At 42.6% G+C, this 144,179-nt stretch overlaps 1 protein-coding gene across 3 annotated transcripts; it reads left to right on the top strand.

Annotated features, from left to right (window-relative positions):
- Positions 1-42,630: 42,630 nt before the first annotated feature.
- CLMN (calmin) lies at positions 42,631-143,485 on the top strand. Of its 3 annotated transcripts, none has more exons than XM_063438969.1 (13): positions 42,631-42,907; positions 94,688-94,749; positions 107,426-107,521; positions 108,678-108,761; positions 111,214-111,306; positions 115,803-115,993; positions 130,098-130,291; positions 131,881-131,963; positions 134,092-135,354; positions 136,544-136,716; positions 136,991-137,048; positions 140,649-140,710; positions 141,664-143,485. In XM_063438969.1, exons 1-13 carry the CDS (start codon positions 42,826-42,828, stop codon positions 141,836-141,838), a joined length of 2,616 nt encoding a protein of 871 aa, XP_063295039.1. In that variant the 5' UTR covers positions 42,631-42,825; the 3' UTR covers positions 141,839-143,485. The 3 variants fall into 3 exon arrangements, with proteins under 3 accessions (XP_063295039.1, XP_063295040.1, XP_063295041.1); XM_063438970.1 differs by lacking the exon at positions 42,631-42,907 and adding an exon at positions 66,209-66,287; XM_063438971.1 differs by lacking the exon at positions 42,631-42,907 and adding an exon at positions 88,203-88,259.
- The last annotated feature ends 694 nt before the right edge of the window (positions 143,486-144,179 follow it).

Below are 144,179 nucleotides of genomic sequence, written 5' to 3'. Positions count from 1 at the left end.
GGGGAAAGGGGACTATATGCCGACTGCCAGGAGTGTAAGCTGTTCATATTGCTTTTCCTGTTCGGCTGCTTCCAGGGTTCGTGTGTCTGCTGTTCGAGAGTTGGTGAATACGTGCAGTTTGGGAGTTCGGGAAATCGGTGCTTACAGTAGCTGCTGGTATATCTAAAGGGGATTATCGCCTAAACGGAGTTTATTCCCTTTTATGCTGAAACGGTCCGTTACAGGTAGTAATCTCGGGGTAGATCTATGGACCAGGGTTGAGACGTCCAAAGGGGGTTATGAGGATCAGGGAGGTTCGGTGACATCTGAGATGCAGTAGAGTTCGTGCGATGAGGGAGAAAGGAGGGAAAAGTGGCGGGTTTTCAGCCATGGTTGGAGGAAAGCGTCCGTCGCCAGAGCTTCCGGATCCGGCCTCCAGCTGAAGAATTTTGGCAAATGTGTGTTCAAGCGTGACGCAAAGAGATCGATGTCCAGGGGGCCCCAAAGTAATTGTAAGTGGCTGAAGATGACCGTGTTCATTTGCCAGTCGCTGGCATCTCGTAGGTGTCTGGAGTTCCAATCCGCCACTACGTTGGACATCCCCGGAATGTACTCTGCTTGTACCGAAATGTTGCGGTCCAGACAGAATTGCCAGAAATCTTTTGCCAGTTCTGCTAGTATTGTTGACCTTGTGCCCCCAAGGTGGTTGATATACCGGACCGGTGATATATTGTTCATGAGTAATAGAATGGAGCAGTTGGTCGATATACTTAAAAGACTCCGTAGAGCAAACGATCCTGCTAGCAGTTCTAGGCAGTTGATATGTAGTTTATGTTCCTCTAGGGACCATTTTCCTCCGGTGGAGATAGCTCCACAGCGCGCTCCCCAGCCGAGCATGCTTGCATCATATTCCACTATGATGTCTGGGGTGGTTCCCGAAGATCGCTCGGCCGTTCCATGCTTCCATGTGTTGTAGCCACCACTTGAGTTCCTCTTTGGCGGTGCAGTCGAGAGGAACAGAGTCTGAGTATGAGTGCCCTGAGCGAAGGTATTTGGCTTTCAGTCGTTGGAGTGCCCTGTAGTGCAGAGGCCCAGGGAATATGGCTTGGATTGACGCTGAAAGGAGGCCGACAATCCTGGACAGTTGTCCGAAGGTAAGAATGGGACATGCTAAAGTCCGCCTGATTTCCTTTTTGATGGATTTGACTTTGGCTGTCGGGAGTAGGAATGCTCCGTTCACAGCATCTATAGTGAATCCCAGGAATTCTATTGATTGAGAGGGTTTGGTGACCGACTTCTCCCAGTTGATTAGAAACCCCAGGTTTTCTAGTAGAGTCCTCCTCCACGAGGTCGAGCTTGACCATCCAGTCCCCTGTAAGCAGGAGATCTCTTAGAGAGTGGATGCCTTCCATTTGAAGTGGTGGTATGTGACAAACATGTTTAGGGGTCGTAGGTTGATGACTGGACGGACGCCTCCGCCCTTTTTGGGAACCAGGAAGAGGTTGCTTGAGAAACCCGGTGTGAGTGGGAGGACTTCTGCAATAGCGGCCTTGGAGGCTAAGGCTTGTACTTCTTGAGATATTAGGCATTGGTCGTGAGTGGGAAACACCATGCGGTTGGGGAGTTGTATTTGAACAGGGTAGTGTACAAAATCTATAGAGTATCCCTGAACAGTGTGAAGGATCCATGCATCTGCAGTGAGCTTGCGCCATGCAGTGACAAAATGACACAGCCTGCCCCCTAACATAGTTAGTGAAGCCAGATGTCGAGGTATAGAACTTACCATAAGGTCGTCGGGCATAGGAAGAACCTCTGGGTCCCCGAGACTGCCATGGTATGCCCCAGACTGGGAAGAACGGTGTGGTAGTTCTGGGTTCAGGTGTTGTAAGCCTGGACTGTATGGGGCCTCGGTAGCCCCGGTATGAACCCCAGGGTGCTCGTCCGGGCTGACGACCCCGATATCTGCCGGCCCCGCCAAAAACTCTCTGGTGGAACACTCGTTTCATGTTGGCCTGAGCTTCATCAAGTGCCGTAAAGGTACCTACATATGTGCCTAGCTCTTTAACAAAAGTATCTCCAAATAGGAGGGCTTTTGCCTGGGGTCCAGGCTCTGAAATAGCTAGGTTCACTAGTTTAGGTTCTATTTTTATCAAGATTGCCTTGCGCCGTTCTTTGGCTACCGCCGTATTGGTGTTGCCCAGCAGGCATACGGCTCGCTGGATCCACCCCCTGAGTGCCTCTAAATCCACCGGGGTACCACCTGTTATTGCGCCTTCGACCATGTCGAACATTTTTGCAATTGGCCCTAGGATTTTTGCAATTGGCCCTTGGCTTTCCAGCCTGATTTCCCCAAGAATTGGGCAATTTTGTGGTCTACGCCCGGGGTGGCGCATGCCATATCAGGAATAGAGGGGCGTGGGCGTTTTCCGCCCGGAGTTTGCTCCGTGCCACCTTGTCGAGTGGTTTTCTAATATGAGCAGCGATATATTTTGCAACGTGCTCTAGGGGATACCACTCCGAGGATCTTGGGTGTTGCAAGGTGTCGGGGTCAAAAGGTGGTTCACCTTGCGGATCAACCAGGGCGGAGTTGTCTACTCCATCTTTGGAGTTTGCGCCCGCTCCTGTCATGGAGCTGTGCTCGGGGAGATAAAAAACTGGGGTCATAAGAGTCCTCCTCATCGGACTCGCTCTGTGCCTCCTCTTGCTCCGACTCAGATTCGGAGGATTCAACAAGGGCTCTAGCCCTTTTCCAATTCCTCACCGATTTTGCCCGGTGGGGGGCTCCTTGTTGTGGTTCAACCACATGATCTGTGACAGGATGTACCCTGTTCGTCTGTATTGTTTTGGAGGCATTTTCGTCTAGGTGGTGGGACTTTTTGACGGCCTTACGCCCACTAGGGGCTACCGGATTATCCTCTGGGGGGTTAGAAGTGGAGGATTTCAGTGCCTTGGTAATTGACAGTGAGATATTGTCTGACATGGCCCCCATAGCGATAAATATGGCCTGTGTCACGGACTTTGTCATAGCCGCGTCCAGGAGGGAATGCAACTCTTCAGAGTCCATTTGCTCCTGTGGCCCTTCAATCATTGCGTGGCCAGGAGGAAAGGATTAAATGACCGACAGATAAATATTTTTTGCCTTAACTGGGCACTACTATCTGTGGAGTAGGAGTGTGACAGTTTAGCAGCTAGCTAAATAAGCCAACAGCTGAAGAGGCACCAGCTATTTAAGCAATACAGCTTTAAGAGGCACAAGTAAAACAATATGCAAAGCTGAGTAACAAGAAAAAATTAGGCACAGTTAGAGCAGTAGAGTAACACAGACATGTTCCCACCCCCAGGTGAGCGTATTGGCCGCGTTAGAAAAAAAGCGCGGCAAAACCGCCAATCAAAACATGGCCGCCGCGATGCGCACTCGCTGTGAGCGCATGCGCGAGCGGCACTTAGACTGAGGTCCCTTCAAAGCAGGATGGTAGAAAAGCCTGGTCGGAAGATAATCAAACTGACCAGGTGACTGAGGGAGGGGAGGGAAAAGGGAGCAATAAAACAGTGATAAAAACCAAATAATTTACCACAGAAAAAAGGACATATAAGGCATAGGTAATGCAACAAGGTTAAATTAAGGCAAATGTACCAAACTAAACAGAGATAAATAGATAATTTTCCAGATATGTAGAGAGATGTAAAATTGTACTCAGCTGAGGAGGCAGCAGTAAAAGAAAGAGGAGTGGCTTAAGGTCACATGGGACATTATTAGGATAGGAACACTCTCATTGGTTAATGTGTATATATGGTTAACCCTTTGGGGTAAATTATGTTTTTATTTAAATTTTGTTGAATATTTACAGTATTTCTCTCATTTGCTGCTGAGGAATAAAAGAAAGAGAATAGCATAATAGGAGCCTCCGTGTCCTTTAATAAAACCAAATACCTCATTCTATAATTGTAAAATTAAATACCCCATCCTATAACTGTAATTTTAAATACCCCATTCTATAACTGCAATATCAAATATCCCATTCTATAATTGTAAAATTAAATACCCCATCCTATAACTGTAATTTTTAATACCCCATTCTATAACTGCAATTTTAAATACCCCATTCTATAATTGTAAAATCAAATACCCCATCCTATAACTGTAATTTTAAATACCCCATCCTATAATTGTAATATCATTTTCTTTCAGTGAGTGTGGCTGCTGAGATGGTTCAGTCAGGACTTGTTTAGTTCTTTATTATATTCTCATGGGATTAATGGGTGTGTTTCCATGTCCTATTGGTATTTAGGGAGTTAATGAGTGTGTTTACACCCCAGGCCCCCAGGGGTTAATGAGGGGGTGTTTCTGGCACTCTGATGTGTTCCTTATTTATTATTCTGTTTAATGTCCCCTTCGCAACTTTGAATTATTTATTACAGGATACACCTTGTCCCCATCATATGGCCCCTCCCAGTGTAGGTTATGTTCAGCAATCTGTGATCTCCATGGTTACCAGTCAATATCAGTGGGGGAGGGAGCAGTGAGCAGCGGGGGCGGAGATACATGAACCGTGGACCAATCACAGGCCTTGTCTCGCCAGATTTTCACAGAGCCCCGCCCACAGGCCTTGAGCAGACTGCGCATTCCTAGAGGTCTATTTTATGCATATGTCTATGAGCTTATGCGACCGCGCTGTGCTTTGATTGGTGGAGAGAGCAGTGGGAAGTCTCTTGCTCTTCCTGTTTGACAGCGCTGTGTTGTGATTGGTGGAGAGAGCAGCAGGAAGTCTCTGGCTCTCACTGTGCTGTGATTGGTGGAGGGAGCAGCAGGAAGTATCTGGCTCTCACTGTGCTGTGATTGGTGGAGGGAGCACGAAGTCCCTGGCTCTCACTGTGCTGTGATTGGTGGAGATAGCTGCACAGGATTGTGTCCCCTGTGATAGGAATGGGAGGACTCTATTGAAGGTAACAGGATGTGTTAGCACTGGGCAGTCATTCAGTGGGTGTGGCTGCTGAGGGGGTTCACCCATGACTTGTTTAATGATATTCATGGTGTTAATGGGTGGGTGTCCATGTCCTATTGGTATATAGGGAGTTAATGAGTGTGTTTACACCCCCAGGGGATTAGTGAGGGGGTGTTAGAAGGAATTTGTGACACTCAGGTTATTTGGCCCCAAGTGGGTTAAAGGGGAATCTATATATATATATATATATGACACTGGTGATGTTTAATGTGATAATAATGGCCTTCACTGCATTATATGCAGGGTGTTATCCCAATTTGAATTGTATTTTATTTTTTATTTTAGAGCTGTGAGTGAGGCTGTTCTGGGAAATTTTAGGTGACTTTTAGCAATTCATTGAACTTAGTTTATGAAGCTAAAATGAATTTTGGAGCAAGAACCATGTATTGGATGGTGCTAAAAATCCAAATCCAAATACTAAAACCCAGTGCAGCTAAAAAACACCTAAGTGTTTAGTCACTAAAGACACCACTTACATATAAACAATTGGATACAGGGATAGGGTGGTTGCGCTCACAATGGTAGATAATTGTTCTGGTACTTGTACAAGATACCTAGATACTGTGAATATAAAAACATCCTCATAGGACAGTATGTATATATAAAATTGAAGGTGAAAAGATAATTGGAGCACTCACAATTTTCAGAGCATATGCACCTGAGGAAGACCTATTTTTGCATGGTTGAAACGCGTTGTGCCTGCCTTTTATTACTTTGTGTTTGAATAAAAGATTTACATTTATCCTGCATTTGGTTCCTCAATCGCTGCTTAGAGGAATTTCATCACCTCTGGGGGACCGGAACCTGCCTGTGTACCTGCATCTGATTGATGAAAACGCTATTACAGTTTACAGCCGACTTATATGGGCTCTGAAAATTGTGAGTGCTCCAATTATCTTTTCACCTCCAATTTTATATATACATACTGTTCTATGATGATTTTTTATATTCACAGTATGTATGTATCTTGTATTAGTACCAGAAAAATGATTTAACATTGTGTGTGCAGCCACCCTATCCCTGTATCCAATTGTTTATATGTAAGTATTTATAGTAGCTAAACACTTGGGTGTTTTTTTTAGCTGCACTGGGTTTTAGTGTTTGCACTTGATTGGATTTTTAGCGCTACCTTTCTCCTTTTGTATTTTTGTTCACTTTAAGAACAATATATGTTATTTACACTGATTTCTAAAGACATTTAGTATACTATAAATATACGTTACTATTACGTTAATATTATTGCTGTGGAACTCTGTTATACACTCAGAAACACCAACTATATGGAGCTCCTACAAAAGAGGGACAGAGGCATTTGGGGCAAAATAGGGACTGTACCTCCTAAATCTGGAGGCTTCATGCAAAAATAAAGAAACAAATAATACAGAAGGAAGAAAACTATATACGTTTAAAAAAAAAATGCAACCGCTCCAAAGCAAAATCAGCAGCAGGCAGATATTTCTCACACCAGGGAAAACAACAACCAGAATGAGGGGTTGGTGGAGCTTCTTTCTGCTCTGGGAGGGGCCATGATGTTACTGACACTTACCTGTAAAAGTGCAGTAGTTTTCGGAACTTTAGATAAAAAAAAAAATTATTCCATTTTGCAGGGTCATTTACTAAAGTGAAAACTCAAGGTTAATTCAGATTGAATTTCACATTTAAGGTCAAAATAGCAGCAATAGAATTCTATAAGTCAGCTTTGCTCTCCATGCAACTACTCTGGCCTTAAATGTGAAATTCACCTTGAATTCCCACTTAAGCAAATAGCGTTGTTAGTTTTTTTTCTTTCTTTGTGTTATCTGTTATACAGTAAAACGATTGGAGGCATTTCCAACAATGAATTGTTTGGCATTTTCTTGTGCTTATTCATTTATGTGCAGCACATAATTATGCTGCATTTTTGCTTACTCAGATCTTTGAAGTTTTTGCATAAAATGAAACGTGCAGAATGTTTACTCATAGGCCAGCCTACCTATTCATGTCCCCTCCTGCCAGTAATACTTCCTTATCAAATATGCGCATTGCTCAGCCTCTAAAAGCACTGAGTGAGATGGTTGCAGATAGTCAGAGAAATTGCAAACAGGTATTATTCTTTCCCCTGGGTGTCTTCTGCTTCCTAATGCAGGTTATTTTGTAGTACAGAGCATTCAGTTCTGTTGTGGCTGAGCTGTGTGCATACATTTGATCAGGAAGTATTTTTCTGGAGTGAGGGGGTGTGGCGACAGAGGCAGGCTTATGGTGCGGCATTCTGCAAAACATTTAAAGGAGCACTATAGGGTCTGGAACACAAACATGTGTTCCTGACCCTATAGTGTTAAAACCACTATCTAGCCTCCTTGGCCCCCTTTGCCTCCCTAAAGATAGTAAAATCTTACTTTTATTCAAGTCTGAAGCTAATGCCTCTGCCTGTGAACTTCCTCTGACCTCATCAGAAGTGGTGACCTGATCCAATCACAATGCTTCCCCATAGGATTGGCTGAGACTGACAAGGAGGCAGATCAGGGGCAGAACCAGCATGATACAAACACAACCCTTGCCAATCAGCATCTCCTCATAGAGATGACTTGAATCAATTAATCTCTATGAGGAAAGTTCAGTGTCTGCATGCAGAGGGAGGAGACACTGAATGTTTGGATGCATTTTAGGCAGCCATGGCGAAGGAAGGATCTCTAACAGCTATCTGAGGAGTGGCCAGTAAAGTAATCACTAGGCTGTAATGTAAACACTGCATTTTCTCTGAAAATACAGTTTTTACAGCAAAAAGCCTGACGGTAATGATTCTACTCACCAGAACAAATTCAATAAGCTGTAGTTGTTCTGGTGACTATAGTGTCCCTTTAATATAATAATAATCTTAATAATGCGAAAACCAATCAAATGCATTAAAGTTGTATTGATGCTCAGAGTGTCACTTTAAAGGACCACTATAGTGCCAGGAAAACAAACTCCCGCTGGGCTGAAGGGAGAGGAAGGGGTTAAACACTTACCTTTCTGTAGCGCCGGGCTCCCTCTGCGCTGGGGAACTCTCCTCCCTCTCCTGACATCAGCGCCAAATGCGCATGCGCGGCAAGAGCTGCGCACGCATTCAAACAGTCTATAGGAAAGCTTTACTCAATGCTTTCCTATGGACGCTGGCGTCTTCTCACTGTGAAAATCACAGTGAGAAGCGCCTCTAGCGGCTGTCAATGAGACAGCCACTAGAGGCTGGATTAACCCATATGTAAGCATAGCAGTTTCTCTGAAACTGTTATGTTTACAGCAGGCAGGGTTAAACCTAGAGGGACCTGGCACCCAGACCACTTCATTAAACTGAAGTGGTCTGGTTGCCTATAGTGGTCCTTTAACTAAGCAAAGACTAAATTGTTCAAAGTCATTTGGGGAGAAACGGCCTAATCAGATGCTTTTGATTGGACCTCGTGAGGAAGGCAATGATGTTGACGGGAGCGTGTAATCCAGTGCACAACTCTGGATTTCAGGTAAATTTGATTCTTCATTTACATGTTTTTTTTGTTTTTTGGGGGGAGAGGGTGGTTTAAGTCCTAATGCACAACAGGGCATAGTAATGTGAAATATAGATTCTTATTTAAAAAGGGTTAGGATAATCCTTTAATACATGAGTTCAAATGAGAAGGAAGTGTTAAGGAAGTATTTAGTAACCCCAGTTTACCAAGAGCTGCAATATTTAGCAAGGCTTCACCTACATGGTTATTCACTAACGTGTAAATTGTCAAACATTCAAAGCTAACTCAAAGTGAATTCCCAACAATTCAAACTTCATGTGATTTTCCAAGTAGCTTCTAAGGCCTTTTTCCTACCCGTTTTCATCACGCATTTTGATAATCTATTGCCCTTTCTCAGAACTTACCACCGGGCAAAAACAGTATTTAGCAATTCACCTGTGGAGTCGATAACAGCTGTCATATCAAATACAATGCATTCCTGTCTGTAGCAAAGTGAGAATGAGCTGCTTTGGGGATATCCCTCTTCTTAACGAACACGATGGGAAAATGGACCACAAGATATTTACCACCTTTAACGCAACCAGAGGTTGTATAAACCTCAACCACAACTGTGTCCCTTTCTTTAATACCCTTTCCAACGCCTGCCAGCACCAGCTCATGAGCTTTGGAGATAGGACTAAGCCAAATAAAACATATCACAAAAACGTACAGGGGTTTCATAAGCAGCTCCAGATTGCCCAAGGAAAATGAAACATTAACCTCTTAGCATATATCTATACTGTGGGGGTAAAAGCTCAATAAAACAGGTAAGAAAAACATGTACGGGACCCCCAAAGGCAATCATATTTATAGGAAATCCAATAAAACTCTCAGAACAAATAGTCAGAAGCCCCAGAGGCTCAGCTTTGGCGTAATAAAATGCAGGACAAATCAAATGGGATATTTGGAAGCAAAAGGCTTATATGTCGAGAAATGCAAACACACAGCACAAAGGGTAAGGGGCCCGGACTCGCTCCAATAAAGTTAGTAAGATGCCTCATGGGAGATGATGGTAAAACTAAACATCTAACAAAGACAGCGTATACGGCTCAGCTAATCTGGTCTGGTTACATTGGACAGATTGCAATAAAACACACAGGAAAAAGGGAACGTTATATAAAGGAGCCTTACAGTAACGGGGCCACAGGAAGTCATCTCTGCTGTACTAAAATAGTAACTGCGCTCCGGGGAACAACCCTGTACAAGGTGACAAGACTAATGGGATAAAGTGCGCAAATGTGTGTCTGGGAAAGACGTATACAGCACGAGGACCTCGCACATGCTGAGGGATGAAGAGACGGATATGGATTTTTGTACCATTTTAATCAGAAGAATTCCACTAACTAAACAAGGCAGTGATTGATTGCAAGGTGTGTACAGCAAAGCCAGGCAACTCGTGGGAATGAAGAAGCTGTTGACTACACTTCCCATCAGGCTCAACCAGTTTTTGACAAATCTAGGCATTTTAATGGCTACCAACTAAAATTCTCATAATTCAGTCTTTGCCATCCTATGTCATCACAGGGACTCTAGACTACCTTTAACGTAAGGCAAATGAAGACCTTTGCTAATAGCTGGTCTTCTGGCCACTGTCAGCTATACGACCCATGACCCATAGCCAGCCTTTGGCATTTCCAGGGGTTCTATCTGTTAATGACTATAATTCCCATCATGAACTGCCATCTGAGTGGTCACAGCCAGCCTAAGAAGTCTTGCTATTCCAGTGTTTTCTGAATACAATTCTCATCAGATATAAACACTGGAGATTACTGAATAATTTTGGGACCTTTAAAAAAAAAATACCGATAAAAAAGGTCCTGACAATGATCCCTTCCTAGTCTTCCATCTATGGCCAGCAGGTGGGTGGGAAGCGCAACTGAACAGTCGTGCAACATCTGTCCAGCCATTATTTAAGCCATTAACATGCTAAGGAGTACACAGTTCCCTGGCATACACTAATTAAATATTCTAATTACTCCCCTCCCAGAGAAAGCCCAATTACATGGTACCCTGCTCAAAAAAATAACCCTGTTCCCAGGCAGTTAACCCACATGCTAACTTGGGGACCCTTTAGTGGGTTGACATGGAAAGCCAGATTTTCACAGGCAACCCAAAAATATTTGCCACAAGGGTCTGCTCCTTTATCCTACCACTGCCCATTCTATTAAAATATGGGATGACTCTATGGGAAAATGTAGGTCCTCCAGTAGGTTTACTCTTGGGGCCCCTTTCACGGATTTAAAAGCAGCGTTTCCAGGCCTCTCCTTACACATATGGACTTCAGGCAGTATCACTTTCATTCACCAAGTCTTCAGGGGCTCTGAGGTGGCACCATGTTCTTCCTTCCAAAATACTTTTAAGTTAAATCCCTGGTTATCTTTTCTTATAACCCATTTAATGATTATCATCTCTAAACATGTAAACTTTACTGGGTACCAACCTTGGTTTACATGCTGTTGGTTATATCCTAAGAAAGCGAAACTGTTTATCTCTAAGATATAATGTCGATTCAACCTCCCTTTACTCCAAAGTTCCAACAGGCATGGCAAAGGGACCGTGATGTAACTTTCTCACAGCAATAGTGGATTTGTGTGTTAAATGGACTTAGGGGGGTGATATGGTATTTTAATCACCACCAATGTATATCTTGATGGTACCTAACCCCAGAGAGACCGCATAAAATATACCCTTCAGTTAATCCCTATTGTTGGCGATGATGAATATCTATGGGCACCCCATTACACAATATCAAAGCAATCACAGCCCCAGCTAAGTTCGGTTGAGTAGCGGTTTGTGAAATTGAAGTAAAATCTGACCCAATTTTGTTGCTCAGTCAGATAAAAAAAAAGTGACATTTTCTTGCAGAAACCAATGCATACCAAAAAATAAAATCTTTGTGTCATTAAGTGTAGTAAAAAAAACACAAAAAAATGAGGAGTGAAAATTGTCTTTTAAGCTTAGCCTCTGTAAGGCCCAGTAAGATGACTGTTTGCCCTTGTCTGTCTAGCCTGTCTTCCTGGTTAGGATTTGGCTTAAGACTTGCAAACTGGGTTTCTATTTTTCCTTTTACGTTTCTCAGCTGTGCAGCCTTGCAATGAGCTCACACCAACCCAAGAAGTGATTCATTTAACTTTCAATAGCCCTGCTGAGATAAACATATAAGCATTGTTTATAGGCACAGTGGGGGATTCTGTGAGTTGTAGTTTATTGGTTTCTGCTGTAGAAGATGAACAGCTGAGCTCCAGCTCCAGAAAGCTACCTAATGCTATAATGTACAGCAGTATTTTTAGAGCATAAACTGAAACACTAAAGATTTAGACAGACATAAAGTAATTTGGGTCCATGAAACAAAACTAAGGACCGTCTTTCCCCGAAAATAAGACCGTGTCTTATATTAATTTTTCCCCTGAAAAACGCACTAGGGCCTATTTTCGGGGGAGGTCTTATTTTGGGGAAAAACGTGTGCTGAAAAGCAGGAATTGCCCCAAACATAGACCAGTTCACTAGGGCATGGAATCCTGCAAATCTATGTTCGGGGAATCTTTCCCGAACATAGTTTAGCTTACTTGCTAAAAGAATACCGCAAATCTATGTCCGAGGAAACTTCCCCAAACATAGATAAGCTTACTCGCGAATGGAATCCCGCAAATCTATGTTTGGGAAAATTCCCTGAACATAGATTATTTTCGGGGTAAGGCTTATATTAGGAGCATCCCCTGATAATAAGCTAGGGCTTATTTTCGGGGGATGTCTTATTTTCGGGGGGGAAACACGTTGATAAAAAAAAGAACATAATAAAAATACCTTATCAAATGTAACAGATTTTAACCTATACATTTCTCCATGAGAGTGAGTGCCATTAGTGTACCTTTACAAATATTGCTAATGTTTGCACCAATATTAAGCAGGAATTGTCACTTACCCACTGGTATTCAAGCAGGTATTTCCATGATAGTAATTAATTATAGTAAATCTAATATCTTGGTTTAATGTACTGTCAATACTGTAGATCCCGTTTGGAGAAGCATCGTGGTGATGACATCCTTCACTTGCGGCAGTAAGTCCATCCCTGTGACACTGTACACCGTGGTTTATTGAGATTAAAAAGCGCATCAATGAGAAGTAGGAAAGGTAAGTTGTTTATATCTTTATTTTTCTTGATTTAATTTTTAGTGTGAAAACAAAGCCAAACCAATGTATACTCATAGTTGGAATGCAAATATATTATTCAATTTGAGAAATGTCATGTGCTATGTTCTCATGAGCTTATATAGTAGAAATTGAAGAAATGGAAAAGAGAAAAAGGATGGAGCATATATTACCCAAGCCCCAACATGGTAGAGGAGCGGTGTCCCGACAGGGGGCAATTAATATAAAAAACACCCAACTAGGGCGACATACTCCCTATGGCCAACTAGGCAGAACAAGAAAACACTTATCCACATTTTTTAACGGTAACATAGTGTAAGCTATGGATTGAAAAGGCAGTAATGCCTATAGTGAAACAAATACAGTGTGATGCTATCCCGAACTTCGGGTACTTCTTATTACTCTAAGTCTAGTAAATAAAAAGATATCAAAAGAAAAAAACAATTGTACTTCATGAAATCCTTGCACTGCAGGAATGGATCCTTATAGCTGATTATCATGGCTTTTGCTTTGGTAAGCGGTGTGTGCGATTTAGTAGCAAATTCTGGCCTTGTAGGTTTGGCACCAGGGTTGAAAATAGCTCCTGAACGTAATCTGAAAGTTCCTGGGGCTTTATTTCCTCAGCTATTTCCTGGATCCTAATTGCATGTCGTATTCATGAACTTTAGGATCAGCAACTCCGGCTGTCGGTTGATGCAGTTTGGAAGTATAGACGTCTGCAAGCGAATTGTGCTTCTCAATAATCTCGTTGGCCTTTAATTCGAGTTGTGCAGTGCGCTCTCCAATAACATGAGCTAGTTTGGAGAATTCTGTCTAACCTAAATGTATTATTTTTGGATACATTTTAAAAAGATCAAAATTATAAATGGTTTATTATTATTATTGTTGGCATTTATATAGCGCCAACTTATTCCGCAGCTATTACCTTACAATATATTAAAAGGGGGAAATTAACAATTAAAAATATATATTTAAATATTTTCCAACGTATTAAACCATTTGAAAAGTTTATCTCAAAATATTATATTGAGGGCAAAATTGCAAATGCCCAAACTGTAAAATGATTTCAGTTACTCTTTCCAGGTTTTCTATTGTGGCCTAAAAAATTGCAAATACCATATCAATTCTTTGCCACTCCCACCTTAGCAAATACACAGTATTGTTTTAAGGGAGCATTTAGTAACCCCAGTTTACCAAGCAGATAAATATTTTAGCAATGTGTACCCTTTTGAAGGTCATATCTGGATCCTTCTCCTACTGTGTCATTCAATAATGCGTAAATTTTAAGTTCTATTCCAAAATAGCTGAATTACAAAAATTCGGCTATGTTGTCACTTTGAGCTCCTGGCAATTCAAACATTACTGTAGTGAATTATCTTGGCAATGTTAAAGGACCACTATAGTGCCAGGAAAACATACTCGTTTTCCTGGCACTATAGTGCCCTGAGTGTGCCCCCACCCTCAGGGTCCCCCTCCCGCCGGGCTCTAGGGGGTGGAAGGGGTTAAACTTACCTCTTTCTCCAGCGCTGGGCGGAGGACTTTCTCCGAAACTGCTATGTTTATAGAAAAAAGGGTTAATCCTAGCTGGACCTGGCACCCAGACCACTTCATTAAGTTGAAGTGGTCTGGGTGCCTATGGTGGTCCTTTATATTTAGGGACAAAATAAATGTTTTGTTTCTCTGTTTTGTCCAGGAGATGGCGGTATTTTAATGAATCATAAATGTATATGGTCTACACTACAGAAAATACAGTGAGACTCTCATTTCTAGCTCATAGTATAGCAGCTGTGGTGCAGACCTACATCTGTGTAAAAGTTATTTTAGTTTCCCTATATTGAGTATCAGATTTAGTTCTCCACTGAAAAGTTTCCATAAAGTGTTTTAGCAAATTTACTGTTTAGCGCAGGTTTTCTCAAAGTGCGGTACATACATCCCTTTTAGTATATCCATCACGACCACATGGTACATCAGTAAATGTTCAATTACAAAGATGGCAGAAATGTGTTTTCTTTGATGAAAAGATACAATAGTTAAGCGTGCCGAATAGCTATAAAGAAAACAAGTTGTATCCAACCGTACATTTTATTTTAAGAGGATTTGTTAAGAGGATTTGCAATGCTTTTCCATTTTCAAGCATCTAGGTTTACTTTGTAATTAATAATGTTTTGTGTTTAATATTCGCTATCTTAAACTAGTTAAACTTTTACAAAGTGTCAAAATGTGTGCAAACTAAAACATAAAAGGATAGCAATGCAAAATTAATTGGTTAATTAATGAATAAGTTAAGTGAAGGACAACTTGTTCTATTAGCCTGACCTTTATAAAACTATATCCCATAGAACGTGTATGGACAAGGGTGCAATCACGTGGTACAGCTAAAACCCATGTAAGTGGCCTAGCTATCTAGCGAGGCCTCGGCAGACACCTCAATCAATTTTTAATTAGGAAAAATAGAAGAGAAGTCCAGGCACTCTCAGGATACAAAAAGGCAAATTTATTGAACCCACTGCAATGTTTCGACCTACACGGTCCTTGCCAAGCTTGACAAAGACCGTGTAGGTCGAAACGTTGCAGTGGGTTCAATAAATTTGCCTTTTTGTATCCTGAGAGTGCCTGGACTTCTCTTCTATTTTTCCTCATCAAGAATGTGGTTCCTGGTACTGGAACTGGTCTGGTGCACCCGGATACATTTTAAATGGGTTTGAGTGCAGTTTCACATTCCTGTTACCGTATATTATATTCAATTTTTAATTAAACATGAAGTCCAAAACACCCTCACCAGGTAAACTTTACCAGAAATTAGGGAAGCTCCAGTGGCATGGGGGACCCCCAAAATCTAGTACATCCCCTCCTTTAAACTTGGTTACCGTTATTTAGTATCACATTTTAAATATAACTGGATGGTTCAATCAGCAGAGTGTTAATAGAGAAAGAGATCAAATTTGGTGTACAGATAGTTTTTCTATACTAATAGAACCCACGGAATTCTGTTTTCCTTTTATATTAGATTTTTTTTTGTTTTGTTATATGCCTCTTCTTTGATAAAATGTGTTGTTGTTTTTTTCACCAGGATCCTCATCGTTTCTTGTTTGTTTAAATTTATAATAATTAACGGTTTCAGTTACAGTTGTAGATAGATAGCTAGAACAATTGTTAGATAGATGGCAGTGATATCTCTCCTGTACTTTCTTTTAATTAAACTGGTCTGGGCCTTTTTCCTAGGGAACAGATTACCCCTTGTGTTGAGAATTAACCATTTAGGTGCTCACCGTATGTAGAAATACTTGTGTAGGCTGGCACTCCGTGGCATGCAGTGAATCCAAAACCTCCGGCAGCTCATAACATGTACGTTGCATTTTACCCATTTTTACATAGTGCCTAGTTTGCCATCAATGGAGTTTTTGTACGAGGAGTCCTTCTTTACAATAAGCACCTCATTGTGCATTGTTTAAAATCAATAAGACCCACAGAAAAGTTTGAAGAATGGAAATGGCAAGAGCCTGCATTAAATTCGATATTCTGTGAGCAGAGCAAAATGTGACACATTTATTGTCTCCAACTACAAATATTATTAAGGTTGGGATTATTCAGAATTTATTATAGAAGTATAAAATGTATTGACATAATTCTGAGTGCCCAACAATAATGTTTTATGCGCATGTAATCCCTTCAATCAGTTTGAATGTTGCCACAAGGTAAATGCTTAGATTATAAATGGTGGTTTTATGACCTGCTGCAGGGTATAAAATGAACTCTATCAGGTGACAAGGAACAAACACACTGCCTTGTGGGAATATGAGAGAGAGAAAAAAAAAGATGTGTTAAAACGAGTAACGTTTGCTTTGCGAGGAATTGTTTAACCTTCCATTAAAATGTCTGGCAAGATGGTTAAAAGTTTTAGGGAAAAAAAGGAAGTTTATTTACTAAACAGCAAATTGACATCTGTCGGAACTCACTGAACCTGGTCAGGTCCTTTAAAAAGCAGTGACATTTCATTTCAAAAGGTAGGTATTAATTGCTTTATCTTCAATGTATTATTAAATGAAAACAAAAGCATCATATGAAGAAAAAAAAGATTCTGCATGATTTTCAACACTTTATTTAAAAGTGTGATTTTGGAATTACACCATTGAATAAAGTATTGATTTCATTTAAAGGAGCACTATAGGGTCAGGAACACAAACATGTATTCCTGACCCTATAATGTTAAAACCACCATCTAGCCCCATGCCCGCCCTTGTCTCCCTAAATATAGTAAAATCTTACTTGTATCCAAGTTTGCTGCTAGCTCCTTTGACCTGCCTGCATGCCTGACATCATCAGAAGTGGTTCTGTGAGCCAATCACAATGCTTTCCCATTGGATTGGCTGAGCCCGTCAAGGAGGCAGATCGGGGGCAGAGCCAGCACAAGTCAAACACAGCCCTGGCCAATCAGCATCTCCTCATAGAGATACCCTGAATCAATGCATTTCTATGAGGAAAGTTCAGTGCCTCCATTCAGAGGGTAGAAACACAGAATGACAGTGCTGCACAGTGTGCTGCACTGCCCCAGGAAGCACCTCTAGTAACCATCTGAGGAGTGGCCAGTGGAGTTATCACTGGGCTGTAATGTAAACACTGCATTTTCTCTAAAAAGGCAGTGCTTACTGCAAAAAGCCTTATGGGGATGATTCTACTCACCAGAACAAATGCAATGAATATAGATAAATCAAATAATATCCCAACCCAGTTCATGCCTGGCACAGCCAAGGCACACACATGCTGTGGAGGAGGAGAAACATTGTTTTAAAGGCAGAGCTTATAACAATGATTGTCAGTGTGCCAAGATGGAGGCAGTTAATTCCAGAAAACTGAGAAGTACAACAGTGTGGTTTTCTTAATGAAAGATAAGACTATACACATGATTAAAGTGCTTATGGTGTCTGGAGTCCTTGGGAACCAGGTCTGGCATCACAAAACAGTTTACACAAAGATACATGATGTATTCAATGTAAAATTTTAAAAGATACACCCTCACCTGCGTTCCAGTGCCGCCCTCTACAAAGCTTCGTAGGTATTACTCTTCTTGTCATTCCCAGCTCTAGTCTGTCCTCCAATCCTCCTCTGGTCTTTTTTCACTTGTCCTGCATTGGAACGTTTCCCCAAGCAGGGCAAACAACCTTAGTGATGCCAACACTGCAGTCACTACTAGTGCTGGCTAGTGGTTGCTAGCTTCCATAGTAACCATAGTGCATGCGCTGTGGTGGCTATACTTGGGAGAGCAGAAGGACCTCCTTTAGGCGATCTTTTCTTCACTTCCTTGTCTCTATTTCAGTGATTGAGAAGTAGGAGACTTATTTATTTTTTTTTATTTTTTTTATTCTTTATTTTTGCAGTGCTTGGAACGGTTACAAGCTTACGTATGGTACCCCAACGGCATTCCATACGTTGAGTGTTAAACATTTGTTACAGTGGGTATTAGGTAGACAAAGCACTTTTTTTTGTTTAAGTGTTACATAGTGAAACAGGCTTAAGCGTAGAGTAAGAGTACAAATTACACGAATATGTCAGACTAGTTGGCATCGTTTTCATGTCATAACCTGCTTTGAGATGTGGCTAGCTGCGCGTAGGGTGATAAAGTAAATTAAATGATTAAAGTCACGCTTTACATCCGCATTTTACATAAGAATCTGCCAGGTTGCAAATGGACGATAAACATGTATAAAACAAAAAACAAAAACAATACGGATGAACAAGAGAGTAGTTCTAGGTTCTAAAATATGTAGCTGCAGTTGCTCAAATTGACTGTGCGAGCTCAGTGTGCTTAATTGTGAATGTGAGCTGGGTTCTCACTAGGCAGGCATGAGATGAAGCTGCTTGGGTTATATCCCTTGATATCCCTCAACCGAGTGGGAAAGCGAGAAAGTGTGTACCCTGTCCTGCTGTTCAGGGCGGGTAGGTCACGCTAAGGGCTTGTGGTAAATCTTGCTATCCAGCGTACTAACCGTGCCGGTCCGGGACGGTCAAGTTCTGTGTGGGTTTTAGCGGGTCAAAGACATAAGAAGTCGTTGGGGGGAATTAGGCCCGTGGTTGGAGCGCTCGGGCACTACGTAAGCCCAGGGGGGACATTTTACCCTTGTATGCCGTGGATCTTGCTCGTTACGGTAACTGACCGTGCTAGGCCAACATCGGGCTATGTACAGTGATCGCTTAACAGAAGGGGCTAAAACATACAATCAGCGTTGAAGCTGAATACAGTTGTGAGGCGGTGCCTTTGGAATGGTTCTGCCTGTGCTACTGGCGTTAATTTTGGAATTGCCCGTCCATGCGGGGGCGACCCTGTCCTAAGCCCAGTGCTTTGCCTGGGTTATCTAGGGGCAGTCTGACACAGTAGGAGGCCTAGAAGTGATAGGTTGAAGGGCGAGCAGGCGTGTATGTGGCGAGACACAAAGTAGAGGTAGGAGTCTATGGAAAGGCCCTGTGGGTACAGCGAGGTTAACATGCCTACATAACCGGCCTGATCCCTGGTAAGTATCCTAAGAGAGGTCAGATATCCTTAAGAATGGCCGGGGAGTTGACCTTAAACATTAATCTTATGCGTCTTCGTATCTTGTAGTGTCTGAGTAAGAGTATATAACAAAGCAAGTAACATTAACAAAACAATAATAAAACAAAACGTAAGGGAGAGTTTATTTCGACAAGAACGTCAGGTGTCCCATTCTGCGTCCAGGTGATCTTCCTGGGTGTAGGCCATAGGTGTCGTTCAGCCTGTGTTCCAGGTGCATCTCATGGGACGGTCTTTGAGTCGGACCTCGTGTTCATTAGTCCACACAGTCCCAGGGACAACAACAAAAAAGTAAGTGAGGAGCCTTAAGTCCGCCTGTAGTTTCAGCGAGAGTCCGCCGATATTGCCGATTGGGTGGCGTTTCTCGGGACAAGTGTCTCGGAGGTGGCCGGGTTCCCCATACGGGAGCTGGAGGGCCTGCCAGGCTGCTGAATGGCGTCCTGAGAGAGGCCCCATGCCGCCAGGTGCTTTTTTGCCTCTGGGAGGTCGGATATTAGATAGGTGTCAGTCCCGTGAAGTACTTGTAGTTTACGGGGTGGGCACCATTGGTATTGTATGTTGTGTGCGCGGAGTAAGGTGGTAAGTGGCCTGAGGGCTGCGCGCCATTGCATTGTTCCTCTAGATAGGTCCGTGTAAAAAAGGAGGGACATATCCTCAAAGGCATATGGCGCGATTCCCCTGGTGGCTGCCATTACTGCCATTTGTCCTGGCGTTTATTGAATTTAACAATAATGTCCCTGGGTGCTGTCTGTGGGGCTGTTGTGGGTTTGGGTATACGGAATGCGCCGTCGAGGCTTATGCCCTTGGCCTGTCTTACGGGGAGAATCGTGCTTACCAGACGCCGAATGAGATGAGGCACCTCGGCATCCGAGACAGACTCCGCTACACCCCTGATCTTAAGGTTTTGGGCCCGCCGCGTGTCTTCCATTGCCACCATTTTATGTTCCGCTTGGATGTGTGTTGCTGTTGTAGGGCGGCACATCTCTCTGCAGAGCGACAAGTTGCTGTGTATGGCTCATTGTGTTTCGCTCGACGACATCCACGCGGTCCGACAGGCCTTGGATGTCTCTCTTCATTTCCGCCATGTCGGCCTGGATGCCCCGTCGGAGCTCGGCCAGCAGCTCCCTCATCTCCACCTTTGTGACCGGAGTTGCATCCGTCTGTGCCTTGGGTGTTGTCGGCGGTTTCGAAACGGGTAAGGCAATCTCTTCTTGGTCTGAGAATGGGTCGTCGGAGTTAGTAAAGTCGTCCACATAGCCTGTGTAGTCCGCCATGTTGGGCTCCAGGGCCCCTTGCGCTCTCCGCCACAAGTCCCCAATACTTGCTCCCGGACGTGTTCTGTCCGATTTCAGTTTTTTACTCTTCTTTCCCATGCTACCTAGGTTGTAGGAGCTATCAGCTTGGTCGTATGGTTTGGGGGGGATAATAATTTGTAGTTTTGTGGAAATAAGCTGGTATTATCACGGAGCTCACTGGAGATGCGACCGCTCTATTCGGCTGTTGGCTCCGTCCCCCCCGGAGACTTATTTTTAATTAGGTTTTTCTCCCAATCTAAACATTTACTAGCCAATCTGCTAGCATGATGTATAGATAGAATGTAATGCTCCTTCCAAAGAACACAAGTAGTTTGGGGCATGACAGGTCTCCTTTCAGTGATTCATCGATTTGAATGGACTACCTAAATAATAATACCAACAAATAATGAGAGAGTCATGAAGGTCACAACTGCTTTCATGTGTCGGTGTAATTCCACTTTCCCTAAAGGTCAAAGCCTTTGATCTGATTAAATTTTGGCTGCTGTGACTCCTGTTTAATTTGTAACTGTTTTGCATTTCTTCCTTGTTGTTTTAGCAAGATGCAAATCAGTTAGTGGGATAAGGGTAAAAGGAAAGGAGGAATATGTGGCTGACTTAATGGACATTTTCGACACTGACTCCACTCCACTCGACTCATTGGCTCCAACAGACTGCTTAAAGGGACAGTCTAAGCACTAAAATCACTGAATCTTAGTAGTGTGATTTTAGACATGGATACTGGCCCTGCAACTTTGCAACTGAAAACATATTGCAATTGTTTGTATTTTCCACTATGTCCACAGGCTTTGGACTCTGATACAATAATTGTTTCTATTTTACATCTGGCATCAGCAAGTAAAATATGGTGATGTCAGATGCTGTGTGTGTACAATGTTTTTCTGTGAGAAGCATTGTATTCAATACTTCTCATGGGGTAGCATTGGATTTGCAGATTATGACAATCACTGCGCATACGCAATGTGCCCTGAATGAGATGCATGTAATTGGGCAAAACTAAGACCCCCATGTAGTAAGTTCCCAGCCTCTCCCTTCATACCGGATGAAACTCCCTGGTACAATGCTGGGGCAATGACCATCTCACTGGCACTAATAGTGGCATCCCCCTAGGTAGAAGAAAAAACCCTCAAGATATTTAAATACCTGCCATGGCCATAGATATCATCCCAAGTCCTTTGAAAAATGATAAATGGTGAAACAACCTCTGACTACTTACAATAGTGGGGTTGTAAGGGCACTCCTGGCACCATAACCACTACAGCACTGAGATATACTTGATGTATATACCAGTGGTACTGATCTATAAAATGGCATCTACCATATACTTTAATAGACACATTCTTGCATTATAAAGGTACCAGTGACAAAATAAAAAAGGGCAAGTAGTAGACATAATGATACATTAATAGTGTTAATTAATAGTGTTTATCCAAATCAGAACTGTAATGGAGCTCCCTTTACCCTGGCTGGGTACCTCTGTCAAGGACCGCTTCCTAACTGGAACAGGGGACAAACCGCAGGACCTCTGCCCACAGTTACCGTGGCTTGACTGGGGCCCTGGAACCGCTCCCTCTTGGAGCCGAACAGTGAACTCGCTCTAGACACCCCCAGGCACTGGACGAAACTCAGTCCTGGGAGCTCCAGTCCTTACAAGGACTTTCCACATTGAATCCTCCACACTGGAACAGTGATTAGCCCTTTCCCCTCCCAGTAACCAGATGACACATAGTTATGGGAGCAGGAATGCTGTCAGTGCGCCAAGATGGAATGCTTTAATCTGGCCAGATGGCCTGCTTTTATACAGTTTAGACACAGTCAAACACGCCCATAACACTCCCACACAAAATAGGATAATCCGTCCCTCTGGACCTGAGAGGAGACTAGTTACAAGCAAACATCTAACATACTCCTCCCCTGTGCCTGAGAGATAATTACCTGAGCACACAAACATATAATTTATCTCTCAGTACAAAAACAGGCAATATAACAAAAAAACCAAAATACCCCCAAAACACATGGAAACCCCACAAAAGTCAGATCCCCTGTTAGCCCTGATCTGGGTGACCAACATATCCAAAAATCACCCAGATCGGTTCAGGGGTTCGGGATTTTCATGGAAGTCATAATGTCATAATTTTGACCGACCGTGCACATGGTCTTATGCCCAAAACAGTTCCATGAAATCAGTGCCAACTGAACAAACTTCAGAACGGAATCCATAGTTCTACTCTGGAACACAGTGTCAATTGGGCTTAACAAGCTCCCGGGTGGTCTCTGGTTCGTGCGGTTGTTCGGTTCCTGAACAACATAATCCCAAATCACATGAACAGAGTAGTTTGCAGGGTATTTTGTATGGCTCATAATCCTGAGGCAGGAGGCTGCCTAGCAGGCTCCTCCAGGAGCTCATGGCAAACGACCAGACCACAGGGCGTTTGTCACATATCTCCCCCCAAGGGTAGACTAACCAGGTACCTGACCTCCTGTCGGTCGGTGCCTGTGGTAGTCTGGAAGCCCACCCACAAACAGTTGTCTGACCTGGTAGCCTCATGTTCCATGATCTGTCCTGTCAGTTCCCGGTTTCTATGTGGGTGCTGTCCGTCACCCCTGCTCCCGTCTCCCTTGCTCCTTGTCGTGGAGCTGTCGGTGCTGGGTGGGCAGAGGCCAGCAGCGCTCTGCCCCGTAGCCAGCCTTTCAGCTGGGGTGGCCTGTGTAATGTTATACCCCGGAGCAAATGGACAGGTAGGACATTGGCCTGCTGCGCTGTGCCCTGATGCCAGCTCTTCTGCTGGGACGGTGTCTGTGGAGACCACAATTCCCTCCACTACACCTGGAACCCGATTGGGAATTTGTTGCTGGAGAGAGGAATCAACTACCCCCTGTTCCTAGTATTCCTGCTGTGGCTGGGGAGGGATGACACCCTCTTCTCCCAGGCTCTTACTCTGCCCTTGAGAAGGACTGCTGCCGGCATCCTCGTCGTGGGCTGAATTCTGCAGTTGGGGATCTGGGAAGGCTGCCCAGCATCCCTGTAGGGTTGGTACAGAGACCTCAACCCCATTTGCACCACCCGCACCTTGTGTCCTGCCTCCTGGTGACAGGCACCACTGTTGGGGAATTGGACCGGTTGTCCCCACTCCCATGCGCTCCCAAAGTGGTTGTAGAGAGGGACCAGCTGTCCCTATTTTGTGACTATTTAAACACTATTTAAGCAATGCTGAAGGTTTCATATCATGTTTGTATATACTTTTTTTTTTTTTTAGTGTTAACTTCGAGTACCATAACCACTACATAATTATGTGTCCTGACATTTGTAGTCAGGGTTGGCAACCCTGGTAGACAGAGGAACCTGTAGGCAGCTGCCTAATTTTGTTTTGGAAATCCAATCTTTGGGAAGAAGAAAAACTGTAGTCATCATTAGGTATTTGAGACGTTAACACACTTATAAAAGGAACACTCCAAGTGCCATAACCACTACAGCACTCCCCTCCCGTAAGTAATTAAACCATTTGAGAATAGTTTTGCAGGAAGCTGGCAGTTACACCACGGGAGCATGAACTGATTAATAATCTAAGCTCCCGGCTGTAGGTAGAGGCAGGGGGCATTGATATGACGCACCACAGGTAACTGTTACCAAATGGTTTGACTACTTACCTGGGGGGGCTTTAGTGGTTATGGTGTTTGGGGTGTTCCTATGAGTGTGCCGCCGGGCAGGGTACCGCTGATTGGCTGAGTGCATTTAGCCGACGCTCTCAGCCTGTCAGAGACTCCTCATTCACAAGCCTGGCTTGGAAAAAGTAGGTTTCTTTCCAAGCCAGGTTTGTGGATTAAGAGTCACTAATTGGCTGAGAGCATCAACTGAATGCGCTCAGCCAATCAGCGGCGCTCCTACCCGGCGGCACTCTGTGCTTCCTGAAACTGAAATTTCAGAAGCTCGATGCTGCCTGGGGAGAGTTGAGATCGATGCTGGAGGCAACTTTGGGGTTAAATTGTTTTTGAATGCTTTTTATGCTTTCAGTGACTTTTATTTAGTCAGTGCAGCAGAAGCACCTCTGGTGGCTGTCAGGAAGATGATCACTAGTGGTGGATTTAACTATGGAGTGTAAAGTAAACATTTAAACTGCAGCGGTGTACGCTGCGGAGTTAAAAGGACAGGGACACTGCACCCAGACTACTTTGAGATGAAGGCGTCTTGGTGACCATGCCTGCTTCCATTTTTGAGGCTCATTTGGAGACTATTTTTAATTTGACTTCTTTTGGATCCATTGTAGCAACATGAATGTGTGGGAGGTAGACTGGAGTGTTTCTTTTTACCTAAACATACAGTTATTTTAATACCATGTAATACAAGCGGCAATGCATACACATATGGGGTATGTATTGGTGTTTGTGTATGCATGTATGTATATTTGTGCATATGAGTGTATTTATATGTATGTATGTGTATGTGTATATGTATGTATAGGTTGTATATATGCTTTCGTGCACATTCTGGATTCTTGATGTGAACTCATGCATTCTTAAGCTGTCTTTTTTTTCCTGTTTACTCTCCCTCTTCTAGTACCAGCTCCTAAACAGAGTTTGTATGTTTGTTTTTTTCCTCTCTCCTTGACCCTTAACACAGAATATTTATGAGCCAATCTGTATGACTGTAAAATAATTTTATCACATGACAGGAGGCTTCCTATTTTGCATAACTTTCTTTACTTATGCCTCCAGCAGCACAAGACAATCAATCAAAACTTTAAACCAATCATAGGCCAACATAGCCTGTATATAAGTCCTTGATGGGCGTGTCTATTCCTCTTTCTTTGCTGCTTCCAGACAGGCACAGGTCAGAGTACTAATTGCACTTCCATATTTTATTATCTTCATTGTTATTCATTGCTTATTCATTGCCTATTTATTTATTCATTTAATCTCTCTACCCACTCTACCTCTCCACCCTGTACTGCTTCCCCTTTTATTCTGTTCTCACTCCCACTATCGCGGCCTTTTTCCGCGACCGCGCGCGCCTTTGGGGGCAATCTGGGGAGCACTGGGGTCCTCCGGGAGGTGGGGACGGGGTAGGGAGCGTTTGTTTGGCCGCCGGTATCCTTACTGAGCGGCCCCCCTTTCCGTGACGGCGGCCCGCGATTGTGATCGCGATCGCGGACCGCGCTGTCATTTTGGCGCGAACGGCGGCCATCTTGGATCTCGCACCGCGAGACCCACGGCGGCCGCTCTGCGCCCCTGGCAGTCGTGATTCACACGATCCGCCCAGCATCCTCTAACTAACTAACCCTCACATCTAAATAGTTTCACAGGAATTGTGCTGCAATCCTTGCAGATATATGTGAGCCACCTCACTTTGCTCCTGCTCACTGTGGATATAGGAAAGGACACCCTAACTTTGTGTGACCCCAAGGTTGACTCACACATTACACAAGGAGTCACAATTCAGCAGGCTCACCCCCTGCTATACCCTTAGAATTACAAAACAAGCAGGATTACATAGCAAGCAGGCTCATCCCCTGCTATACAATTTGAGTCACAACACAAGCAGGCTCATCCCCTGCCGGACAATTAAAGTCACAGTACAGGCAGGCTCATCCCCTGCCATTTCATTAAGAGTATTGGTGCACACAGGCTCACCCCGCTATATTATTAAGGGTCTCAATGCAAGCAGGCTCATCCCCTGCTATAAAATCACGAGTCACAGTACAAGCAGGCTCATCCCCTGCTATATGATTAAGACTCACAGGGCAAGTGGGCTCACCCCCTGCTTTAACCCCTAAGGAGCGCAGCGCACACAAGTTCACCCTGAAATACTGATACATATATATATGTGACTGTATATGGTACCCACATTACGACTGGGGTGATCCATACCCTTCACTAAGGGACAGGGGAAAAATCTGACAATCTCAGGCTCCACTTGTTATACGACCGCTCACCCCGGTCGCACAGAGGGTAACTCCCTCCTGGACCATAACCTCACAGATCCTCCACCCCAACGGGTGTGACCCAACTACACGACCGCTCATCCCGGTCGCACAGAGGCTAAACCCCTCTCACCCCCCCCCAAAACCACTCGGGGCAAAAGACGCTGGGTGACCCCCAGTCGTAAGTGGAAGCCAGTTACGTACTTCGGTACCTAACACTATCCTGTCTCCCACAGACAGACCCACAACTGCATCGAGATGAGTGACTCACCACATTCACCACCAGCGGACTTACAGTCGCTGATTAACTCGGCGGTGGCCGCCTCCGTGGAAAAGGCTATTGCCAAGCTTCTAGTGCAGAATCCAAAAACGGATACTACCACCGAGACAACCACGGAAACAAAAGAAGACTTTCCCGCCATAAAGCGGCAACTGAAAGACACCGGCTCAGGCACCCAGAAGCAAAAAGGCAAAGCTCCACTAAAGAGGAGTTGTCAAGCAATCAGGAGGGAACCATCCCCTCCATATTCTCCGTCCTCGGAGGACGATGAGCACAACTCCCCACCATCCCTGGAAATTATGGATGAGTGGAAAGCAGAGGCTTCGCTCTCAGAGAACGAGGAATGGCAAGACATCCCACGGGACGATACAGAATACGACCAGGACACATACCTTACACAGGAGGGGTCCCACCACTCACGAGACAACCGTGAGGAAGGTACCTTCCTAGACTCTCAAGGGGTGGCCATGTTCGACCCCCGCACGATCCGACATCCGAGATCGACAGAATGGGGCTTACCGGAACACCTGGCCCAGTTTATCCACTTCTGGCTGAGGAAGCCTATGGAGAAAGAAGTGAGGGCGAGACTACGGGCAGAATGCCCAAGACCCACGCTACCAGACAAAATTGCGCAGACCCCAGAATTTGACACTACCGTGTCGCTGTTTATGTCCCGCGCGGGCCGAGACCCACGAAAAGGAATAGAGAAGGGCCTTAAAGAATCCCAGGACAAACTCCTGGACATCCTAGGCCCCCTGTCAAAGATACTATACCTGGCCGACCTGGCCCTCTCTCAGGGCACCACCCTGGACGCTCACGTGGTACGTGAATGGGCACAGCGAGCCATCTGCGTCCTGGGCAACACTAACGCGGCAATGTGCGCAGAACGCCGCAGAACAGCGTTACTGAAAATGGACCCGAAGTTAATGGAACTGGGGAAGAAAGAGATGGGACCACTGGCGAACGGACAGCTCTTTGGAGACTCCTTCATAACAGAACTAAAAAAGCATGTGAACCTCTTCACCGCACTTAATAAAGCTCAGACGTCCATAAGACAGGTCTTTCGCAACACCACACCTCGCCGCGGAGTTTTTGGCAGGGCTGGTCGCCAAAGGGGCCGAGCCACCAGCCGATTCTGGCCTACAGGCCCCAGAACTCAACCATCCCAAGCGTTCTTCCCATCGACAAGGACCAACTTCCCTCGAGGATCATTCCGCTCCAGAGGCACCCGCACCCGCGGACGCGGACGCTTCAATGCAGGTGAGCAAACCCAAAACGATCTCTGTGTATTCTCATATGACTGCAGGCAGGCTGTCTCTCTTTTCACAGGAATGGGGAAAGATATCCTCAGACACCTGGATCCTTCGTACGGTGGCTGGCTACGAGATCGAATTCTCAGACACCCCGGTGCAGAGACGTCGCCCACCGCCTATAAAAGCGTCGGCACTAAACAACAAAATCATAGACAAAGAAATCCAAGCCCTGTTCGACAAGGGGGCAGTGGAGATCGCGCCGGACGATACGGGCTTCTTCAGCAACATCTTCGTGGTCCGGAAGAAAACAGGAGACTACAGACCAGTCATCAACCTACGCCAACTGAACGGATTTGTCACTTACAGACATTTCAAAATGGAAGGGATCCACCTTCTCAGGGACCTACTACAAAAACACGACTGGTTCACCCGGCTAGACTTAAAAGACGCCTATCTCTCGGTACCGATAGCTCACGTCAGCCGACCCTTCCTCCGATTCACCTGGAAAAACCTCACATGCCAATTTACTTGTCTCCCATTCGGCCTCAGCTCAGCACCATGGTGCTTTACAAAGCTCATGAAGCCGGTCATGGCTTATCTAAGGGAGCAAGGCATCCGTTGCCTAATATATTTGGACGACATCCTAATTTTTTGCGAAACCGCATCCAGACTTTGTTCGCAAACGAGATCCATAGTGCACTTACTGGAATCATTGGGATTCGTTGTAAACAGAGAGAAATCAGCACTCCAACCATCCAAGGTGGTACAGTTCCTAGGATTCGAAATCGACTCCAGAACATGTACCCTCCGACTACCCACATCAAAAATTGCGACGATACGGAAAGAAATACGACGGGTGCTACGAAAGGATTCAATACCACTCCGCCTACTGGCCAGAATGGTGGGCCTATTATCATCTTCCATACAAGCAATCTTCCCGGGACCATTACATTACCGAGCGATGCAACGGGCCAAGGCTCACCACCTGAGACAAGGGCGTACATACGACCACTGGATTCCGGTGTCAACAGAGGTACGGACGGATCTTCGATGGTGGCTTCTCCACATGGAAGCATGGAACAGCAGAGCCATATTCGGACCGAACCCAGACTTCATCCTGGAGTCGGATGCCAGCCTATGGGGCTGGGGAGCCCACTGCGCACGAGCATCCACCGGAGGCCCGTGGTCACAGGAAGATAAGCTCCTCCACATAAACTGCCTGGAGTTGATAGCGGGATCCTTTGCCATACGCAGTCTGGCCAAACACATGTCCAACTGCTGTATACTTTTGCGCATGGACAGCGTATCAGCAGTCCGGTACATAAACCATCTAGGCGGAGCCAGATCACGAGACCTAACAGAGGCAACGAGGGACATCTATCGATTCTGTCTACCCCGCAACATCACAATCAAGGCAGAATACTTACCGGGAGTCGACAACCTCACGGCAGACTGGTTCTCTCGACATTGGAGAGACAGCAGCGATTGGCGCCTAAACACCACCATCTTTCACAGGATAAGAACGATAAGAGGTCCCCTCCACATAGACCTCTTCGCATCTCGGACAAACACACAATTACCGAGATACTACAGCTGGCTCCCGGATCCACAGAGCGAAGCGGTGGATGCGTTCCTACAGCAATGGCCACCGACAGGAGCGTACGCGTTCCCACCGTTCTCAATGCTAGCACGAGTCCTCCACCACCTACGAGGATTGGGGACATCACTGATACTGGTCACTCCATTGTGGAAGAGCCAAGCATGGTTCCCGGATCTACTAGCGCTGTCACAGGACCATCCACTAATCCTACCAGTCTTTCCATCCCTCCTAACGAACCCGGAAGGGGAACATCACCCATTAGTAACACAAGAACGACTGGAACTAGTAGTCTGGAGTCTTTCCGGGGATCCTGGAACGTCTCAGGCCTATCGCAGACGACTAGGGACCTGCTATGGGACTCATGGGCACCGGGCACCAGACGCAACTACCTATCAGCATGGAACACATGGAATCGCTGGTGCATGGCGAGGGACCTTGATCCCTTTACAGCACCTATTCCCTACATTCTGAATTTTCTGTCAAGCCTATTCTTGGAAGGAAGAGCTTACCGGTCGATTAATGTCACTCGATCTGCCATCTCGGCGGCCCACGTTCCGATAAACGGAACTCCAGTGGGCCAAGATGCTTTGATATGCCGGCTTCTTCGGGGTATCAAACTGTCCAGACCACCGGCCCGAAGTATAACAGTCTATGGGATGTAGATCTGGTTATCCGATTTATAAATAATTGGCCGGACAACGACACCTTGTCACTGAGGCAACTAACAGCTAAGTTGACTCTCCTGCTATGCCTAGTTTCATTTCGCAGAGTCGCGGACGTTAGAGCTTTCGACGTGGACGGCTTCACGGTGACACCAGAAGGAGTTACCTTCACGGTGTCTCGCAGGACCAAGACGGACTCTACGTCTGTGTCCTACCCCTTTTTTCCAACGGTTCCTCGCCTATGCGTAGTAAACACACTTCTACGGTACGTTGAAGTAACCAAATCTCTCCGTTTTTCCCAATCGGGTCAGCTACTGGTATCATACACCAAACCGTTCAAACCCGTAACTACCACCACGTTGGCTAGATGGGTACGTTGGCTCCTATCCCTGGCAGGGGTAGACCCAAAATTCAGGGCCCACTCGGTACGCGGGGCGGCGGCTTCACACGCATACTCGGCGGGAGCATCGTTAACGGACATTCTACGCTCTGCGGACTAGACTAGAGAAAATACCTTCAGGGTTTTTTACTTTAGACAGTCATCACACGCATCTTTTTCGTTGTTACCGCAGCGTTAAAAATGCAAAATAGGAAGCCTCCTGTCATGTGATAAAATTGTAGATTATGCTAACGTAGTGTACCTATAATCTTAATTTTAATAATGACAGGAGGCGAGTATTTCCCCCCCCATAGATTTCGGTTGGCCCTCCCTAATACTTGCCAATTCCAAACATATTTACAATAACATTATATTATGGGTAAAGGGGGAACATCAGGTTTACTGTTCTGGTTATCATATAGTTATATATTGTAGCATTATAGACAATAACTGCATATCATTGAATGTAAACTAGATAGACAATAAGATATAAGCTTCAGTCAAGTAACATAATATGCATCCTGATGGGATAGCCTATCACAAGATATTGTATAAATAAATCTCACCTATACGTTACATGTGGACAACAGTTCACTTCCACCACCTTTCACCTATTTCTCTTTTTTTCAGCATAAATGAATTTGAAAGTCGGATGACTAGGATCCTTTCAAGCTTCGATCCAAGTTACAGTCTTCAAGTTACCGGAGTTACAGTTTAGAAAGTTCACCTAAGCCTGACGTTACAGGAATTAACACATCAAAGAAAGAGGAATAGACACGCCCATCAAGGACTTATATACAGGCTATGTTGGCCTATGATTGGTTTAAAGTTTTGATTGATTGTCTTGTGCTGCTGGAGGCATAAGTAAAGAAAGTTATGCAAAATACTCGCCTCCTGTCATTATTAAAATTAAGATTATAGGTACACTACGTTAGCATAATCTACAATTGTGTCTATTTTCTATCAGACCTGTGCCTTAATCTGCACTCCTGTCTCTTCAACCCCAATGTCACAACTCCACTCTGAATTCCGTGTCGTTTTATGCTCAGAAATGCTTTAGACTTAAAATGGGGAGGTTCTCCCGAAAGCTTATCTTTCCAAAATTCTGTTAGTCCAATAAAAAAGCTTTTACAAGATACTAATTTCATCTGTGGTTTTACACAAGTAGTGCTAAGTAGTCAAAGCCCAGAAATATTTTTTTCAGCCACTGTATATTTTGCATTGTTCATACTTTTTCTGGCCATAGAAATTCTCTGCTCACACGAAACAGGACACGGATAAATTGCAAAACTGCAATTGCATTGGAAGAACCATCACTTCATTCTTTTACTCAGTAAACACTACTGCTGAATTTAATAACGTGAACAATACAGTGGAGGAATGCACTTCCATATTGCCCTTTGCCGCCCCATATGCCTTGAACACGCACATACATGACTTAGGCAAATAACCGGGGAAACTCTCTACGTAGCTGCACGCTGCTGTATTTTGTCTGTAACCATTGTAGTAGTTATGGTGCTAGGGGTCCCCCGGCACTGTCTTAGGATGAGTAGTTTTGAATGCTTTGACTCTTTGTTCCCCAGGACACCCATGGTTGGCCCCTCTTCTCTGATACAGCTAAAATGGAAGTTATATTTTGCATTAGGATGAATTATCTCAAACAGGAAGAATTGATGCCACTTGTGTGGAAGTACCGACTTCCATTTTAGTAATCTCTCGAGGGGCCGGACTTTGTGTGCCTAGAATAACCAGATAAGTGTTAAGCCATTCGAAAACTATTCTCTAGTGTATAACACTTTATGGAGCCATACATCTCATTTTGTTAGATTAATGCAGATTTTTCTTCATTCCTGAACAGAACGAGAGTATTTCTGATAAATGTGTGTAAATGATCTGCAGCCTTGAAACCTAACGAGATGTTGTGTCAACACTTTATATTGTGAAACATGGCATTATAGGATTAAATATTCATATGTGCAGACAACCAAATGACGGATCTTCACATGAGAACTCGGTTGTGGGTTATGATTTGCATATTCAACACTGGATGATGCACACTGACAGAAGTGCTACATCAATATTTTAAATGGACCTATCCTCTGTACGTCCATTTCATGTGAGCTATACCATTTAAAGGGATTAAAGGGACACCCTGGTTTGGAACTGACCTCCATTTTTTTGTGAATATAATTTTTATTTATTCGTTGTGTTAGTATCAAGGAGCAATGAGTAACAGGTCGGGCTCACAGGCCCACAGCGTGAACGGACTCGCAGGTCCTCATGCTCTGGTGTTATGTTCTTCATATAATACAAGTTTTCATGCATATTATAAACGGGATGAACCACATGTACAGAAACCGTTTTTAGTCTAGGTTAGTTAGCATTTTACACTGTGTTGGTATTTGTTATGTGAGCACCGTTGTTCGTGTCATTTGTCTATTCAAGAACCTCGGTGCATTCGCTATGTCTCAGCTAACTTATATAAGTGTCGTTTGTATGTCGGTGTTCCCACGCTATCATTCGGTTCATTCATTGTATTAGAGGTTCGTGCTGTGTGTGTGTCTGGGCTCGTAAGCCTCTCTTCTGACCTCAATTGTCGGGCCTCCCATAGGGCCCTTTGTCTTGCGTTGTGTGGTATTGCCCTTGTTGAGTTTGTGTTGTCCCCCACCGTTACTATAGTATTTCATATGTTTATGTAGGGTTGTGTTGGTGTTGTGGGCATGAGATTCCCCCTTGCTGAGTGGGTGGTTGCAACTTCAGTCGTGTCGCATCCAGGCCGTCTAGAGTTATGTTCGTTCGTCAGGTGTGTCCTAGAGGCGTTATCCCTGACTGATCGGGGGAGTTTGTGCAGTTCTATGAGTGTTTTCGTTCGGGTACGGCTATCCCTTGTCGCTGTGGGTGCGGTATAGTGGGTTCGGGCAGTGGTATAACTCAGGTTGTTGGGGGGGGGGGGGGAGAGAGGGTGGGTTCTGTCCCTGTCGTCTGTCTGTCTTCTTCTGTCGTCTGGTGTGTGTGTTCTGAGTCCTATCTGTCTGTGTTGTGATGATCGTCAGGGTCGGTTCTGAGTTCTAGTTGGAATCCCTCCTTTGCTGTCTCTAGGATCCAGTGCGTCCATATGCTCATGTAGGTCGTAGTGGATGACCTCCATTTTTAATGCATCATGACTTCATGTAGTATAGACAAAAATAAATACTATATATATATATATATATATATATATATATAGTTAATGAAAACATAAAACTATAGTAACATCGGAATAGCCACTGTTTTAAGGAAACCTTTTGCTTCTTTAGGGTTCAGTAAATTAGTTGGATCTTTGCATATCACACAAGTCCCTTACCCAGCAGTATTCACAAAATGGAACTGCCAGCATTTAAAAAAAAAAATAACAAATTGCTAAGACAGTTTGCAGCAGAAAAAGAAGTAAACAGATTATGGGAGTGTTTGGCACTTTTTCTCATCACCTACAACACCAGTATATAACACTCGGCTCACTGCATCTTTCACTGCTACAACCCCCACTGGCTTCCCCATAGCCACATCACCCAAGTTATCCTGCTCTCGGACAAATGGAACAGTTGGAATCTATGATGTTGGGAATAGTTTATTTCATGAAAAGACAATGTGTGGCTTCATCTATCTTCCCCAAGTGCTTCATTCATGTTTATTTCCATGAATTAAGCCTCTTGTGGCCTTTTGTTTGATCGAGAGCCGGTGTACAAGGTACTTAGGAGTCCTACACACCATTAAAGATAGATTATAGTCATGGGATCACAAAGCCTCATGCTCTGACAAAAGAGGCTGTTTTGGGTGTACAGCTACAGAGAGTTTTGCAAATTCCTGCAGCAACAAAGAACTAGATGGGGGAGGGCAGTGACAGGGCAAGTCTTGGACCAAATCCTATGCTTGTAACATAGATGGTAACTGTTGGGTGGACTGTCCCTTTATAAATTGTACTAGCAAATTGCGAAAAAAATATATAGATTCGTTAGCGACAACCAGTTCAGACCCAGTCCATATTTAGTCCATTCTTGCTCCCACCCCAGTATACATTTTCACCTCCAGTATTGCTAGTCTGGCCTTTCCATTCATAATAGTCTTGGTTACCAGCAAAGCCTTACTAACACATCCACTTCTGAAAAAGGTAAGATTTAGCTTGCTAAAAGATTCTCAGATTTAACATTATAATAATAATCACCATTGAAAGTATTTTAGTAATAGCACATCTTTGGACTCATCCAGTCCCGGTAACATCTTCAAGACAGTATTTAAGATTTATCAGCCAGTTGACGGCTATGGGATTCAGACATCGAACTATGGAGACTTCTGTGGGATCCTCCATAGACCTCAGTGATGTACTGTTACGGCTTTTAGCATATGAAGCCAGGAACTGGAGCGCATACGCAGAGCGAATATGGCAGCGGCCATGAGGGACAGGTTCAAGTAACTACAACTATTTTACCCTGCACCCCACTGGCCACCAGATCATCACTAAATATGTCTCTTTAGGGGATCTTTGCAAAATTGCAAATTAGGCAAAGACTCCTAAAAGTGACAGAACATCTTTAAAAAGTAAGGTTGGACCTACTGGAAGGATTTCGATTTGAGGGACTTTAGTACCGGTCTTCATTGTGCTGTGGACTCTAACTCCTGTGATATTCAGCCAGGGTAAGTTACAGTTCACAGCATTGTAAAGGCTGGTACTCCCTAACTCTAAGATACCCTAGTTTATGCTGCACCCAAAGTTAATTAAAAACAAAACTTATTTGGAAGGAAGAGACAAGAGGAACAGGAATTTGTTACCGGTAATTTATTTATTTGCGAAAATAGGACAATGTTTTCTGAGATGCTCTACAAAATGCAGTCTCATTTTATGGTGTTCTTATAATATAAACTATTTAAACCGTTAGCTGTGTTTCATTCTGCAGCAAACACAGCATAAAGATTGACTCTGACTGTCCTACCCTCTCTTTGGAATGCACGTAGTACCAACTAGTTCTATTCATGGCGGGATATTTTAATTGGTGGGTGGGCTACCTACCAGCAAAGCATAGATCTGATAAGCAGATGAGTGCGCATCTAGAAGCCATTTAAGACAGGAATCTTAACGCTTAGAAGCGTTAAGCTGATAACTGTGACATTAAACATATCTTGCACCCTGTGCTTATATGGAATCATTTAAATTCAACAGTCCTCAATAAATGTCCTTTTTCTATAGGGTAGGATAAAGGTGATCCTGGGCTGAAGGAAGTGGAGTTCCCGGCACAAAAGGGATCTAAACTACTCTACCCTACCTAGTATGACTTGTCATTGGCACCTAGCATATTATGAAATCATGGGCAAATCTGGCACCATCCAGTTAAAGAGTTACTCCAAGAACCACAACCACTTAAGTGATTGAAGAGGTCATGGTAATTGGAATCTGTAAGTGCAGCATTTTGCTATTAAATGCTGCAAACACCACTATTAACTCCTTTTCTGCTGGAAGTGTAACTTTACCTCCAGCAGCGCCATTAGTCGGCCCATGACAAGAGTTCCAGGCTAATGTCAATTCTGAGGCTATTTCTATGCACAGATTGTCATTCATTGACTCAGAGCGGTCTGCTGAGGCTCTCAGCAAATTAATGGCAACGCAATCGGCATCCGGGTTCTGCAGCTCTGTAGAAGCCAGATATACATCACCAGAGCTGAAAGGATCCTCGACAGAGCTATGGTACTCCTTAAAGGGTCATTGTCACTGTCTGGGGACTTCGTCGAGTTCGCAAATATTCCCAATGGTTATATCGCCGCTGGGAGCCAGGGGGCAGGTAAAGGTGAGATTACCTACCTGAACCTATTCCTTGCAGGCACCACCATCTTTCTCGCTCTGCTTCTCTTCAAGCACCAGTAGCCAACGTCACTACTGTACTCAAGCGCGAGACTACAGCATTGAGGTCTATGGGGATCCAACCATAACGCAGGATCCTCCATAGACAGAACCAATTCCATGCAGATATCAATGATAACTGCTGTTGGCATAGACATTTAGATGCTTCCCTGAGTCTAAGAAAGTCAGGTGGATGATAAAGTCCCTAATTTGTCTCTGTATATCTCTTGACTTGGTTGAAATTTCATTGAAAAACAGTGAAAGCGAGATTATAGCTTTATGAAATACTAATTTGTCAGAGGGGAAGGTGACAGAGCGGCTTTAAATCACAACGATCTGTAGCTGTATTGATGCTTGGAGTAACCATTTAACATTATTGAAACCCCCTCATATTTTAAACATTATTTGTACACATAAGAATTTTTCACATTTGCCCTGCAAGTTCCAGATATATCATATTGGCGGGCGTTATATTGAACTTCAAATTGAGTGGCATTAAGCCTAGCACTGTCCAGGCATTTTTGGGTTTTACGCACCCTCTTTTTGAGCACCATTGGTCCCAAGTGCTACATTTAGGAATAACCTTTTAAACCTCGTTCTTCCCCAACCCAGTTGATGCATGAGTTGACAAGGGAGTGGGTCCTAGCAGAACTGCGGGCATTATCTGACTACATCTTTTTCTTCAAAAGGTATTTGACTGGGAGACAAAAAAAAAATAGAGCCGATGCATGCGCAAACACCATCAAGCATTTCAAAACATGGCAAAGGACATGAAAAGTATGTATGGAGGCATTTTATCTAATAATGTTGGTGGAACAAACTAAGAAAATACATGGCCCCATGTTTAAAAACAGTTAACTTTATTGGCTGTGTAAAGTCAGAATGGAGACGGTACCTGTGATATCTGTCTATGTAGCTTAAAATGTACAGTACAATAACTATACAAATATAAGGAAAACTGAAAAGCTAGTGTAATTCAACTTTAAGAAATGTGTTACTCTAAACAACATACAACTACTCTTATTTTACACTGTTAAAATCTCATGCCAGTTTCTTTGTGTGTAAAAATTGTCTCAATACCTTGTCGGTGAGCGTCTAGCCAATTTACTGGCACAGCAGAAAATTGTAGTTTCGTTATATAATATGTGTTAGAACTTTGTCACTAGCCATGGGTGGTTTATAAAGAAAGAGAAGAGGTATAAGATTGGATATTCCATTGGACCATTTTAGTATTTTTTTTTTTAAAGTATTCGTAGATAACCCCCAATGTATGAATCACATTGTTTTTTTTTGTTTTTTTTTTTAAGTAAACAACGCGTTTACACTTTAAAATATAATTATGCTGTCCCAACTGTGGATTAATGGTGCAGCCCTTTTAGTGGCTGCTAAGATATATTATAGTCTTAAGCATCCTCCATTACATTCTTGAAGATTACGCAAGACTCCTGATGTCACAGGGATATTTTTGTGTACGTGCATTAAATGAATATAAGCGGTTTTTAAAGGGATACTCCAAGCACCTAAAGCTTTTTCGTTTGCTGAAGTGCTTTATGTGTGAAGTGCATCCTCATTTTTCTATTTTAAAAAAAGTGGGTTTTTTTATTGAAGTTATCACGTCTTTAAATTAACCCAGATACACCCCCTAGTTGTCGGATAACCGGTCCTGTTACTTCCTGGTAGTTTAGCTCAGTTTAGCTAATCTGAGGAGGAAAACAGTTGTTCAGAGCAAACAATAGCAGACAGCGTGCTCCAAAATTCTATTCATTGTCCGGTCATTCGAACACTTTTATTCAGCGTTAATCGTCTGATAGAGATTACATTGGACATACTGTGAATACTCCCTCTCGCAATCCAGAGCCCTATGAAGGTAGATTACTAAAAACTTAGCTGGAAACCAGAACCAGGCACAACGCCGCTTCATTCCTTCCCTCTCTATGGTCCAATCAAAGCATTCTATTGGACCGTTCTCACAGGCTCAGAGCACAGGAGCGCATTCTGAGTCGGGGTTGAGGATATTAATAAATAATAATGCACACACAGACTCCTACAACCATGACCACTTCAAAAACCAGACATGGTCATGGAGGCTGGAGTCTGGGTGCGCATGTGCGGCAGGAAGGGGGCTGTGCTGCCACTTGACAGTTGCCAGGATAATGTGTGTGCTGATATCACACATCCAATATGCACAGATTTAACATTTGAACCCTGAGCTGTTATTCTGGGCCAGCTAATGAATCCCCTATGGCGCTGTGCATTGAGACTCAGTATTCCTCAGCCAGGATAGTAATATATGCGATTTATTGGACTAATATATGGAAAAAAGATGAATTACACTAACTATATATAGGTCATTACACTAACTGCTCCAGTCTCTCATTTCTATTCTACCTGACTTTGATTTCCTTTTAATTTAAATTGTACTGAATGCCCTACAGCAAAATTCAGGAAAACGCACAACAGAGATTTCACTACTGTTGCTAGTTAGTCCATCACATATCCTTTAAAACTACAGTATCTAATTAAAGCAGTAGGTAAGAAGCACGAGAGCAGAGCCATTTAGAAAAAGATAGGCTTATTTATTAAACTGTGAGTTGACGTACATTATTTGGGTCATATAGAAACATAGCATGTGACGGCAGATAAGAACCATTCGGCCCATCTAGTCTGCCTAGTATGCAGTTTAATAATCATAATAATTAAAAAAGAAAATCCTATTGTGATTGCATGGGTAGTGAGTTCTTAGCCTTGAAAGTTAGATATTTTTTTAATGTTGTGGATAAGGGATAAAGCAGTTGAGTTTATGGATTGGTAATATGTAGCTAAGGACATAGCAATGGATTGGCAGTAAAGTGGACGTTACATTAACAGGAACATGTGTTTAGGGCAGGGATAGGCAACCTTCGGCTCTCCAGATGTTGTGGACTACATTCCCCATAATGCTCTTACACACATAATGCTGGCAAAGCATCATGGGAGGTGTAGTCCAAAACATCTGGAGAGCTGAAGGTTCCCCACCCCTGGTTTAGGGTAATTAAGGATGTGTATAGTGAATTGATACAGATTAAGAGTAGTTTGGAAAATAAGCCCACTTGATAAGAAGTTTTACACATTGTATCTAGTGGTCTGAACATTGATTTGGTAGAGAGGATGGCAAAGTGTGGAAGAAAATGGGCATTTGGTTGGCATACAGCATGTGACAGCAGGTGGTGTAGCAGATATGTCCAATGGGAGAGACAGGTGGTTAGTTAAATGTCCAGGAAAGCAGCCAGTTGGCTTCTAGAGAAGTGATCGTTGATGAAAATAGTGTGGTTTAGCAGAGAGAATCACTACGTTTACAAGCAGGTGGTCAGGGAAATGGCCAAATGGCGGTCATATGGCTGGCATGGCAATCGAAGTAGGTTGCGAGAGTAAAAAGCATTTGGCAAGAAGGGTGAGTGGGTGGCAGGGATGTTGATGGGTGGTTTATTAGAGATGCTGATAAGTTAAATTGCAAGGAAGGATGGGGAGATGTTATCAGGCAGTAATGTAGGTGGGCAGTTTTAACTTGTACGAAGGTGGGCAGTTTTAACGGGTAGGAAGGTGGGCAGTTTTAACGGGTAGGAAGGTGGGCAGTTTGATAGGAGTGCTGTGGGTGGACACTGGTAGGAAAATGGATGGGAAGTAGCTAACAGCTAATGTTCGGTAGTGAGCTGGCATTCAGATGAAACATGTAAGTGGCATATTGTTGGCTGGAGTGGGCAGTTAGCTCGTAATGGAATGTTGACAAAAATGTGTGCAGGACTGGAAGGAACATGGGCTACTGACTGGCATTTATATGAGGGAGATAGGTGTACAGTCTAGGATGTATATTCCTTAGCTTGTGGCAGCTGGAAAGGCATTTAAATGGCAGGTTGGTAGTCAGGTGGCATGGATGTTAGCTGGCACAGACTTAAATGTTCAATTAGCTGTTAGGAAGGTAGGTGGGCATTTAGCTGGCACTTATGTGAATGTCCACTTCATTGCAGGGTGGCAGTAAGTGGATAGGGAAGTGGGCAAGTAGGTAGCTGATATTGATGTGGGTAAGCATTTGGTTGGGAGGTGGGGGGGGGGGGGCAGTAATAAGGCAAGGAATGGGTGGGTGAATATTAAGCTTGCAGGGAAAGATGTAGGTGGGTTTGTGACCATTTAGATGTCAGCGAGGTAGGTACTAGTGTCTAGTTAGCTGCCAGAAGAGTGTCCAGGTAAGTGGCTGGCAGGAAGAGAGGTAAGTGAGTGGATCTACAGTAAGATGCCTGGCAGGAAGGTGGGTCTAGCAGTGAGGTAGGTGGGTGCAGTTAGATGCTTGGCAGGGAGGTGGGTCTAGCAGTGAGGTAGGTGGGTGCAGTTAGATGCCTGGCAGGGAGGTGGGTCTAGCAGTGAGGTAGGTGGGTGCAGTTAGATGCCTGGCAGGGAGGTGGGTCCAGCAGTGGGGTAGGTGGGTGCAGTCAGATGCCTGGCAGGGAGGTAGGTGGGTGCAGTTAGATGCCTGGCAGGGAGGTGGGTCCAGAAGTGAGGTAGGTGGGTGCAGTTAGATGCCTGGCAGGGAGGTAGGTGGGTGCAGTTAGATGCCTGGAAGGGATGTGGGTCTAGCAGTGAGGTAGGTGGGTGCAGTTAGATGCCTGACAGGGAGGTGGGTCCAGCAGTGAGGTAGGTGGGTGCAGTTAGATGCCTGACAGGGAGGTGGGTCCAGCAGTGAGGTAGGTGGGTGCAGTTAGATGCCTGGCAGGGAGGTAGGTGGGTGCAGTTAGATGCCTGGCAGGGAGGTGGGTCCAGCAGTGAGGTAGGTGGGTGCAGTTAGATGGCTGGCAGGGAGGTAGGTGGGTTCAGTTAGATGCCTGGCAGGGAGGTGGGTCCAGCAGTGAGGTAGGTGGGTGCAGTTAGATGCCTGGCAGGGAGGTAGGTGGGTGCAGTTAGATGCCTGGCAGGGATGTGGGTCCAGCAGTGAGGTAGGTGGGTGCAGTTAGATGGCTGGCAGGGAGGTGGGTCTAGCAGTGAGGTAGGTGGGTGCAGTTAGATGCCTGGCAGGGAGGTGGGTCCAGCAGTGAGGTAGGTGGGTGCAGTTAGATGCCTGGCAGGGAGGTGGGTCTAGCAGTGAGGTAGGTGGGTGCAGTTAGATGCCTGGCAGGGAGGTGGGTCTAGCAGCGAGGTAGGTGGGTGCAGTTAGATGCCTGGCAGGGAGGTGGGTCCAGCAGTGAGGTAGGTGGGTGCAGTTAGATGCCTGGCAGGGAGGTAGGTGGGTGCAGTTAGATGGCTGGCAGGGAGGTGGGTCTAGCAGTGAGGTAGGTGGGTGCAGTTAGATGCCTGGCAGTGAGGTAGGTGGGTGCAGTTAGATGGCTGGCAGGGAGGTGGGTCCAGCAGTGAGGTAGGTGGGTGCAGTTAGATGGCTGGCAGGGAGGTGGGTCCAGCAGTGAGGTAGGTGGGTGCAGTTAGATGCCTGGCAGGGAGGTGGGTCCAGCAGTGAGGTTAGTGGGTGCAGTTAGATGGCTGGTAGGGAGGTGGGTCCAGCAGTGAAGTAGGTGGGTGCAGTTAGATGCCTGGCAGGGAGGTGGGTCCAGCAGTGAGGTAGGTGGGTGCAGTTAGATACCTGGCAGTGAGGTTAGTGGGTGCAGTTAGATGCCTGGCAGGGAGGTGGGTCCAGCAGTGAGGTAGGTGGGTGCAGTTAGATGGCTGGCAGGGAGGTGGGTCCAGCAGTGAGGTAGGTGGGTGCAGTTAGATGCCTGGCAGGGAGGTGGGTCCAGCAGTGAGGTTAGTGGGTGCAGTTAGATGGCTGGCAGGGAGGTGGGTCCAGCAGTGAAGTAGGTGGGTGCAGTTAGATGCCTGGCAGGGAGGTGGGTCCAGCAGTGAGGTAGGTGGGTGCAGTTAGATACCTGGCAGTGAGGCTAGTGGGTGCAGTTAGATGGCTGGCAGGGAGATGGGTCCAGCAGTGAAGTAGGTGGGTGCAGTTAGATGCCTGGCAGGGAGGTGGGTCTAGCAGTGAGGTAGGTGGGTGCAGTTAGATGGCTGGCAGGGAGGTGGGTCCAGCAGTGAGGTAGGTGGGTGCAGTTAGATGCCTGACAGGGAGGTGGGTCCAGCAGTGAGGTAGGTGGGTGTGCAGGTAGGTTACACCCATTGGGAAGGACATACAGCTGCGTCAGTAGGGCCGGGTAGTACAGGGAGAGCGGCCGGGGGGCAGAGCAGCCGATGCCGAGGAGGCAACACGTGGAAGTGCCCTCCTCCTGCCCCCCGCACTGACCTGGCCCCGGAGCCGGGGGAGGAGCCGATCGCTCTCCTTCACTTCCTCGGGAACTTGTCGGACTATCACCGGGTTTATCGCAGGTTTATCGCCTTCCCTCTCACCGATCCCCCCTGCCCACCCCCCATGGCCGGACACGAGTGGGACTGGTTCCAGCGAGAGGAGCTCATAGGACAGATCAGTGATCTCAGGGTCCAGAACCTGCAAGGTAGGTTATTCATCCTGGGGGGCTGGGAGTGCAGAGGTTAAACATCCCCACTACAATAGGACAGGAATAACTCCTGTTAGTGTACAACTACAACTCCCATCAATAGGTAACGCCTCCCCCAGCTGCTGCAGTACAACTCTCAAGATGCGTTGAAGATTGGAGTTATCTTTAAAGCATCTTGAGAGTTGTACAGCTGGGGTGATACCTATTGACCACCACTACTGTAGAAGATTGCCTACAATGTATCTGGGGTGCTCAAGGAGGTAGGTTACCATATGGATAATGGGAATTTCCTGTAACTTGTTTCAAGTATGGTAGCTGCAGGGTATAAAATAAATACCTCTTAGTAAAGAAAACTCAATTGCCCATTTCAGCCTAAAAATTCCAATCTGCTGCAGAAGCTCTTTGCAACCTAAGCAGTCATCTCCCTTGCATGCAGAACATTGGATTAAAAGCTGACACTCCATAAATGTCCAATAGGTGCTGCACTCAGTCCTGCACTAGTGTGCAAGTGGTCCTTATATTGCAAAAAATAAGAAACCTGTTCACTATAACCATCTGCTCTAGTGGTGCCCTACTCCTAGCTCTGTATTCTTCATTATATCATTTACAGCACTAAGGGAATGTTTTCACCTAATCCAGATATTTACTAACGTTTAACTCTTTAGCTCTCTGATGGCAGTCAAATAAGTAAATAGTAGCATTCGGAGTTCTAATGACATTTCTTGCCATGATCCTACGCTGATCTCTACAAACATTTCATTTAGCGGTTTAGTGCAAAACTTAAATAGCAAAATAGCCATTTAGAAACATTCTCCGACTAAGCTGTTTTTCACACTCTCGCTCTCTTTTTTTTATTACCTAAAATTTGCAATTTATTGATCTATTCTCCACAATTATTGGTGTGTGTATCTGTCAATAACATGCTGCTACTTTATTTATTAAAACCTAATTCCAGCAAGGAATTTAAAGGTTATTGGTATGTTTACTCTGTGCAGTCCTGTTTTGCTGGTAAATATTTGATATTGTAATATATGATAAATTTTGGTACGAAACTATGGAATATGCTTGATCCATGAAAGGTTAAATAGATGATTATTTTTCTCATCATCAAGCAAACCAATAATCTATTTCAACCTTGCATACGCCAGGCAATGTAGCAGGTGTATTTGGCTCTTTACTACTGTGCAACTTTAAACAATTAGGAATTTTCTGTGCCTGAAGCAATTATTGCATTTTATCGTTAGTATTCTTATATTGAACATGGTAGGGAAGTATGGTATATCTTGTATGGTATAGTGTGATTCTACCATGGATTGAAGCGCAGTACACTATTTTGTTTTCTCTTGGTGTTAGGGATAACAGATCCACCATGTTTTTCTGGACACATAACTTCTTCATACTGAAGCACAGTCCATGAAAAGTGATGTCCTTCTGCACCGGATACATTCTGTATAATGCAGGGCAAAGCTTTCTGTGTACTGCCTAAAAAAACGTCAAGTATTCTTTTGATCTTGCAACCCTACAGAAGTATGTAAAGAAAGTCAGCTGGTTGTTTTTGGTTACAGAGAGGTAGAGCTAGTCCAAGTGGTTTTAAAACCCTATGTCCCCCTCCAACCTCGTTAAATTGTCCCTGCAATTCGGCATCTGTCTGGTTTGTTTCTAAAGATAGAATGGACCCCGAAAGTGGGTGTGATGACATTATTTTTACCCACTGAATGTCAGAGGGGATGCCAGTGCAGAAAAAGCACTCCCACCCAACAAGAACTTATTGTATAGACTTCTAGAGCATGATTCACATTCCACTAACATTTGTTCCAACAGACTTCAAAAAGAACCTTTTTACTCCATCATCTAAATGAATCACATTGAATGGCTTTAATAGACCAGCACACACCTTCCAATAATTGGTATTTTCCCTTTTATTTTATACACGCACATATACAGGACCTTCTTACTAACCATCATAATAGACTCGACATGTTTCTTTCCTACCATATCACATGCAGGTTTATATTGACAACAGTGAGCTCATGGCCAAATCACTACATTTAGCCAAAAATAGCTTGCATAAAAAAAAAAATGTTTGAGTAACCTTTTTTAAAAAAAAAAAAAAAAAAAAAAATTCCAAGTTGCTGAGTTTTAAGTTAATGACACTCCGGAGTTCAGGAAATGATTAGGATCCCACTTTTAGGGGATGAGGGTGTGGGAAATATAATTGGAGTTCACTGCAACCCACTCCTTCTATGGACAGCTCATCAGGATTCATAGAGAAGCATTGAAAACACCAATCCACTGCTTCTCTCTGAGAAGCCGTGAATCCAATACGACTCCTAGAGAAGCACACTGTGTGCTACGCACTTTGCATTCTAAATCTGGATGTCAATCTAATTCAATTATTACATTTATTTTGTCTGAAGTTCCTATTGGCTGGCTGTCTGACAGCCATTAGTAAATACGGGAAATTCTCAATGTAAATATTACCATTTCTCTTAAATGGTACAACATTTAGGCAGCAGGGTCACCATCCATGCTCCAAAATAACTTAATTAAGGTGAATTATTTTAAAGTATAGACTGTCGCTTTAATGAAAAATTTACAATTCGGCAACCTCAATAGGATTGTTATGCAAAGCATTAATGTACTCAGGCAAAAACACCATATCGTGGAAACACAATTGATGCCTAGAGTATCTTATATTTTTTATTTTATTTTTTGCTCCATGAAAGCACTCCTCCTTGTTTAACTGCACGTAAAGAAGCAGTGTTATTTTATTGTCTGAACACCTACCACACAATTTTCTTGCCCAACCTCTGACCAGGGTTAACAAGCATTGCAAAATTACAATGTTTCCCATTCATCTTTATAGCAAGTAATCTCACACCCAATTTAAATAATAGGATGCACTTTTATACTGAAACGCTCATCTGAGTTGGGCGGTAATTGACCTATCTAATAAGTGCGCAGCTGACAAGGGCTTGGATAGCATGCATTTTATATCCATATAAACTTTAAGGGTTGTATCCTACACACTAAATTTTTAAAGGAACATTCCAAGCACAATGCACATGCTGTAGTGGTTATGGTGCCAGGAGTGCCCTTGTAAACTAACTTACTGTAAGGATTCAATCTGTTTTAGAATGGTTCGAATTCTTACCTGGATCCACTTGGTTCTGCTATCACACCAGTACACCTGCCACTTCCATTAGCTCAGTGGAGCTAACGGACACAGCAGTAAGCCTCCTCAGCTGTCTGAGTGACAGCCAGGGAGGTGATTTTGCCCCCCACCTATAAAAGTGCTGATTTGTATTGAAATCGGTACTTTTATCAACTGTTGACAATCTGGCAGACGCCAGACACATAAAGAACATCCCCAAGCTGTATTGGATATAGAACGTTCTGTGCCGTCTTTTTATACTTTGTTTATGGTGCTACACCAAGATTCATGGTGATTGTCTATCTGAGAGTATACCATATCAAGATTGTCCGGGGTTGATTTACACGATTTTCCACTTTGTGGTTTGTGCGTGCAGTATATTTCATCTATTAGGCCAAGTCGCCTAAGCAATGCTACATAATGTATTTTTTGTTTTCTATTTTCAGGTTGGCTGTACCACTATATATTCTGTATCTAGTATGTTGAAATGCTTTATGTGTTTGGAGTGCTAAAATGTAAACTTCTTCAGCACTGTTTTTGTAAATAAAACTTGTTGGAGAAATGTATGCAAATAATATTGTTGCCTTTTTTTCGTTTTTGAAAATTTGTTCTTGTTCTTGTGAGAAGGATTTGCATGGGATTAATGTCCATGTCAAAGATATATTTGACATGGACATTAAAGGACCACTCTAGGCACCCAGACCACTTCAGCTTAATGAAGTGGTCTGGGTGCCAGGTCCAGCTAGGGTTAACCCATTTATTTTTATAAACATAGCAGTTTCAGAGAAACTGCTATGTTTATTAATGGGTTAAGCCTTCCCCCAAATCCTCTAGTGGCTGTCTCATTGACAGCCGCTAGAGGCGCTTGCGTGATTCTCACTGTGAAAATCACAGTGAGAGCACGCAAGCGTCCATAGGAAAGCATTGTAAATGCTTTCCTATGCGACCGGCTGAATGCGTGCGCAGCTCTTGCCGCGCGTGCGTATTCAGCCGACGGGGCGGAACGGAGGAGGATCGGAGGCAGAGATCTCCCCGCCCAGCCCTGGAAAAAAGTAAGTTTTACCCCTTTTCCCCTTTCCAGAGCCGGGCGGGAGGGGGACCCTGAGGGTGGGGGCACCCTCAGGGCACTATAGTGCCAGGAAAACGAGTATGTTTTCCTGGCACTAGAGTGGTCCTTTAACAAAAACAAACAACCCAAGCAGAGACAAGACAGAAGGAGAAACTGGTTAAAACAATGGTTCCAGCAATTTGTGTGCGTTTACGGGGAAGGAGGGTTTGACTGTATTCTCTATCATTTGATTTAGCCTATTGAAATCAAGGCACACTCCAAGCACCATACTGACTAGAACATATTGTAGTGGTTATGATGTCATGTGTACCGTGGCACCCACCCAGATTAAGTAGTCTTTAAAGGGACACTATAGGCACCCAGACCACTTAATCTCATTGAAGTGGTCTGGATGCAGTTTCTCTGTCCTCTTGACCTTCCACTGTAAAACATTGCAGTTTCAGAGAAATGGTGGTGCTTATACTGCAGGGTTAAGATAGCCACTAGAGGTGCTGCCTGCATTTTCACAGTTTAACTTCGTGAAATGACATTGGACATTCTCATGCTTTGAATAAGGACACCCGTCTTCAAAATCCCTATAGGAAAGCATTGATCCAGTGATTTCCTATGGGGGAAAGTCTAATGCTTGTGCACATGAGGTTTCCCCATGGGTGAGACGTTGCTGTATAAGAAGATGGATTCAGCGCCCAGGGACCTAGACTTGGATACAGGTAAGAAAAAAGAAAAGAAAAAAGCATTATATTCCTAAAGATATAGTATTCTTTTAAAGTTTGATTCATTTCATAATCTGGTTATGATGCACTGCCATTTCTGGGTCATTAATTTGCCTAAATTCAATTTTTGTCCCGGCAAATTGATTCATGATCTGGACATAACATACGTTTTGTTTATCTCTAGATCCAGGGATGCTCTGACAGACCTATGTGAGAGATACTTGCATCGAGATGTGCTTACAAACCTTTCAAAGGATGTGCTTGTAAGGGCTGTTTATGGTGGAGTTGTGATGCTAGTTAAAAACGTGCCTTTAAGATATGCTTGAGAGGAACGTACTTGTAAAGATTATTTAGGAAGTTCTTGTAAAACCTGTTCTGATGTTTTTGAGTAGGAAGGTCAGACTGTTCTTGTGCTGAGTGGTCAGGGATAACTAGAGAAATAATTTTCAAATAACTCAGTAAAAGCTATATTAATACCACATCTCAAGGTACAATTTAGATATAGGGCTGGGTGCCCTGAGGCCAATGCTGTCCAGCCTTGTTGGTGAAGAGAGATGGGGTTGTTTTAATAACATGAGTAGGGGCTGCTTACTTTAAGACAAGCTCATAAGACTTACACCATTTTACCACCGTTTATTGCATTCCGGACATAGCTCGTATTCAACCGTATCTACCATCCTCTACCAATCCTCTTCTTTTCCTATATATCTTCTCGTTTCATCTCTATCATTCCATGTTCACGATCAATCAGCAAATTCTGTTTTTTTCTGTTCCATCGCATTCCATCTCCCGTCCTCTCATTTCACGTTTTAAGTCACTTTGTCCTACTACTCATTTCACAGCTATCTACTCTATGGTCCATCCTATTCCAGTTTTCTCTGATGACAGTTTCTCTTTTTTTTTTCCGTTTCCGTTCATGTTCTCTAAAAAAATCAATTTATTTTCGTCCACTAGAATAATTTTTTTTGTAATTCTTTATTTTTGTGTGCAGGGTTTATGACAATACAGCCCGTATGGCCACAACAGCCGTCTGGGTTTCTGAGTTTTCATGATATCACAACATATTTCAGGCATGCGTCATTCTGTCAGTTCTAACCTGTGATGTCAGAGATTTCTGCACATTTTTATTTGTGGGTCAATTGAGGTCAAACGAAGGCTTCTTTGGGGTAGAATTCGAGGTGCGTGTCTGTCCCCTTCTATTTCTAAGGTCGTGTTCGCGCGGGGGGTGGGTTGCCCGAGGATCGTCTGTCCTGGGTTAGCTGGTCGTGTATTCGTCCCCCTTTATGTGCTTCAGTTGGGGTGCTTGAGTGTATACATAGCGGGCCTTAGTGGGGTGTATGTCTTGGAGTGAGTGTGTCCATGTGTGTTCACTTGCACGTGTACAACTGGTTGTCGCTCTTTGAGCCAGCTAAGCCTGTACGTTCGTCTAGTGGGTTGGGGTTGACTCCTTACCGAGGGAGTCGTGGGGGGGGGGGGGTGGGGGGGAGAAAGTATAGTTTCCCTAGAACTTATGTTGTCCTATGTATTAGATTAAGTCTCGTCTGATGGTGGGTCGACACCTTTCTGGTGTTGCGTGAGTTAGTCTCGTGTGAGGTATAAACATCGACAATATCTTAAAACAACCCAAAACAAAGGGCAATGCAATAACATGTTAAAACTGTGTGAGCTTGCTAGCTGCGGCTTTTGCAGGTTAGGTCAGTTCACTCCGGATCCCTCTGTTCCTGGGGACAAATGGGGTCGTTCTCTCGGGGTCCCAGACGTGAGTTGTCGTGGGAGATTCTTGTTCCGTTGTTCCGGTGTGGATTCCCAGTACGCTCAAGAACCATCCTCCCTCCTGCATTGAGCAAAGCTTGTGTGTGGTGCCGTTTTTGATTACGGTCAGAGTCCTTGGCAGAGTCCATTTATATTCCAGGTTAGCTTTGCGTAGACAACTCGTCACCTGTGTCAGGGATCTGTGCCATAACAGTGTGTTTCGTGTCAAGTCCTGGTAGAAAGAGATGTGTGATGACTCAAATGCAAGTGGTGTCTTTCCCCTGACCACTGTGAGGAGCTTGATCTTGTCTGCCACTGAGTGGCACCGGATGATGACGTCTTGTGGAGCTGTGGCTGGGGCTTGTCTTGCTTTTCTGACCCCCCTTAACTTTAAGTTGGTGCGTCTATTGCGGTCCTCTGCAAGGTCCATTCTCATGGTGAGGTTGGACTGGGATGTTTGCATTGTTATTACTTGTTCTTTTAGCCCCTTTACCTCTTGTGTCAGGTCTAGGATGTCCTCTTCGTTGACTTGAGTGCGTGCTGTTACTGCCTGCATTTCAGTCTTTAACAGGTCCATATCTGCTGCGTGCACTTGTCTCACCTCTTTGAGCAGGTCTGCTATATCTTGTTTAGTGACTGGAGTGAGGTTGTTCCCATTAGGCTGTTGCTCCCTCATTTGTGGAGCTGCTGTTTGGCCTTGTTCAGCTCCGGATTGTGCTCACTTATCTTGGAAGGTATGCGTGTGGTCCGGAGTGGCTGCCATCTTGGGCGCCTTCGGGTGTTGCAACAAGTCTCCTATATCCTGCATGGTCCTGCCTGCATTCTGTGTGGGTCTCTGAGATTTGCTGCCCATGCTGTACTCTTCAGGTGCAGCTGTAGCTGTCTGCAGGTAGGCGTCCTGGTGTGCACTCAGGGCCGCGAGTTCCTGTGCTAGCCTCGTGGTCTGATAGGCGGTGTAGGCCCCGGTTTTCCGACGGGTCCGTCTTACCGCTTGTGGAAACTGGAAAGACATCCGCTTGTTGCTTGCCCTTTGGGGTCGCCCCGGGGGCCGGTAATTGCTTTTGTATGTGCCTTAATGGCTCGTTATGGTGTCTTTTTTCCGTTGTTTGTACAGAGCTCAGAAGTGATGCATCCGTTCCTGTCTGGCGCTCGGCTCCAACCCCCACTAGAATTATTTTTCTTCCTCTTAGTTGTATCGTATTATCTGCTCCACCAATAAAACGCACTGTTTTCTTTATATTTTTCGTACCCTCTCTACCATCTTCATTTTTCAAGCCTCACTTTTTGGTACTTCAGTGATGCCAGCAGCATGGCTTTTACCTTTATCAGCACAATCAGAAAAACACACACACACAATGTTGCTAAGTGTGAAGGGCTTTTCTATGTAGATTGTGAGAATATGACCCCACATCACTAGAAACTAAATGTCCTGTAGCCATGCCAGCCTCGAGCAGCAGTACAGGGCCCTGCAAGCAACATGTGGCCCAAGGGCAAGCAGTTTGACATCTCTGTTGTAGGTGCAGTATTCTCAGGTGTGCCTGCCCCCCCCAAAAAATGTAAATAAAATAAAAAGGTGCGTGATAGAATCAAGGATATGTTTCCCTCCTTCCCCTTAAATAAATATAAAATAATTACTACGTAGCTACATGGAAAAAAAGGTATATCAAAATATATCTAAAAAGGAAAAAGTACATATTTGTAGTCATGGTAGGCACCCCAAGGGACAGAGTCACCTGCAGACAGATGCCTAATCTGCCTATTGAAAAATAAATCTCTTAGAAGAAGTAAGAGTGGAGTCATCATGATGCACCAGAGACGTTAATACACTTAATGACACACTTGTTTCTGTGATAATTGCACAGTTTAGGATCTGGCAGAGGAGAGCCTAGAATTGTGCCAATTTACCAGATTGGTAACACAATAAAACTATTTTGGGTACATTGGTGCATGCATCATTAACCTCAGTAACATCAGTCCTAACATATGTGTGCAGAGTAGTTACAGTCTCTCTCACAAGTGGTTTTCAGAAATGAAAATGCAATTGTTCTTTTAATTTAAGGGTGTCATTGGCAGAGAACAAGTCTGAAAGGGTGAAACACTATATTTGTATCTGTCATTTCATGCGCCAGTACATTGTTGTAGATCCTGCAGAGAAACAAATCGTTAATTATTTCTGTAAATGTAGGAATGTTCTTAATCGCACTAGAACATTTTTGCAGCTCATTCATGCCTAGAATGTCTCACCTTATGAGCTATGTCCTTTTTTTTTTTAAAGGTTACAAAATATATTTATTTTTAATGTAAAAAGTGTTCCTGATAAAAAAGAAAAAATAATTCACTCTGAAACTCGCCTTTTAGCCCAGCTCCGGGTCAGTCTCCTCTACGCATCTTTTTTGCTTTGGTGAGGTCATCACTAATGATGACTTTTGTTCAGTCCAATGCATAGGGGGGGGATAGGGTTCATGCTCTGCAATCCCTGCACGCTGCCAGTCAAATGCTTCTCGCAGAGAAGTATTGAATCCACGATGAGTACAGAATAATGATGCCGAATATGAAGACTTTCAATCTTTAAAGTATTAAAGGGACACTACACTCACCAGAACCACTACAGCTTAATGCAGTGGTTTGATGTCTCCGTCCTGTCCCTGCAATGCAATGTTAGCACCGTAAACCCTGCTTTTTCAAAGAAAAGGCAGTGTTTACAATGGTGCCTAGTAACATCTCTAGTGGTAATCACTCTGACGGCCATTAGAGATGCTTCCTATTTCAGTGCTGCACACGTTTCTTGTCTCCACGCACTGCATGGAGACACTGAACATTCCCCATTGAGATTCATTGATTCAGGGTATCTCTCTGAGGATATGCTGATTAGCGCAGTGCATTGGATTGGCTGACATCATAAAGATTGATGATCCTCGCCATGAAGGCAGAGCCAGCCGCGGCGAGACCGGTGCGGCGTAGGAGAAAAGGTAAGTTTTAACTCTTTCATCTCCACGGAGATGGGTGCCGGGAATCTAAACATAATTTCCTTCACTACATCGTGGTTTCAGATAAATGTAAATATTGCCATTTCTCAGAAATGCCCATGTTTTATATTGTCACAATAAATCGGGTTTATGCACCAGAACCAGTACTGGGAGTTGCGCTATTGCCGCAGCTATGGCTATCTGTTGGTCACTGGTTGATAAGAAGTTACATTCACAGGAAGGATGTAACATTAAAGCTTTTAGGGGCAAATCGTGAATCTTTGAACCAGAGATCCCCAGCAACAATTCTTTATATGCTGTCGCTACCAAACCACTCAAATACTCTACTAGATGTGGTGGAATTTACTTTCACTCAGGGATATTCACTAAGGTGAGAATTGTCAGGGCTTAAAAGTGAATTTCATATTTAATGCAAAAATAGCCAAACTACACCAGAATTGACGTGGAGAGTTTTTCATATTTGACTATTTTGACCTAAATGTTAAAATTCACTTTGAATTCCCGGCAGCTGTCACAAGTGAATAACCCGTACTGTCTTGATCAGATTGGGACGGTTGATGCAAAGATAAAGATAGACAAATGCAATCGACCTTTGCATTCATATAGCTATATGACCGGTTGGTCCCCTTCCTGGGCCACAAACTGCAATATCCATGTCCAAATATATAAAAGCAGTATTTATAGATAAATAAATAAATAAAAAATGAAAACTAACAGCTAAATCTTTTTTGCTTTTTTACCACGGTGACCTTTCCAGCTATAAAATAGATCCCAGTACAGACAGAGAAACACTATTGTGTAACATATATTGATTACTCATACAGAATATAACCCTTGGCCTATTTGTAGGTATTTGAAGATCGGAACACTTCGAATGGCTAATTATACGCCCTTCACATAACTGATCAAATTAAAGTGCAATTAATTTCACTTTACTTTATTACAAGCTATGTATGAAACAGCATATAAAAGAGAGAGAGGTTTCCTCTCTTATGTACACTGAGATTCATATCCACAGTCAGACCCAGGCCAAGGCATGTGTCTTACACGACTGAGCATTTTATGAAATTAAAGGGACACTCCACTGTCCAAAAAAAAACCCCACTGTTTAGTAGACATGCACCAGATGAAATCATGCATGCCTTTTAATTATGCATTTTCTCATTGGGGTATATCTAAAAACAGCTTGCAGAATCTGCAGAGCTTTTGTCTGCAGCTTTTACAAGCCCTCCCTTTCTAACTCCGCCCAGACCTTTTTTGTCTGTCCAATCACACACTTCACAATACAGCTCATTGAAAAGTCTTTGCAAGGCAGGTGCTCTGGCCAATTGCTGCCCCTTGAGTCTAGCTTCACTGAGCTAACCAAACCAGGAAGTAACAGGACACGTCTGATTGACAGCCAGGGGGTGTAACCAGGTTAATTCATAAAAATGTCAATTTCTACTGAAAAGGAGACACATGTTCTTCAAACACGATAAAGCACTTCAACAAGCTGCAGTGTCAATTTAAAAGATAATCCATATAATTAATATATATTACACAATATATGTCAGGTTTTGCAGGGTTTTACCTGCGTCCTCCGGCTTTCTCCCAGATGCTACATGCTCTCTACGCGCTTTTTTAATTCACGCCCGTATTCGCTGAATCAAAACTCATGAGGTCACGGATTGAGCTGACACGGTTCTGGAACTCTAAAATGACACTACAATAGGAAACAAGCCATTCCTATTTATACTTATACGCCTGTCCCAGTCATTATTGCCCGGTTGTGGTTCTTCTTAGCCCAATATCGCTTTCTTGTATACTCTGTTCATTTGATATTTGAGTTTTGGCTTGTGTATCATTTATCCTGACCTGCGTACTCCTTGACTTGGCTAGAATTCCATTTATTAATTTATCCTTTCTCCTGTACTTGACTTCGGCGATTTCTCCGACTCTTTCTCCTTTATTTTTTTCTTTGCATAGTCCTGTGTCAAAGAAGAGGTTTTTTTTAAAGTCTGTAAGCTAAATAGTACAAAAAACATTCTTTAATATTTCTGCTATAGCATGAGCATCACTTGCCAGTTGCATGTCAAATGTACATTCATCTATTGTTTTTCTTTCTTTTTTGTGATTTAGAGAGATACTACAAAAACTTGCATTGTGTAAATTCCATTTGTCAGTAAGCAGTAGGAAGTGACAATCTCTCTTTGTATTCTTTCCAGGTATCCCGTAATGTCTTCATGTACAGATATAAGGCCCAAATCCATAGTGAACTTGCGGTCTGCAGTTTCCCCCAGAATCCTTAGCCCCATACTGATCCTAACAAAACCTGACTCTCTTTAGTTTCCAAGATCTGATGTGATCTGGCACATTTAGGTTATAATAGCTTTAGGCACTTAGCAAACTAAATGAAGTAACTAGCATTTATTCCGACATGTTATTTTTTACATAATAGGTGTAGCATGCCACAGTCTTGTACCACGCTGGCCTGCCATGCATGACGGACTGTACCGCACTGTGCTCAGGCTGTGCCAAATTTTTAAACCGTGTTGATATAACCATTAAAAAATAATCTGCATGAGGTTTAAAGAGCAAGTATACAAGTAATCCTATGGAATGGTCTAGAATAGACGATCGCTCTACTTTTAGAACCTTAATTACTCTTTGTGCTTATACTTTTTTTTTCAAACGGTTGTATTTATGAAAGCTTTTTAAAATCGTATATTTAATAGCAAATGTTAAGAGTAAGCGATAAAGTGATATTTTTATGGGCACGGCAGCTGTGTAAACATATAAATATGTATGTTTCATTATTGCACACCCAGCTGTTACCCAGACTAGATGAAAACAGTACTATAACTTAATTATATATCAGACGCAACATATAATGGTGTTTACTGTTGCACCGTAGAAATGACTCATTGTTTCAAAGTTGTTAAAAACCTGTAGTGTTCTGCATTGTGGGATCATTGTGCATCCTCTTTCAGAGAATGCACTGTGTCTGCTTCTATCCACTGAACTGAACATATTGGAGGTGAAAGAAGCATGTTTTTAAGGAACACTATAGTCACCTAAATTACTTTAGCTAAATAAAGCAGTTTTAGTGTATAGATCATTCCCCTGCAATTTCACTGCTCAAATCACTGTCATTTAGGAGTTAAATCACTTTGTTTCTGTTTATGCAGCCCTAGACACACCTCCCCTGGCTATGATTGACATTATCTCAATCTCTAAATTGAACTTTAATCACATACAGGAGGCTCTTGCAGGGTCTAGCAAGCTATTAACATAGCAGAGGACAAGAAAATCTTAATTAAACAGAACTTGCGATAAAGAAAGCCTAAATAGGGCTCTCTTTACAGGAAGTGTTTATGGAAGGCTGTGCAAGTCACATGCAGGGAGGTGTGACTAGGATTCATAAACAAAGGGATTTAACTCCTAAATGGCAGATGATTGAGCAGTGAGGCTGCAGGGGCATGTTCTATACACCAAAACTGCTTCATTAAGCTAAAGTTGTTCAGGTGACTATAGTGTCCCTTTAAGTACATTTCCCAGTCCCATTATATTCCAAGTTAGACATTTCTTTGGTACCTTTGACAGTGTCAACATGTTTTCCTAAATGGAGTTAAAGAGTTACTCCAATCACCATGATCACTTCTGATTTTTGAAGTGGTCATGGGGGTAGGGGTTTGTATGTGCAGTGTTCCAGCTTGAAACACTGGACATACTGAGTTCTTGTTAATTGTGTGCCGAGGTCTAGATGCACCCCCAGCACATGTGATTTTGGCAGCGCTGAAGCCTGTTCCGGGTTGCCTGATAGCCTGTCAGTTCTGTACATATTTTAGATCTGTCGCTTGCAGGCTGCTGAGAGATGTAACCGATGTAAGAGCCTGCAAGGGGAAGCTCTTGTCTTACTTCCCTCCCTCCTACACTGTAAGCAACTAATATATTCCCTCCCCCTGTCCTTCCTCTTTTCCCCTCCCCTGGCTGTCTCAGCGTGTGTGCATGCGCTTTGAGCTAGTTAAATCCTCCAATCAAAGGATTCTCAATTAGACTTTTGAGAAGCCTTTGATTGGAGTATTTAACTAGCACACGCTTTGAGCCAGCCAGGGGAGGGGAAAAGAGAGGGAGGGAGGGAAAAGTTATAAATATTTAAAGGGACACTATAGGCACCCAGACCACTTCAGCTCATTGAAGTGGTCTAGGTACCGTGTCCCTATTGCACATAGTGATGCAATATAAAACATTGCAGCTTTCGAGAAACTGCAATGTTTATATTGTAACACTAAGCCAGCCTGTAGTGACTGTCTACCAGACAGCTGCTAGAGGCGCTTCGGAAAGGTTACCGGATAATTGACGCTGGACGTCCTCACGCTCTGCATGAGGACATCCAGCGTCAACCAGCGTCAGATAAGTAAATACATTTTTTTTTAACCCTTTATTCACATGGGGAAGGGGCGCAAGGGAGGAGGCAGAGGGACCTATAGTGCCAGGAATACAGCGTTGTATTCCTCATACTATAGTATACCTTTAATTTTTACTGCATTTAACCCAATGTTCTCTTTGGATAACTCCGTTAATTGTGAAATTTGGGAGTTGCACCAAGTTTAAGCCATCTAATGTCTAATTAAAACTCACGACTAATGTCTAAATATTTACGAGACGATATTTGCACATTTCAGACTCAAATATCTTCTTTTTTTTTTTTAACCAAATCTGTTATTCTGTTAAGAATTTGGGGAATGATTTACTTATAGAGTGATCACTAACGTGTGAATTGTAAGGAGTTCAAAATGTTTCAGATACCCTATTGTAACAATGCACTGTTTGTGGGCCCAGGTCCTATTTGGAAATGAGCGAAATCACAATGTATCCTTCCTGGTAAAATATTTTGTAAATAACTAAATAAACTAAAATATTGGAACTAACATTTTGGTTTGGCTACAATGCCCTACCATTTGAAAATACGTTTTGAATTCATGCCAATTTACACATTTGTAAATATAAATCCTATTACAGTGTGCCCTGCCTTTTTAGCCAGTGATGAAATATTAGTCTCATTATCCTCTGCACGTGCCCATTGCTTCCATCAGGTATGATTGTTTAAAAAAAAAAAAAAACTGTGAAAATATAATATTCAGGAAAAGGTTTTATTCAAACGAGAACAATCACACCTTTCTTGTAGTACAGTCCACACATGGAACACGTAGAAAAAATAGGGGGGTATTTAACGAGTGACATAGGCATTCATAGGGAAATGCTATTTAATATGAATAAAATCACAGATTCTCTCCACTTGCTGCGCATAATTTTGTCTAGAGTGAAATCTGCTCAGTGACTGGAAAGCGAGAGAGTACAGGGCCTTTAGGGAATGAGTTTATTTTTAGTAAACGGACAGATCAGTAGCTTTAGGGGGGCAGTGTTTTTCTGTGCATCTCTTTTTCTTGTCCATGTGCAAAACAGAAGAGGACCACAGCTTCACAGAAACCCATGGCGGTGGGTGTGATGGTTTGCGAGGGTCTTCTAATAAAGTGGGGTACAAATGGTCTTAAGCTAGGGTGTTTACTCATTTGACAGTACATTTTTTGATATTGATAGCTGACTTGTAGAATTAGCATAAAATATCACAGTTGTGGGGAAAAAAAAACTTTTGGTTTTTTTTTTTCTGCACAAATGGGCGCCTTCAATTTTGCAACCCGCAACTTCTCATTACTGTTTAAAGAATGGACTCAAATCTTATCCACATATCAATGCAAGCCTACTGCACAGCATGAAATCATTATTTCAGTGTAATTTGTACCTGTTGCACATTTTCAGTGTAGGAAAATAAATAAGCTTTTTTTTTGTTAGTAGCTTGCCTTGTGGAATTCATAGACCTTCTGGGAACTAGGTCTACAATGCTAAGGAATATGCGGTCATAAATTATATATAGTTAATGCTTGTGGAGATATACGTTGAATTGAACCTGTCATTTCAGATTAATTTATATTTATTTGTTTAAACTGCGTATACTTGTTTTCAATTTAATTGTTAAATCCTTTGAGCTTTTAGTTTTCGTGGTTCTTTATGGACCATTTTGCAGTTTAAAATGTAATTCTGGGATATAATCAAATCATAATTTCCAAGATGCCTGCCTCCATGGAAAATTGTCTGATCTGGAAGTTTAATATCTGTCAGATAAATATTCTATATGTTCCTCACATGTAAATAACATTAACCCCTTAAGGACCAAACTTCTGTAATAAAAGGGAATCATGACGTGTCAGACATGTCATGTGTCCTTAAGGGGTTAAAGGGATGTGATTGATTGGCCTTCATGCAAGAAATTATACTTTTATAGATAATTTGTATTTTTTGTACAGTGCCAGATGTATTCTTTTAAATAACCTGCTTTTTTTCCACTTCCAAAAGGCAGTAGTTTGCAGCAACATGTTTCCAATACAACTGTGCTTTGAAAGATTTGTATAGATCTCTCTTGCCCCTGTGAAAGATGACCAATTTAGAGTGTTTTATTCGTTATTTTACATGAATGAAGCACTTCAGTCCAGACCTGTTGAGAATGTTCCCTGAAAATTTCCCATAATCGCCTGCACTGCGGAGATTTATGGGATCCGTTCTATTTTTCAATTGAATGCAGTTGGTTGACTTTTAAGTTTAGCTGTTTCCTGGTCTCTTAAATATCAATAATTCTAAATGATTATGTCACTTTTTAAATAGATTTTTGAAGCAAATAAAAGCATGTTAACAGAGAACACTCAACACTAGACCGTTTTTTTTAAGGAATTGTGGAGACAAAAAAAAATGCACAAAAAAATGCACATGCAATGCTTTCAGTAGCACTGGTTCTCAAGGCTCTCACCATCCTGGTATCTCTTAAATTTGGAAATACATAATTCCTGCGCTATTGGTGTGCCCTGAGAACGGGTTTGGGAACAGACTGTAGAAATTACTAGAATTCACGGTGCTTGTACCGTGCAGTTCATCCATGTGAATGGGAACACGAATAGCCGTTCTTCCCATTGCCGAGCGGGTCCCTATTTATTGCTATGGAAAAATATCCTTCATGCACAGTAGGAAGTGAACTTTGGTACATTGCATGATAAGCATGGTGCACGAGTGCCCGATTTAGTTGTATTATTTTTGTACACAAAAACTAAGCACATCTGGACCATACGTTAAATCAGAATGAGCTATTTCAGCAATGGCTGCAACACTAGCCCCGTTTCTATTGAGCAGTATGGTTCGAGTTGGTACGGTTTGGTATGCTATTTTGTGTGTTTCCATTATAAAAGGGGCCCATACAACCGAACCAAACCATACCATTCCTGGCCCCCCTTCAGTTGTAGGTCCATAGGAAATGGTACGGTACGGTTAGGGTGGAGCTACTGGCGTCACACTATACAATCCATTTATTTGCGGACGGAAAAATTTCACTGCATAAATTGGCGGACAGAAAAAGTCACTGCGGTGTAAACCCTGCATTCCCCCTGGCGGTCCGACTTGCAGTGGAAACGCTCACCTGAATAGGCTGGACTATTCTAACCCTTCCGAACCGTACTGACCCGAACCATACTGCTCAGTGGAAATGAGGCTGTGCATTTTTCTTGTTTCGGTAATGGATTGTCGAATCTTGGGCGTTCATCTGGACTGCAGTGTTTGTTATTTGTTGCTAATTCTGGACAGCGTCCTCTTACTTGGTAATAAAGAATCCAGCCCCCCCAAATTGGACGCATATTGTAGAAGTAAAGTTCCACCCTAGCTGAGCTACAGCAAGTGGACTGGGCTTTAGGTGTCAGAAGAGACACGTTTTCTTAAATTGTTTTTTGTTGTTGTTTTAAACTGCTTGAAAACTGTTTGACCAAAACATGGAGGGAATCGCTGGAGTTCGAGACGCCAGAGACTTTGTACCATAACCACCACAGTGATCTTCTATAGTTTTGTTAGAACATCGTAGAGAACATCTATAAAATGAACGTTTAATGTCAAATGAAACAAAAATACTAAGCAGTTCAAAGCAATTGTAACCAACAAGGTCTTGTGCTTGAAATATTAAAGTAAACCGTTTTCTTCATAGAACCCACTGGAATATCTAGAAAATTATTTCTGTTACCCTTTAATATTCCATAGACTGATTGACAGAGCTAACTACATGATTGCTAGTAACCATCGGATGGCCCTACGCAATAATCATGTACTCTATAATTAAAAATAAATATATATAATAAATTTATCCTAGAACCTAACTAATATATGTAATTTCAAAAAAAGTAAAATGTCCTCTTTTTCTTTGTGTAGGTCAACACTGTCACCATAGCAACAGATGCTACTTAGTCCTACTGAGTGCTGTATCAGCCATCATTATACATGTAATAGAATATGCCAGACAGGGCAGCATCTGTACACCAAAATCGCTACTTTTAGATGTAGTAGTTTTGGTGCTCAAAGTGTCTCTTTAACAACGGCCTTCTTTCTTCGAGTCAATATACTAGTACAGGATTACTGCGTGCGCATTGGACCTTCGAATTGCAGGGATGCAGAAAGAAATATTTCAATATTTATTCTGTATTCTAATATATATATTAAAAAAAAAAATGCTGATCCATCCACCTGGCTCTCATACAAGTGTCAAATTCTAAAAAATTCAAGTGAAAGAAATAAAACTGTTTATTAATACATCCACAGCACATGACCAATAGGCCATCTGTCCCAGGAATTCCGATTTCTCTGAAGGCAAGTTTATAATGAGGGCACTAGCTGTTAATTCCGACTGTGATTACTAAGTTTAGCGTATTCAACAAATGCTTCTAAATTCCAACCAGTCGGAGGCATTAACCCTTTCCTCCGGTCAGTCTTCTTTTAGAAGTGGAATAGAAGCCATTCACTGACAACTCAGCTGTTTGTCCTTCAAGGTTAGTAAATATTTACCAGTGGGTTGTAGAATAGTAACTTCTGTTAATAAGCTACCGATTTGGTGTGCGTGTACTGTAATGTTATTTCCCCACCACCACCGTTTGTTTCCTGTGTTTGTTTTATTAGAATTTCAGAAGTTTAGGTATAAATCCCTATGCCGCAGAGGTGGCTTGGGGTTAAGGAACATGGCTGCGGTATCTGAGAGATATAAGTTTGATTTCCTTGGGTTTCATCCTTCTTAGGTCAGTAACATGAATGCCATTAAAGGACCACTCTAGGCACCCAGACCACTTCAGCTTAAAGGGAAACTCCAGTGCCAGGAAAACTATCCGTTTTCCTGGCACTGGAGGGTCCCTCTCCCTCCCACCCCCCAATCCCCAGTTACTGAAGGGGTGAAAACCCCTTCAGTGACTTACCAGAGGCAGCGACATGTCCCACGTCGCTGCTTCCTCCTCCCCCGCCGCTCCTCCTTCTGCTTACGTCGACTGATCTCGCCCGCCGGCCGAGGAGACCTAATGCGCATGCGCGTCAATGCCACGCATGCGCATTAGCGCACCCCATAGGAAAGCATTGAAAATAAATTTCAATGCTTCCCTATGGGGAATAGAGCGACGCTGGAGGTCCTCACACCTGTGCTATAGAGCAGGAAGTTCCCTCTAGTGGCTGTCTAATAGACAGCAACTAGGGGAGGACTTAACCCTGCAAGGTAATTATTGCAGTTTAAAAAAAACTGCAATAATTACACTTGCAGGGTTAAGGGTAGTGGGAGTTGGCACCCAGACCACTCCAATGGGCAGAAGTGGTTTGGTTGCCTTTAGTGTCCCTTTAATGAAGTGGTCTGGGTGCCAGGTCCAGCTAGGGTTAACCCATTTTTTTTTTTTATAAACATAGCAGTTTCTTAAACCAGAGATAGGTTAAGCCTTCCCCCTAATCCTCTAGTGGCTGTCTCATTGACAGCCGCTAGAGGCGCTTGCGTGATTCTCACTGTGAAAATCACAGTGAGAGCACGCAAGCGTCCATAGGAAAGCATTGTAAGTGCTTTCCTATGCGACTGGCTGAATGCGCGCGCAGCTCTTGCTGCGCGTGCGCATTCAGCCGACGGGGCGAAGAGGAGGCGGAGAGGAGGAGGAAAGCTCCCCGCCCAGCGCTGGAAAAAGGTAAGTTTTACCCCTTTTCCCCTTTCGAGAGCCGGGCGGGAGGGGGACCCTGAGGGTGGGGGCACCCTCAGGGCACTATAGTGCCAGGAAAACGAGTATGTTTTCCTGGCACTATAGTGGTCCTTTAAGTTGAATTTTATCTAGACCCCATGATGACATAATAACTGGCAAACGTTAAATGTGCCTTTCCTGGTTATTTTGAACTGGAGACCTTCTACTTAGTAAGAGATTTATAGAAATAATATTATCAGCTACATTCCAAACTTTGCTGTTTTGGCAACATTGTAGCAAATTTGACAGTTATACATGAAATTCCCAGTGGGTGAGCTGTTTTCAGATCTGTTGGAACCACCACATCTAGCGAAGAATCATATCGCGGTCAGAGATGCAAAAATCACGCATTTTTCCACATTGTAATGTTTAGCAAAACAGCAACAAATTTTCTTTATCAAGTTGCAGCGACTATTTGTATTGATTCATTTGAAGACATTTTTTAAATAGATCAAAACATTAGTCACAGGAAATAAGTTAAAGGGACACTGTAGTGACCGTAACTGCTTCATCTCATTGAAGTGGTTATACGTAGTGTTTTTGATGCTTAACGAGTCTTCAGTAACCCATCCCATCTTTGCTGCTTGGGATAAGGAGAAAGCATTAGTTTGAGCAGCGGGTGGCTGAGAGTGTCAGCTGACCCCATTCAGCCTATCAGTGTCATTGCAGGTTTGAATGAATATGGATACAACTGGTAGGGGTGTATACTAGGGATGTACCGAAATTTTGGTGGCCGAAAATGGGCCTATCCCATTTCGGCCAAAAATGGGGCAAATCTTCCAAAAATAGGGATGCGCAATTGCGATCACCCGACACTCAGCAATTTAGTTCCGGAAGCCAGGCAGGTAGTTATCTTTTCAGCCCTGCCTTGGGCAAGTAGCAGAGTGCCTTAGGGCAGAGCCCTCCGAAATCGGGAGAGGGCGGGTGGCTTGCCCCGTGTGTCACCGGGTGTAAGGCCCCTCCCGTCTGCCTGGAGAGAGAGCCAGCACAGTCTGCAGCTCCGCCGGGTGTGAGCTGCAGACTGTGCTGTATCTCGCGTTCTCTGGCCAATCAGAGCATTACCACAGGTTACCACGGCAACGCTCTGACTTCTGGAGCTCGTGAGATACAGCACAGTCTGCAGCTCACACCCGGCGGAGCTGCAGACTGGAGAGACAACCCACCGGACCACCAGGGAGCCAGGACACTGGACCACCAGGGGAACAAAAAAAAAAAGAAGGTATTTCATTCTGTCACCAGTCACCAGTCACCCACACTCTGCCACTAGGCACCCCCTCCCTTACTATGTCACCCCTTCACTCTGCCACCCGCTCACTCTGCCACCTGTCACCCCCTCACTCTTCCACCTGTCACCCCCTCCTTTCATCACAATGCCACCAGTCACCCCCTCCCTCCCATACTCTGCCACCCCACACTATATGTCCTACCCATACTACATCCCTATCACCCCACACTACACCTCTATCACACCCCACACTATGTGCCTTACACACTCTACATAACCTACAAACATACAAACTACATCCCTATCCCACACTACACCGTGTTCCCTATACACACTATTTAACCTACACACATACACAATACATCCCTTTCCCACACCTCACTATATTCCATACACACACACTACACACACATACACACTACTACATAACCTACACAAATCATTTGGGGGGGAAAAGTCATTTTCGGTTTCGGTTTTCGGCCAAGGGCATCCTGAATTTTCAGTTTTGGTTTCGGCCCAGAATTTTCATTTCAGTACATCCTTAGTGTTTACCCAAGATTTCTTTGCACCTAGCACCATCAGGATAATCTTAATGCCCAAAACGCCGAAACCCTAAAATGTATTACTGGACCTTAGAATGGCCGGATTAACGTTAATAAAGAATAGTTCAGGACAGGCCCAGGTCAGGGAAACAGAGTGTATGTAAATGGATAGCCAAGCCAAAGGTCAAGAGATATTGAAGTAAGAGTAGTTAGATAACAAGCCAAGGACGGTTGGGAATGCGCCACAGTGAGATGCGACTGTCGTGTCCGAGACTGCCATTTGTTAGGAGCGGGACAGACTGGTACCTTGACAGCATCAAACGACAGAACTACTGAAAACGATATTTATTGGGCGATTTTTCTCCTCTTAGCAGCTAGTACAAGATTGTTCTTCTTACATGTTTTACTTCCTTATGCCAAAAAATCCAATGTAGAGCTTTTATTAAAGGACCACTATAGGACCACTATAGTATAAGTTTTTTATAAACTGCAATAATTACCTTGCAGGCTTAACTCCACCTCTAGTGGCTGTCTACTAGACAGCCACTAGAGGTCATTTCCTGCTCTATAGCACAGGAAACCTGTGCTAGAGCGTCGCTGGACGTCCTCACGCTGTGTGAGGACCTCCAGCGTCGCTCATTTCCCCATAGCAAAGCATTGAAATTATTTTTCAATGCTTTCCTATGGGGAGCGCTAATGCGCATGCGCGGCATTGCCGCGCATGCACATTAGGTCTCCTCGGCCGGTGGGCGGGATCAGTCTCGCCCACCGGCCGACGCAATACAGAGGAGGAGCGTTGCGGAGGAGGAGACAGCGGCGAGGGACATCGCCGCTGCCTCAGGTAAGTGACTGAAGTGGTTTTCCACCCCTTCAGTAACTGGGGATTGGTGGGTTGGGAGGGAGAGGGACCCTCCAGTGCCAGGAAATGGATCGGTTTCCTGGCACTGGAGTTTCCCTTTAACCCTAGATGAACCTGGCACCCAGACCACTTCATTAATCTGGGTGCCTATTGTGGTCCTTTAAGCCCCTGCTGCTGCTTTCCATTCCATAGAAGTGAACACCCTTCAATGTTTTCTGGATAGATAGATAGATGCCCCCTGGGTAGAATGGAGCCTGTGCCAATGTCATCTGGGTGGAGCGTACGCCGAGGCCTCCTGGGTGGAGATCCTTTGTGGAGGAAAAGGAGCTCCAGAAGCCTCTATCAAACAGAATGTAATCTCATTGCTAATACCTGTGCCCCCCACCCCAAGCAGGTACCCAAAACTTCCTTTAACGATTCTGGTAATTATCTGCATTCTGGAGCATTTCTCCTTGGCCTTTGAAAAAAATGAATATATAATAGTTTGTCTTCTCTGTACTAAAGTTGTCCCAATTGCACTAATTAAAATTATGTAACAGAGGAATGTTTCTGTGCCGGGGATAAACGATGAGCCATTTATAGACAGCAGGAGCCTGGGAGTTGTTCCAGTTTCTGTAGTATATGCCGTGCAACAAAAAGGATATGTTTGCTCCCTTTTTTTTTTTTTTTTTTTTTTTTTTTTTACACCTTCACCTAATTATTAATCTTGATGTATAAATACTCAGGGCTGTGTTGAAAGCACATGGCATGACTCCTGCACATTCACCTTTTGTACATCACAGGGTGTGGGCCTTAATACAAAGAAACCGATTATAGGTAGACCTGGGCATGGGCCGGGTTTCTATAGCTGTACATTCATGCATGGCAGGTCAGGCGAAGGGAGCACCTTGATTTTGAGCACATCAAGCCTCTGGAAGGGACTTGTGACACTCTCTTCACTCTCCCTGGGACATGGCGTACATGAAAAATCGCTGCGGTATGATACAATTTTTTTTGCTTTTTAAAAAGATTTTTGACACTATGGGATACCTGAGAAAGGACCGCCCTGTGTATAACAAGTTCCAGGCAGTAAATCAACACAACAAAGGGGAAACACTCCGGTAGCAGCTGTTAAGTCAGGTTATGAGAAAGACGCGCCTGTAACAAAAACCTTAACCCTTTCATTTCCGTGTTTGTGTGTGTGTGTGTGTGTGTGTGCGTGTGTGCGCGCCTCATAGAAGGCAATTTTTCTGTGTCAGAGATTGACTGACTAAAAATTGATCTCTAGGTAATCTAGAACAGCCTTAAGGCTTTCAAAGCATTATGGAACTTGTATTTTGTGTCTGTCAATGTACTCTTTGATCACCTCTGGGTTATATGATACAACGTTGGAAACTGCTTGTGATTACCACAGCATATTTTTCCACTCCAGATATACGTTTTTTTTTTTTTTTTACTTGACATAACAGAAAAAACATAATTAATATATGATTTATTTTTAATACATATATATATATATATAATATATATATTATAAAACAAAAAACACAATAGCCTTGCTCTCAAGGACTTCAAATGCTGAAATGCCTGGTGCAACGGTAAGCAGATCAGTCACTTATAAAGTGCAATCTGTATATAAATATATATAGAGTACAACAGTGCACAATAACACAGCATATATGTATTATTTTAAAACCAATGTTTAAAGACAGGAAGAGAAGTGTGAGGCCAGCCCTGTGTTAAGCAGTTCATAGTCTGAAATTGGGGTGCCAGTTTAAAGGTTGGAACCTAATTGTAATTATAATTCTAATTTATTTAAAAAAAAAAATTTAGGTCTTTAAATATACTGTTTACTGGAAAAGCAAGCATGTACAAAATGCAGTAAACCTAATAAAAATGATCTAATTTGTAGTGGCTCAGGACCGATGCAATTATGATTATATCATTAGCATTGCATTAAATATTTATAAAAAAACATTTGAGTACATTTTTCTGTCGGTGCATACAGCGAGCATACGGAAATCAAAGTTAGGAGAAGTGAGAGAACTAATCTGCGTTCTAAAAATATTACCAAAATGCAGGCGGGTATTTGAGATGTGTTGTCCTCTGTAATCTCCATTAATCTCCAATATAATTTTGTAATCACTTTGTTTGTTTTGTGTCCTGGTAACAAATTGTGGGATTCCAAGGAAATTATCATTTCTCAGCTGGATAGGCCTTTTTCTAAATAAGGGCATTACATATCTGTGGATTGGAACATTGAGAATAAGTCATCTTGGATTTGTTTTCAAGATTCAAAAATGCTGCTTTAACATTGACTAAAATTAAATACAATATCTCTTTGTATTTACAAAGAGGGAACAAGATGTGCCGTGTAATAGAAAATGAATTGGCAATAAAACTATCTTCTGTTGCTTTGTTTGACTATAAATGTACGCTGTTTTAATATGCAACATTAGGGTAATACTTATCCTTAAAGGGACACTATAGTCACCCAGACCACTTCAGCTCAATGAAGTGGTCTGGGTGCCAGGTCCCTTGGGTTTTAACCCTTCAGATGCAAACATAGAAGTTTCAGAGAAACTGCTATGTTTACATTTGGGGTTAATCCAGCCTCTAGTGGCTGTCTTCCGGACAGTCACTAGAGGCGCATGTGCGACACTGGAGGCACATTTCGCCTCCATGGCGCAGAATGTCCATAGGAAAGCATTGAGAAATGCGTTCCTATGGACACTTTGAATGCGCGCGCGGCACTTGCCCTGCATGCGCATTCGGCTCCGTTGACGTTGGACGGGGGTGCTGACGTCGGCAGGGGAGGAGAGGTCACCAGCGCTGAGGGAGCCCGGTGCTGGAATAAGGTAAGCTGCTGAAGGGGTTTTAACCCCTTTTTGAAGGGGCACCCTCAGGGCACTATAGTGTCAGGAAAACCGCTTTGTTTTCCTGACACTATAGTGATCCTTTAATACCTGGCCCCGTTTATCGTACACTGCTTTGATTTAAGAGGGTTACCTCCTCGGGTTCATGGATGCCGATAGTGGATTATAAGAACTAACAAATATCTGTGTGCAACTTCTACTTCCCTGAATCTTGGTGTTAAAATGCAATTTAAATTCTAATGGATTTTGAAATAGCAAGTAGGACTACTTTGTCCTATGGTAAATGTTTGCCTTGACAAAACAGTGGTATAAGGAAAAACACCCACCTAATATACAGTTATGTAACCATTCTAGGGTGCAAAGGCCTGCGACTCTTCTACCTGCCGATTTTCCAAAGTACAGAAGAACACAAATGTCCTTGTTGTGTATCAAGATCCCTTTATTGGCATTCAGAAATAATGGTAGCAACATTTAATCAGAAACTCTGTCTTTATCAAGCTCTTGATAAAGAGAATTTAAAAAACGTTGCTGCTATTTTTCGGGTTCCATCTGTGTTCTACAAAATTTGACAAAGGGCGGAACTACCGCTGTCAAGTTTTGTCACTTCTCCCAGCTAGCGACCGCTGTGAATATAAGTTAACTCGCTCGTCACAAGATAATATCTATGGAGGCTCGAATGGCTTAGCAAGACCCTCCATAGATATCAGTGTAGTGCTCTCGATTAGAATTGAAGAATAGGAAGCCAGAATATAATGCCCATCATTTTGGCTACTCTTTAATTCTATCCTACAATTGGAACTTTGTAGTTTCCTGTACGGCAGAATAAATTCAAAATGTTAAATAATTCTAACTCGCATTAGTTGTATTACCTATGATGCTCAGGTGCACTTTTACCATAATGCAGTTACAGTGTATACAGACTAATCAGCCACAACATTAAAACCACCGCTAGGTGAAGTGAATAACATTGGTTATATCATCTATCGAGGGTTGGAATATATTAGTGAACAGTTCTTGAATTGTTGAAAGCAAGAAAAATGGGCAAGCAAAAAGATCTGAGTGACTTTGACAAGGGCCAAATAGTGATGGCTAGACAACTGGGTCAGAGCATCTCCAAAACAGCGAGTCTTCTCTTAAGAGTTGTAACCCATATGCAGTGGTTAGTATCTACCAAAAGTGGTGCAAGGAAGGACAACCAGTGAAACGGCATCAGGGTCAGGTCGTTTACCTAGGGAAGAGATAACAGCAGGATGCACTATGGGAAGAAGGCACGATGGCGGAGAAAGTGTTATGCTCTGGGCAATGTTCTGCTGGGAAACATTGGTTCCTGACATTTATATGGATGTTACTTTGACACGTACCACCAACCTAGATATTGTAGCAGACCCTTGATGGCAAAGGTGTTTCCTGATGGCAGTGGCCTCTTTCAGCAGGACAATGCACACTGCAAAAAATGTTGAGGAATAGTTTGAGGAACATGACCAAGAATTCAAGGTGTTGCCCTGGCCTCCTAATTCCCCCAGCTCTCAATCCTATTGAGCATCTGTGGAATGCGCCGATACAACAAATCTGATGTATGGAGACTTAAAGGATCTGTTGCTAATGTCTTGGTGCCAGATACCACAGGACATATTCAGAGGTCTTGTGGAGTCCATGCCTCGACACATCAAAGCTGTTCTAGCAGCACGAAGGGAACTTACACAACATTAGACATGTGGTTTTAATGTGGTGACTGATTAGTGTGTGTATGTGTCTGTGTGTGTATGTATATGCATATATATGTGTATGTGTGTTATTGTTGTATGTAACTTTTGCTTTGTGCCCAATGAAAGCTAGTCAGTGTGTAAATTTTGGTATTGTTATGTTACATTACAAGCTTATAAGTGGAGTTCAGGTAGGCAGCACCATTGTGAACATTTTTATTTGAATTACTGAACCACAAAAAACCCAACCAGTTTTGACATTTAAGATGCATAGTTTTCCTTTTTTAATGAACGAAATAACTCTTGGTCAGGCATGTGCATATCTTCTGTATGTGTACTGTCTAACAGATAACTATGAGAGTGACAATGGACTGCATATTTGAAGTTCCACTGTCCGTTTTATTCAATATATTTATAGATCTGTATAGTTGGTGGAGTTTGTTGTTTGTTGTTCCTTCTCCACCCCACCACCCTGAATCCCCCCCCCCCCCCCACTAAAAAAGAAATTCAGCTATTTTAGCTTCAAATTTGGTATTTTACTTTCATTCTTTAATATTCAGAGATTAATGAACCATTCTGTTAGTCTTTATTATTTTGGGTTCTTTACTTGTGATATTTAAAGCGGCACTGTCGCTTATGTGACCTTTTCTAGTTTTTTTTTTTTGCTCTCCGGCTGCTATCTTCAGCTCATGGCAGGTGACGCCACCAGGAGCCATGTCATCCTTGTATTCTTGTCCATGTGTAGAGAGACACCAACCACTAATGCTCCCTCCATAGATCTTATTGTGTATGCGCAGCAAGATACAAAAATGCCATACATATTTCTTGTGCATTGTAGTAGATGATTTCTTTTCCCATCAAAATTTGCAAGTGACGACCATATTTTGCCAATAGACCCTCAATCATATTTCTGTGGAATTCCAATGTAATATTTATGAGTTTTTATTAGTAGTTCTTTGATGCTCAGATATAGTGCTGCGCTACTGATGAATCATAAAGGCTGGTCTAACCAGCTTTAATTAGGGCAAACCGGTATAAGATTGTGGAGGGTGTGTGAATATAGGTGTATTATATTTGCAAACAAATTGTGCAATGGAGTCTAAATATATCTTTTCTTTAAATAAAGAAAAATAAAAATTCATTCTCGGTAATTGACATGTTAAAAGTATGTTAACTCTGAGATCAGAATTTCTTTTGTAACCAGAGATCTGCTTTGCTTACCAGGAAAATAAAACAAATCTGCACTCCCTACCTACCAGCATTTGAAAGTCCCAATCTGAGATGAAGGAATGAGGCTTTTGCTCTAAAAGAGACTTGTCTGCATAGTGCATACTGATACGGACAAATGTTTAGACAACTGCACACACGCAAAATGCTTGTTACATGTTCTAATATGGGCTTAGAAAGGAACATATAGGGGTTTATTTACAAAACAGGAAATTGTAGTGGATCGAGAATCGCACCGCAAATTTTAGTCTGCCGAGTTGTTGAATTTTCCCAAATCGTTCCACTTGGACGAAGTTTTGTAATTTCCAGTTCACTACTGTTAGGTTTGATCGTGCTGTATTCTGGGAGTTATTCAGCTATTTTGTTACACGTATTTTCTTCTGGGCGATTTATGCACAACAGTAAGTTACATGACCTCTTTTGAAATTAAAGGGGCACAATTTGAAGGAATTGACCTCCCTCCATTTTAATAAACCATATAGGCAATGCATTCAAAATGAGCAATAACAACAAATAAGGCTCCCACAATGGTAGCATTTGTTCAGGCAAGCGCCTTTCAGGGTTAACTCCTCCTCTAGTGGCTGTCTACCAGACAGCCAGTAGAAGGACATCCAAAGTGTTAGGCGTCTTTTGGTCGCCTAACTGATGCTGGACATCCTCACAGTGTACATGAGGAGTTCTATGTCACCGAATACCCATAGGAAAGCATTGTATAATGCTTTCCTATGGGGAAATTCTAATGTGAGCGCGGCCATTGCCACGCATGCGCATTAGGTCTCCCCACAGGTTGACGTCCCATGTTACATGAAGAGTAACACCCACAGAGCTCAGGACAGAGGAAGAACGAAGGTAAGGCGAGTAGATCTCAATATTTTACATTGAATACACCGTGCATTTCTACGATATATCATGCATTCACTGAATTTGGGGGGCATTTAGCCATAGCTAGAATTTTAATGACATGCTCACTTTAATGACAGGGGTCTGTGATTTCTTTACACAGAGATCTGAAAACATTAAATAACTAAATCTTCCCTGTCACACACCTGGCAGCTCTGGGCTGTGCTTACCTGTTCGTGTGACATTGCGCAGTGGTGAGCGTTTTTAAAACGCGGCATACAATGTGCAAGTGAGCTGGAGCCAAGTCCAGTGTGCTTATTAAAACCATCATTCATGAGCAGCGTCTGGTAAGGTGCGGTTTATTTTTTCTTCCTTTTGGCTGTTTAACATTTCATTTCTCTTTGGCACTTTTGGACATTGGAATTAAATAAACAGCCCCCTTTGTGTTTATTGGTGTTATCGCCATGTAAAGATTTAATACTGGATTTTGCCGTTTAAATGGTTAAAGCTCGCAGGCCTGGAAGTAGCACTAAAATAAGCATGCTGGGTTATCCATATGAATATTATTCAATCGATCTCTGAAAGTCTTAACTGCATAATGTTGGCATCCCATAGACTGTAAGCTTGTTTGAGCAGGGTCCTCTTCAACCTATCGTTCCTGTAAGTGTTCTTGTAATTGTCCTATTTATAGTTAAATCCCCCTCTCATAATATTGTAAAGCTCTATGTAATCTATTGGCGCCATATAAATGGCATTAATAATAATTAACAAGTGCCAGGGTGGTGCGTTGCAGATCTTGTCTGCACAAAAGCAAAATTAATTTGTTTTAGTAATTGGAAATTTTCCACTGGCTTTCCCACAATCTAGGTTTGCATACCTCCCAACTGTTTTGGATGTGGCAGGACAGTTTTGATGAGGGATTCCTGATAGTGCCATGGATATCCATCTCAAGTGTCCTACATCTGGGGCCGCAGTGAGAAATGCCCGCACTGTCTGCAGATATTCAGTAGCACTGTGCACTTGGGTGTTGTGGAGAGAGCCTTAATTTGATCCCATCAATCTCTATTGCTTTCTGACCTCCTATCATCCAGATTTCATGCTTCCTAATGTTGGGAGGTGTCATGCCACAACTAATGCAGAACACGGCAGATCAAAATTCAGTAATGGCATGTTCTCCATGAGTTTAACTAGACCTTGCAGGGAGAGTTCTGTTTTTTTGTGTTAAGTTTAAAGAGACCTTCAGTGCCAAATGCTTCATCTTTGTAAATAAACAGTATTTAAAGGTATTCTCTAAGCAAAATAAGAGGCAATACTGCCCTGAGTCTGGGTACCTTCCCCATTTTTTCTGTAAATCTTTTTGGTACCAGTTTGACAAAAACATGGCTTTCTCCAACACCCAGAACTACCTCTCGTTAGCCAAAGTGAGAGGATAAGAGCACTCTATGGCGGCATAGCCCGGCATCCTCAGTCCATTTTTTGTAAACTCCTCTTAAAGTATTTGATAGTGTCGGAGTGATTCTGTGTGTGTGTGAGGGTTTCAAGGAGTAACGGAAGGATCTGCTTTTTTAATGGGGCCATTGGGGGTATGCCAGAGGCCGGACTCCGGACTGCATGTTGGCTGTTTGTTTATTTATTTTGTATTTTTAAAAACAGGGGCAGGGGTTTAGTAGATGCGGGGGGGCAGGGGTTTAGTAGACGAGGGGGGGCTAGGATTTAGTAGACGAGCGGGGGGGGGGGGAGGGACTGGGATATAGTAGACGGGGTGGGGGGCTGGAGTTTAGTAGACGAGGGGGGGGGCTGGGGTTTAGTAGAGGGGGTGAAAATGTTTTTTTTTTGCAGCTCACATAAACTTAAACCTTGTTTATTTGGCCCTTGCTAGGCTTTGAGTTTGACATGCTTGGCTTAATGTCCTTTTAAACCTTATAGCTTTCCATTGATGTGTTATTTATGTAGAAAGCTTAAATCAGTGCTCCATCACCCTGCAGGACTCTGTGTGCTCACTTCAACATTGTTCAGTACTTGTTCGTTCCTCGTGTTCTCACAAACTGTCTTAAAATACCCAAGCAATAATTGTCGGATTTTAGCATCTTGGCTGTGAGCTTGATGCAGCTTTGTTTTTGGCGAAGAGTCACTTTGTTTACATGAACAATATTTACAACAAGAAAATAAAAATAGAGCTAAACACTAATAATATGTTGACACATGGTTTTATAAACAGACTGTGCCCATTGTACCATGAACTTGACCTCAAATGCAAACTGAGTTGCAATGAAGAGTGAGTTGTTTGTATTTCAGGCTGAGTGATGATGTCATAACCGAGACTGGCTTCCAGTTTTAACCCTTTAAAGACAACTTGGTGGAACAAGAAAAATCGTTATATCTTTTTAAGAATACAAATTATTTTAACAGATTCTTACTGGATTTAGTGATTTTCTAAACACTCAATCCAAGCACTGATTTTCCAATTTTAATTATAAAACAAAAAATTCTAATTTCTACAAAGGACACTAAGGATGGACTTCATTACCCACCACATTTTTTGCTTTTATTGAATCCTTTACAGAGGGAATTAGGCAGGAGATCAGAGTACAGACAACTAAATCCACTGGATCGTAAGCTCTAGGGACTAGTCTGCCGTCCATATGGACACTCACACATTCTGGAGATTCCGTTTTCACACAGTACAATGAGGCGCTACTCACCTTTGTATACTGCTTTCTGCAGCCATAGGTTTTTCCAGCCAGTGTTGTTGTTTACCCAATAGCACGTTCCTTAGTTTTCTGTATTTCTTGTTATTTCACGGGCTTGTTTTAATCTGTATCCTATCTTGTAGAATCCCTGACGAGGCCAGTCTCCTCATTATTGTGTCTGTCGAACCCTTGACCTGGACTTGAGATTCGACTAATCAAGTTCTTTCATTTGCCTTAATTTCGGCTTAATACTCGATAGCAAACTGAAGTCCTCCCAACGTTTCTTTGAATTATTTTCAGTTCATTAGCCAAAAATATGAGTGTATGAGAACACTGAGATTGAAACAGATAAAATAGCTCTTCCTTTGGTGCATCCACACTCAGATCTACAGGTTTTAGTACCCTTCTGCTATTACAGAGAGAACCATTGGACTGGTCCATGAGAGATTCAGCAACCCCAGACAGTTGTTGTGGCCATCTTTTGGACCTTGTCAGTGAGTTGTAGGTGATACCCCCCTCTCCGCCCCAGACACTGTGAGAGAGGGGTACACATATGGGTTAACCTATTGAAATTTGAGGACCCTAGTTATATGCAAATTAGCTCAAAACGAGATGAGAACAATGAGAATGGACAAGCGTTCCGAGCTGGCTAATGTCATGCATAGTGTCCCATTCATTGGCGGATACTCTCAGCCAATGCTTGGCTGCTGAATTGGCTTCTGCAGAAGCTAAAAGCACGTCACCTGAGGGCAAAGAAGCTTCGAAGCCCAGTGGGGACCCAGGTAAGAGGTTTACCCCATTTCCGGGTTACTGGGCCAGGGTACTTATTTCACTCTACCCAGTACATTGAGCAGTAGTGGTTATGAGACTTCATTTCATGCAATGTAAATCTTAAAAACAAAAGGCTAAATCACATTTAAAAAAAAATTGAAATAAAAAGCATAACACATAGCTAAGTTACTTGTGCAAAAACATCACTGAGAATCAAAATGTATCGGGGTTTACTTCTCAAACCTGAATTGTAAAAGTAACCGTAACTTTTAGTTCTCAATAATTCTATAATTATCAGGCTTATTCACTTAAGAGAGCATTTTAAGTGAATTTCAAATTTAAGCCCAAAGTATTTATTTATTTATTATTGCAATTTATATAGCGCCAACAGATTCCGTAGCGCTTTACAATATTATGAGAGGGGATTTAACTATAAATAGGACAATTACAAATAAACTTACAGGAACAATAGGTTGAAGAGGACCCTGCTCGATCGAGCTTACATTTTATTAAAGTAGCCAAACTGGAAACAAAGGCGACCTTGGAGAGTAAATGTAGTCTTTTTTATTTTATTTATTGTGTTATTTAAGATTGAAGCCTCCTTATAATGTATACATTTTATGCATAGGAATTCATTTGCAGCCAGACTATCCTGGGGATTTTTACATAGAACCCTGGATAGGATGTGTATATAGAGCTGGTAATTTGACTGTGGTTAATGAGCTGCTGTGCTCAGGGCCCCAGTGATAAACTCCTGAACCTAACTTCTGTATCAAGTTGTTAAATGTACATTATTCACTTTTAATGTAACATTATTTCAGGAGACGGCATATTGACTTAATTTATACATTTTATCTCTGATTGGCCTCAGGTAACATTGTTCTATAAATGTATAAAGTGTATACCTGTGAGGTATGTCATCAGGACGGGTAGCCGGCCTATGGCGACCTACATAATGGGCGGTCCTGCCGGATACGGGCAGGATAGCCCACTGAAAAGGCATCTTAGTCTGGTGTAAAGCAGAGAGATGCGCTTGTTCGATTACCAGTGGTAGAGTTCCTCTGTGAAAGTGACACACCAGGGAACAAAATCGGACGGTGGGACAGGACCCAGAAATTGGGACTGTTGGGAGGCCTGTCATGGTGATATGTGATATACATTTCACTGGTTAGTGATTTGTAGTGAATTGAAAATGGAGTGGCAAAATTTAGGCCAAAATAACTATATACTACATTTTAGTCTGATTTTTTTATTTTAATGTATAATTATTATTATTTTTTTTATTTTTTTGTGATATACGTGTGTTAGAAAGCAAATGGGAATAAGATTGAGAATCCCAGTATTGCACTGTAAAAAAAACAATACAGGCAGTAATAGATTGTTGTTGTTTTTTTTCTCTTCGATATAGATGTTTGCATAGTTAGCATTTTTAAATATGTTCTTTCTAGATTCAACATTAACATGAGTTTTATTGTTTAGCAAAATTAATTTTAAAAAATGAGATATATATATTTTGCCTAGGTGAGGTGTTTTTAAATAAAACTATTACAATCTGTGAGATTTGAAATCATTGTTTAGTGAATAAGCGAGTGCGCTGGATTCTGTATTTTGTATGATATATAAAAAACAATCAAGCAATGGATATTTTTGTATTTTTTTTTCTTCTCCGTTTACAGAACTGTCACATATGGGATTTTTTTGCACAACAAGTAACTTTGCTATGTGTTATGCTTTTTATTTTACTTTTTAAAATTTGATTTGGCCTTTGTTTTAAAATTTACATTGCATGCCATTAAGGAATTAAATCACTTTGTCTCTGTTTATGCTGCCCTAGTCACACCTTCCCTGACTGTGACTCACACAACCTGTATGAAGGAAATTGGTTTTACTTTCAATCAGATGTAACTTACTTTAAAGTTCAATTTACAGAGATAAAAACTTTTAAACACTTATAGAAGGCTCCTGCAGGGTCTAGCAAGTTAATAACGGAGCAGGAGATAAGAAATTCTAAATTAAACAGAGTTTGCCATAAAAGTGTAAACATTAGATGACTATTTACAGGAAGTGTTAAGGAAGGCTGTGTAAGTCTCATGCGGAGAGGTGTGCATAGGGCTGCATAAACAAAGTGATTTAACTCCTAAATGGCAGATAATTGAGCAGTAAGATTAAAGTGGCGTGATCTTTACACCAAAACTGATTAATCTAAAGTTGTTTTAGTGACTATAGTGTCCCTTTAATCCCTTAAGGACCAAACTTCTGGAATAAAAGGGAATCATGACATGTCACACATGTCACACATGTCGTGTGTCCTTAAGGGGTTAACCTTTTGGCCTTTAACATAAACATATCACATACAATATAGAAGGTGCACTTAGATGATCTTAAACAATGTTGAGTGTATATTTGTCTGCACATTTTTTTGGCAAATTAACCTTTACAATATCCAGCCCCATTACGTTTACAGTGGAATCTGTTGTAGAATGCAGAATTGGTGATGGAAGCCGATTGTAAGAAATGACTGTTAATGCATGTTTCCATAATTGTAGATCTGTTTGGGGTCGGGAATGGAATGTCGGTTTATGGCTTTATTAAGCATCAATATTAAGTATTTGCTCCTGGAAGGTATTTGGTGCCTGCAGTAAGTGAATTCTCTGTCTGAGCTCAGCTCAGTCACTAATCCAGGAATCCTGCAGGCATACTGACTGACAGAGGGAGGTAAATGAGGGTCAGACAAGGCATCCTCCATAAATCCAGGATTGTGAGGAATTTAAGCAGAAGGATAAAGATTAGTAGATAAAAGACTGAATGATAAAAAAAATTGGAGACTTGTGTTTTCTGAATAAACTGATCTGCAGTGCGTTTTACGTCGTCCTGCAAAGAGGTCAGAAAGAATACTATCCTCAGTCCTTCTCTCAATGTAATTTTAAGGGTAAAATGAAAATCTGAATAAAACCACATTCTGGAGAAGGCATACACGAAAATGTGTGAATTTAAAAAATGGAATGGATGCGTACTTATTGACTGGTACGCAATGGTTGTGCTGTGATCCCCAGTTTTGCTCCAACCATTTACGCCTTGTAATACAATTCTGGGTGATGGCACCACAGCCTACCAGCACCATAACTGCTACAACTGGCTGTAGTGGTTATGGTGCATAGACTGCCCCTTTAACACTTCACTAATGCTGCCTTTGTTAAAGTGACTCTCTCACCCCCTCCTCCAAAATATGTATTTTATAAAGAAAGAATCTTTATGAGATACTAACATTGACCGTGTTAAAATTGTACAAAAAAAAAAAAAATCCAACTTGGTTATAAGATATGCTGAGATAACGTAGAGACTACTTTTTCCTCCATGCTACCTTTTAGTCAAGCTTGTCATTTCCCCCAACCTTCACCAGTAATTGTTGTAAGTGGGGAAAAAAACGCCTTTTCTATTGAGAATCCCTCTGTATTGCGGGATCCTCCATAGACCTCAGTGCTGTACTCTCGCGCATGCACATGGTTAAAGCACTGACATTAGCTCCTGTCAGCTGAAGCACCAAAAGCTGAAGAGAATAGCAGCACCCATGAGAGACAGGTTTACGAAAGTAAAACCTTCTTACCCCTGTCCCCCATGGCCAGTAGCCCTTGATTAGCAATGTCACCATCAGGCGTCTTTGCAAACTATGCAGATTTGTAGCAAACTGGAAACCCATGTGCAAAATCCATGCAGTAAGTGCCGATTTGAAAAAAAAATCTCCAGCTCGACAATATTGACAGCTTGGGTATATTGTCTTGAATGTCTCAATGTGGTTTTAAATTCACTGCAGTTCATACAGTTATGGCCTAAGTGAATAAACCCATGCTTTTTTACCTGCCATCAAATTTAGCCGAAATTAAATTAAACCGCAGCTGTAACCTTCCACCCCCTCATCCGTTTCCAATTGCACCTGCCAGTAAAAGACTCCTCCTTTATAAAACATGTAATTCAAACTTATCAAGGATGCCCTGGGCATGTGCTGGTTGCACGAACAAGTCTCTTACGAGATTAAATTCAGTCACTTTAAAAAAAATGTTTCGGGGTATTCAGTAGCTCATGGGGGCGTAGAGTGCAAAGTCCATTCTTCTACTAGCAGAATAAAGGTACATTATTTTTTGTTACTTTTTCATTACAACATTATTTCATTATATTATGTTTTACATAGGGTTAAACCGATCGCATGCCTGTATTCATGATGCTGTAGAGAATATTGCATTATCCTTTCTTGGCCAGACAAAGCTTGGTAGAGTGTTTTACTGGTTCTCCAGTATACGTGTTCGGAGACTATCTGTAGGGGTTAGATCTGTTGCTGTGATGCAACACAGGGTACACCTCCGTGTGACCAATTTCTTTAACACACGAGCTGTAATAACGCTGTACTCTGATGACCACAGCACCATTACAGGGTCACTAATGACTCTCAGCATTTATCTTGTTGTGTTTTTGATGACGACTCCGACACGAAAGTAGTAAAGCGTTCAAGGGTTAATCACCAAACTGTGAATTGTAAATTTTAGGCAGTATTAAAAAGATATATGAGCATCACATTTAAACTCCTTGTTTTTGTGTTCTTACATGAAGGAGTATATTGTAGACTCACATCTTTGAGTACCTGCTGTGTCCCTATTAATATGCAACATAATAGTTTTAGATATGTGAGGCTTGTTTACCAAAGACATAATTGGTCAAAATGCAGGTCTTTGAATTCTCACTTCGGGTAATTTACTAATTATACTTTGTCCAGTTCTCCAGCATGTTTAGCCTCTGGGGCCCTGCTTCAACTCCATCAACCGATAAATTTCCTTGTAGTTCTGCTGCAAGAATGAATCTCTTCTTGACCTCAATTGCTTTGCTGTGTAAATTAACGTTCAGTCTTCTGCCGTCAGAACACCGTGCTTTAACTCCTAGGCTGCTTGGTACCCTTGGCTGAGAAGGATGCCACAGAGTTTCCCATGACACTGAGACAATTCTAGCCTTCTACTCCGTCCATGGAGAGGTCTCCTTAAAACAAATGCTGGGATGATGCTGTTGGGAAATAAAAGCAGAACTGTCCATTCTTTGTAGATATACACGTGGCTGCTCCTGAAAAGTAATTTTACTTCTAATGGTTTGAGGGTATTCTGTGCAAATATATTTAAAGAAAAAATAATCATTAACAATGAAAAAATAACAGCAGTCTGAGTCTTCTATCTTCCTGTCCCTCACGTAATAGGGTCATAGCCTAAATTATTACATAATTCTATTTGCATTATGAAAATCCAACATTTAAAATCTTTTTTTTGTAATTTTTAGCATTATTGATATATCCAGGGATTTTTCCTCAATTCCCTGGCTCTAGCACAGATTAAAAGCTTGGATTTAATTAATCTTTTTTCAATCTGTTTAATTTTCTACATTATATGATTAAATTAATTTAAACTTGCATTACAATATTCAAAAAGATTATTGTTCTCCCTCTATATTAACTGCTCTTCTTATCATAGCACATCAAAGACCCCTGGGAGTGGTCTTTTTACATTTTTAGATATTTTTCTCGAGTAGTGAGTTCCCTCTTGACTTTTCTAGTTTTTATTTTTATTTTTTTCCCTTACGTTCTCTAACAGTATATTGTTAAATATTTAGAAAATGGAAATGGCTACTCCAGGCTGTTCTAACCAACAGATCATGTTCTCCCCGATCATTTCCACTCTTTATCGTCTTTCCTCCTCATCCACTTCCAGTTTGCACTCCAAACAAATGCTTCATAGAGAAGCATTTTGGATCTTGTACGCATGCCCAGCACAAATCTGCTAAGTCCTCTTTCGATAGAGAAGCTTTAAATCTATTGCATCTCTATCAAAAGCGGTGAATGTTACTCTGCACATACACTTGTGTGAGTTCAGGAGCGGTGAGATGAGCGGAGTGACGACTCCTCTAGTCACTGCAGCCCATGCACAAGCCAGTTAAATTTAGTAATGGGAACGAGGGAGGAAGGACGGCTGAACACAAAGTTAGGGGAGGACAGAGGAGAGGAAGGAACAGAGAGAGGGGAGGATTCTCATTGCAGTTGACAGATGTCATTTTTGCACATGACCAACAATAGGCAACTAAACAAAAGCGCAGATTACTCTGTATAGCTGAAACGCTGCATTTACAGATTGCTTAACGTTTGTGGTACTATTCTCAAATATGTCTGGAATAGAATTGGGATTATAACTTGTCCCAACCACTGCCTTTGAAGCAGATAGTCTAAATATAAAAAACTTGCCACCTTAATGAAGTATGAGCCATCCCTACCAAATTAGGACAGGAAGAGTTGCCACCATGGAAGTGTTTAGGGGTTTCCTTTAGCAGACTTTAGTGACGTGACTCTGTTGGGCATTATCGTTTCAAGATTAGATAACTGGTTAACTGTTTTTTCGTAGTCAAGTTTTCTTAGCGAAGTCTCTGTTGAGAGAAGCAGCAGCGCTCTGGCTATTGGCCTAGTGGAAACATTTGCAAGAACCTAGACATTTGAACACTATGGTCGTTATGTTTGGTCCCCATGGCATGAATGGCTTATTCTGTAGATGTCCAAGTTCATCTTTGGCCCTTTCTTCAGCTGGGTCACCTTATTGAAAGGTCCATCTGACTTACGGGCCTCAGGCAGCCTTTGACCATGTGATGGTTGATCATTTTGATCTGTATGTGAAAAGTATGTCTGACAATTTCACTGGCACCTTCCTAAAGGGAGGCACGAGTTCCAGGCCACATTTAGGACAAAGTATAGCAACCCTACTTGTCTAGGTGCTCTTGATCACACATCTGTAGAGTTCCTTCAGGATACTGTATCTATTAGAAAGACTTGGCAAAACTTGTCTGCCAGAGTCCTGATTAAAAGGTCTGCTCAATGTATATAACAAGACTGACCAGGACAAACAGAGTGGAGAACCTTACCCATGATCTTATAAATGTCAATTTTTTTTTCCGAGTGGCCAACAAAGATGATATTTTTTTTTATTAATAATTTATAAAACGCCAATGAATTCCGAAGCATTGTGTAGTATAATATTTAGTTATAAGCAAATGCATAAAGCTTTGATCTTCCTTTGATACATTGATTCAAACATTACAAAGCATTGATTAATTTATTTTCATTTTACCTCCTAGTTTGTTTCTTGTATGTGGATGATTTTCTTTTTATAAATAGTTAGATTAGAATAACTATATTGTTTATATGTCCCAGTAATCTACTAATCTGTGTTTTAAGGTTATTGTATTGTTTATTTTTTTCTTTCTGGGAGTGCTGTGAAGGATTGCGATTACAGTCACTCCGGAGCCGTGGTGTTTAGAATTTGCTTGAAGTGGACGGAATGTTGTTGTGTGTGTGTGTGTGTGTGGGGTACATTGGTGTCTGTAAGAGATCTCAAAGTAAATTAAAATGTCAACTACAATAAACATTGACTGACAGACATAACAAATCATATAAACGTTGTGAAAAGGAAATTCTGGAGAAATCAAATGATTTTGGAAACGAAAATTTAAGGAACTGGATCAGAATTGTTAACCTTTAAGCATACTAAGCATTTTTTTCTGGTTTATTCAAATTTGTGCCTGTAATTTGCAATTCCATTTTCTGTTCTACATAATCCGTTCTTTTTCCTGTAATTGCTCCTGTAACTTTATTTCTTTTGGTGTGTGGAAATGATCATTTTAAAAGATAAATGGCTATAGCTTTCCATAAAATAAGGGTCTCTTTGTGCAGCAATACAAATGTACAAAACAATGTACTTCTGAGCAATATTTATCGATACGCCCATGACCCATGACAACATGCGAGTGAACACTGAGGCCAATCAGCAAAAGGGTCTGTGTATAAATTGCAGATAAATAAATGATTAGTGCCATGATATATGCAACTAGCGTCCAGCTGCCATTACCTAAACCTGCCTTTGCTTTGTTTAACTTGATGAGCTGAATGGGAGTTTGTTTAAAGGAACACTATAGTCACCTAGATTACTTTAGCTAAATAAAGCAGTTTTAGTGCATAGATCATTCCCCTGCAATTTCACTGCTCAATTCACTGTCATTTAGGAGTTAAATCACTGTGTTTCTGTTTATACAGCCCTAGACACACCTCCCCTGGCTATGATTGACAGAGCCTGCATGAAAACAAAAACTGGTTTCACTTTCAAACAGATGTAATTTACCTTAAATAATTGTATCTCAATCTCTAAATTGAACTTGAATCACATACAGGAGGCTCTTGCAGGGTCTAGCAAGCTATTAACATAGTAGGGGATAAGAAAATCTTAATTAAACAGAACTTGCAATAAAGAAAGCCTAAATAGGGCTCTCTTTACAGGAAGTGTTTATGGAAGGCTGTGCAAGTCACATGCAGGGAGGTGTGACTAGGGTTCATAAACAAAGGGATTTAACTCCTAAATGGCAGAGGATTGAGCAGTGAGGCTGCAGGGGCATGTTCTATACACCAAAACTGCTTCATTAAGCAAAAGTTGTTAAGGTGACTAGTGTCCCTTTAAAAAAAAAATTAAACATTTAGAAAATGTACAGATATTAGATCATATTTCTCTCTCTAATAAGTCACATCATGTTTGCTTCCTGCCTCCAAGCACTGAAATTAGACATGAGATTTTTTTTTTATCTTTTTTTTTTTTCCACCCTTTTCGTTCAGAAAGTAAATATTACCTACACTTTTAACAGTGAGGGCATGTATGTGAGGAGTAGGACTTTTTCCAACTCATTTTTTTTTTTTTACAGCTACGTTGTCAGCTCATTGTGGCGTATACTGAATTAGCCCCAGGTAGTGCAGATATTTCGAATTTCCCCTAAATCTCCAAGAACATACACCAGTCAAATCTTCCCTTTCTATGTTGCTTTACAATTTGTGTAATTATTAAATGGAATGCTTGGGGCAAATGCAAAAAAAACCTAATACTTTGTGGTGTTTTTAGTTATTACTCATTTAAAGGGACACTAACCACCATAAGCACTACAGCTCATTGTGGCTGCATGACCTTATATATTATTTGTCCCGTCATGTGTTATATAAAGTATTACGCATGTATAATGCTCTGAAATGATGGAGATCACTTCCCCTTATATTTTTTCTTAATGTATTTTTTACTACAATAGATGATAAGCTTGTTATTATCTCTTCTATCTATTGTATTAACATTTACGTCCCATCCAGCCGTCGTCGTACAGCGCTGGAGAATATATTGGTGGCTCTAAACATATTTCCCAGCGGGCACCTGTATTTAGCTTTTTAATAGGCTATATATGTAACTTGTTTTTTAAACGTTGTAATTGTTCAATAGAAAAGTTTAGACCAGGGCTTAAACTGCCTATGCCGTAATGATTTATATGACTTACGACCTGAAATTTCTTATTAAAAATACGGGCAAAACACAATCTATTTAAATGAGGGGGAAAAAAAGCTGCTAGCACTATATTTATTCAATTGTCTGTTGGCTTTTGAGTGACGTTTCTTTGTTTTGGGTAACAGTTTCACTTTTCTAAAAACCCCGTATTTACGTAACATATTCTTGTCAGACTGCAGACACAAATTTAAAGTTAACTGTTGCTCGCTCTTTCGTTACATATGCTTTACGTAATGTGCGGCCATCTGAATCATATTGGCACAGAAGGGCACTTAAGAAATTGTGCTTGTGTATATTTCCCAGCTATATTGAGCTTGGGTTGCTATAAACCTTACATCCATTTATAAATACACCTATTTCTTGGTCTCGGTTTTCCGCTGCCATTTGCTGGGAAATGTTAAGACCATAAAATATTATGGTGTGATATTCCCAGTAGGCCTGTGACTGTACCTTTAATACGTGCACATGGAAAACGATTTATCAAGAACATCCTACATCACTGCAGTGTGTGGCCCTCCACGAAGTACAATGCAGTGGGATACATAGGGGTTTATCTACTAAATGGTGAGTGGTGATTCCACAATCAGCCCGCAAGCTGAAAAAAGAAATATCCAGCAAATATATAAATTTATTGCATTTCAGGTAAGGATTAATATTATAAATTCAACATATATTGAATAAGTCGATAATATATAGACCATTACTAAAGCAAAAATAAGCAATTATTACACATTAAAGGGACACGCCAGGCACCATAAGAACTTCATTGGAATTAAGTTGTTATGGTGCTAGGTGGTCCCAGGTGCTGGTTTACTGCAAGGGCATAAATTGTTACCTAACGGTTTAATCCCAAAGTCTTTTTAGTATGTGTCCGTTGACACTGACACTTCACTTAGTTTCTTTATCCGAGACTTTAACAGGAAGCCTCGAACTGGGCGCCGCTAAGAGCTTCAGCGGACACACTCATCCTATCAGTAACTTCCCATGCACAAAACAGAGAAAGTTATGTATTTTAATCCCTTTAGGGAAGCCGGGACCTCCTCACACCATGACAACGTCATTCAGATGAAGTTGTTATGGTTCCTCTAATTGAACGGTCTGGTGGATTTACGATCCATTTTTTTTTCTTTGCAAAAAAACATGGCATTATTAAAAAAAATAAAAATTTTAAGTTGTGTTTTCTAACACACTAGATATATTAGTGAACTATTGAATTATTATAGGTTAAATGCACACTCCATACTATATTCAGATGAAGTTGTTATGGTTCCCAGAGTATGCCTCTAATTGAACGGTCAGGTGGATTTACGATCCATTTTTTTTTCTTTGCAAAAAACATGGCATTATAAAAAAAATAAAAATAAAAAGTTGTGTTTTCCAACACACTAGATATAGAACTATTGAATTATTATAGGTAAAATGTACACTCCATACTATAATTAATACTCCATTTCTTTAAGGCATTATGGAGATTTTGCATTAATATATAGAAAAATAATAAGAGAAATGTGCAGGCTCTTCTCTGTGCTCTGTTAACAGCAGCAAGGAAATGACTGAACACCTTTCAGCCAGTTGGGGCTCTCCTGTACAAATAAATGGCAGTAGCATTGAGCATGCACACTTATGATGTCATGTGTTATTGCTCTCTTTGCTAATGACATAATGAGTGCGCTCCTGTGCTGCAGATTTTACTGTTTTCCTATGGAAAGCACATTTTTTAAAGGTTAGCAGCTCTGCTTGCTCTCTAATTGATGTCAGTATAATGCTACTTCGCATAGTGCAACTTACAGCATGCATCGTAAATGAACACTATAGTGTTAGGAATACAAACACACTGTAGTGCTGGAGTACCTATTTAGGAGCGATCCCCTCAGAATGAGTTTAAAAGGTATTTAACTTACCCTTTTCCATTGTGTCGGTGATTTTGCCCTGGGTGGTCCCGCCCCCATAGTGGAGATCATCAGTCTTGATGACCTCAGCCAGTTAGGTGCTTTTCCATAGGAAAGCATTGGGAAGCTAATGTACATGTACAGCGAAATGCCAATCAACATCTCCACTTAGAGATGCATGTCTATGGAGAATGTTTAGTATCGCTATGCAAAGTGAGGGGACACTAAACGAAGGCCCTACAGAAATTCCTAACCCAGGAAGTCCCTCTAGTGACTGTTTGAGTAACGGCCACTAGAGGTATTACTATGGTATTACTATGTATTACTGAAAAGGCAGTGTTTAACTTGCTATGTCTGCAGGGACAGGCCAGAGACTCCAGAACCTCTACATCAGGCTACAGTGGTCTGGTGACTATATGGTGTCCCTTTAAATATATATGCAAGCTGTCCATGTGCTTTGAGTGTCCATTTTATTATTTAAGAAATGATGGTAAAATCTGCCTGCCTGAATCATACTGAAGCATTATCCTTCTATTATAAAAAGGAGTGACTTTGCTGTTTATATTTTAATTGTGGGGAAGGAGGGTAGGGACACTTAATTTGCTTTCACTCTTGGCTATAAATTGTAAAATCAGCGGTTTTTCTCACTCTGTGTCAACGTAAACCGTGTAAATACAGTGCTCTAAGGGATCTTCACAGTTAAAAAAAGACCTGGCCGTGTGCAAAAGTCTATTTCAGTTCCAAAGTGTCAAAATGTTATTACCCTCCCAAAAAGTAAGCAGCCCTCCTGCAATCGATCACAGGGCCGTGTCATAGGTCCACATATGAACAAGGCCACTGGCTTATTTCTGTCAGGCCCAGGTAATTAGAGTGGTGCTGGTGCTCTCTGAGAGCCTGGAGTTTGTTCAGTGCAGGTTATGAATGGTTCTATTGTAAGAGTTACCTTGTGTCAACATCTGACACCATTGTTGGTCTAACAACCATGGCCAGCTTTACAGCTTATCACACAAAGTACACTATGCTTTACAGCTTGTTTGAGAAATACTGGCGTAATTCACTGTGAATTCTTGCTGGTGTGTTTTGCTTTCAGCTCATATGATTATTGAGTATGTTTATTTAAAAAAATGCTGTGACAGGCTGCAGACATGTAGCGCTCTGTCGTTAAACCAGTTTCATCTGTCACATCCTGAACAAACTGTTTTTATTTTGAATTTAAAGGAAAAGGATACACCCAATTGCTAATATAACAAGGGGATAGGGAACACGTGGTACAAATAATTTTAGGATTTGGTAGCCAGTCAAAAAAAAATAAAGTCGTAGACACGACCACCACATTTGTAGAACCCTGGTTAGAGTTGCCAGATCCACAATGTCTTCCTGGGCAAGCAAGTGTTTCTTTGTGCTGATGGGTAATTAATGAAAAGAGCTGCCCTGTAATCTGTAGAATGTAGCCGCTGCAGTAGAGCTACACCAATATCTGTGGATTTCCAACTTGACTGAACTGCTTTCTTCTGCATTTGTGTTCTACATACTGCAAGGCAACACTTTTCATGCACCACCCTGCATTATGTTGAAGTGATATTCATACAGGTAAGCAGAGTAGGGTCTGGAAACCCTGCCTAAACCATAGTTCACGGGCACTGACAAGATCTGCTCTGTTTACCAGTATCTGGAACTATAGAACTAGATGGGTATCTATATTTGAGGGCCAATGTTGCGATTATTTATTAACTTGTGTTTTCTTTAATAAACAATAGATAGCAAGTTTGATGTAAACTACGCTTTTCATATTTCTATAACTGCTGTGTTGCAATTCTTTGGCAGATAGTAATGTACTCCTGGCCAACCTTAGTAGAAGTTCAAAGCACCCTATCACAGACCAGCATCCTGTTTTTCAAGAGACATGTCGGAGTTGAGGAGGCTAGATAGAAGTACTATTAATTGATTTTAAGAGCGAAGTTGTGACAAATGTATAACTTTATGAAAACGATTACAAATCATGAAGAAAACCTTTAAAAGTGTTTTATTTTTTTATTATTACTTTATTGTAGACTATGTTTACTGAACCAAAATGTTGCCAGACTGCATTAAATGATACTGACTGTAGGTTAATAGTGTGTGTGTGTGTTCAGTGTAAGAACTGGCTTTGTGTATACAAGGTATGGTCTGTTTGGATTAATTGTTATGAGTCAACATGCAATTTGTGGTTAAATAAGGAAATGGCACTGTAAAAACCAGAAAGCTCTACTGGACCAGTTCGACAACAATAGTTAACAGATTATACTGGGAAAGTGCCCATTTGAGCACTTAAAAAAGCCCAGGTTACAGTGCACCTGTCATGCACAAATTTAATTTTTCCACTCAATAGAACATTTAATGCTATCTGCATTGTGCGAGCCATAATAATGTCAAGGAAGATTGTAATTGATTTTGAAGTGTTCACGTCATGTCTTTCTAAGGTTGACATAGAGGTGTAAACAGCAGGTATTTCAAGCAGTGAGAAACACCAAAGCACTCAGAATGTCCATGGTTCAATCAAGATTTAATTGTGCAGTAATTATGCAACCCAGAGCACAGAGCCGGATCGAAACATCACGTAAGTGACGGCTTATTTCCTGTGTCATTGCCAGATATTGGCCATGGGCTGTTATTAATAACAGGCAGTACATAATGGTGGCACAATGACCAAATAAATAGTTGTGGGATGGCAAAACAGAATATAAAAGTGTAATCACACTAAATGGGAATGATGCAAATAGAACATACCCAAGAAAAACTTGATTGGTACGAGTCCGGTATAAAATAGCCCAAATATCTTCCATTTTGTCCCTTCAAAAAATTTATTTTTGTTGTTGAAAATAAAGCTTTGTTAGTTTAAAAAAAAATAAAAAAAAATTCTACCTCCTAACTTTTTTAGCTGGCTCCTAGATGTCTTCTAGCACATTTAACAATGTAATATTTATCTATTGCAATTAGATATATTTGTGACAAGGTTTCCAAGGTTTACTTTTAACATTTGCAGCCTATGCCTCCACTGGTACCGACCACCACCATTTACCTTTTATGCAATTTGGACAAAAAAAAAATAAGCTTTTTTTTTTTCTTCTTTTAATTGCACTATTTAATATTAGGTCTAACTAATGCTTTCAGGGCAGCAGCAAAGAATTGCATTTGCAACGTGCAGCGAGACCTGCCCATCTGTGATTGGTTGCATAACCCATTCATAAAATGAGTTACACATGTTTTAACTCCAGCTCGTAAATAAAACCTGTTGTCCGTCTAAAGATTTTACAGCTTGACTACTGTCTTTGAAACTCTGGAGGAAAGATGCACACCTGACAAATAGAATGTTGGATGACCTCAGTCAAGTTACACAACAAGAAACACCAGATGACATTCTAATATTGTTCTTACACAAAAATAACTTTAATCCTTTACTTACACGTATATAATATTTAATCAGATTTAAATAAATAATTTCATTATGCTAATAAGACTCAAACAAACAAAAAAAAAACCAGCATCCTCTTGTTCCCATTAAGTATGCCTGCAGTACTCTGCAGCAGGCAACGTTTCAGATAAAATTCTTCTGAATAAGGCAGATCTGCAACCGAGAAAGCCATGTGTCTGTTTGTCTTCATTAAATTTGTATCAAAGGCAAGCGGAGTCCACTTCAGATGAATTGAAACTCATTTCTGCTGAGGATAAATGAGAGCTGGAATGGCATGTAAATCAGGCCTGTACTGATGAAAATGAGATTGCACTAAAATAAATCTAAACCTTGCAAAGCTAATCAATGGATCTAAAAGGACACATTTTCCTGCAGTAAATGTATTGCTAAATTAAGCTGCAGATTGCTTGGAGTAGCGTTGTCCTGTAATGCATCATAGGCTTCTCTAATAAACAGCTCTTCAAGGTCCAATGCCAAGGCTACTTGGATCTCAAGTTGTGTCGCCAAAAAGTTGTTAAGTCAAGGCTACGTAGATCTCAAATTATTTCTCCAAAATACATCCCCCCCCCCCCCCTTTAATATTGATGTGTGGATATATCCACATTTTTCAGTCTATAGGGCTAGGCTTTCTGACTGATCACTGTCCACTTTTTAGCCATCCACTTGTGTGTCCCATTTCACATTACATCTTCTCACTACCTTTCCTTATTGCTCAGCTTTTACACATGAGACAATTACACATTTTAGTCATGTTGCAGTTGCCTTGAAACCTTTGTTAAAGGGACACCATAGGCATCCAGACCACTTTAGCTTTGTGAATATTTCCAGATCCCTTAACCCTGCAAAGGTAATTATAGCAGATTTTAATAAACTTCAATAGTTACCTTTGTGAATTAACTCCACCTCTACAGCCACTAAAAGGACTTATGGGTAGTAAGGCGACTTTTGGTTGCCTAACCGATGCTGGTGTCTTCACGCTATGTACGAAGTACTAATGCGGCCATTGCCTTGCATGCGCATTAGGTCTCCCCTGCCGGCTGACGTCAGCGGGGGAGGAGCAGAGGCTGAGCCAGAGCCAGCGCAGAGGGACATCGGCACTGGTATCAGGTAAGTGACAGAAGGGGTTTGATCCCCTTCTGCCCCAAAGGAGAGGCCTTGACATAGGGGGGCACTATAGGGAGCTATAGTGCCAGGAAAACAGCTTTGTTTTTCTGGCACTATAGCTTCCCTTTAAAGCCCAGTATAAGCACCATAACCACTACAACCCATTATAGTGATTAGGGTGCCAGTTGGCAACTTGCATTGTTCACCCAGGGACCTACAGCGCACCTCTTCATTTGCCATATTGCTAATAACGAAGCTAAACTTTTGCATTAAAATGTTTAATTTCATCTCCATTTGAACGGTGTGATTGGCAGACTGAGCACGCTAGAATTTGCTTTAATTGAAACATTTCTAAAGCCCTGTACTGATATTGGTCAGTGAAGCTGGCTAGACAATTCCAAAAGGATGTTTGTTTTGTTGAGGTAAGGGCTCTGCCGTCAAGTTCATTCACAATGACCTTGAGAAACCATTTTTGCATGGATCTTGCTTGATAAACGTTTTTATAGTTCAACTGGAAAGCATCTCTCCAGAATGTTGGACTGTTTCCTTAAAATGATTCCTTAACCCCTTAAGGACACATGACATGTGTGACATGTCATGATTCCCTTTTATTCCATAAGTTTGGTCCTTAAGGGGTTAAAGTTGGATGCATAGAAGTGTCTAGAATGTCTTTTTGTGTGCAGGACTAATAATGTGTGCCTACCAAATAGTGCAAACCCTGCAAAGATCATTATTTCTCCTCTGCCATACTTTACAGTTAGTGCTTTACTGTCAATCAGTTAGCAATCATCCACCTTCTCAGTAAAGTGTGCCATTAAAGCCATGCATGTAGGGGTGGGAAAGTTCTCAATCAGTCTGCACTCCCTTAATGAAGAGTTAGCCAGTGGAGCTCACTGTAGTGTCTGTGCTGTCTGATCAATAATGTAATTAGGCCCAGCACAATCTTTAGCTTCAGGCCAATGATGGTACTTCAGAGTACTAGGCAACTTTTTGGCCTTATTGAGCCTCTACCAAGCCAGCTTTAACTAAATCCATTCAATTATCATCATTGCACATGGTGATCACAGACATATATATGGTGATTTGAACACTGAAACCCACTTTATTTTTTATTTTTAAGGGAAATGTTATCTTCCCATGAAAGTTTTGTGGCAATTTCCTCAGCAACAAGTCAGAAATAGGAATCATGAGAATATTTTACCACAAATTCCCAAAAGATTACTATGAGTAATTTCACTTAACCCCGGGGACGTCATATTGGTCAACAGAATGTGTCCCCTTCTATTGCGCACAGAGAGGCACCGCTGGTAAAACTGCAGGGGTTGTGTACATAGACAGAAATGGGAACACTCTCTGAGACAAATAACTAAAACCACAACAAGAAGATGGAAAAACTGCAATTAAGAGAACATTTTTGAAGGGGGTTTGGGTTTCTCTTAATTCCGCAGACTGATTTCTAAAAACTTTTTTTGACTGATTACTGTGAGTATTATTGCTGCGGAGCTCTGTTATACATCAGATATACCAACAATATGGAGCTCCTGGAAAAGAGCCATTAGGACCGAAAGGGGGCAGAGGGATCCGTGCCTACTTAGGGATACCCGGGAGGTATGTGGTTCACAAAACTGAGATCTCTCAAGTTGTGAACTGCAGAAGCCCGGGCAGTCTCCAGAGCCAGTTGGACCTAAATGGCATAACATTTTTAATTTTTTTATTTTGTTTGTTTTTTAAATATCGTCTTCTTTTTAATTCATCCCTTTTTTAATACCCACAATTCTCGGCCAGCTTTTAGATTGGGAGAGTATTAATGGAATAGTATCTATCCATCTAGATGGCCAATGTTGGATATCAAGCAACCAGATTTGAAATATGAAGCTTAATCCATCTCTATCCCCTGGTACAACCCGGTACATTCTGTTTATTGGGCCTATGTGTTTTAAGGGTAACTTTAGACCCATTTAGGAAAGGTATATTTTGAACAGTCCTGTTACTATTTAAAATAAAGGCAACAAAATAAATAAAGTTTATGCGATGACAGACCAAATGTGCCTCTCGGAGAGCCCTTCGTTACTAGCCCCTTTAGGATTTATAGCTCCACGGGGAATCAAAGTAAATACATTTAGTAACATAATACATTCTATGTGAACTCTGCAGGGTCTGCTTGCTCTGCGCAACACAAGCCACAATTACTGCACTGTCTGCTAACGCTACTTAACACAGGTGACAACATAATGGCTTAATAAAAGTTTTGGCTGCATTGTGAAGCATTTTAAGGCTAAATTCAAAAATCTGTATATTTATAGCCTTAAGGCAGATATCCGGGTACAAACATGGAACTTGCTATGGTGCCAATTCATGGCTAATATTTTCATTTTTAGCGTTCGTAGTGGGAGCGGACTGGACATTTTAAGGCCGTTTGCTTGTAGTAGTTTGCCGTGGTCTAACACTTCCTGTGTATCCTTATAGAGAAGCTTATCTTCTCTATAAGCTCAGTCTCTGCGAGAGAAAGAGACTGTGCACCTTTTTAAAGCATACTTGTGTTTTGAACCACTATAGCAAAAATATACACATGTAAGTTGAGCTCTTAAAGGGACAATCCGGGCTTAAGGTGCTTGCCCTTGCACTAAATGTCCCCTGTATAATTAATTGTAATTGTTTGCTGCATTCCCCCAGCTCAACCAAAATCCAGCTGAAGCAATATATCACTTTAATTCATTAGAAATGTATCACAATTTTATAAAAGCAGTTATAAACTAATAAAAAAAGATTGTTCTGATGCACTTTAACCCCTTAAGGACCAAACTTCTGGAATCAAAGGGAATCATGACATGTCACACATGTCATGCGTCCTTAAGGGGTTAAATAGGAGAATCGATCAGAATTCCACCACAAACTCCTGTTAGCCACGAATGTATTTCTTTTTTTTTTAATTCTTTATTTTTCTTGTACAGGTATAGACATTTAACATTTTCTTTCAGTGCTACAACAGCATTGGAAAGTTGAGTATAGACAATTAGTTTGACATGGCATCACGAATGTATTTCTTGATGGTAAAAGTGTCTTGCAATGGTTGGAGTTTATGAATCCTCTGGCTTCATTTAACAAGCTGTGGCTATCAAACACCACCGTAACAGTTTAGACATAATCTGCAAACAAGGGTGTTTGATATCCACAATTTTAGATTGTAGCTATTTGTCAATGCATTTTCTTTATTTAATTGCCGTATTTAGTGTACATATATACTTCACACGTTTTGTTTAAAGTGTCGGCGCTTGTATGCTTTTGAAAATTGTGATCGTTAGAAATTTGCTATTTTCAAATGGCCCAGTTGTACCTTGATCACGATAAGTATCTTTGAAGGTTTATTGTATCATGTGATTATTAAAGTCACTTGGAAAAAGCAAACTTTTATCTTCTTGTGAAACAAACATTTAACCACTTTTTTTTCTTTATTTATATTTAGTGGAAAGAGAAAATGTACAGAAGAGGACCTTTACACGATGGATGAATTTACACTTAGAAAAGGTATGATCTATAGTGAATATACTCCATTGTCTTATTATCAACAAAACAAAAAAAAACATCCTTTACTCATAAAGAACTCTGCAGACCTTCTGGTTGCTGTTATTTGGAAGATATTAATGTAAATGTTTTTCCACCAATTTCTGTAAGTTGGGTAAGGTTTCAAGCAGCCAAGGACGATGATGGATTGCATAAAGCAGTAGGGTTGAGAGGACCTACTACTGACTCCAGATGTTGCAATATCCAACCACACACTTAGAATCACCAACCCAATCCAGCCATGTGCTCGTCTTATCCCCCCCCCCAGCCACGTGCTCGTCGTATCCCCCCGCCCAGCCACGTGCTCGTCTTATCCCCCGCCAAGCCACGTGCTCATCTTATCCCCCCGACCAGCCACGTGCTCGTCTTATCCCCCCGCCCAGCCACGTGCTCGTCTTATCCCCCCGCCCAGCCACGTGCTCGTCTTATCCCACCGCCCAGCCACGTGCTCGTCTTATCCCACCGCCCAGCCACGTGCTCGTCTTATCCCACCGCCCAGCCACGTGCTCGTCTTACCCCCCCGCCCAGCCACATGCTCGTCTTACCCCCCCGCCCAGCCACGTGCTCGTCTTACCCCCCGCCCAGCCACGTGCTCGTCTTACCCCAGCCACGTGCTCGTCTTACCCCCCCGCCCAGCCACGTGCTCGTCTTATCCCCCCGCCCAGCCACGTGCTCGTCTTATCCCCCCGCCCAGCCACGTGCTCGTCTTATCCCCCCGCCCAGCCACGTGCTTGTCTTATCCCCCCCCGCCCAGCCACGTGCTCGTCTTATCCCCCCGCCCAGCCACGTGCTCGTCTTATCCCCCCGCCCAGCCACGTGCTCGTCTTATCCCACCGCCCAGCCACGTGCTCGTCTTATCCCACCGCCCAGCCACGTGCTCGTCTTATCCCACCGCCCAGCCACGTGCTCGTCTTACCCCCCCGCCCAGCCACATGCTCGTCTTACCCCCCCGCCCAGCCACGTGCTCGTCTTACCCCCCGCCCAGCCACGTGCTCGTCTTACCCCAGCCACGTGCTCGTCTTACCCCCCCGCCCAGCCACGTGCTCGTCTTATCCCCCCGCCCAGCCACGTGCTCGTCTTATCCCCCCGCCCAGCCACGTGCTCGTCTTATCCCCCCGCCCAGCCACGTGCTTGTCTTATCCCCCCCCGCCCAGCCACGTGCTTGTCTTATCCCCCCCCGCCCAGCCACGTGCTCGTCTTATCCCCCCGCCCAGCCACGTGCTCGCCTTATCCCCTCGCCCAGCCACGTGCTTGTCTTATCCCCCCGCCCATCCACGTGCTCGTCTTATCCCCCCGCCCATCCACGTGCTCGTCTTATCCCCCCGCCCATCCACGTGCTCATCTTATCCCCCCGCCCATCCACGTGCTCGTCTTATCCCCTCCGCCCAGCCACGTGCTCGTCTTATCCACCCTGTCCATCCACGTACTCGTCTTATCCACCCTGTCCAGCCACGTTCTCTGCGTTATCCACACCATCCAGCCACGTGCTTGGCGGTATACACACCGTCAAGCCACGTGCTCAGCGTTATCCACACCGTCCAGCCACGTGCTTGGCGTAATCCACCCAGTCCAGCCACATACTCTTTAATATTCTCACATTCCAGCCACCGCCACGTACTCTGCAATATCCACCCAAGTCAGTCACACAGTTTGTATTAGTACTCAGTATGGTCAATCTGCCTCTGTCTGTTTTTGTTTTTAAAGAGTAACTGTCTCTTGTCTGGAATTCACACCATTTAATAAAACACTGTAAATCACCTATAACATTAAATATTGTGTTAGCCTTTTTTCACGAGATGCTCTGTTTTTCTTTTAAATTTGTATTAAAGGTTTAGCGAGAGAAATCATAATCCAGTTCAGACAAGGAAGAACTAGGATAAACGATAAAGAGAAATCGAGACATTGTTTCATTTCTCCTCTCTCTGTCTGACTGCCAGGTGCAATGGATGGACGGGCTCCAAATAAAACATCAGATGTACATTTCTGCATTTTTATTTTATTTTTCACACCTAACAAACAGATATGTGTTAAATATAGGGATTAAAGGGACTCTATAGTCTACATATAAAAGCAAGAAAGACAGGTCCCCCAGCCTTCCTTCTTGCTTTTATATGAACTTACATTTAATTAAAAAAAAATTCGAGGTGTTTTTATATTAAAAACTTACCTCCGTTCCAGCGCCGAGCTCCCAGCCAGGCCGCGCCCCCTTTTTCGTCAAAATGACGAAATCGCGGGGCCCAATAGGACGCTTCTCTGAGAGAAGCGTCAGGGCGATGTGGTGCGCATGCGCGGCTTCGCGCTGCACCAATCGCGTTCTTCATAGAGCGGCATTGACAGCCGCCCTATGAAGAACCTGAGCGCTTTACCGCGCATGTGCGCGGAATGCGCGTTCGCGAGCTGAGCTGTCTGACTGACAGCTCAGCTCGCTTTCTAAAATTATCAATAAGGGGGGACCTACTGTCCCCCCCCGGCCCCCACCCCTGAGCGGTGGGTGGGGGCCCTAAAATTCACAATAGGGGGGGACCTACTGTCCCCCCCCGGCCCCCACCCCTGAGCGGTGGGTGGGGGCCCTAAAATTATCAATAGGGGGGGACCTATTGTCCCCCCCCGGCCCCCACCCCTGAGCGGCGGGTGGGGGCCCTAAAATTCACAATAAGGGGGGGGACCTACTGTCCCCCCCCGGCCCCCACCCCTGAGCGGTGGGTGGGGGCCCTAAAATTCACAATAGGGGGGGGGACCTACTGTCCCCCCCCGGCCCCCACCCCTGTGCGGCGGGTGGGGGCCCTAAAATTCACAATAAGGGGGGGGACCTACTGTCCCCCCCCGGCCCCCACCCCTGAGCGGTGGGTGGGGGCCCTAAAATTATCAATAGGGGGGGACCTATTGTCCCCCCCCGGCCCCCACCCCTGAGCGGTGGGTGGGGGCCCTAAAATTCACAATAGGGGGGGGGACATACTGTCCCCCCCCGGCCCCCACCCCTGTGCGGCGGGTGGGGGCCCTAAAATTCACAATAGGGGGGGGACCTACTGTCCCCCCCGGCCCCCACCCCTGTGCGGCGGGTGGGGGCCCTAAAATTCACAATAAGGGGGGGGACCTACTGTCCCCCCCCCGGCCCCCACCCCTGTGCGGCGGGTGGGGGCCCTAAAATTCACAATAAGGGGGGGGACCTACTGTCCCCCCCCGGCCCCCACCCCTGAGCGGTGGGTGGGGGCCCTAAATACAAAGGGGGTGGGGACCCTAGTTAACCTCCCCCCCCCCCCCCCAAAAAAAAAACTTATCTCCCTACCTACCCCCCTCACCCTAAAAATAATGAGGGGGGACCCTTTAACTAAAAACTAGTAAAGAAAAAATAATAAGATAAAAACAACTTACCATTCGATGTTTTCTTTCTTCTAAAATCTTCTTTCTTCAGCCCCAAAAAAGGCCAAATAAAAATCCATAATAACCAACGCAATAAAAAAAAAAAAAAAAAAAAACCCGAGCGCAAAAAAATAATCCATCTTCACCCATGGAGGGCTCCGCGCAGACTGAGCTCCGCAGGGCGGGGGAAGGCTTATAAAGCCTTGCCCCGCCCTGCAATTAGGCTAAGAACACTCTGATTGGTGGGTTTAAGCCAATCAGAGTGCTCTTTGTCATTTTACAAGCGTGGGAAAGTTCTTTGGAATTTTCCCACGCTTGTAAAATGACACAGAGCAATGTGATTGGATGGCTTGAAATCCATCCAATCACAGTGCTCTGTGTCATTTTACAAGCGTGGGAAAATTCCAAAGAACTTTCCCACGCTTGTAAAATGACACAGAGCACTGTGATTGGATGGATTTCAAGCCATCCAATCACAGTGCTCTTTGTCATTTTACAAGCGTGGGAAAGTTCTTTGGAATTTTCCCACGCTTGTAAAATGACACAGAGCACTGTGATTGGATGGATTTCAAGCCATCCAATCACAGTGCTCTTTGTCATTTTACAAGCGTGGGAAAGTTCTTTGGAATTTTCCCACGCTTGTAAAATGACACAGAGCACTGTGATTGGATGGATTTCAAGCCATCCAATCACATTGCTCTGTGTCATTTTACAAGCGTGGGAAAATTCCAAAGAACTTTCCCACGCTTGTAAAATGACAAAGAGCACTCTGATTGGCTTAAACCCACCAATCAGAGTGTTCTTAGCCTAATTGCAGGGCGGGGCAATGCTTTATAAGCCTTCCCCCGCCCTGCGGAGCTCAGTCTGCGCGGAGCCCTCCATGGGTGAAGATGGATTATTTTTTTTTGCGCTCGGGTTTTTTTTTTTTTTTTTTTAATTGCGTCGGTTATTATGGATTTTTATTTGCCCTTTTTTGGGGCTGAAGAAAGAAGATTTTAGAAGAAAGAAAACATCGAATGGTAAGTTGTTTTTATCTTATTTTTTTTTTCTTTACAGGTTTTTAGTTAAAGGGTCCCCCCTTATTATTTTTAGGGTGAGGGGGGTAGGTAGGGAGATACGTTTTTTTTTTTGGGGGGGGGGGGGGGGAGAGGGTTAACTAAGGTCCCCACCCCCTTTGTATTTAGGGCCCCCACCCACCGCTCAGGGGTGGGGGCCGGGGGGGGGACCATAGGTCCCCCCCCTATTGTGAATTTTAGGGCCCCCACCCACCGCTCAGGGGTGGGGGCCGGGGGGGGACAATAGGTCCCCCCCTTATTGTGAATTTTAGGGCCCCCACCCGCCGCTCAGGGGTGGGGGCCGGGGGGGGACAATAGGTCCCCCCCTATTGATAATTTTAGGGCCCCCACCCACCGCTCAGGGGTGGGGGCCGGGGGGGGCAGTAGGCCCCCCCCTTATTGTGAATTTTAGGGCCCCCACCCGCCCACAGGGGTGGGGGCCAGGGGGGGACAGTAGGTCCCCCCCCTATTGTGAATTTTAGGGCCCCCACCCACCGCTCAGGGGTGGGGGCCGGGGGGGGGGCAGTATGTCCCCCCCTTATTTTTTATTTTAAGGCCCCCACCCACCGCACAGGGGTGGGGGCCGGGGGGGGACAATAGGTCCCCCTTATTGATAATTTTAGGGCCCCCACCCGCCGCACAGGGGTGGGGGCCGGGGGGGCAGTATGTGCCCCCCTTATTTTTAGGGCCCCCACCCACCGCTCAGGGGTTGGGGCCGGGGGGGGGAGGAGAGTAGGTCCCCCCCCCCCCCCCCCTTCAACCACTATTGTGGCCAGACAGCATCCCTGTGGGTTCGGGCTTCAGCTGTCAGCTGAAGCCACGCCCACAGCAGTGCTGACAGGCTGTCAGCACACAAAGCGCGTTCACAGTGCTTTGTGTGCTGATAGCCCGTCTGATGCATTCACCCAGAATGCATCGGACGAGAGGCCTTTTTAGGGCCTCTGAACTCGGAAGTCCCTCTGGTGGCCGTCTGATTGACTGCAACAAGAGGTGTTCCAAGCTTCCAATGTAAACACTGCATTTTCTCAGAAAATACAGTGCTTACAAGAAAAAGGCTCCGGGTAGCTGTAGCACTCACCTAAACAACCTCATTAAGCTGAAGTTGTTCAGGTGACTATAGTGTCCCTTTAAAAATAAATTGTTACAAATTCTTGGAAGGGACAGTTACCCTCTAACTGTAAATCTGACGCCTCCTTTGCCCGGAGCCGGGATGGCTTAAGATAATGTGAGCTGTAGTTCAGCGATGGCAAGGGGGCTGCGGATTTCACATTATGAATAGGTTATACAGCAGTTAAGAGTAATGTCACCTCTTACCTGCTGTTGCACTGCTAACCCTGATTATGATAATTAACTGTTTAACAGTAAGTGGTCTGTGTACATGTTTGCAGAGTTAGGAGGATTTGCTGCCAGTTCGTCAAGTTAGTGAACGAGAATAGACCGAATCTCACGGTGAATACACAAAATCTGTCAAAGTGTCTTGATTTGGGCATCCTGCCCATTTCTGGGTTATTTCTCTGGTGTTTTGAGTGATGCATGAAAGATAGAATGAAATAATTATCTGCCTGGCTATCTGTCTATCCCACGCCATCCTAACCATCCCTTTGTAAAACAAAAAAATCTTTAATACAGATTGGAAATCTGTATAAATAATATTCCAGCCAGTGTCTGAGTCGAGATTTATTTTATTATTAACCAGCATGAAATGCAGGCGCTTTCACAACAAGAGGTTGTTTTTTTTTTCCCTTCTTCTTTTCAACAATAATATATGACAGAGCACATGACCAAGTACAGATTTTTAGTGCCTCAGATTTAGTGGAAGTGTTGAAGGTGGTTCAGACGTGACAGCCACTTCTAAAAACCTTCACCTACATTTCTATTAATGCAGGAATGTCTGTTTCCTTCCGATGCATCTCGGTTTGAGGCCTAACTTGTACGACGTGTTTGGCCCAGCAAATTGATCTTTGCACCCATCGGTAACCGTGGCTGATGGCTGTCAATGGTTTTATGAAGTATTTGGCTTCTGTGAAAGCTATTAGCGTGCGAACAATAATTGGATCATGTAGAAACCTTCTGTTCTGTATTTATTCTCTCACACCGGGCCCCATGATGTCTTAGGAACATTGCCGACTCAAGAATTGTTTTGTCTGGCTGTATACCCCCTTTTTGTTCCTTTGTGTAAGCAGAATAAAAAGATATAATAACCAAAGTATTGCCTGGTCGTACTCGTGCACTTTGTTTGACCATCACGTTGAATTATTTATTTGGTTGGACCTCCGTAAAGTCTTTTATTCTCTGGATAACACTCTGGACACATTTTACTGCCCTTGGCTCCTAGGATGAAGAGGATCATGAAAAAACAAGCATTTAATATCCTCATTATTAAAATTGGGAGAGCCTGTATGCCAAAGGGGTTAAAACGCTTGCTTTAAGTAATACGCTATTGTTTTTTTTTCTAATCCGGTATTATTTTGGCTTCACTGCTACTAAGCTAACCTGTCTCTGCCTTCTTTCTGCATGGAGTGAATCTGGTGAGAATGGCTAATTGGTGGGAGGGCATTGAGGACATGCTAGTTTTTGTTTTAACGACCACTAAAAGGGCTTGCCCTCTGTAAGGTCATGGTGTTTGTTATTTCAGTCTTGAAAGCAGACTGTTCAGTATGCCAACAGACCCTGTCGCATCCATCAATAGACTAAGCTGTCAGCTCTGGTATAACCAAGGGCAAGCTGGAAACCTGTGGTCAGGGTTAAAAGGAGCACCGTGTAAATGTCCCTGACATATGGTAGTCAGAACACATTTGCTTTTTCGTGTCATGAAAGTTCAACATACAAGTGACGGCATAGAAATCCCATAGAAGGTGCTCAGATTGGGTCATATTAGACAAATAATGTATTATTGCAGATGCCTCTGCGACCCTACAATAAGCAGCAGGCCTTTTTGTATTGTTTAAAAATAAATCTTGTAAAATTGCAAACCGGGTCCTTCTCATCTGATAAACAAAACGGCCATTACTGTCATCAGCGCCTGATTCAGAATGTGGCAATATGCTTCCACAGCCCCCGCTGGGCTAAGTGACTGTTATTTCTCCTTTCCTTATGATTTAGCGTAAACCAGGCATCTTATAAAATACAATTTAAAAAAATACATTTATAACTTCCATTCTCTCTAGAAAATGAGTGTTTACTCTTGGTACTGCGCATACAGGGATATAATAATTATGGGGGATGCAGCCCAGCAGCAGCTATATGACTCAGATTGGTCTCCCACGAGAATGTAAGCTTGTGGACAAGGCACTCTATACCTCTTTTATCTATTTGTTTGTTGTATGGTGCTTCCAATACTATATCAGTCAGTGTGTAGATTATTGTTACAACATAAAAACCTGCTTATAGGCTGTGATAACTTCCTAAGACATTTAACAATTTACCACGTTTTCCTTATTGTTTGTTTTATGCGGAGGATATTGATGACGAAATTTTTTTTATTTTCTTTTACATCATAGAAGAAAAGAAGAATTAGTGCGATTATAGATCCATAAGAGAGATTGTCTCTCCTGAAGAGATACACTCAGGCGTTTATGTTCTGTAAATGTGACGCTAATTCACAGAAGTCTTGTGCATCTGTTTGTGAGATTTACCAGGATCTCAGGTGAAGAGACTGAATTCAGCTTCAGACCTTTTAGTTTAAAGGCCCCTCGTCCATCACCTTTCTGGCCTCCATCATATGTTCAGAGCCACAGGTCTCACAATCGGCTCCTCTCAGCCTGCCAGGGCAGGGTGATTTATAGAGAGTTTGGATTGCAGCCACAGGACATTATGGAGAGTATGGTACCGCTCAATCAGACATTGATTGATGAAGGCGGATGCTGGGCTTTGCAGTGTGATCATTGCCCTCAGTGTGAGAATTCCGACAATCCCGGTAACATGGAGTCATATGTTATCAAGATTTACATCACAGCAGGCTGAGGCCTCTCAATGGGCATTTGTTTGACAGCCAAGACTTTCACGTCTGTAGAAAACCATTCCTTCATAACACAGCACATTTGTTATTAGCCGTGTTTTGATTCATTTTTCATCTGGGCACAGTGGGTAAATTATTAAATCTGCAGTAACCTTTTGAGGGTTGCATTTTCCTCAAAAGTTTTTCACCTAAAAGATAAATGCATTCATTAACACTGAAATGTGCGTGATCATGCCTATTGAGTCTCATATGTTTAAAAGGCATGTTGAAGAGAATAGCCCAGTCATGAATTTAGTTTTGTTTTTTTTATTTAATTTGAACTACCGGTATATGCAAACATGCACTAGTACTGCGTGGCCTTCATTGCATATGTAAAATACCCAGCAGTAACATTTTTTTCAGTAAGTATGATATCTAGAGTTTTCATTTTGAATTTATTAAATCAGCTGGCAGATCAGGGGCAGAGCCAAACACAGCCCTGGCCAATCAGCATCTCATCATAGAGATGAATCACTACATCTCTATGAGGAAAGCTCAGTGTCTGCATGCAGAGGGTGGAGACACTGAATGGCAGTACTGCACATTAGGCAGGACTGCTTAAGGAAGCAGCTTTAGCAGCAATCTGAGGAGTGGCCAGTAGATTCCATCATTGATGTTAAATGTATTTTAAAATTACCCTTTTCTGCAGAAAATTCAAACCATGATAAAATTTTTTTTTTTGCATTTAGCATCATCCCACCCATCACTGCCTTATCTGGTGGGATAGTCCTAATTTGAACACCCTGTCCTGCCTTGTGTTCCACGTCTCAGGACTCCAGACAAGAGTCAGCAGAAAATGCAGCATGAGTGTTTGCAGGACAGTAATGCCCATGTGGCATTTTGTTTAGAAAAGTTGAGCGGCATAAAAGCTTCACTTCAAGGACCAAATTTGTAAATTACATACCGTATTTATCGGCGTATAACACGCACCGGCGTATAACGCACCTCATTTTCAGAAGGAAATTCCAGGAAATTCCCCCCCCCCACCCCATATTGTCCCCCCCCCCTTTCCATAGTATTCTCCACCTCCTCCCATAGTATTCTCCACCCCCTCCCATAGTGTTCCCCCCCTCATCCCATAGTGTTCCCCCCCTTTCCATAGTATTCTCCACCCCCTCCCATAGTATTCTCCACCCCCTCCCATAGTGTTCCCCCCCTCATCCCATAGTGTCCCCCCCTTTCCATAGTATTCTCCACCCCCTCCCATAGTATTCTCCACCCCCTCCCATAGTGTTCCCCGCCTCATCCCATAGTGTTCCCCCCCTTTCCATAGTATTCTCCCCCCCATCCATAGTATTCTTCACTCCCTCCCATAGTATTCTCCCCCCCTCCCATAGTATTCTTCACCCCCCCCCATAGTGTTCCCCCCCTCCCATAGTGTCCCCTAGTGCACTTTCCCTCCCCTTGTCCCATAATTACTTACCTGTCTTGAAGCGTGGGCCGGCTTCACAGCGCGCACCGCGGTACTGGAACTTCCTTTCAGTCCCGCCGGAAACCGGAACCTGAAATTGAAGTTCCAGTACCGCGGTGCGCGCTGAACACCGGCCAACGCTTCAAGACAGGTAAGTAAATATGGTATATCGGCGTATAACACGCACACATCATTTCCCCCCTATTTTCAGGGAGAAAAAGTATGTGTTATACGCCGATTAAATACAGTAATTTAAACCACTCAAAACAGGAGGATCATGTAAATTCAGTCCGTGTCTGGGACACTGATTCTAGATGCACTTTTTTTTACCAATCCCTGGCTGCTGTCTAACTTCAAAGTCTATAATCCGCCCACCTCCTCTGTTTTATTTCCACCAGTATTTAGTTTCTGGCAAAAGTATGATTTTCATCATCTTTATGGCATAACTGTTCTAGAATTCTCTTCTATACTTTTTAGGGTCTCTTCTTGTCTGCTTCTATCCAAACCGAAAACATAAAAAGTGTCTCTTAGGGAAATTCTACCTTGTAGCAACTACCAGCTTTACCTTGCATGCAATATTAAACTTAAAAATTAAAAACAATTAAAGGAAAACAATCACTTCTCTGGAATTAACACCATTTGAATACAATAATATAATATCTGTTTTCAATTTAGCAAATGCTATTATAATCCATTTCGGACAAGGCAACGTCAGGGCACACATTGAAAAGTAGAGATCAAAATGATTGTTTCATTTCTCCTCTTCTCTTTATGCTCCCTCTATGCTGACTGCCAGGTGCAAAGGACAGAGCTTATGATAATGATTGACAGGGAGCTAAGATGGAGGCGCTCAGTTGCATTGATAAAGAGGTGTGGATTTCTACATTTAATTCTATTTTTCACACCCCACAACTACATATTTATGAATTACGGTATAAGGATAAGTAGACATCAGTATTAAAAATCTGAGGAAGTATAAGTGTCCCTTTAAAATTAAGGAACCATCCTTAAAAAAAAGGCATTTTGGCAATTCTAAATGATATTGATACAAAATGATCGTGTACCTGTCTGTTTCAGCTTTTGGCTCATTCCATTTTTGGCTTTTGTTTCTGGCGATTACTAATGTTATTACAAGCACATCCACAGATTGAAACATAAATATGGAATGTCTCTAATTTAGCACCCTATAAATCAGTGGTACCCCTGTGATACCTAGTAATAACTCTTTACAATCAAGAAGCCTGAGAACCCATTTTCCTGCTAAAACTGTATGTCACGTATCACTTAATTTAGAATGTGTTATCAATTGAAGGCAGTAAATGAAAGGGGGGATTAATGGGACGCTCACAGTTTGCTGATGAACCCAGGCTGCTTTATTATGCATAGAAGTATTGACTGGAAGCTGAGTTCACACTGGGCAAATTCAGATATTTATTCCCACCAGACAATTGTAGAGATTAAAGAGAATCTACAATCAAACGCTTTGAAAGATATTTTAAAGTACCTTCAACTCATAGATTGTAAGCTCGTTTGAGAAAGGCCTCCTTCGCCTTTTGTCTGTTATATTCCGTATGTAAATCACCTGTCAAATATCCCCATTTTATCATAGAAAAATGGTGCAGAATATGTTGACGCTATATAAATGATGATAATAATAACTCCAATAACCGCTAAGAAAAAACATTTTTTTGTTGCATTAATTAAAGGAACACTATAGGGTCAGGAACACAAACCTGTATTCCTGACCCTATAGTCTTAAAACCATCTAGCCCCCCTGATGCCCCTTGTCTCCCTAAATATGGTAAAATCTTGCTTGTTTTCAAGTCTGCAGCTGCTGCCTCTGCCCCTGTCTGCCTCTAACCTGCCTGCTGTCTGCTGATCTCATCTGAAGTAGTGGTCTGAGCCAATCACAATGCTTCCCTATAGGATTGGCTGAGACTGTATAGGAGGCAGATCAGGGGCAGAGCCAGCACAAGTCAAACACAGCCCTGGCCAATCAGCATCTCCTCATAGAGCTTAATTGAATCAATGCATCTTTATGAGGAAAGTTCAGTGTCTGCATGCAGAGGGTGGAGACACTGAAGGGTAGTACTGATAATGTGCAACACTGCCACAGGAAGCACCTCTAGCAGCCATCTGAGGAGTGGCCAGTGGAGTTATCACTAGGTTGTAATGTAAACACTGCATTTTCTCTGAAAAGACTGTATTTACAGCAAAAAGCCTGAAGGGAATAATTCTACTCACCAGAACAATTACAATAAGCTGTAGTTGTTCTAGTAACTATACTGTCCCTTTAATATGTGTTGTAGTTTCTACATCTCAGCAGAGGGTGACATACTTGTGGGTTAGTTCACTGAATATCAATAAATACTAATATTGCCAATTTGATTTTATTAAGAAATATTCTTTATTCTCTAATAGCCAGTTGATTTATATAACACAGTAAACTGTATTAAAAGCTACGGTCATTTTTACAATCTGACATTAAAGTTCACCTGTACATCATGTGACTTGCTATCAAATCGGACGTGAAAATGTTTATATTTCAGATCAAGTTACCATAGTGAGTAGAAGGAACTGTTCCGACCAGCGTTTTGTAATTGAGCACAGATGTAATAGACAGAGACATTTATTTTGTCAACCTTTTCCTTGTTTTAGAGTTCGAGCATGAATACAGTATCTGTTAGTTTTAGTTTTATCTGAGATCACATTTCATATCTCCAGTCAGCTTTCCCATATGTTATAAGTCACGCAATAAGCTTAAGACTATTCCTTCCAGCTCCTGATTTGTGTCACTCTCATGCTGTTTCATTGCAGTGCCGTCCACCGCTTGAAGTAAATGATTTGTTCACTGATATCCAAGATGGCAGGATCCTCATGGCATTATTGGAAGTTCTTACAGGACAGAGCTTGGTAAGTTATTACTTCAGTCAGTGTTTATGGTACAAAAGGGGAGCACATGAGATATTACTGCACTAGGCTTTGCTCTCTTGTAGACAAGCTAACAAGATACTTGTTAGATGCACTGCATGTTCCTCCAAGTCATATGTGCAAGTTGTTACACGAGCGGTTTATAGTAATTAGTCTTTTATCTCTCATAGGAGTGCTGTATAAGACATTTTGTAAGTTGCTCCAACGACCTCTTTTGCTGGGGACCGTGATATTTATCTAGAATGATCAATGGGGCTGTTTACATGATCTGTAAAAAGTATCATGTTGTGAAAAGTGGGGTGAGGGAAGGCAGAGGATAATTCCGATAATGCCTAGAGGCTAGAGGGAGTTGGGACGAGGGTTTATGGCCTAGGATGAGTGCCGAGGCAGAGGCCTTATAGTTTGATGTAATCAAATCAATTAAAGGTCAAGCACTCCTTACACGAGCCCTCCTTTTATTTAAGTCAACAACAAAAGATAATGTATTGCCTTATTTAAGGATTGTAAAACCCATCCCACAAATGTGGTCACAGGCCTCAATTTGTGCTTGGGGACTGATGAATCCTTTACCTCTGACATAGTCAGTGGTGGTGTGCGGGAGACAATACACAGATTGGACTGCAAGAAACCGGGCAGGGATTGTCATTCCAACAATCTTTAATACCATTGCAGTTATTTGTATGTATATATGTATATTATCGACACCTGGATGTAGTAAGCTAGTAAGATATTGTCACTTTATCCCATTGCCAATTATTACCTTGGGGTGATGATTGTATACTTAGATCCTCTTAGTTCTCTTTAGTGTTTGTGTATGTTAGGCTTGATAGAGGCTCTTGTGTCGCCATAAAATTGCTTTTGGAGGGATGGGGTGTGCCTGGGCCTTTCATGACGAATGTAGGAGCCAATGTACTATGACATCAAGTGAAGTCAAGAGCATTGAGCAGTTTGCTACAATACAGAGTTTAGCTAATAACTCTTTAAGTGAACAGAAGAAGACCATTGAGCCTCAACAGTTACTTAGTATAAACGGAGTATAAACTGAGCAATAAGCAACGCAAAGAGGTTTTTCTTCTTCCCCAATATTTTGTGTTTTGTTCATTCCCACAATGTAATGCTTAATTCTTCCTCCTCCCAGCTCCACGAGTTCAAACCCTCAGCTCATCGCATATTTCGCCTGAACAACATAGCTAAAGCGTTAACGTTTTTGGAAGACAGCAAAGTGAGTATTTATTATCACCACGGCTGCAGAGAATGTATTTTCAAAGCTTTCATTTATTCTCTTGCGCTGTACAACATACAGACACAATATACAAATCACCGATTTCTAACCCCTTCACGTTAGACTTAATGTGAGACAAACTAACAAGGGCAAAATAGCCAAAGTGGAAGCATTGCTGACGTGGAGAATTTATCCAATTGGACTATTTGGACCTTGAATTTTAAATTCACTTTGAATTCTGTCTTTGGTGAATGACCCGGTCAGTCTTTCTTTTTCAAGAGCATCTTTAGACTTCTACTCCGATTTATAATGATAGTGGGGGGACTGTATCTGTCATTTTTAGAGAGGGCCTTTAAATGCTGAGATATGTATATGTACTTGAATAAACCAAACCAATAAGGATGTGCCCTTCTTGGCAAAGACAGTCAGGACTTTGAAACTCTCAAGATTATTAGCAACAGAGTCACTACGCTGAACTGCAGTACAAAGTTACAGTATGTCACATGCCAAAATAACAAAGTTATTTATTTATTGTTGTTGGGGGAAAAAGTCACATTAAGCGCTGAGATGCATTCTCTCTGGTCTTTGTTGGGGGGAGAGAGAACTCTCAAATGTTTGGTTGTATATAATGTTTTCTTCTGAATCCCTATTACTCTCAGCCAGCTCTCCGATCTGACACAGAGAATGAAAGGTTCTTGACTTGCTGCTTTTTGTGAATTACTCTGTACATGGAATTAGTGAAGGTTTCAATCTCTAATCAGATATCTGGGGTTTAACTGCTTCTTTGAATCAGAAAGATTTTTAAGCCCACGCTGGCGAAGCCGGCAGATTCCAGCTTAGTGATACAAACACAATCAGATTTGTGTCTGCGTATTTGTATAATTGCTTGTATTTTATTTTTATTTTTCCTTTCTTACAACCGCAGCCAGAACCAGTAGCGGCATAAACAGGTGGTACATCTCAGTAAAATAACACAAAACGCTGACTAACAGGGTTATTTACTGTAAAATATTGGGAAATCAAAGTGACTTAAAACTCAATTTTTACATTTTAGACCCAAATAGACAAACTGAAGATATAGCAGTCTTTTTAATTCCCAGCAAATTGCTCTTTACTGGAAACCTTGTCTGTTATGTTGACTCTAACCCCTAGCATGCTATGTGTCTGCTTGGTTGAAAGTTTTGAGTGTTGGCAAACAGCGATTGTAACGGACCGTTTCACTTACAAGAGGATAAAACCCAGTTTAGGCGATATCCCCCTTTTCCATAGACCAGCAGCTACTGCAAGCACCCATCTCCCGGACTGCAAACTGTACAAATCTTCCAACTCCCGAACTGGAAACACACGAACCCTGGAATAGCTGAACAGGAAAAGCATATAATCCGCTTACACTCCTGGCAGTCAGCATACAATCCAATTCCCCCAAAAACGAGACGACACATCGGTTGGAGGGTCAAGCAGAATCTCAGGTCTGGAACACCCAGCCTGGTTTTTATTACAGTTGTGCACATACAGGACACACCCAGGGGGAGGCATAAAACAACCAATCAAGCAGCAGTACAACCCACACATCCCCTCCCCTCAGATAAGCAATTAACATAATTATTACATACAGTAAAAATACAGTTTTCACACATACTCTGTAACTTTAAAACCATACATCGCATTCTCATAAAAATACATATCCACAATCAAGCCATTCAGGGGAACAACATATTAAAAAATGGCATGAATCAGACCAGGGGTTCAAAAGTTACTAAAAGTATCTTTTGTTCCTTTCTGGCTGGCAGTATTTTTAATCTGCCTCAAACAGGAAAAGTAAAACATCCCCACAATGCATCATGGCTTCCTCCCTTCTGCCCTGGAGATAATTGGAGAAGTAATCCAATTATCTCCCAGGTCAAAGACAAAACTCCATTACACATGTGGGGGCCTAAATACAGGATTATGTTTTAAAATATATAAAGTTACTTTCTATACCTTAAACACAGACATGTAACATATCCCCAGATAGCTCAGGTCTGCGTGCACATTATTAGGTGAATGGCACGCAGACCACACAAGTACAGTTTAATTGCCATGGAGCCAAAGTCTTTCATTATATGAATAGGCTCCATGGCATAGCTACTGGGGGTATCACTGCTCACACAGGGCAAGTACCGAATGGCCCCACTGTGTTTAAAGGGCCAGAATGAGTGACATGAACTCTGTTAGGGCCGAATACGTTTTGTAAAAGGGCCCAATCTCCCAGGGCCATAGTCCAAAGGCAAGAGGCGGGCAAGCAGCCCCCTCCAAGCACACGTGGCGAGGTCGGTTTCGCCACAGCGATCAATGGACATTATTGTTCAACCCTACTTTGACTATATTTATACCTGAATCCCAGTCGATGCTATTTCTGGGGTTCTACTTTAAAACAATTGTTTTGTCTAAAGAAATCTTGTTTTTCTTTCAGGTGAAGTTAGTTAGTATAGATGCAGCAGAAATTGCTGATGGAAATCCGTCCCTGGTTCTTGGCCTGATCTGGAACATCATTTTGTTTTTGCAGGTAATATTTAATATGGAATATATCGTGATATAGTTTTTTTTTGTCTTTTACTGTTTTTAGCATATACTCATGTCCATTATAAATATTTCAGACTATTCTAATTCAGCAAAATTATGCTTTCAATTTTTCTGTTTAAATATTGCAGTGCTCAGAGATTCTCCCATCGGGAGAACTGAATTTAGGAAGAGTCTGATTATGTATCAGAACACAAAGGAGGTTTACTTGTTAAACCCCAAATTGAATTGAATGGAAATCCAAATGGCAATTTTTTTTATTTTTTTTATAATTCCTTATTTTTCTGTGCATGGCAGTATAAACAGACTTGCAAAGCCACAACAACGTTTGCTGGAGAACATAGTATAAATCAAATGCATGGCATCTTGCAGTTATTACACATTTTTATGTTGAAGAAACGAGGTGTTTATATTCAATAGTTGACATCATGGTTACTTAGATTGTTGTTGAGTGAGAAAAATAGTATTGTTAAATGTGAGTGGAGAGTAGTGAAGGTGTATTAAACCCTTACGCTTCTGTTTGTACGTTGATGGTCCGCTTAGCAAGTGCTATATCTTGTGGGGTGAGAGGCCCCGGCTAGCAGGGTGTTGACTGGGAGGGCAGGGTGCTGTGTGGTGGGTGCTCGACTGGCATGACTCCCAGGGCCGCGTGGGTGGAAAATCTATGCCAGGTGGAGGAGTTCCCGGCGTTTGAGTTGTGTAGATGGTCTATTGGACTTGGGAGAGCCATTTGGGTTCCTTTCGACCCGTTGTGAGGGGTGATGCTGTAGCCCTTGGTTTGTGTTGCCCTTAACCTAGAGAGCTGCAGGGGGGAGGGGGGAGGAGGGTATGGTATGGGTAGTGTCCCTGAATATCTGTTGGTGCGCCCTTGTCTGTGGTGTGGAGTTTAACTGCGCTAAAAGAATGTGTGGAACAACGAAAACAATAATAACATTAACGGCGGGGATATAGCGTTGTCATCTTGACCCGTGGGTGGATACCCAGTGATCTTCCGATCTTGGTGTGCAGCAAAGTCCTCTTTCAGGGTTACGGGTTGATAGTCCTGGAGCCCCTTGCCCTTCGGTTAAATGGAGTGGTGCGGTCCGGATCCCATTTTGCCCTGGGGGTTGCCGAGGGTGGTTCCGCGTTTTGGTTGGTCAGTCCCAGTGTTTTGAGAAATGCTGGTGCCCCCTCCATTGATGTGAGTGTATGTGTGGTTCCGTTGTGGGTCGCTGTCAGGGTTGCAGGGGCTCCCCATCTGTAGGGAATGTCTGCAGCTCTCAGTTGTGTAGTGATAGTCCCTAGTGACTTGCGCCAAAGTAGCGTGTTTTTCGTGAGGTCCTGGTAGAAGGTCAAGGAGGCTTCCTCAAAGGTTAGGAGTGTCTTGCCTCTCACTGCCGTCATGATTTGTATTTTGTCATGTGTGGACACGCATCGGAGTATGATGTCTCGTGTGGTGTTAGTTGAACTGTTTAGGGGGTATACCCAATCTATGGTGACTTTTTTGGCTGCCAGTTGTGGCAGAATGGTTGCCAACAGTCTTCGTGTGTAGTGAGGGAGCTCCTCCGCTGTAATTTCGGAGGGTAAAACGCGGATCTTTATATGGTTTCGCCTTTGCTTGTCCATCAGGGCCATTAGTTGTAGGGATAGTGAGGACTGGTCTGCTTGTAGTTGTTGTACTGTTTCTTTAACAGCCTGGATGTCTGTAATGTCGTCCTCTGAGGCCCTTACCCGGTCAGTGATCGCCTGGATATCTGTCCTTAGGAGTGTGAGATCTGCCGCCCACAGTTTCTGTATGTCGACCAACATTAGTTTTAGGTTGTGTCTAGTAGTGGGGGCTGACCCATCTTGCGTCTCTAGGGAACGTAGCAGGCTGGTCTGTTGGTGTGAGTCAGTCTCCGTTACCTCGTGGGCTGGGGTCTCTGTGCCCGGGTCCTCCATGGGAGGCTGTTTAGGCTGTGCAGATCTCCGGAGCATGTCTCCAATATCCCTGCCGTCGGCTGTAGCACTTGATCTCTGGGATCGGCGTCCCATTGCAGGTATGTGCTCCTGCTGCGGCTGTGGTGCGTGTAGCGGCGAGGCTGAAAGTCCCGCTGCGGTGAGAAAAAGCCTCGAGTCCCGGGATTGCCGGTGAGGGGTAGGCCGCAGGCCTGCGCCCCTACTTCGTTTGCTTTGCTGGTTGAAAGAAGGGCATCTATCGATGCGTCCTGGCTTGGGGAGGCCAGCTGGGTAGTTTACAGGGTTGGATGGGCTTTTGTTTTGGGGATAATCAGTGGGGTGCAGTAGTTTGTGGAGGAGCTTTGAAGTATGGCATCTGTTCGGTTAGGCTTGCAGGCTCTGCCCCCAAATGGCAAATTTAAAGGAACACCTCTCAATGAAGTGGTCTGGGTGCAGTGGTCCTGTAGTTTTAATCCTGCAATGTAAAATATTGTAGTTTTGTAGAAACTGTAATGTTTACATAGCAGGATTAAACACACCTGCACCTACCCTCCACTAATATTGACATTCATGGTAAATATGAAGGCTGTAAAAAAAAAAAAAAAAAATACACAGAAAAATACTCTGGTCTCATTGATATCAAACAATTGAAAATACAACACAGGTTTATCTAGAAAATAATCTCTGTTAAATATATTGACTATTTACATGTGTATTGGCACTCTCCCATTCCTGATGGTGCTGGTATCAAGGTAGCCCTAAATAAAACACCTTAATAAATACAATAATTATACATATGATACCACACTCAAAATGAGATGTAAAAAATTCTCGAGTGTTTATTTTACAGATTTGCACATTCAATATAGGTGCTTTAATAGTAAGTGCTTAGCAATATGTAGAATTGTGCTACAGCACACATACTCAGCTCACTTAAATGTAGCAACCCAAAAAAAGGGCAAAATGAAATGTCAAAAAAACAACTCTATAGATATTCCTATTCACATTTATAATCACATAGAGCAGAAATAAAATCCCTAATGCGCATGCTTCCTGTGCCACCGAGTCTTACAGTGTATGTTACTGTTTGAATAGAAGTTTAGTCAATCTACACTGGTTGAAATTCCTTGGCTCACATACCCCGACAATAAGTGAAAAAAAGCGCGCAGCCCAGGCATCCCCTGTAGCAGCTTCCAGCCACACAACGTCCTGGCATCCCCTGCAGCATCCAGCCACATCGGACTACATTAAAGAAAGTCATATGACACTTCAAGAATATCCCTCTACAAAAAGTGGTGAGAGCTGTCCAGTTTTTTTTTTACAAATAATGTAATATTTTTGTACATATTTACCAGCTTTCTTTGCACATATTTACCAAGGGTGCCAATATTAGTGTAGGGCACCAGACAACCACTAGAGGCGCTTCCTGATTAACAACTGAGTGACATGACTGAGGGTAACTCTGTCACGTGACCAAATGCTGCTCATGGGAAAACATTGAATTCATTGCGTTACTTTGAGAAGCATTTGATTGGATGTGCACATGGCACTCGCCACATATGCTCATGAGTCCTCAATGCTCTTCTATGAGGACCATCACAAAGAGATCGCCACCTGCCGCATTAGATAGCGGAAAGCAGAGAGGACAGCCTGTTTTGTGCCATCAACAATATCCTTTGACATCTACAATAGTGGTAGATAGCAGGGAGCTCTCCTTCTGTTCCTAAACCTAAACAATCATGATCCTTAAACATCCGGTAATCAGTTAAAAGCGGACTGTGGATAATTGGATACCGTTCAGCAATAAATGGGGATTAACTTCTTACATACACTTGTCGCTTATTTTATTAGCCTTTAAGGGTTAATTGTGAAAATGTCTCTGAATTTCTTTAGGTATCTATGATCTGTTAACAATGTTACAGCCCCAACAAGGCCAATTATCATCTCGACATCCATTTAGCTTTTAAGTGCTCATCAAAGCATACTTTTTGCTTAAATGTTATACAGTAAATATGTATTTTGAAAAGGTGCACGCACTACAAAACAGAACAAAGCATTTGGTGCATGAAATGCAAACTGGTCAATACCAGGTTGTGTGGAAACATACAGGGAAAAAAATGATTGATTGCAGAATTTTTTGATGGGCAGGGAAAACTGTAAATCATCGTTGAAGCTGTTTTCTGCTACCTGGAGTGCATACCTGGCCTATAAAAGGTTTCTTTCTGACCTTTATAAATGCTGCTGGTCCAGGTGACACCCTCTGGCAAGACAGGTAGCAGCCTTTATCTCCCACCTAGTAGCAGACGTTATCATGGTCAAATAGCAAGTGGTGTCAAGGTCGTACATTAGCGGAGTGTTGATCTCAATTTTGGAATTAGCTGAATTGTAGCTGAAAGTCTCCTACTAGCTGAAATATTTTTAACAACTATATCTCATCGTGCAACAGGGCAAGTTAACATAACTTACTCAATCCATCCTTTTAATGATTTACTTGCTATGCTCTTTTTTGTTTTCCTTTTACCCAAAAGCACATCACAGAATGTTTCTTGTTTTTGCCATTTACAGATTAAAGAACTGACAGGCAATCTCAACAGAATGTCGTCCTCGTCCAGCCTGTCCTCGCTGCCCAGCGGGACGGAGTCTGAAACATCTCAACCCAGCACTCCTTGCACAGAGAAAAGCATGTCTGTTTCAATTAAGGATCAGCGGAAAGCAATCAAAGCCCTTTTGAATTGGGTTCAGCAAAGGACAAGGAAGTAAGCGCCAATGCTTTCTCTGCCTTTACAATGCCAGTTTTAAAGCACATACTGCCACCAGCATCCACTGTCTTTTCCCTTGTTCTTAAATCATATAATAAAAAATGGACAGTTGTAAACAGTGAATTATCTATGGTCAACAAGTCAAAAAACAACATATATACAAACGTTAACTGTTTTTAAGTGGAAAAATGTTGGTCTCTTAGACTCAAAACATTTAAAAAAAAAAAAAACTCTGTTATAGTTGCGGAAGCACATCAAGTGGCTGTCTTCCTGACAGCCCCTAGACCACAGGGCTGTCCAACACCCCCTACCCCCTCGGATGTTCTTGAACTACAACTACCATGATTCCCTGGCTATCTGTATCAACTGAGCTTCTTATTTTTCCCCCTCATAATGCTAATCCTCCTCCTTCGCTCTCCCTGCAAGTTGATGGCACTTGCATCAGTCCATCCTTGCAAGCTCGTGGGCTTGGTGTTATCTTTGATCCTGGCCTCACCTTTGCCCCACATATCCAGTATGTTGCTAAAACCTGTCGATTCCACCTTAAAAATATCGCCCGCGGGGGCGTGGCTTGGACACGGAGCGAGCTGGACGTGTTTGCCTAGAGCTCCGCTCCGCCGCACCGCTAACCAGCAAACATTAGCAATTATATTCGATCAAACGCAAATATAAGATATCCCATTTGCTCCCAGGGATGGACAGGAGGCAACAACAGAAGAAAACCCAAAAAAAGGGCCAGGAATCTGGTACATCCGTGGCAGAATTCTTCGCCACGCGAGCTGCGACCCCAGATCGCCAAGATGGCGGCGGTGGCGGGAAGGAGGGAGGTGAGGAGCCAGCGCTCGGGACCAATACTGCGGGTCCTCAGAGCACTCCGGACACAGCCCAAATTCTCACCTCGCTAGCCGAAGTGAAATCGTTCTTGGCCGGTGAGATCGACCGAGCCGTCAAGCTGCTGCGGGATGAAATCCAGACCCTGGGAGACCGCACCTCGAGACTGGAGACAAGGCTGGAAACTACGACGAAGGCCCATAATACGGCCGTCTCGCAGATTAACCAATTGACTGCCAGGATGGAGGCAGCAGAACTGACTATTGAGGACATGGCGAACAGATCACGCCGCAATAATATTCGACTGAGGGGCCTCCCAGAAAACGCGGGAGAGGGCCCTGTGGCGGCCATTGTCTCTGAAATCCTGAAACCCTTACTGCCTGACATCCCTGAACACCAATGGCATATTGACAGGGCCCACAGAGCTCTGCGAGCTAGAAGGCCGGATGCCAACTACCCCAGGGACATTATCATAAGGTTCCTGCATTACCAAACAAAAGAAGCCGTCCTTAAGAAGAGCAGGGAGGCCCGAATCACTTTCCAGGGGGCTGATTTATCTGTATTCCAAGACTTAGCGCCCACTACCCTACAGAGGAGAAGAGACTGGAGGCCCATTACGGAGGCGCTACGAGATGCGGGTATCCGGTACGCCTGGGGATACCCCTTCAAGCTGCTGGCGTTCAAAGAGGGGAGAACATATGTCCTTCACCCTGGATCGGATGCACGGGCCTTCTTCCAGGCAATGGAATTGCCGGCCCCTGAGGGAATCCCCAAGATGGCAACGGAGTCTGGAGCCCTACAGCCCCTACCGAGAGAATGGTATACCGTTGGAGAATGAGGTACTGGGGCACAACACATTTCACAGGATAGTGACTGTCCATGCACAGCTCAACGGGTGTTTGGATGGGGGGACTGAGCCGGCTGACTTGGGGGGGGTACGGGGAGCGGGACATTACATCCCAGCAAGGGGTATGGGCGAACACTTCCATATGATCGGGGTCAGACTCTGAGCGCTGGACATCCCGTATAATAATAATAATAATAAAAATGAAGCTGTTTGGGCGGGGGATGGGGGAAGGGGGATCTGAGACTTGCCGAGATGGGTGTTGGGGAACTAGTCCTTGATCGGGGCCCAGAATACTGAGTAGTATTGTATCCCATATACCATGTGTTTCTATGTCGATCCAATCCATAGCCATGCTGCCAGACCCCAGGCCCGGTCTCTCTCTTAAACTGTACGATCACGTAACAAATAAGAAAACTAAAAATAGGGGGAGAAAACAAAAAACAAAAAAAAACAAAAAAAAAAAAAAAAACACAAAAAACAAAGAACAAAAAATTAAAAAGGGGAGAAAAACAAAAAAAAAAGGAAGGGGGACAAAAGAGGGGGGGTAAAATACGAGGTAGACTAGAGTACCTTCGACCCAGTTGGTCACAGAGCCCCCACTATTGCGTATTGCAGATTGTAGGTGAGGGGTCGCGCCCGGCCCGGGTGTATGGGAGGGGGTGGCCGGGAGGAACGGGTTTGGGGGAGACAATGTAAGCACCGTATTTTTGATTTTTGATGTATGTCTGTACTCGCTGACTAGGATTAGCATGCTTGAAAGCCACATGGTCCACAGACCTACCCTAGGTGCCTCAGTAGTGGCCAAACACTTCACCCAAGAGTTTTGAGAGGGTTGGCCCACGGGCCAGCGTAGACGACCCTGGGGGTGGGTTAAGGTTAAGGGTATCTCCCATCTTTTATTGCCTAACTTGGGTACCCAATGTTTAAATGATTATGCTGCATGTACAGCGCTCCCCACATGGGTGACCCCACATGCTTATGGGTCGGCGCCCCGCTTCCCGCGGCGGCCCCCCCCCCCCCGGGCCCTTGATCACGTGCAGGGAGTTCACCCTCCCCCTCCGCTCCATATTGTGCCCATGCACCCCACGAAAAGGGCGTCCCTCAGCTGAGCTCGGAACAACTATAGGGGTACCGAAGTGAACGAGCCTAGGAGTTAGCCCTATGACCCGGGGGAAGGGGTACTTGGGTGGTGTTGGAATGTGGATAATTATGTATGTACCGTACCTATGTTGAGTGCATGTACACGATATTTTTTGACCCACCCGCTTGTGAACCCACTGGATTGCCTCCTAGAACCCGCGGCCCAGCCCCGCAGCAGCCATCTACCCCACCCGGAAGTGTTAGCAGGGATGGCCCACTGAGCCCCACACCTAACTACATAACTAGTTGGAAGTGCTTACATTGATAGTACAGTATTCCCCCACTGGATAAACATAATCGTTACCGCTAGATCACTGTCCCCCCCCCCCCCCCCCCCCCCCCGAGATGCGGCCCTTTGCCTTTCCGCCCTACAGAATCACATATCCGGACCCCTCCCTGGGACACATTTACATGTAAAAGAATTACAAACATCGAACTGACATACAGCTTTGGAAGCGGTGCGGTCCTGCCACGGCTTTGTAACCCGAAGTCCGTATGGTACCCGGCTGGGTACTATTTGTGGCCGCAAGGACGACACCCCACATGGAACTGGCAATTAGTAAGTCCAGTTTTTTTTATTTTTATTTTTCTTCCTTTCTCTTCCTTCTTCTTCTCTTCTCTATCTACCCTTGTCTCTCTCTCCCCCCCCTATGTACCCTCATTCCTGTCCCCCCCCCCCGGTATGCGATAGTCTCAGAGGCGGAGGTTCTCCTTATGACTCTAATGATCGATATATCCTATAGCGCTGGGGACGGTCGGATAGGGAACCCAGTACCAGGCTACGAGCGGCAATCACCGCAACAGATATGGCTCTAAAACTACTTTCCATAAATGTTAAAGGCTTGAACGCCCCTAGAAAGAGGCGCCTCATGCTTAGAGAGATCAAAAGGCACAATCCTGACGTAGCTCTCATTCAAGAGACACATATTTCGCAAAACACGACGCTTCGCATTAGAGACAATACTTACCCTATATCCTACGAGGCTAGATCACACCGCAAACACAACGGGGTGGCTAGCTTGATACACAACAGGTGCCCGATCCAAATACACTCCACGGACATAGATACTGACGGCAGGTTCCTCATACTGTCGGGGACACTGTACTCCCATTCAATACACTTAATCAATGTGTATGCCCCTAACACGCCGGACGCAAAATTCTGGGAGACATTGACAGATAAAATTAAGGCCCTACCGTACGGCATGTTAATCATGGGGGGCGACTTTAATGCCACACCGTGCCCAGCAACTGACAGAAGCACCAAGACGGGCACCCAGAGGTCACAGGGCAGGGGGGGTCAGGACAGAATGCTGCATGGCTTTCTCCAAAACACCAACCTGATTGACGTGTGGCGGGCCCAGCATCCCGGAGAACTCGACTACACCTTTTATTCCGCTCCACACGGTACCTACTCGAGGATCGATTACTTCCTCGTTAACGATACAAGCATGGCAAAGGTAAAAGAGACCGCAATAGGTTCTATTACTTGGTCAGACCACGCCGAAGTCACCCTGACGCTGGACCACCTGTGCGCAGCAGCACCTTGGAACTGGAGGATGAGCCCACATCTGTTGCGCGACGAGGACTCCAAAGATGAAATACGCACCGACATACAAAACTACTTTCAAGACAACGAAACGGAGGATGTGGCCTCCGCCACGGTATGGGCGGCCCATAAAGCTGTGATCAGGGGCACATGCATCAAACTTGCAACGAGGAAGAAAGCTCACAAGGCCAAAGAGGTACACAGACTACTGGGGGAATTGAGGAAAGCAGAGCAGAGACATAAAACAGCTCCAACCCCCCAACTCACCGAGCAAGTGCAAAAGATCAGGCGATCCTTGACAACTGTACTAATGGATGACACCATAAAAGCCCTTAATTGGACCAAGAGAACATATTATGAACACTCGAACAAAATGGACACCTTATTAGCCAGAACCCTGAGACCAAGGCACAACCGGGCCCCAATCATTGCAATTAAACACAGAGACGGAACGTTGAAAAATACCCCAGCAGAGGTGGCACAGGTGTTCACCGACTATTATAAGAAGCTGTACAACCACACACCCCGGTCTCAAACGTCTCAGGCTGAAGCTGACAGGCAAATGCAAAATTTTGTGCGGGACCTAGACCTACCAAAACTCACGATGGCATCATCACAGCTCCTCGGAGAAGCTATAACAAGGGAGGAAGTAGAAAGGGCTATAGCAGGCCTGAAAGGTAACAAGGCACCGGGACCAGATGGCTTCGACGGGACGTACTACAAGTCCTTTAAAGAGGAATTGTCCCCACATCTAGCGCGAGTATTCAATGACCTCATGGAAGGCGGCAACACAGACAGCAGTATGTCGCTTGCTAACATAATTCTCCTCCAGAAACCGGGCAAGGATCCACTACTCCCAGATAACTACAGGCCCATTTCGCTGATTAATCAAGATATTAAAATCCTAGCGAAGATACTAGCGGACCGGTTGAACCCAGTGTTGAAAACTCTGATCCACCCCGACCAAGTAGGATTCGTGCCAGACAGACAGCTATTTGAAAACACCCGGAGAAACATAAATTTAATATGGCGACAGAGGGCTTCTACCACCCCCACGCTACTGGTCTCGCTGGACGCAGAGAAGGCCTTTGATAGGGTCGAGTGGCCGTACCTCTTCGACCTACTGAAACACCTGAACTTCCCCGAACGCTACGTGACATCGATAAAGGCCATGTACAATCAGGCCTCTGCGCAGATTAGGATGACGGGAGCTGGACCTCAACCCTTTTTTCTGAAGAATGGAACCAGACAAGGCTGCCCCCTCTCCCCCCTCCTATTTGTGCTGTCGCTTGAGCCGCTCATGCAAGCCATGCGACAACACCCCCTGATTACAGGGATCGATGTAGGGGGCCAAGAGTTTCTCGCCTCCGCCTACGCAGATGACGTTTTGCTGACCCTCACGAACCCCATAGCATCCATGACGGCACTCAGAGGCCTCCTGACCCAGTTCGGGGCCTTCTCTGGCTACAAGGCGAACCTGGATAAATCAAGTGCCCTCCCGCTCGGCATGACACCAGAGGACATAAAGACCGTACAGGTAACTCACAACATTCCGATAGTACGTGACCATCTTAAGTACCTGGGAGTACGCCTACCTGCAGACCCAAAAGATTTACATCACCTGAACTATACCCAGCTGATCAAGACACTCATACATGACATGGACAATTGGCAAGACAAACCCATTTCCTGGATAGGGCGCATTCACACAGTAAAAATGAACATCCTACCAAGAATACTGTTTCTATTCCAGGCGTTACCTGTCAGACTACTCAAATCAGACCTGGCACACCTCCAGAAAGCAATCGGAGACTTCATCTGGCACAACCGCAGACACAGGATATCCAGGAATGTACTATATAGACAGAAACAGAGGGGAGGGCTGGGCCTGCCACACCTTTACTCCTACTACCTGGCAGCGCAATTGGCACAGACCGCTATGTGGCATTCTCCCCTGGGGGCCAGACGGTGGGTTGACCTGGAGTCGCTTATGACAGGGGCCGACCTCCCGCAGTATCATATGTGGGTGCGCAAAGAAGCCAGGCCTATCCTGAGGACGACCTGCCCAGCGATACTGAATTCCCTAACCCTATGGGACTCATATGCCCATAAATATAACTTGACATCTAGGCACTCACCCATGACCCCCATACTGAGGAACAGGGACTTCCCCCCGGGCATGGCGGCTAGGGATTTCGCTAACATAGAGACGGCAGGTATACAGAGAATCTGCCATATGTATGAACATAAGAAACTAGTCCCCTTTGACACACTTCAACAGCGAACACACCTCACCCCAGCAGACTTCTTCCGGTATTTACAGATCAGAGACTACGTCCAACGGACTGGCATTCGACAGGCGGCGACCACCCCTCTAACATTCTATGAAAGAATGTGTCTGACTGAGCATACACGAAAAGGTTTAATTACCATCATGTATGCACACATATGCTCGGAATCAAAAGAGTGGGGACCACTGACATATACGGAGGCATGGGAAAGAGACCTGGGAGAGGTACTAGAGGGGGAGGAATGGAGGGACATATGGGAAGCCAACCAAAAAGTATCCATAAGTGTCACACTGCAGGAGCAATCCTACAAAACAATGTTCAGGTGGTACACCACCCCTGTCACATTACACCGCATGGGCCAGACACCCACTGACGACTGTTGGAGGGATTGCGGACACAAGGGTACATACCTCCACATGTGGTGGGATTGCCCCAAAGCTCAGACATTCTGGACTAAAATCCATCACTTAGTCAATGGTATATTCCATAAGGCACCAGACCTCAACCCATGGACATATCTCCTGAACAGACCGGTAGACAATTGGACTAGAGTTGAACAAACATTACTGCATAAAATTACGCTGGCAGCCAGGAGATCGATGGCACAAACGTGGCTCCAAACAGACTTACCAACCACCCAGAGAGTAATAGGCAACATAAAAGAGGTACACCTAATGGATAGTCTGACGGCCAGATTGAAAGGCACCACACCGAAATTTGACAGAGTATGGGAACCATGGCACGGCTATGTACACCCGGTCACCGCCTAAAACACCACATGACGATATTAGTACGATAAAAAATACGATCATTGCCAAGCAGCTCTGAGACGTTGCATCCGAATATCCCCATCTACCCTGTGCCCCCCTCCCCCCCTCTCCTTCTTGCCCCCCCCCCTTTTTTTCTTTTCTTCTCTTCTCTATCCTCCTTTTTTCTTCCCTCTCCACTTTTAATCTCATATAGTTTTTTATACTTCTGATACACAGCAACAATGTATTACCACGCTACATGACCCAAATCGCACTTTACACTCATAGCGCACTACGAGATAGGCGCAAGACTAGGTGCACTAAGGTAAACCCCCTCTACTAAGGGATGAGGCAACCCTATTTGGTTACAATGCACGAAGTTATGTATACTATGTTGTGTTACACGGTTGTTCCTTTCTCCGAATGGTATCTTCACCACGATAGCCTGCGGATTTATAAAAAGACAAAAACCCCTGGCGGACTGAGATAGTGATGACGTCAAGCCACAAGTGGCATTTTCTTCTTTAAAGTTTATGTACAGTAATTCCTGGCTGTTATTTCTACAAGTTTATATATACTTTATGGCTTCTGCGTAAGCCTGTGCATTGTTTTCATTTCTCTATGTCCGACAGGATGCAAAAATAAAGTATTTAAAAAAAAAAAAAAAATATCGCCCGCATCCGCCCCCTTTTCACGCAAGATGCTGCCAAGGAGCTTGTTCATGCTCTGGTAATCTCTTGCATGGATTACTGTAATTCTCTCATAGTTGGTCTCCCCAAACGCCAAACTGCTGCCAGGCTGATCTTTTTCACCCTTTGATCCTCCCATACCTCGCCCCTCTGTCGATCCTTACACTGGCTTCCTGTATCCTATAGGTCTCAATTCAAAATACTTACCTTTACCTATAAAGCTCTAACCAACTGTAGCCCCTCTTCCATTTCTTCCCTGATTCATAGATGCCCCTTCTCGGTCTCTCCGCTCTGCCAGTGACCTTCTCCTGTCCTCTGCTCGTTTCCTTACCTGCTAACTTGTGCTTGCAGGACTTCTCGCTGGCAGCTCCCTTCCTTTGGAACAGCCTGCCTATCCCAGTCAGACTCTCCCCTCATCTTTAATTGTTTAAGAAGTCCCTCAAAACACATCTGGTCAGAAATGCTTATGGACTCCCAGAGTAACTTATCTATACTTAACCCAAGTCTGTCTCTTGCTATCCTAAAGAGCCATACTCCATTCTCTCCTCCGCTTATGCTACCTCTCCACCTTGTTTGGTGGCTGTCACTCTTGCTGCCCTGCTGTGTATTTATACCCCACCTCATCTTGACTGTAAGCTCGTTTGAGCAGGGTACTCATCTACCTATTGTTCCTGTGTCACTGTGTAATTGTCTCATGTATTGTAAATTACCCCCCTTTTATAATATTGTAAAGTGCTGCGGAATTAGTTGGCGCTATATAAATACCACATAGAAAGAAGATGTGAGCTCTATAAGGCAGGATTGGTAAGGGAGTAACCCTTGGTTACATTTCGCTCTTCAGGGGGAACGTTTGAAATTCCCATAACAATTCCCTGCAATTCTCGCTTTATTGAGTAGACCTTTGTAAAGTACCATGTACAGTACCATAAATCCTTGGCGTGCGATAGATACATTCGCATCACAGCATCTAAATCAGGCAGGTACATTTCATCACTTTTAGGTGAGTTGAGTATCAGTGGTAACACTGTCAGTACAAATATAGAAAGACCTTGTGCAGATGTGCTTCAGTCAGAGAGCTGTGCCTACACCAGGGGTCCTCAAACTCCGCCCCCCCCCCAGATGTTCCTGAACTACAACTCCCATGATTCTTTGAATTACATAGATAGCCAAAGAATCATGGGAGTTGTGGTTCAGCAACATCTGGGGGGGGCCGGAGTTTGTGGACACCTGGTCTACACCATAGAACATACATTCGTTCACAAAATAATTATATTGGGGAGTGAATATAGTAGTAAAAAAAAAATAAAAAAAAATGAAAATAGGAAGTGAAAGATATAGAAGGAGAATTTACTGAACAGAATTAATGCGAGAAATGGGAGCAAAAGGAAAACATATGCACATATTCCACTAGCCCCTTTTCATGTTCCCAATTCAACATGTTGAATGTCTCAGATTGAGGCTTCAGTCACCACTCTGCTTCTGATTCTTCTAGTTCCTGGAGTCTGCAGGTATTATACAGAGAGCAGTACTATACAGGGAGCACTGACTGTCCCAGGATATTATACACACAGACCTGTACTATACAGAGAGCAGCACTATACAGGGAGCACTGACTGTCCCAGGATATTATACACACAGACCTGTACTATACAGAGAGCAGCACTATACAGGGAGCACTGACTATTCTGGGATATTATACAGACACAGACCTGTATTATACAGAGAGCAGCACTATACAGGGAGTACTGACTGTCCCAGGATATTATACACACAGACCTGTACTATACAGAGAGCAGCACTATACAGGGAGCACTGACTGTCCCAGGATATTATACACACAGACCTGTACTATACAGAGAGCAGCACTATACAGGGAGCACTGACTGTCCCAGGATATTATACACACAGACCCGTACTATACAGAGAGCAGCACTATACAGGGAGCACTGACTATTCTGGGATATTATACATACACAGACCTGTATTATACAGAGAGCAGTACTATACAGGGAGCACTGACTATTCTGGGATATTATACAGACACAGACCTGTATTATACAGAGAGCAGCACTATACAGGGAGCACTGACTTTCCTAGGATATTCTACACACAGACCTGTAGTATACAGAGAGCAGCACTATACAGGGAGCACTGACTTTCCTAGGATATTCTACACACAGACCTGTAGTATACAGAGAGCAGCACTATACAGGGAGCACTGACTGCCCCAGCTTATTATACACACAGACCTGTATTATACAGAGAGCAGTACTATACAGGGAGCACTGACTGTCCCAGGATATTATACACACAGACCTGTATTATACAGAGAGCAGCACTATACAGGGAGCACTTACTATTCTGGGATATTATACAGACACAGACCTGTATTATACAGAGAGCAGCACTATACAGGGATCACTGACTGTCCCAGGATATTATACACACAGACCTGTAGTATACAGAGAGCAGCACTATACAGGGAGCACTGACTGCCCCAGCTTATTATACACACAGACCTGTATTATACAGAGAGCAGTACTATACAGGGAGCACTGACTGTCCCAGGATATTATACACACAGACCTGTATTATACAGAGAGCAGCACTATACAGGGAGCACTGACTATTCTGGGATATTATACAGACACAGACCTGTATTATACAGAGAGCAGCACTATACAGGGAGTACTGACTGTCCCAGGATATTATACACACAGACCTGTACTATACAGAGAGCAGCACTATACAGGGAGCACTGACTGTCCCAGGATATTATACACACAGACCTGTACTATACAGAGAGCAGCACTATACAGGGAGCACTGACTATTCTGGGATATTATACAGACACAGACCTGTATTATACAGAGAGCAGCACTATACAGGGAGTACTGACTGTCCCAGGATATTATACACACAGACCTGTACTATACAGAGAGCAGCACTATACAGGGACCACTGACTGTCCCAGGATATTATACACACAGACCTGTACTATACAGAGAGCAGCACTATACAGGGAGCACTGACTGTCCCAGGATATTATACACACAGACCCGTACTATACAGAGAGCAGCACTATACAGGGAGCACTGACTATTCTGGGATATTATACATACACAGACCTGTATTATACAGAGAGCAGTACTATACAGGGAGCACTGACTATTCTGGGATATTATACAGACACAGACCTGTATTATACAGAGAGCAGCACTATACAGGGAGCACTGACTTTCCTAGGATATTCTACACACAGACCTGTAGTATACAGAGAGCAGCACTATACAGTGAGCACTGACTTTCCTAGGATATTCTACACACAGACCTGTAGTATACAGAGAGCAGCACTATACAGGGAGCACTGACTGCCCCAGCTTATTATACACACAGACCTGTATTATACAGAGAGCAGTACTATACAGGGAGCACTGACTGTCCCAGGATATTATACACACAGACCTGTATTATACAGAGAGCAGCACTATACAGGGAGCACTGACTATTCTGGGATATTATACAGACACAGACCTGTATTATACAGAGAGCAGCACTATACAGGGAGCACTGACTGTCCCAGGATATTATACACACAGACCTGTACTATACAGAGAGCAGCACTATACAGGGAGCACTGACTGTCCCAGGATATTATACACACAGACCCGTACTATACAGAGAGCAGCACTATACAGGGAGCACTGACTATTCTGGGATATTATACATACACAGACCTGTATTATACAGAGAGCAGTACTATACAGGGAGCACTGACTATTCTGGGATATTATACAGACACAGACCTGTATTATACAGAGAGCAGCACTATACAGGGAGCACTGACTTTCCTAGGATATTCTACACACAGACCTGTAGTATACAGAGAGCAGCACTATACAGTGAGCACTGACTTTCCTAGGATATTCTACACACAGACCTGTAGTATACAGAGAGCAGCACTATACAGGGAGCACTGACTGCCCCAGCTTATTATACACACAGACCTGTATTATACAGAGAGCAGTACTATACAGGGAGCACTGACTGTCCCAGGATATTATACACACAGACCTGTATTATACAGAGAGCAGCACTATACAGGGAGCACTGACTATTCTGGGATATTATACAGACACAGACCTGTATTATACAGAGAGCAGCACTATACAGGGAGTACTGACTGTCCCAGGATATTATACACACAGACCTGTACTATACAGAGAGCAGCACTATACAGGGAGCACTGACTGTCCCAGGATATTATACACACAGACCTGTATTATACAGAGAGCAGCACTATACAGGGAGCACTGACTATTCTGGGATATTATACAGACACAGACCTGTATTATACAGAGAGCAGCACTATACAGGGAGTACTGACTGTACCCGGATATAATGCACACACCTGTATTATACAGAAAGCAGCACTATACAGGGAGCACTGACTGTACTGGGATATTATGCACACAGACCTGTATTTATAAATTATCGATAAAATTAAGCTTATATTTATTAGTACCTCCAACAAATGCAACACATACATACAATACATACACAGAATGCTGAATACATTCACACATCAACTGTTGAATGCATTCACACACCGACTGCTAAATACACGCACACAGACTGCTGAATTCACACACACAGACTGCTGAATACATATAGACTGCTAAATACACACACTAATGAAGACACCCAGAGAGGCACACACAGACTGCCGAATACATGGACACACCGACTGCTAAATACACGCACACAGACTGCTGATTACACACATACTGAAGTGAGGGGTGCAGTGAGTGAAGAGTCCTGTGTGTGTGTATGTGTATGAGGGGTGCAGTTTGTGACGTGTGTGTGTGTGTGCGTGTGTTACTGCGCCCTGCTGGTCTGGTGGTGGTGAGTTGTCACAAGCCCACTACAGACAAGTTCACTGCCTACACACACACACAAGCTTTCTCACTAGCAGTCACATACAGAAAAACACACACACGGCTGAGCTTGGGTGGAGCTTATGGTGTGGGGGGCAGAGCCTGCTCCCGCGAGATGGAGCAGGAGCTTGTGTGCCAGGTAGGCTGCTGGGCAATCAGAAGGGAGACTGTCAGTGCTCCCTCCGGCCCCCAGCAGCCTCAATGCAGCCCCCAACATCTCTCAGCAACTCCCAGCATCTCTCTACAGCCCCTAGCAGCTCTGTCCTGAATTCCTGAAAATATTAAAAGCACATGACTTTGCAAGTTGCCCGCGACAGACTCCAGCTTGCCGGGACTGTCCTGGCAAAAACGGGACAGTTGGTAACTATGCGGGAGGTGGCAGGTTGGACAGGCCTGCACTAGAGGCTTGTTAACCCTTCAATTATATTGATGTACCTGCAAAACGCTAATGCTTTTAGTTGCAGTGTTAAACAGACGGCGGAATGGCACCCTGATCTTTTCATTGAGATAAAGTGGTTTGGGTGCCTCTAGTTTCCCTTTAATGCTTGTCCCAAGAAGCAGAATGTTTCATACTTCAGATTTTATGGCAGTTTTGGACACACATGTTTTCATGTAATAAATCTCATTGCCTGCTGACCAGGCTGCACTGGCTGAGACCCGATCTCTCTTCTGTCCTCTCACTTCCCTCTCTCTCAATCACGCTCCACCCTATCATCTCTCTCTCCCTGCCTGTCTCACTCATATTCTCTCCTTTATTTATTTATTTTAAATCCTTCCTGGAATTTAGATTGCTGGAATCAGGTCTTTGATATGTTCTAAGAGCCTCATTTATTAAAGCCGCTCTCATTTGCTACCAGTGGAAAAGCTCAGCAAGAACTTTAACCAGATTAATGCCATCAGTGGGTTGTAAAAAAACATATTTAAATACCTTTTTTACCTTTTTTTTTTTTTTTTTTGAGTGAAGAATGTCATATGATCTTAATTGTTGTAAATCGCAAATCACCTGCTACTTCATTATTCATATGTGATGTGAGGAGATATATATTTTGATGCCCTTTCTTCTTCAAGATATGGCGTGGCCGTGCAGGATTTTGGCAGTAGCTGGAGAAGTGGTCTTGCTTTCCTAGCCCTTATTAAAGCCATAGATTCCAGCCTGGTGGATATTAAGAAAGCTCTGGAGAAATCATCAAGAGAGAACCTTGAGGATGCATTTAGCATTGCACATACAAGTCTCAGTATTCCAAGACTTTTGGACCCAGAGGGTAATTCTTTTTCCTCTTCATCAAATGTCTTAATTATTTGTGCATAATAATAATAATAAAATAGGCGCAAACAGCCAAAGTGCTTTTTACATATATTCATATTTCTTGATTGGTAACTCTGGATGGACAACGACCTCTTGGTTTTAGTTTTTGTTTATTGCAATATACAGAGAATAATGTATACAAATGACACTAACCTTCAAAGTATCTTGAAGGGCACACTGATGTGTGGGCCTGCCTGCAGCTACAGTCTAGCGGTGGGTTTCTGGGATATTCTTCCTGCTCGCTCCACTTATCACATAGGATTTGTGGAACTGCCTTGTCAACTTATAGAATGCACACTGCTTGCGGCATGTGTATGCCACATACACTGGACAAAACTGATCTCTGGCAACAAAAAATGTTCTGACTGCCCAACTGACCGTTTTGAGGGACTGGGTATAGGTCTAGCAATTTTTATGAACAGCTGCAGTTGTAAGCTGAGAGTGAATGCAGGATAGTGTGTGCACCATCAATTTTGCAATGATGTAAAAGTTGTGATGATGCTTAGAGTGGCACTTTATGGCCTACATCGTATCATATGTAAAAAAATAAATAAATGGTCATCTCCATACAAGGAGAATATTTTTAAAACCTAGTTTACTGGCATCGGCCTCTGCTATTTTTGTAAATACCCTAGAGGAAAATGTGCTGCTTTATTTTAAAATAGTATTTCTCATAGTAAATATTTTCTGTTGCTAGCCAGCAGATCTTTAGCGATTCCCAAGAGATCAGTGGTTTATGTAGTTAATGGAGAACTGTCAATTACCTGAATTTTTAACATTGCCTAATATATGCTTACTTATCCCTATATTTAACAAATATGAATTTGTGAGGTGTGAAAAATGAAACTAAATGTAGAAATCCACACCTCTTTATCCTGCAACTGGGCGCCGCCATCTTACCTCTCTGTCCGTTATTGATATAAGCTCTGTCCTTTACACATGGCAGTCAGCTGAGAGGAAGCATAGACAGAAGAGGAAGAAATCAAACAATGTTTCCATCTCTCCTCTTCATTAGTAATGTTTGCCCTGGCTGTGCTTTGTCTGAACTGGATTATGATGTCATTTGCAAATCATTGAATGTGAATTTGAAAGAAAACTGGGCATATCCCTAGTGACAGAAGGAGAGGTTTCTGATTGGTGAGCCTCTTGCTGGTCAGAGAGGGGTCTGCGTGTTGGTGATACGTGCTGTTAAATGCAGTCGCTTTAGGAAATGTAAAAGGTATTTTTTCAATGTATTTTTGTCATATGTTTTAATGCATTACCTATATGTCACCTATATATTGAAAAATGGGAGGTAACATTTTGACAGTTGTATAATTTCAAAGTGGACTAACCATGCTTTCAAGTAGGTGTATGTTTTAATCTATTCAGTTTGGTACAAGTAGGGGCTGCAGTGTAGCACATTACATGAGTAATCGAACATATTTTTTGCATATCTCATAGGTCACAAGTCTCCTGCACAGTATAAATGGTTAACATCTCAAATTAAATAATAAAATGTATTATCATGAAGTTTGTAATATTTTCCTTGCTTTTTCATTGTAGACCTCATGGTGGATTCCCCCGACGAACAGTCGATCATGACGTACATCACTCAATTTCTTGAACATTTTCCGGAACTTGATGCTGTGAGCTTCAGTTCAAATGCTTATATACACTCTAATTCTAGAATATTAGCCGCAAACATAGTGTGTGATTTTAAAATAGGATTATATTCTAATATTCACAATGATGACATGGATGGGTGTTAAGGAACATTCTAGGCACCATAACCACTACAGCCTGCTGTAGTGCTTATGGAGCTATTAGTACCATGGTTTCCTTCCAAAGTTGTCAAACAATTTTAGAATGCAGGAGAAGCCAGATGTCCTCATTGAGCTGGAGGTGGTCTAATACTGGGTGAGAACGCCAAGCTGATTCTTTCTGCCAGTGAGAGCAGTCCTACTTAGCTCAGTGAAGCTGACATTGGTGCTGATGTAGACACCTGACATGGAAAGACAAACTAGTGTGGAAGGACGTGAAGGCACTACAGGCACCGTAACCACTCCAGCGGGTTGTAGTTGTGATGGTGTTTGGAGTGTTTCTTTAAAATATTTAAAGTTATGTTGTTGTTGTTGATCGAGCTGTAGGATGTAGCTCCTTATTGCACTTCGTCTGTCAAGTACTTCTTTTGTGCCTGCTAAGTGCGAAGCTTCCCAAGTGTAAGGTTTCTGTTATAGTGTAGAATTGAAATGGCTTAACTACAGATCAAAGTCCAGAGGAAATAAGAACCTCGGTTTATCAGCAGATAAATAAAGTAAACAAAGGAATTATGGCTGGTTGGAAAAAAATCAACTGACCAGACTAGCCAAGGTCTGGTTCACGTGAAAGTTGTATGTAACACAGTTTGATAAATAATTTGCATGCCAAAGTCCAATTTAGATGTTTAATTTCAAATAATCAAAGATCAGATATAAAATGCAGAGATCTGAAACAAAACAAATAATTACTGGCAGACTCATTCACTATAGTGCGACTCAATACTTTTAGCTCAGAAATATTCTTACGTATTGTATGTTTGAGATCATCCCAGATATTTTCAATAATAATCAAGTCTGGGCAATGAAGTGAACATTCCAAAACCTTAATCTTTCATATCTTGAAGAAGATGATAGTTGATTTTAAATGATAGATCATTGTTTTGTTGGAACATCCATTCCCTTTTCAGTTTCTTCATTGACTGTGAGACATTAGCCTCAAAGATTTATCTATATTTAGTAGAATCCTTTCTTTCCTGTACCCTTACACTGTTACCTGTGTTACTGGCAGACAAATAATCCCATAGCATAATAGACCCATCCTCATGCTTAAACAGATTGTTTTATTTTCTCAAATTCTTCTCCTTGATTTTTTATTTTTTTTCCTAAATGTACATTTGATTATTTTAGCCAAAATGCTATGTTTTTTTTTTACTTCACTAAACCTCAGCCCTTCGTTCAGAAAAGTGTGTTGTGTTGCATACATCAGATAGTGAGTTTTGTGATGATATATCACTGTTGTTCCCAACCCAGTCCTCAAGTATCCCCATACCAGTCCAGGATTTAGGAACTTTATATATAACGGGGTAATCCCTAAATCCTGGACTAGTATGGGGTATTTGAGAACTGGGTTGGGAACCCTTGATTATAGCAGATAATGTTGCCTTCTGCTGTACTAACATCTCTGCACAGTGAAACCATGCACAAGTACCATTCCAGCTTAATCTCCTACAGATTCTTTGCAGCAATATAGAGGCTTATTAGTTTTATTGGCCAGTCTACAAGTAGTCCTAGTGTAATTTGCCTTTTTCTTCCTGATCTTGCTGTGACTTCAGCAGTTCCTCTGAACGTTCAAAGGGATATTTTAGACAGCAGAAAGCAAAGAGAAATTGTTTAGATAGATAGCCGTTTATAATCTTCACCTGCTTTGTAACAATAAAAAAACAATAACCTCTAATTTGTGACTTCCAGTAAGCAACATAGAGTAGCTCATGGTAACCGTGTGTAAGCAGAGGTTATTTGGTCAGGGGTGACCAAACTTTTGCATAGAATTGTAAAAATCAAAGTGATTTTCGTAAATATGGGGCGGGTGCATTTTCAGTGTCTAGTGTACTTTAGAGTCAAGTATACAGAAATATATGATATATGTTAAACAAAATTGCATTTCAATTACATTTTTAAGCTTTTTGCTGTTTTTAGAACACCTAGAAGCCTATAATATGTACATTTTAATTTCCAGGAAGATTTTGTGGAGCAGAAGGAAGATCTTCCTCTGGAAATGACATACGTGCATTATAAAGATGGTCCAATAGAGGAGGAAGGAAAGATCATCAATGTGAACAAACAGGAGAATGGCCACCGGAAAATCCATATAGAAAAGGCAACTCCTTTAGAAACACGTCACTATGTGGAAAATGCTATTACAAAACATCTAGAAAATCAGCCACAACTGATTGCAGACAAATCAGATCTACGGTCCAAAGATGTCCAGGCCAGAGATACCTTCTCAGGTAGTGATAAAATGTTACTACACTATGCTGATATGTCTGGTGGAAACCATCGGACAAATATTAATGACAGCGATAAGAGTTCCAAGGAAGAATCTGTGCCATACCCTGACTACGCCATGAGGGACTTGACCTTTGCAAATGGGAAGGTACCTGACAATGAGTCTCCAGAGTCATTTGCACCAGTTGTCTTCTCTGAGCCAAATCTTGTGATCAGCAACCACAACTCTTATCGATCGCTCAATTCTTCCTCCAATCCTCTATTTCAGGAAGATAATACCCAGCATGAACAAATGGCATACAAGGTGCCACGCAAAGACATGGCAAATCAATCAATAATATTTGATAAAAGGAAACCTTTATTTCCTGATAACACCAAAGAAGAAAAAGATATATTTAAATATTTATCGCACGTTCCTAAAAACTACCCCGACAGTGAACAGACAAAGCACTTGACAGTGTTCCAAGCATATAATGCTTGTACAACCATGGGAGAAGATACACCTGACCTTGACTCAAGCTCTCCTGAGCCAAGTCCTCTACTTATGGAAACAGAAGAAAGAAATTCTAAGGACAACTTTGAGGATGCTAAAGTTTCTGTTATACCCCATGATTTGTTTTACTATCCCCATTACAGCGTCCCCATTGCAGATGTCTTGCATGCTTTTGCTGAACCTTCCCCTGGTGGTTCCAGAAAGCAGAACATAGATTCAGATCTCATGCCCAAAAACGAAGAAGAATTTAAATCCTGTAGTGGTGGCGGGTTCTTGCATAAACCCATTGAGAAGACAAATAATGAAAGTTTTCCTGGAAGGTCGTCTGAATATGCTGCAGAGGCGGACACTGTATGGGATGTTAAGCCTTCTCTGACCGAATCAGAAAAATGCATCAATCCATTGAAATTTCTACTAAACAGTTCAACTCCCCAAGAATCTTTCTCTAACGTACAGACTAGTGGCCCGCCATCTGATTTTGATTACGCTGATGGTATTGAGGTAATTTTTGAAAGATCACAGAGTGATGTGTGTATATTTATTTAGTGGATGTCATTGTTTTTTTTTACGTAAACACAGGTGACATAAACACCATCTCGTGTTTTCCAGTTTGCAAGTATTCAATATCCTCCTAGAACATTTTAGGGTCGCTGATAACATAAGACAAAATGCACAGTGCTTTAAAAACAAAATAAGAGTTAATTCAGCAAAAAAAATTTTGTTTTTTGTTTCGATATATTTTTATTGTTTGCAATGCTGTTATAGGGTTTTGTATTGTATTTCACTGAAGATGAGATCTTCAATCAATATGTTGCAAGGTGTGTTAAATATTATTCCTATATACAGGACTCAAAATTTCCACGTGTTAAAGGCTAACGGAAAATGTAGTCCTGGTGAGTGTGCCACGGATCTCCCAGGCTTGCAGTGGCTAGTAGCTTTTAAAACGTGGCTAGTTATGTAGAACTTGAAATAGAGATATTTGATAAATATATATATATCTCAAATAGAGAGTGCACTTACATGTCTTATTTTTCAAGTGTTGTGCTGCTTTATAGAAGCTCAAAATCAACATTTCAGTCCCAAATTGAACTTTTATCAGTATGCAGGATACAAGGGTGACAGAAGGGGGTAGAGAATTATTGAATTCTTCCCAACCCCCAAGAAATGGGGGGCCTATAGGAAACCAATTTGACAATTATAATATTTTTGTTTGTAACAGTAGAACCGTCTGCAGTTGTCTGGAATCCTCTTTAATTGTATTTATATGTCAGGGAAACCCATTGCAGCTGCCCATCGAAAAAAAGTATTTTCATATATTTTAATCTGGGTGGTTTACTTTACATAAGTATGTTATTGTTCCTATCTGAGGGTTGTTAAAGTGAATCTATTGTTAGTGAGGTGTGTATATTGGGGGTTCCGGTTTCAGGGAGCTGTAATTGGTTGTAATAACATTTCCTTTGAAGTTGGTTATAAAAGGTTTGATACAGCACCCTGCAGTGCAATAGATTTTACCATGAGCTCCGACACCCACCGCGGGGCAAACTTTCCAAATACAGGGAGAACCTGCATTGGTAAAAATGCAGGAAAGGAACAGCTGGTACATGTAGCTTTGAACAAACAATCTTATTTTTAACAGAAGTTAAATCTTCAGATCATACAAATGGTTTCCTTTTTTTAATATAAATTTCAGAGTACTGAAAGTACAGGAGAGACATGGCAACTCTCAGACGAAGACATGAAATTGACAGAAATTGCTCGGAGAAAAGCTCATGTGGAAGAGCGGTTTCAGTCCATCCAAAAAAGGGCAGCTATGTTGGATGCCGACTTCAAAGAAGAAAGCCTCAGAGATCACTGGTTTTCACGGTAAGAATGACCTTTCCAGCCATATGTACTCACTGCGGCTGATGATGTGACTTAGAAGACTTTTACTGTACGTTGTTTGGTGCACTCTGTGCTTCACATACTCATTTGTGCTGCTGTCGTAGAAAACAAGCTTGTCAGTACATTTTAAAATAACAGTTCAATTATTTAGCATTTTCTTTGTTTTGTTTTTATTCCATCAGTAAATTAAAACAGGTCTTCTGATATACATCTTCCCCAAACGCTAATGTTGCTTGTTTTTTATTTTCTCTTACAGGTCATCTCATATGGATACAAATATAGCTAAAGATGAAGAATATATTCCTAACGAAACGGTTAGTATATTGATGCACAATACTAAAGGTTCACTTTGTAACGGCACAAGTAAGCAAAAACTATTTTGATATACATACATATAAAAGGTGGAGCTTCTAGGAATATGATACAGTCAGTATTCTGTAAGACAAAATTATACAGACAATAGTGCAACACTGTAAATGAGCATTAAAAGTGTATAAGCTAAAATATTGTAACTCACAAGCCTGGAGTCATACCCTCATATGACTCAGGTGGTATACACCTCTGGACCATTCAAGGATGTCCCAATCCTTTTTCTCTCCTTGGGGACTAGGTGATTCCTTTAAGGGTGCTTGGTGCTTTGTGCTTTCCCTTTAAATATGCTGCTAGTAGAGATGCAAAATCCCAAAGGAATTCCAGCAAAAGGTGCTTTATTGTAGGTAAAAATTCAAATATAAAATCAAATATATATATATATAAAATAAAAGATTAAAAGGTAAGTTCCAGATATTAGTCTGGTTTGACTCAATAGTCTACAACAGTGTCCAAAACGCGTTTCGCCTTACAAAAGGCTTCCTCAGTTGGCTGTTATGTGGATCTTTTCCTCTCTTTCCTGTTTAAATATCCTCCACTGATCGGATTCTGTGCGCCTTTTTTTTCACTTCCGGGTTCCGGGTTCCATCTTGTGGAACGCAACGTGCGTTCCACCGTGCGTATCTATTTCCGCGTTCTTCATCTGGGTGGAACGCACGTGCGTTCCGGCGCTTAATTCAATGTGCATCCGCTTCAATATTCCTCACTGCGGTGGAACGCACGTGCGTTCCAGCGTTTCGCTCTATGTGTGTTCCTCTTTGTTAGCTTCTTCTGGTGGAACGCACATGCGTTCCACCTCTTGAAATAACAAACTTTATTAGGGGCATAGTTTAAAGCATGCAAGAATCTCGTTTCAAATATATTATGTCAATCAGCCAAACAGCATATTGGCTTAATTCCTTCAATGGATGATTCATATTACCAAACACTGGCATATCCTAAAAGATGATCCGATTTTAAAAAATATTTTATCAGATAAACCCAAAATAATTTATAGAGGGGCCAAGAACCTAAAAAGCACTTTAGTACAGAGTTGCAATAAAAAGAGAACACCCGTAAATAATACTTTTTTAAACATGAATAAAGGGTTCTATGGCTGTGGACAATGTCTAGCATGTAGAAACACCAAAAGCAAGAAAAGACATATCACAGACATGGAACCCATCATTAACCAAAAATTTCAGATAAGAGACCACTTAACCTGCTACTCAAAGGGAGTAATTTACATATTAAAATGCCCATTTAACCTTGTGTATGTAGGCCGAACAATTCGAAATTTGAACACCAGAGTGGCAGAACACACAAGGAATATAAAAAATGGGGTAGAGACACATAGTGTCTCAAATCATTTTAAAAGAGTCCATAATTCAAACCCAGACGGAATGTTTTTTAGCGCAATCAAATTGGTGAGGAAAGATTGGAGAGGGGGAGACTACACCAAAAAAATAGGAAGGGAAGAAATGAAATTCATTTACGATTTTAATACTATGGTCCCACACGGATTGAATAATGACTTTGAATTATGCCATTTTATGAGTTAATAGTCCCTTTTTATAGTGTTAAATGCTTTTTAGTCTTAGATAAAATTTCTTACTGATTAAATTTTTTCCTCCATTTTTTAGACATTTTATATACCTTTTAAAGACATCTATAAATTGCCACTATTATGTTATTTTTTATATTCATCTATATATGTACTCATGGGACACTATTTATCTGTTAAACTTTGTATGAATCATCCATTGAAGGAATTAAGCCAATATGCTGTTTGGCTGATTGACATAATATATTTGAAACGAGATTCTTGCATGCTTTAAACTATGCCCCTAATAAAGTTTGTTATTTCAAGAGGTGGAACGCATGTGCGTTCCACCAGAAGAAGCTAACAAAGAGGAACACGCATAGAGCGAAACGCTGGAACGCACGTGCGTTCCACCGCAGTGAGGAATATTGAAGCGGATGCGCATTGAATTAAGCGCCGGAACGCACGTGCGTTCCACCCAGATGAAGAACGCGGAAATAGATACGCACGGTGGAACGCACGTTGCGTTCCACAAGATGGAACCCGGAACCCGGAAGTGAAAAAAAAGGCGCACAGAATCCGATCAGTGGAGGATATTTAAACAGGAAAGAGAGGAAAAGATCCACATAACAGCCAACTGAGGAAGCCTTTTGTAAGGCGAAACGCGTTTTGGACACTGTTGTAGACTATTGAGTCAAACCAGACTAATATCTGGAACTTACCTTTTAATCTTTTATTTTATATATATATATATTTGATTTTATATTTGAATTTTTACCTACAATAAAGCACCTTTTTCTGGAATTCCTTTGGGATTTTGCATCTCTACTAGCAGCATATTTAAAGGGAAAGCACAAAGCACCAAGCACCCTTAAAGGAATCACCTAGTCCCCAAGGAGAGAAAAAGGATTGGGACATCCTTGAATGGTCCAGAGGCGTATACCACCTGAGTCATATGAGGGTATGACTCCAGGCTTGTGAGTTACAATATTTTAGCTTATACACTTTTAATGCTCATTTACAGTGTTGCACTATTGTCTGTATAATTTTGTCTTACAGAATACTGACTGTATCATATTCCTAGAAGCTCCACCTTTTATATGTATGTATATTATATGTTTTGAAGTGGTGTAGGGGTTACCACTTATTAGGTGTTTGAGCACAATCTTCCAATTAGTGCACAGAATTGGTTTTAAAAACTATTTTGAGACCTGAGCACGGATTTACCAAAGTAATTTCTATTGAGGTTTCTCTAAGCTTTTTTTCCATTTTCAGAGTTCTCCTATTAAAGGGACACTATAGTCACCTGAACAACTTTAGCTTAATGAAGCAGTTTTGGTGTATAGAACATGCCCCTGCAGCCTCACTGCTCAACCCTCTGCCATTTAGGAGTTAAATCCCTTTGTTTATGAACCCTAGTCACACCTCCCTGCATGTGACTTGCACAGCCTTCCATAAACACTTCCTGTAAAGAGAGCCCTGTTTAGACTTTCTTTATTGCAAGTTCTGTTTAATTAAGATTTTCTTATTCCCCTGCTATGTTAATAGCTTGCTAGACCCTGCAAGAGCCTCATGTATGTGATTAAAGTTCAATTTAGAGATTGAGATACAATTATTTAGGGTAAATTACATCTGTTTGAAAGTGAAACCAGTTTTCTTTTCATGCAGGCTCTGTCAATCATAGCCAGGGGAGGTGTGGCTAGTGCTGCATAAACAGAAACAAAGTGATTTAACTCCTAAATGGCAGAGAATTGAGCAGTGAAATTGCAGGGGAATGATCTATACACTAAAACTGCTTTATTTAGCTAAAGTAATTTAGGTGACTATAGTGTTCCTTTAAGTGTTTTTTTGTTGCAATGTAGTGAAGATCCTCTTGCTCTGTCATTGCACTCTCAATTCACATGACTACAAACTAGTATGACCCGGTGAAAATGCAATGCATGGTCTAGACAGGAATTAAGTATTGAAAAGTAATGGGAATGCTGTGACTTATGTTAAGTGCATTCTTTTGTTTATATGATAGAGTTTTGAAGCCTTTGATGACCACAGTGAGGATGCGAGCAGTGGTAGCCATGTTGATTTAAGGTACGTTATTTGTGTATATTATATTAGATGCATACACAATATTTTTTTCAGGATGAAGTTCAGAGTCAATAATCAGAACCTGCTCCACTAGTAAACTCATGCAAATATTTATCCTGAAATGTTTTCAGGGCATGCAGCTGCTATGTCTACGTGGTTACATGGTTCTATTCCACTATCATACATGAGTGAGAAAGGTTAAATCATTTATTATAGAACACTGTAATTGCAGATGCTAATCACATTGTTTTCACACACACTTAATTTTTCATAGAACCTCAGAATGATCAGTTACTCCACCATATTGTCCTGATATATCATGGATTCAGAGGTTGAGATCAAGCTGGAGAAATGTGTTTGTAATGCAGGCAAATCAACATAATGATTATAGCTAAGTGTAATAGGTATGCTGTCAGTAGCCTATAGGTGCTTTCCCCATTTTCTTGTAAGCATTTGAAATTAGTCTAATAAAAACTGGAGTTCTTCTTGGTATCCATTACCCCTTCCGCTCCCTTAACTGACTTGGTAATGGAGAATTTACAGTTCTGTGTTATCAATATAAGTTTGTGAAACCAGTATGGCGTGGTTTAACCCAGTGAGCTCATCATTACCATTTATGTCAGATGACATTTATATTGAAAATGCAGAAGTGTACATTTCACTTTATCTAGGCTGGAGAGGAAATCCCCACAAAATTGAAGAGCCAGTGCCCATAGGCTATGTGCAGAATAACTATGACCGTGTTTATAGTGCCCCTTTAATTAGTTTACATACATGTATATGCATTGGCATTGGGTTTAGCTATGAATCCTTGTGATCCTTATATTTTCTGACACAATGGAAGGACCATATTTCTATAAAGGAATATAGGAACCTGAAGATATAGCACACACATCAACATAACATTTTCTTTCCGGAGTCCATTACATTGAGAAGTGTCTGTATTTCCTTTGCAGGAAACGGAGGGTTGGTAGCTCCCATTCTATTGAAAAGGTTGTTGCAGGTCCAGAAGATACCTCTCGTCCAGACATGTACTACATCATCTTTTTCATCTGGGTATTATGCTACTTCGTTTTCATTCTCCCAGAACTGGATCTCAGCAAAGTTACCTTTTTCTCCAACAATCAATAAAGACTGTACATTGGACGCAAGGTGTCAAATTAATTGGATATAGACGGCTTCTGTAGCGCCCCGAAATTCTCCAATAGTTTAGCCTTTTTTAATTGCCCGGAGGGGTGCACAATGTGTTGCCAATCCATGTAGAATCATGGGTTCATGCTTTTGTATTGTAAATGTCTTAATGTGAGAATATCTAGCAAGTCAAGTTGTTAAAACAAAGTCACTAAAAATTAATGATCAGTATGACAGTTTGTGCCTTGTGTTAATATCCTCTCCACAATAATATGGCTGAAAGAGACACGAAGATCTAAGATTTCTGAGGAAGTCTGTGCTTGTAAGTCTGATGCAAACAATCGACATTCCATCGTCTTGGTAACGATGGCTAGTATGTTGCATCACTTATTTATAGATCTTTCAGGATAATGTTGAGTAAAAACTTTTATTTATTTTTGTACATATTAAAAATGAGAATATTTAGCTTTGTCTAAAACTCTTCTTAAAGAGAAATCTAGAATAGTATTTGTAGAATTGTCTAAATGCTTACTGTCGAGTCTATGATATGTCTAGCATGGGATCTAGAATGATTCCTGAGTTTTGTAGGATGTTTCTTACAGAGGTGTCTCGAATGTGGCTTGCATGGATGTCTAGAATAATTACTGTAGAAGCCTGCTATTGTGTTCCAGCTTTGGGAAACAATGGGTTTACTTAAAACACAATTGTAATCAATGTTTGAAGACTGTTGATAGAAATTAATTTTTAAACACCATGTTCTTTTGGCAAAAATCTGCTACAAATCTGCTGCTAGTTTGAGGTTTATTAAAGCTGCCCTGTCACCTTCTGGGGTCTTCGCATATTTTGCAAAGACCCTGGATGGTGACAAAGTAGTCCCATATCTCTTAACTTTGAATTTCAATGAAACGCCAATGCAGTCTTTATGAGCAGTTCATCATAAAGATTTTATGAAGCAGATCTTTATAAAAGACTATTTTTTTCTGGTGACAGAGCTGCTTTAAAACCATAAACAAAATGAAAAGTTTAAAATTGACTTGTCTTGCAAAAAAACAAAAGACCAGTGCGAGTGGAAAAATGCCAGTTTCAATCTATACATTGTGCCAAATTGATAGCAGATGCAAAGAACTATAATAGTCTACGTTCTCTCAGGATCAGAATGATGTATTACACTCTCCGCAATAGAATAAGGAATGTCCCAATATTTTACACAATGCGATGACACCAGAACAGCAAAATAAAGAAGTGTCTTAAAGGGGCACACTATAGATACCAAAACAACTTTAGCGTAACAAAGCAGTTTTAGTATATATATCATGTCCCTGAAATCTTGCTGCTCAATTCACTGCCATTTAAAAGTTAAATCACTTTATTTTCAGTTTATGCAGCCAAAGCCACATCTCCCCTGGCTGTGACTTACACACTGCATGAAAACAATGGTTTAATTTTAATTTGGATGTTAACTTGTTTTAGAAGTGTGTATCTCCTGCTCTGTAAATTGAACTTTAGTTTGAAACAGGAGGCTCCTGTAGGGTCTAGAATGCTATTAACAGGGTAGGAGATTGTGTAATACAGGAAGTTTAAACATTAGATCTCTCTATAGGAAATGTTTATGAAGGTTGGGCAAGTCACATGCAGGGAGGTGTGACTAGGGTTCATAAACAAAGGGATTTAACTCCTAAATGGCAGAGAATTGAGCAGTGAGACTGCAAGGGCATGATCTATACACCAAAACTGCTTCATTAAGCTAAAGTTGTTTTGTTACAAATACAAAAAGAGAAGTCCTGCGCTTTCTCCCATTACTAATGGGCCAGCAGCAATGACTACAACACACATCAGCCCCAATATGTAGTAAAAAACAAAGAAAATAAAATGTTACCTGCGCTCTCTCCTTAATCCCTATGTATATTTAGACAAATGGAGGGGTCTGCCTTGACGTTGGCAGGCGGGCATTCCCTCCAATGGCCATTGGAGCAACTAAATGACCTCCATTTGTCTAAATATACATAGGGATTAAGGAGAGAGCGCAGGTAACATTTTATTTGTTTTTTACTACATATTGGGGCTGATGTGTGTTGTAGTCATTGCTGCTGGCCCATTAGTAATGGGAGAAAGCGCAGGACTTCTCTTTTTGTATTTGTATTTACTTTGTATCACACAGCCTGGTTACAATGCTGCCGCCCATCCCATGTGTTCCCTATTAAGGGTTAATAAGTATAGGGGTGTACATAAAAAAAAAAAACCCTTTCTGTCTCATTAGAGATATCTTTGCCAGAAGCTCAAGGAAGCAGGCTGAAGGGTCAGTGTTAGGACCTGCTTAGGGGGGTCTGCCTTGACGTTGGCA

The sequence above is a fragment of the Pelobates fuscus genome, chromosome 13, assembly GCF_036172605.1.
Source record: "Pelobates fuscus isolate aPelFus1 chromosome 13, aPelFus1.pri, whole genome shotgun sequence".
In the NCBI taxonomy this organism is placed as follows: Eukaryota; Metazoa; Chordata; class Amphibia; order Anura; family Pelobatidae; genus Pelobates; species Pelobates fuscus.
This window is presented reverse-complemented; position numbering and strand designations above follow the sequence as displayed.

Bases quoted from the DNA above. Each gene is read 5' to 3' on its own strand.
- CLMN (XM_063438969.1), top strand. From the start codon at position 42,826: ATGGCCGGACACGAGTGGGACTGGTTCCAGCGAGAGGAGCTCATAGGA. The intron at 108,762-111,213 runs GTGAGTATTTAT...TTTTTCTTTCAG, and splicing joins CGTTTTTGGAAGACAGCAAA to GTGAAGTTAGTTAGTATAGA. The intron at 115,994-130,097 runs GTAAGCGCCAAT...TTCTTCTTCAAG, and splicing joins GTTCAGCAAAGGACAAGGAA to ATATGGCGTGGCCGTGCAGG.